This window comes from Theobroma cacao, chromosome 2, assembly GCF_053813885.1.
Source record: "Theobroma cacao isolate CCN51 chromosome 2, ASM5381388v1, whole genome shotgun sequence".
In the NCBI taxonomy this organism is placed as follows: Eukaryota; Viridiplantae; Streptophyta; class Magnoliopsida; order Malvales; family Malvaceae; genus Theobroma; species Theobroma cacao.
The window spans coordinates 6,368,922-6,509,327 of record NC_142640.1 but is presented as its reverse complement, the minus strand read 5'-3'; the positions used below and the strand labels follow the sequence as shown (position 1 = coordinate 6,509,327).

The window sequence follows — 140,406 nt, the reverse complement described above, 5'->3', positions numbered from 1 at the left end:
AAACTTATAGCTATACAAGCATCTTCCTTGTCATCAATGATTATCCAGCTTAATTATTTACAAGCTAGGCAACGATATGGCAACAATCTAACCACCAACTAATAATAATTACAAAGTGGAGTGACTTTTCCGCTAGAGACTTGAATTACTTTTCTTGCATTTGCAAAAGAAGAATCAAACTTTATCTTCCAGAAATGAAGAAGCTAGCTAGCTACTTACCTGGGTGGTGATAATGAGAAGCCAACTGGCCAAGAACGATATGCTCCGACCATAAAAGGCTTTGATAATATTAACTATGCCAACTGCGTAAGCAGAACCATTGCCAAAAGCACTTCCAGCATTAGCAAAAATACAAATGAGAACATGCTCTTTCATGTTAAATGAGCCAGGGTTCAAAGAAAACATTTTGGACCCAAAACCTGGAATTTTAAACTGGGTCTTGGGCAAAGCGGAGGCCATGAAGTGGCCTACGGGAAGTGTGGCAACTTGGACTGTGATTTGAGTTATGATTAGAGGCTCTGTTCTGTAAGAGAAGAACTGGTTGAGAAAAGAGAGGAGGGCGCAGGATAAAATGCCCAAGAACCACATCCTGAAGGTCCATACTGGCAGGGTCGGGTCGTCGGTGTTGGCCACGGTTAGCCTGACTTGTTCAATGGGGGAGATCTCCTCGTCGTCGTAGTTTTCTCCGTTGGCTACATGTTTTTCAGGGTCTGAAGGTTTGGTGCCGGGATGAGGGGCTTGTATTTCCATAGAGCTCATGCTGGAGGTTTTGTGTAGTTGAGAGATGGGATAAGGCTTAAAAAGATTCTATTTATTGAACATGTGAATAGTGTATACGGAATAAATATATTGGGATTATGCAAAGCTAATATATCCATATAATATAAGGTTATCATTTCTTTTTCTTATAAAAAGACAATAAAGAATTTGGAGTACCGTAAACTTGGCGCAGAGAACCATTCTGATTGTTAATTATTGGGTGATAAAAAGAAAGAAAGAAAAGTGTGGGAAATGCCAATGCATTATGCATGTCGGCCTTGGACTTAAGTTGTGCTAATAAAACGCAGCGTGAAACCTTTTTGGCTGATGGTTTCAATTATCTCTTATTCCATTTTTCACAGCTTCAATCTCAGGTTGCAATCTAACGAAAATAGAAAGGTAAGTTTTAATTTGATTAAAATTTAAAAGACTTTTTGTTCTTGGACTAACATTTAATTTTATTTTGTAATTTCCAACAGGTCACTTTGCTTGCCATTCTATCAAATTGGCCAGCGCAACCATGATCTGCCAAGATATGCACAAGCGCTAGTGTCAACTGCACGGCTTATATCTTTGCAAATTGAAGAAAATTCTTTTTAATTTAGCTAAAAATTATCAAACAAGGTGCTGATAACCCCAACCCAACCACCCAACTAGTAATGACAAAAGCAAGTTTTTAGGCACCAAGCTGCAATTTTAAAGTAATATGCAGGGTTGATTACCTGAGTGGTGATGATCAGCAGCCAACCAGCCAGGAATGATATGCTCCGAGCATAAAAGGCTTTGATGATAGTAACAATACCAACTGCATAAGCAGAACCACTTCCAAATGCACTTCCTGCATTTGCGAAGATGGATATAAGAACGTGCTCTTTCATGTTGAAAGGACCTGGGTTCAAAGAAAACTTTCTGGACCCTAGACCGGGCAGCTTGAACTGTGCCCTGGGAAGCACAGCAGCCATGAACCGGCCTATGGGAAGTGTGGCTACTTGGACTGTGATTTGGGTTATGATAAGTGGTTCTGTCCTGTAGGAAAAGAACTGGTTGAGAAAAGAGAGAAGGGCGCATGATAACAGTCCCAAAAACCACATTCGGAAGGTCCATACAGGGAGGGTCGGATCATCGGTGTTGGTTACGGTTAGCCGGACTTCTTCGATAGGTGAGAGCTCGTCGTCGTCGGAGTTTGCCCCGTTGATCACACTCTTTTCAGGGTCCAAGGTGGTGGGAATAGGGGCTTGTACTTCAAGGGAGCACATGATGAAGAGTAATGTTGGTGGTTGGGAGATGGGTTCAGTAGGAAGGACGTAGGAGGCTTTTTATTGCGTGAGGAAATGGACTTTCCGTGAAAATAGGCTAAAATTAATAAATTACGAGTTGATTTTTATGACCAATTACCTATGTAAGTATAAGAAATAATTGTGAGAAATAACTTTCTTAATAAATTCAAAAGTGACCTTCATTATAATTTTAATTATTTTTACAAAATTTTTTGTATGACTTAATAAGAATACCCTTTAATCTATATAATCCAAATTAAGTAGTCCCAGTTTCTTTCTCCTCGTCTGCCATTTAAATAAAAATTTTAAAATTAAATCTCACTTTAGCTATCCCTCCGTTCAACTCTCCAACGCCATCGGGGTATATATTTCGCCGTCTTGCTCTCCAACGCCATCGATGTCTATGTTACCATCCAACTTTCTCACCATCCAAAAGTACAGAGATGATATCAAGGTATTTGTTATGAGTTCTTGGATTTATTTTTTTATATTCATAGAACGCAAAAGTTGATGGGTAAATTATATGAGTTTGGAAACTTAAATCTAGTTAGGAATAACGAAATCAATCAGTTTATAAGCAATGCGTGAAAATTTGTTAGGCATTGCGTCACTGGATAATAGGGTGTGTGACTCGATATTACGAACAGTAACCTGTTTATTTGGCATTACGTGACTAATAATTCTTTATAATTTACTTATTTTCAATTTTCAATTATAATTTACTTATTTTTTAGTTGTTTTAATAATTAGTTTATTTTTAAATGAGTTATTTTAATTTTATGTTATTTCTTTTAATCTAATTATTATTTATTAGTTTTTATATTTTTTATAGGAGCTAAAGGAATTAAGTTTAATTTTGGAAAGTAAGGTATTGAAAGACCTAGAAGTCTATTTGCATATGCTTTAGTTTTTTACCATCACTCATGCTACAGAACTCCAAATGATGCGACTCTTGGACCATTGGAAAACTAAGAGACAGAGCTACAACTTTTGTGAAGATCACTTTACCCAGTTCTACCTCGAAGATAGAGAAAATCACATCGAAAAATAACTAGACTTACTGTGCCGAGAATGAAAATTTTTAAAGACTGACAATTGATGTTTTGGGTCTTTCATTACACTTTTAAGCCCAACTAAATCATAAGTCAACTTAGAAAACTATATGTTAAGTTTATTAGTATAAATAGGATATTTTTAAGAACATTAGGGTAGAAAACTTTTGTGGGATTCAAGAAGTTAGAAGTTGAGGTTGGAACTTGGAGACCAAGGTTGCAAATTTTTGTTTTGTTTTCTTATTTAGCTTTTACTTTTCTTGTTACTCTCAATGGTTGAATTATATATAATGTTATTTGTCTTTGCGATCATGAGTAGCTAATTTTCTTTTTCTAGAATTGCAATTGAACTCACATGTAATCTAAATTTTTAATTTTTCTCTTGCTTATCTTTAATGGGATTTGAATTGTTTATTCTAATTTGTTCTTAATGCTTTTAATTGCTTGGCCATCAGTTAAATTGATCTAGGTATCTAAACAAACTTGGAAAAAGGAGTTTAGTGTAGACTAAAATTGAGATAGTATATGATCATATTAATTGATTTGCCTATAGGATAGAGATATACCTATAGGCCATATGTAGCCAGATTAGAGTCTAAACTTAATAAATCTGTTTTAATTTTAATTCACATAAGGATACAGTGTTTTGGTTAAAATAAATATTTTTATAAGACGAGTCGAGAAACCCTTATACATAATTAAGGATTCTAGGTTAGCAATTCAACCCATTGAAATAAGTTAAGAAAAAGAGGTAAGATTTAGATGAAGTGTGAGGGATATTGTAATCCTAGGCTTGTTTGATTTGATATTTACTCAAGTTATTATTATTTTGATTTTTCTCAGTTTAAATTTTGGTTAAGTATTTTTAGTTAGTTAAGTTAATTATTCGATATTGGTTGTTTGGATAAGATTAAATTGTTATAATTTTAGTACTTAGTAATATTTTAGCTCAATTTTTTGTGGGATCGATACTCTGCTTGCTTATATACTATCCATTCGATACGTATACTTGCATAGTAAAATTTTAACTGATAGTGACTAAATATTAGACAATGTGGGACTAGATAGGAGGCAATGAGAGATTAGATTTTAGGAATTGCGTGGGTTCTGCATTGCGTGACTAGTTTGTAGGCATTGCGTGACTTGTTTGTAGGCATTGTGTGATTGATTTTTAGTAATTACTTTTCTTTATCTACCTAATGCTGAAGCTGATTATCTACTAATTCAGCCCATTTAATAACAAATTTTGTAAAATTAGAAAAGAAGTAAGAATACTTAATAACTAATTCAGCCCCCTTAATTCCACTTATATCAGTGCAGAAAACTATCTAGATTTGATTGACACAGAATTCTGAAATTCTCTTTAAAGCACTTAATACATTGATTTATGAACTAACCATATTCATCATAAAACAAGCCTAAAACCATTGAACACCCTTCCAAGAGTCAGCATTCATGCCTATAAATAAAGAGAACCATTATCCATTTTAAACAAAATCATCTGAAGGAAAATATCAAAATTCTAATGGCATCCAAGGAAGGGGGTTGTTGCTGAAGAGGAAGATATCCTCGACAATGTTGCAGCATATCTGGTCAAGTTGATGGACCAAATTGAGAACATGAAGAAAGACATGCGTGGGTTGATGGATAAGTTGTTGGTTAGGATAGAAGTCCTGGAGACAGAAATTTTGGGTAATAACAAGATTCTAGCCAAAATTTATGAAATAGTAGATGAGATTAGGAAGAAATGAACCATGGTTTATATGTTGTATCATCTGCTTTTTTTGGCTAATGAATAAAACTATTGATTGATCACATACTTTCCATAAAATGAGTTACTGCGTTTAATTTCTATTATGCTGAATAACTTGGTTGCTTACCCTAATTTCTTAATTTTCTATTTATATAATAGAAGCAAATGTATGATGATAAAAGTTCGAATATTATTTTATTTATAGGCATTAATTGAATGGATATTATGCATTGTTTGAATGGATATTATGCATAGCTTGAATGGATATTAGGCATTGTGTGTTTCATTGTTGTGTATTCCGTGATTGGTTTTTATGTATAGCGCGACGTAGGGCCAATGCATGATTGGGTATTTTGGCATAACGTGAGTGGATATTAGGCATTGCGTGACCTATTATTAGGTGTTGCGTGAATTGTGCAATACATATCTAGTGTTGAGATATTGCGTAATTGGTATTTATGTATTGCGTGATTGGTGTTTATGTATTGCTTGAGTTGTTATGTATTGCGTGACGTTGGGCCAGTACGTGACTGGTTATATTGGCATAAAGTGAGTGGATATTGGGTATTGAGTGACTTATTATTAGGTATTGAGAGACTGAGTTATAGGCACTATGTGAATTGTGCAATGCATATATTGTGTTGAGACATTTCTTGACTACTTTTTAAGCATTGCGTGACTGATTTTTATGTATTGTGTGACTTGTTATTATGTATTGCATGACGTTAAGCTAGTACGTGATTGGTTATGTTGGCATAATGTGAGTGGATATTAGGCATTGAGTGACTTATTATTAGGTATTACAAGACTGGCGGTGCCTGACTTGTGCAATTCATCTCTTGTTTTGAGGTTTTTGTTAACTAGTTTTTAAGCATTGCGTGATTGTGTATTAGACATTGCGAGCGACTTTGTGTTATTTTGTGACTTAGGCATTGCATAAGTGGATTTTATGCATTGAGGGGCAATTTTTGACAAATTGACTGATTGTGATACTTATTTTCTGTTAAATTTCAGCGACCTACTAAATGTGAAGCTTATGATTACATACGGTGGTCATTAGGTCAATGACACTTACAAGGGTGGTGAGACATGAGTGAGGGGTGTTGGGAGTGATTTGTCATTTTCAAGCCTAGTGAAGCTGGTTGAAGAGGTTGTTGAGGGTCAATTCACATAATAATGAAATCGAGCTGCATGCATTGCTCAGTCATGCTGCAAGGGTTTTGCGCGCAGTTATCAAGGATGATGAGAATGTAGCAAGTATTCTGCGACATGATAGGGCAGCTGTTGTGTTTATGATAGTTAAGGCACGAAATGCAAACGATATTTCACATGAACATGGTATCCAATGCTGTAATACCCCGTACCCCCGTATAGTAGCCAACATAACTATATCAATAAGACGAAGGGCTAATTGACGTGAATTTAAGAGTCAAAGAGCGGTGACAGGTGAAAGAAATATTCTAAAGTAAAATAATCCACACACGAAAAAATAATAATTTATAATAATATTTTATTGAGGATGAATTAGTGAGATAAAAAGTGATTTGAAAGTGAATCGGGGCATAATAAAGTATTTTGGGTTCCAAGGAGATAAGTGAAAAATTTTGAAATAAAATAATATTTTATTAATAAAATAATATTAAAATATTAATATTTTATTCAGTATCAAAATTTTCCATGAAGAAGGAGTATATGGTCAATCTAAGTGGGGGAGAAGAAAAACGAGGAAATTTCAGAGAAAAATGACGTTAATGGAGCCGACGTATCTTTATTGAATAAAGTTAACGGGTAAGCAAATGTTTCAATATTGCGGTGATACCGCGTTGAAGTATAAACTTGACATTTTAATGGTATAAGTGTTAAGGAAGAAAAATAGAAAGAAATTGGAATTAAAAGATTGTGGGAGGACTTAATTAAAAAGGGTAAAAACCTTAGAGGTTAAAATGGTAATTTTGCCATTAGCTCTTATCTTCTTCTTCCATGACCGATTCTTATTCACCCAAAAAGCATTTTCTTATTCTTCTTCTTCTTCTTCTTCTTCATGCTTCCAATGCCATTTTCTCTCTCCACCATGAAAAATCAATTTTCTTTCATTTTCTTTTCCTTTCCTTTCTCTTCTTACTTCTTCCTTCTCCTAACTTCTTGGGTACCAAAACCCACAACTTTTAACCCTAATTTTCAGCACAACCAAACCCTAGGAGAGAGAAACAAAAATCTCTCTTTTTTTCCTTCATTTTTAAGGCTAAAAGGTACATATTTTCAACTCTTGAAATTTATGAATTTATGGGTTATATTTTCAGATTTTATTTCCTAATTTCTTCAAATTCTTTTTCTTGAAAATATTAGGTTTTTGTTGATCTTTATGCCTCCAAGCTCACCAAGGTAAAGAGCCTTTAAATTGGAATAGTTGATATGATGGGTTTGAGAATTAGACTAGAATTTTAGGTTAAAAATTAAGGTAGAATGTAGTTTATCAAGAGTATGCTTATTAAAATTATTAAGTTTAAATTTATGACATATTTGAAGCTATTATTGTTTATTGGCAATTATATATTTTAATGGTATTTCGAGACTATTTGGATTAAGATCTTGTGGGTGCTAGTCTTGTTAGGTGACATTGTTAAGGTGAGTGAACTTGCATTAAATTATTTTTAGAAAATACATATGTGTTGGGATAAAGCATTTAAATAATTTTATTTGTTTTTTTTCTCTAAATCATGCCTGGGAACAAGCCTTTAATAAAACGTTTTATGTTGTAAAATGTGTAATGTGATGAACCCATGTGTTCCTATATTCTGATGATATATATGCTATGCTTTGAATGATAATATTGTGTGATAATTGTAACCATGCGTGTGCGGTGTGGGAGTGCACATGTCGGTGATGACGGGTGATTCCAGCAATATGCAGTGTGGGAGTGCACATGAGCTGATGACCGATGGATGATGATTCCAGCTATGTGCGGTGTGGGAGTGCACATGAGCTAATAACCGGTGGACCATAATTCCAGCTATGTGCGGTGTGGGAGTGTGCACATGAGCTGATGAGTCGGTGGTTATTTACATGTTTACACATACCATAGAAATGTTAGAGAAAATATTATGTAATTGCAATGAATGTTGAAATTGTTAATTGTTTCCAAATTGATTTTCAATGCAACGAAAAAAAACTCTCTATCTTGCTCAAATATTTACTGTGATTTTCACTTTTCGATTTCATTATGAATCATGGATCCTTCAACACTAAGGGGTTAAATAATCAAAGGTCGAATTGAGGGGTTTTATGAGGAATTAAACTAAATTGCATTGTTTTTAACATAAATGCATCATGATTTCTAAACTTTCCTTATCGTTTGCTTGTTCCCTTCCTATATTCACTCAATAGGTTTATACTCATTCTTTTCAACTTCATGTTTTAGTTTTTAGGCTCGAAGGTAATTGGATCTTAGGTAGAGGTGTTTCCTTCTGTTCATTTTACGGTAGGTTTACCAGCATACCCCATGATAGTATCTATGCCAGAGTCACTCCGCTGATAATCAAGGTCTTTTGTATGTGTATATGGTTATTTAAATGTAATTCATGAGATTTGTTGTAAACACTGTATATTTGGTTTGCATGATAATGTCACCACAGGTTGGTAAATGGTAATACTACGTTGTGAATGGTATATGTTTTGTTACCATGATTTATTCTTGAGAAGAAATTATTTTTGAAAACTATGAATTAAGAACATCAGAGGTAAATGAGGGACAGATGGTTTAATGAACAAGTTTGCATAGAAAGGCTTGCTTGGGCTTAGTGGGCCACACCTATTGGGTCCACGTGCCAATCATGGCTCAGGATTTAGGCTGTGACAAACACAGTAATCACCTATAACAGAATGTTAATTATTCTGACATACCACATCATGCATTTCCTAACAAACAACCATGGCAATCACGTTTGATGTTTCCTCATGAGTTTGAGCAACCCGATACACACATGAAGTGTCTGCAAATGATATCTGTACAATTTCGATTAGAATGTGCATCGAATGAAATACTTGGTACTTTGCAACAAATGCAATTGTGGCTCGAAAATGCAGTGGGTCCATTGTCATTCGCTAACGACACTGTGATGGTTGTGAGTGATGACGATGCATCTGATCAGATTGAATGTGATGTTGAAGAGGACGACATGGCGGATTGGAACGATGAGTTGCAGGATGACTGTGAAGATGATTACGTTGGTGGATGTGATAATTGTTTAGAGGATGACAGAGGTGAGCACAACGACATTCTGGATTGCAATCATGTAGATGGTAGTATAGGACATGCCACAATTGTTGTGTTAGAAGAGGTTCAGTGCGAGGACCATGCCACAACTGTTGAATTAGAATATGTTGAGGGTGCCGACCCTATTTATGACAACCCCATCACACTTGAGAACGACATTCGTTTGCTTGATGATAGTGATCAAGAGAAGGTCAATACAGGGGTATCTCATCAATGGATTATTCCCAAGGTAGATATGATATCCTTCTAAACAGTTACGATTAAGGAATCTAGATCAATGGACGATCACTTATATCACAGAAAAGTGTTTTCGTCAAAGGCCGAATTGAAACGAGCTTTGAGCATGTTGGCACTAAAAGAGCATTTTGAGATTAGAGTTAAAAAGTCATGTCACACTCGTTTGGAGGTTGGTTGTAAGGAGAAGACATGCAAGTTTGCTTTGCATACAACAAAGTTACCTGAGGGAGAACATTGGCAAGTTCGGACATTACAGAAGATGCGCACATGTACTGTTGATGGTTTACAATGTGGTACTGAACTGCAAGCGTGAGGTTAATTGGTGAGCTTATCTCCACCAGGCTGCAAGGAAATTATGTAACCCTATTGAGACCTAAGAAAATAATGGAAAAGATGAATCGCAAATGGGGATTGCAATGCCCATATGGTAAGGCGTGGCAAACGAAGGAGTACGTGGAGAGTTTTGTGTTCAATCCCCCAAAAGAGTCATTCCAACTCCTCCCCTCGTATTTTCATATTTTGAAACATGAAAATCCAGATACTGTCACGGTTGTCACGACGGATAGGGAACAACGATTCAAATATTGTTTCTGAGTGTTCAGGTCATGTATTCAAGGGTTCAATATTGTAATGCGGCCTGTAGTTGCTATCGATGCCACACATCTGAAAAGCAGATTCAAGGGTATTTTGTTTGTTACGGTATGCAAATATGCGAATGAACAGATCAAGAGAAGCAGAATCATGAGCAGTATGAAGAACAACATAAGGAGCCGTAAGAAGAGAATTAAGCACCTTAGCAGCATCCGGGGCCTTAACAACAACTAACTGGGAATGGACCTCATCGTCTGTGGTGCATCTAACGCCTCTTCTTACTGTACTTTTTTGTTTGCTGTCCATTATTTTCCTCTTTTGATAGGGATCGAATTCTGATCGACTCTCAAACTTTCATAATGGAATGTATTGTTGCCCCTCAGAGATATTGACTTCAATGTCGACTCAATATGCTATCAAAATCTCTTCCGCAGTTGGCTCCAACGTCTCAACTGCGCACAAATGCACCAAAACATACATTGTCATTAGGTTTAACCCTCACTACCCTATAACAAAAAAATAAAATAAAATAAAATAAGAATATATGGTTTCTTTCCTCACCCTGCCTTCTCTCTCTAAACCTATAATATTAACGTGGAAGCCTATAGGCCTCTTGTCACAATGCAATTTCAGCATTCATGGGCAAACCTGTCCAGACTGGCACTGCCTTTCAAATAAGTTTCGGATATCAGGAATTACTTCCAACGCCCAAAACTGCACATCAATTGTGAAACATTTCTTACTCACCTCATAAAATCTTATGCGAAAAGAATAATGATAAACATTAGGGTATGGCACACTACCTGAAACACCCATATAAATTCGTAGAGGTGGTAACGTTTCTTCTCTGTTATTCCCACCGCTGGAGGTTTGAAACCCCTCATTAAGTAATCGACAATCAGACTCCAAATATATGTGCCCCATGGGAACGCATTTCAGTCGTCGATGTTCTCGACCAGTGACAACAACCATGGAATCACTGATTGTCCATAGTCTTGACTGAGTAAAACATTGCTTGCAATTAAGACTAGGGCTATCTTGGTCACGTCTCCCTTTTGCTGAAACTGCCCTCTTTTAAATATTTCTAAAACTTGTTGTGTCTTCACCTCGTTCCTTGATTTCCAATATCGCTGGTGAATTCTTTAGGGATGGCCTCGTAGGGACTGACAATAAGGGTCGGTAGGTACCAAACTTCAGTCTTGTCACCAGGCAAAACTCCATTTTCGAGATTCAGGCCTTCGTTTTGCCTATGGCAAACATAACTCACCCTCGATGGCGTCGGGTTCATTGATTTTGTACAGCATTAGGTTGTGCACGAGACTGATGCAGAATAAACTCTTCCATGATTCGACGTCCATCATATGCCCAAAACATGTTCTCTTCAAGGTTTCCAACTCATTTACTTTGTACAGCATCTCACATATCACATGCAGATGTGACCACTTACAGTGGATGTTAATGCTAGCATTGAACCCCCACCAGTACCTCAGCACACAAAGCAAAGATTCCACATTATCTTGCTCTGATCCTATGCTGGCCATCTGCAACATAAAACAGATAACATTCCCATTTTAGTTAATATAATTAGTGTAGATTAAAAAAACAATGACTCTCACAATAATTTTAATTGTTTTTAGACAACTCTGAAACAGAATAATTAATGCATGTGTCGAGCATAGATTATTAAGTAAATCAACATATACATATTAAAGCATTACAGTTGACCCAAAATAATACAGAATGAACGTAATGTCGGTCATGTAAAGCCATACAAATAAATTTCATGTAGTTATAACACTCGCGCAATTTCATACAGAAAACAATCATGCAATACCTTATCAATAAGTCATGCAATTACTAACATTAAATCGTGCAATGATCTATCAACAAGTCATGCAATGCTAAGAACAACTAAAAGAATCACACACACACTAAGTGATGCCATGCCTGAACAATATTCACGTAATGACCTATCAACCAGTCACGCAATGACCTATCAACCAGTCATGCAATGACCTATCAACTAATCACGTAATAACATATAAACCAATCACGCAATGTTAAACCCTAATGCAATCACGCACACCCTAAGTGAAGTCATGCCAAAATCCAATCATGCATAAGGTGCCAACCATGTAAGCAAGCCCTCAGTCACGCAATATCTAAACCCAAAACCTAATTCCTATTAAAGGATGATAACGCATACATATCAACTAGTCACGCATGCCCTGTCACCTTTCGACCCCAACAACACCAACAATACCACATTCATGTTTATATTCAACAATTTCAAACAACAACAATATCAATATGAACAAGCAATATGCATACGTTTATGCTCAAAAACCATAAATGAAAAACAGGAAGAATAACAATAGCCCTAAAAACATTTCTCCACATGGTTCAAAATAAAATAAAAATATATTATACCTTTCTCCTCGTAATGTAAACTTCCTCTCACTGCTCAATATGTGAACTACCTTTATGCGAATAATAACCACTCCAAAATGCTTCTACCATTGCAAAAAATGCTTAAAAGTTGAACTAGCAACGAATGCTTTAGACATAATTCTTTGTTTGGAGATGTACGGTCTGTCATTGAGAACTGAGGAGTTACACACCTTGTAAACATACTTGACTCGTTAATAGGTTTCAAGTTGAAGAGCAGAGCCAAACAAATGGGTCGATTTCATTAAGGGTAATTTGTCCAAATTTTAATTTTCTTAACTAAAAATAATTAAATTATAAAGAGACTTATTTTTAAAAATATCTTATACATGGGACCCATTTATAAAAAAAACTCTAATGGCTAATCACCTTAAACAGCGTGTAATAAGATTTGAAAGGTAAAAGTTGGATTCCATAATGCATGCTGGGTCCGCCAACCTATTTGTACGTTCTAGCAATAAATTATAGTCACTCGTATACCTTTCGTGGGGATAAACTCTAAAGCATTGTTTCCAGTCTTGACTCATGATACTGAAGTTGGAAGTCGCTGTTAATTAGCACGAAATGGTAGGATCATGACAGCTCATGATAACTTTCCACAGTGGTAAGTAGCAATTAATGTTTATCAATTCAATTTAGTTGTTGTCAACATAGTCCAGTTACCAGCAAGCTTAATGAGACGCGTTGAGGACGGAAACAGAATTGTCACTATGCCTTAATTGATCCATGTAAACTAAATATATGCATATCTGATCTAAAAGTGTCCTTAATTTGCCTCACTATGGAAATTGCGGTTTGGTTGGATTGAGGGGTATAAGGATCAAACCATAATCAAACTAAACTTAGTGCTAATATCACATCTATTATGAGATCTTCTGCAGGTTCCATACAGAATCACCTCATCTAATTGCTACATGTACATTGATGATAATCCAGCAAATCATACATATAAAAATCGCAATTGAGGCAAACAGGTACTCCTACTAGCAGCCGACATATTGAACAGCAAGTGGCAGGGTCTGAAAGCCCATAGCAGCCTTATATTGACCGGCATGCCACATGAAACCAAGGGAAGCCAGGTAACTTTTTAGACGCTGCCTTTTCTTTCAACTTGTTCAAAACCAGCGACAAAATGCTCATATAGTCATATTTCTCTGCTTTTCTGTTTCTTGTCCATCAATTCGCATTTTGTGTTGTACTTAAAGATACAAGGAGAGCTAAGACTTTTCACAATAGGTGAAGACATTTTTCACACATGATTGATTAGTTATTGCCTTTCAGGCGAGGTAGTTCCTTTATATATGGTCCCACACGCCATACCATATGCCCAAGGAAGGATTTAGCCTCCATAAACGAAAAGAAAAAACAATGTCAAGGGGTTTTGTCATTAAATAAATACAAAAGATAAGGATTCCTTGGGATCTCAGCCAAAGATACAGTACCGAACCATGGAATCATATTCAATCCAGTGGACGTGATACAGCTGGGGTTCGAGCCACAATTTCTCTTGGCCACCATTTCAGATCACAGCCACTTCAATGTGGAAGCTGACGAATCCCAAGTCAACCTTGCTCCACGTTTTGTTAAATCTTCCAGAATTCCAATCCCTTTCTCTTTTTCCATCGCTGTACGCCGACGACTTGACGAAACTTGTCCCCCCCGTTATCGACGTTTGGGACAAAATTTTCCTCGGTGAGTAAGGATAATTGGTATCCAAATCCCACGGAATCCAATAATCATTAAATGCATAAGTTGACTTTCTAAGCTTTAGATTTGAACATGTTTGTTCATAGTTAAGGTCGAAAGCATTGTCTGTTTGTTTGATTTGAATCATCATTACGCATACCTTACATGTGAGAGGCTCATTATATACGCATTCAACTTTAGCATCCTTGCGTCTCTTCCATCTTGTACCAACATCAGCTACCACGCTGACAATAAAACCCCCCTTCATTTTATTAGAACATCAACACATTGTTTTATTCCTTTCTTCTTCTTTTTTTTTGTGCAATAAATTCCTTCCATTACAACCAAAAAGAAAAGAAAAGGAAAGGAAAGTTAAGAAAACCCACGAACCTAGTTTCTTTCGTGATTCTAGAAATTGCCTTTTTCTTCTGCGTTTTGTCAAATTCTGAATATTCAAAGCGAGTTATACCGGTCCTTATTAGTTTCTGGGTTAGCTTCTTATTCCCTGATTCCTCAAATCTCGTAAGACTCGTTCAAATTGTCCAGCGGCCCATCGCCACGTAATTGCCAATACTAATCAAATCATTTTACCAAATATTCCAAATGATTCACATTATTTATATTAATTAACATTAATCAAATTTATTTTTTTCTCATATTAATTTTAATTATTTTTGATATAATCAACTAAGCTTTCCAACAGTTTACTTTTATACATCGTTAGTAAAATGGAATATAAATTAAAATATGAAATTGGCACTTGAGTATTAATTTTGTTTAATGATATGTGTATGAATTTGCCTATTCAAGCTGATTTTAAATTTTCATCCTTAAAAATTATACTTAATGAAAAAAATAAAACTAAATATGAATATAATTTTCATGCAGCATATCACTTCTCTAGAAATTAGTAAACATTTCAAATGTATTATTTAATCCAGTATATTATTTTTATGTTGCATATTTTCCACTTTTATTTCTTTATTTTTTTTAAATTATAAAAAATAATAGGACGACATAAAGCATTTTTTTAATAAAACACAATCTATTTAAATAAATATATAAGCACATTTCCATCTACCGTATTAATAAACATATAAGCATGTTATATTTACCATGTAAAAATGAAATAATTAGTTTTCTTTAGAATAAAATAAATAATTGAAAAACAGTTTTAATATTTATATTATAATTTAAAATAAAAAAATAAAATCACACTTTTAACATTAACATTATAATTGTTTAGGTAAATAGTAATACAAAATCACTTTTGACAAAAATTATAATTAACAATTTATTTATCAAGTTGAATTGATTTATATTTATTAATACATATAAATATGTGATTGAGTTAACATCACAGATAACAACTTTACTAAATAATTTTTGGTAAGATAATTGTATAAATTGTTTAGTTAAAATTATAATACAGAATCATTACCTAATTAGATTATAATACTTAATTAGTGTTACATTATGAATAGGATTAACTATTTATTTTTATTAAAACAAATTTCTTAATCGTAGCATGGCCAAGGCGGGGAGGGTTTTGACTTGGGCGAGGTCAAACCCGAACGGGTGTGTGGAAGGCAGAGAATTGAGGCTTTACATTGTCGCTGCAAGCAGCGGGCAGCAGATATTCTCAAACGTCGACAAAAAGGCCATACTGTGTAGATGTTCTACTTTATAAGCATCAGATAAAGTAAGTGATTAACTCTTTCTTCTTCTACCAGAAAACCAAATCAAGAACAGACATCCAAACAAACAGAAACAATTGGATTGGGCACAAATCTTTGAGTTGTAGCAAATCTTTGTCGAAAACAAATGGACTTGGAAGGGGTTGCTAGATTACATGGCACATCTAAAAGTAGGAGGATAAAGCAACGACTTATTCACCCGCCATAAATATAGGCCGCTTCCCCTGTTTTAACTCTTTCGCCTCATAAAATTATCTTGCTTTCCCGACAAACAAAGATAATTGACGTGATATTTATATCCAACGTGGACTTAAAATATACTAATCACGACTGAACCGGAAACGCGATTAGTATTACGACGATAATCTTCTTTAAATTTGGTTGGAGAATAATTATAGTATAACCTGAAGTTTCTGAGAAACTACCACCACAACGACGCACGTCTCCCTTTTTCCTTAATCTATCTCGTTCTCTACGACGTTTTCCTTTTTCCAAAATATTTTGAATTTGAATTATTCAATATTTTGTCATTTCTGGTTGGTTAAACCACTTTGAATGAAGCCACACTGAAGAATTTTGGATCTTTCCTCATGATGTTTTTCTGCTTGGGTTTCAACAGGCTTTGCTAATTTCTGATCTGGGATTTCTTGTTTACGTCAAGATATTCCCGTTTTCCAAGATTTTTTTGTAGAGGTAAGCAAATTATTATGGAGTTTCTGGCTGTCGCAATGTTTGATAATTGCTTGGTATTTTGTTGATGGGATTAGTGAATGGTAAAATTCGAATCTTTGTGGCTTTCAGGGAAACACCAGTTGCCTTTGTTGCAAGTTTGGTGAATAAATCTGATCTGGGTTTCTATCTATTGGATCTCTAGAGTTGGTTCTGCTTTCATTTGAAGCCATTCATTTTCATTCTCTGCGGCAGCTTTTCTTTGAATAATCTGAAACCCCATTGGATTGAATAGAATATTTGATTTAGAAATTTCTGAGTTGTTCAATCTTTGACCCAACTCATTTTAATTTGCTAACTTGATTGGTCAAAGGTAGTTAAATAGAAGCTATGGATTTAGGTCAGGAAGAACTGGCTGGAGATGGAGAAATGGAGGAATTGGTTAGAGCATCCTCTGCTGATAATCCTCTCAGGGAAAATCATCTTCAGAGAACACATTTTCCTGGTATGGTGAGACAGAAAGCATATATTTTTGACGGTCTTGGAAATTATTATAATAAGGAGTGGGATCTTGCTGAAGGTGGTGGCAAGGAGTTTTGTTGGTACCATGTAGAACTTCCAAAAGGGAATCAGAAACTCTCTCAATCTGCACAATACCTCATAGATGTTCTTTGCCCACCTTTAAAGCTTCAAGACATTCTCTCACTTGTTAGCAATGGGCCATTTTGTGGACATGTTGATGGAGCGCTTGTCTTTAGGGTTAATTCACCTGGCCCTCCCTCCAGTAATTTTACATTTAGACTAGCTGCCAGGGTTACAGAAAATTCAGTGATTACTGTGTCTTTGGGACGTGTTCCCAGATTAGGTTTCTCACCGGTTGGTCAATCTCTTCTCTCAGAGATTCCTAGTGTTGAGAGTCCATCTTATCATAGAGGAGAGAGGAAGGAAGGGGGTGGGATTGTTATTAGAGAGCATGTTCTTGAGTTCTTATTGACAATGAATCACTCTGAGGAGGCTGATAATCCTGTTCCAAAGTCTGTCTCAAACCTTGTAGTTCACATCATTGATACGCACGTGGATCACCTTCAAGATGTTGTTACTAAACTGGAGATGGAGCTGGATTCTGTGGAGCTTGAGTTGGATAGAGGTACACAATTTATTGGGCCCCCTATCCGAATAAACACTGTCCTAAATCAATCTATGTTAAATTGGTTTATAGCTCTCTGTGCTATGGTTATGAAACAGTTTTGATTTCCATACTTCATTTATTGATGCATATTTCAATTTCACATGGGCATAAGTGGTTTAAGGATTTTCATGGACACAGAATGAGCTTGTGCATGTGGAATCATTTGAACTGCAAATGCAAGTGACCTGGAACATTTTTTCAAAGAACTTTTGGGGCATCATACCGTCTGAATACTTAGGATCAATACCATTTATGTACATTTTTCCTTCAAACCATCCTTGGAACTTGCTGTAACCTCTTTGAGCAAAAGTTAGGACACCAGAGGCGTTAGAGCAGTTAGCACTGGTGTATAATTGCATTGGCTTTCCATATCTTCACTCTTTACTTGAGATATGAGAAAGTATAGGTATTTCTCATTTTTGTTCCCTTGCGCCTTCTTTGCTCATTGCCAAGTTTATATTGCACACTTTTTAAGGTTGCATGCTTTATTCTGGCAATGAAGTTATCTGTAGATGAAGTCATATTCTTTTTCTGCTTAATCTCAGGTGGATTTGCTTTAAAGAAACAGATGCTAGATGATAGAAGATTCCCAAAAATGCATCTAAATTTGCAACGTCTCCTGCAGGTAATTTCTCTTTTTCACTTGTTTCTAAATGGCCAAGAGTGCAGAAAACACTTAAGTTAGAAAGAGCAGAAGGCCATTAAAGTTTAACCCTTTATGGGGATGTGATGGATGTTTGCCCCTTGTCAAACTACATTTTAATGGGTTAAAATTGCTTTGGTTTTCATAGCCATTAAGGTTTCGCTTTTGAAGGTTGCTGAAATTCCAATGATAGGTTGTGCTTGCACTCATATATTCTGAGTCATCCACAGGGATGTGATTTGGTTGAAAGTCCCATTTATTTTGAGTTTTGGTTTATTGGCTGTGTAATTAAGACCATGAGAATTGAACCCTCTTTGCTTATATGTGTTTTCCAAAAATGTAGGTGATTGCCCATGGTGAGCAAGTATATCCCCGAGTCAAGGAAAAATGTTCTTCTAAAAATTGGTTTGCAAGTGAGGACATCAGCTCCCTTGAAGAGCTGATTGGGCGCTTGAGGAGGCTGAAAGAGAATGTAGGGTTTCTAGCAAATCGTGTTACTGCAATTCAGGCTGGTTTGGATAGCTGGCAGTCGGAGCAAATTAACAGAAAACTCTATTATCTCTCTTTCCTTTCAATAATATTCCTTCCTTTATCTGTTATCACTGGAGGTAATAATTTGATTTTTGTCCACCTTTCCCTTATTATAGGAGCTCTGATTTGTTGATGGATCTTGGGTGGCAACATTGAATGCTTTACTTTTTGTTCAACATTTCAGTGTTCGGGATGAACGTGGGTGGAGTTCCATGGACTGTGCAAAAGGACCCTGCACTAAATGATGGTTTCCGCAATGTCATGATTATCTGTGTAGCGATGCTTCTTCTAGTTTTGCTCTGCTTTATTTTCCCTGCTCTTTATACCCGATTGACTGCCTGGCATAGGAGGAGGTCTTTGAGAAGAAGTTGGTCTCATAACAGGAGATCTTTCCTCAAGAGAACCATTGGAATTCAAGAAAGAGGTGGTTACCTCAGGATTTGACAGAATTAAAGAAATTCATTACCATGGTATTTTTCCCAATCACACATGCCAAGTGTACCATGCTATGCACAGATAGAGAGTGGTCAATAGCATCATTTAACTGGGCTAAAAATAGGAATATGTTGTCCATCACTTACTCGTATTTAGGCTAGAGGTGATGATGGCTCTTTATTGGAGGTGAGTCTTATTCTTTCGCTCATTTGTTGTATCTTATTTCATTTTTTTTGGAGGTTTAATTGTACAGGTGGTTCTATTAAAGTTTGGCTATACAAACACAAAGTTTTCAGCTTATTGCGATCTCAATTTGATGGTAATTGCAACTCAGTGGCACTCCCTTTTAAGTTTTCCTTTGAATTCTTGATGGTTTTTCAATGATGTCGCTGATTCATCTCCCAAGTCTGAACTTTGGCTTTATTGAGGAATCTGGAAGTTAGGTTTATTAGCTGTGAAAGCTGGAATTTGGTTTGAATTTTTGAAGAGAGTAACAGAAATTGCTTGAGAAGTGCTAAAAATGAAGTCAAAGGTGTACTTGGTGCCCATATTGGGCTCAGTTTCAGTATATGGAGGTGGATTAATCATCATCCACTCCCAGTTCAAATGTCTTATAACATATATAACTTTGTGTATATATCTAGTTTCATGTTCCATCTGAATTCGGATTGAAACCATGGATACCAAGCATATAGCTCAGAGGAAACTATCAGAACCTATTTTAAATTGTTGAAAATACACACACTTAGAGCACTATCTTGTATTAGTTGTGTTGATTAGAAGCCATTGCCTCACTGGTGCATTGGTAAAGGTACTTCTTCAGAGAAATGCTAAAGGGGTAGGATTATTAACAGAGATTGCCCTCCCATGATCAGTGTCTGAAACCATTTTCTTCAGTTTCACTTAAACTTTAGGCTTACCACCTTTCCTCCTGGAGTCACATACAACATGTCAGGGAGAACTAGCCAAAAGCCATGAAAAATCTATGGATTACTTGTATAATCTTTTGCACTCAGGATATCTGCAGTGCAGCTTCCTTTAAGAAAAATGTCAGCCTATCCTGAGCCACAAAGAATCAACTGTTATTGAGAGCTCAGTGCAAATGGAAAGCAAAGGTAAAGCAGCCAATCAAATTTCCTGTGAGCAGGTAGATTTGCTGGCGTAGAAAGTGCCAAACCAGCAATTGTGTGAGCCACGCCTTTCTTACTTTTAGTTGAGGAATAGCATCTATGAACCCTTTGTGACAAATGTTGCATGCACTACTTAATTATCTCATGACACGTGAAATAAAGCTGGATTAAACCATTCTACTAGCATGTTTGGTCTGATTTTTTTTTAATTTAAAATCTATTATAAAGCTTTTGTAAAAAATAATAATTTTTAAAATTAAGTTAAAGTTGTTTAGTAAATTTACTTTTTATAAACTCTATTTTATAAATAAATTATTTGACAAAATAACTTATATAAATTTTAATTTTAATTAAAATTATCATAAAAAGTATTTAATAAATAATTTTTTATTAATCATTAATTTCTTTGTTCAAAATTAAAAAAAAATAACTTTATTTTTTATCTATTTAAAATAAATTTTTAAAAATATAAAAAAATTTATATAATATAAAGTTTAGAATTAATAATAAATCATAAAAAAAATAAAAGAAAGCATAGAGTCGATTACTAAAACCTTTAAACCTAACAATAAAGGAGAACGCAAAAAATAAGAAGAAGTATAAAGTGAGTAATAATTTAGGAAAATTACGTTTAACTATTGATGTTCTTACCAACAAAGTTTACCTTCATGAACAATATTACCTTAACAACCATAATCAACAAATATTATTTTAATTTTTATCTAATTTATTTTAACAATCATTGACCTATTTGATTAATTATTTCAATTATAATTATCAAATATTATATATATCATAAAAAATTAAAAATAAATAAATATCATATAACTGTCATATCAAATAATAAACTGAGAAATATCAACTAATAAAGAGAGTTTTCGAAAGCCAAAAAAAACGATAGAAAATAAAACGAAAAACAAAATAGAAAGAAAAAGAAGAAATCATATCTGAATGTAGTTTTGAATTTTGAATTTTTTTTTTAATTTTTGTAAGAACAAAAAAAAAACCTAAAATGATGATTTTCAGAAAGGGAGAGAGGAGATGGAGATTGATAAGGAAAAAAAAGAGTATTTTTTGAAAAAAATAACTCTCTTAATAAGTTGACATGTTAAAAAGGAGAAGGCTCTTAATTGAAGCTTTTTTTTAAACTCTTTTTTTTAGATTTTATTCTTTAAAAAAAAGTTAATTTTTTTAAGAACTTTTCACGAAATACTGTTTGACTTAATTTTTAATTTTAAACAGTAGATAAGCTAAAAATAAACCAAACCAAAAACATCTCCTTGCAACTTCTTTCCAAACACACAGAAAATAAAAAAGTTAGACAATTTCAAACAGCATTACTCAATTAATTGTCTCATATTTAAACTAATTAATTAATTAATATTATGATAAATAAAAATATATATTAACAATCATTTATAAAATTTAAAAATTTTTCTCGCAGAATATAAAATAATAATCCTAATTGCAATTAGTTAAAATTAAAATTTATTCCTAAAATCTGTAATTACAAATTATTGTTGGGACACTCAAATTAGTTCTTAGCCTTCAATATTCTCTTTAAAATGGACAAAACTCAATATCCATTCTTCTCCAAGTCAAATCTAACAAAACATGGAAATGCTGTGGCTCCATTCAACCATAAGATCAGGTTTCGATGACGTGGCGTAACATTGACCGTGAAAACTGGAGAAAAAGGTTAAAAGGTGGGCAGGGTGCGTTGGTCGTTGATCTAGAACCTTCTATATCCTACCAGAAAACCGTCTCTAATCACCATTTCCACCTCATAAAAAAATAATATATTTTTATTTTTAAATTTTAATTAAAATTACACGTAAATTTATTAATTTTTAAAATAAATATTTTATTTTTAAAAAATATTTTTTATTAGACACATAAATTTAATCATTAATCAACTATTAACATTCTCTTCAATTTACTGACATGACAAGAATAAAAAAAATAAATTTACTTTTAATTAATTTTTATAATTATTTTTATATAATTTTATTATTTTTTATTAATTTTTTTTTTAAAAAAAAACTCCCCATATGGACAACACCGGAGCTCCCTTAGGGAGCCCTGATTGAGCTCCCTTCCCCCGAGAGCTCCGACCCATGGGGAGTTGGGGAGCATCAAGCTAAGGAGCACCGATCGGTGCTCCATTCTTTATTTTATTTTTTTATAAAAAATATAATAATAATTTTTTAATTAATAAAAAAATATATTTTAATTTTTTTATAATTTTAATTAACGGTATTTACACTTTTAGACGGAATTTCATTTCAAAAATTAATAACCCTTTTTATCATTTCGATCAAAATTTAAAAATAAGAATATTTTATCAAACACAAAACCACTTATATAATCAAAAGTTTTGGACAATTAGAATTAAATGTAATCGAAAAGTTTAAAACAATTAGAATTCATTTGAATAAAGTTAATTTGGTTTGAAATAATAAAAATTAATTAAATTTAAATAAAAGTTCAATATAAAAAAGCAATATATAATAACCTATTTATACTATCTCAAATAAATCCTAATTCAATAAAAAAAACTAAGATTCTACTCTTAACAAAAATCTTCCTCTTAATAAATAAAATTTAATATACTAAAATCTTAATAAAAATAAAAAAAAATTCAAACTAAATAAAATCTTAAATACTAAAATACTAAATAAAATAAGTTCCTGCATGTTCCAAAATCCTAAACCCTAGAAACCTCTCCTCACCTTTTATATTAACCCACAAAGCACTTCCCATCTCTGTCTTCATCGATCCTTCCCTGCTCTCACTAAGTTAAAGCCATGGCTACGGCAGCTCTACTCCGTTCATTTCGACGCCGTGACGTCGCCTCTGCACCCCTCTCCGCCTATAGATGCGTAAGTTTCCAGGTTTTTAATGTTTGCTTTAAACTTTTCTGTTAGCTTTTGGTGATTTGCTTGATGGATCTGTGTTTTCTGGTAGGAAAGGGGAAATTTATCTAGATATTCTTGTGTTGTGTCATTTAATCTGGAGGTTGGTTAAAAGCAGGAGATATGTTGGATTTTTTAAATTCATTTAAAGTGGAACTTTTGTGAGCCTTTTTTGTTTATTGATTTTGTGTCTTTTGAAACTTGAGCTTAGTTCTCTACGGAAAATTGAGGTACTGTTGTTATAGCCAAGTGGCTCTTTGGAGCAAGCTGGTTTAATCTTTCATTTATTTGAGACTTAGTTAAGTCTGTGAAAATGGTAATTGGAGTTCATTTGCCAAGTGCTTCTTAGTGAATGAAATGACTTATGCTTATGTGGTTGTTGTGCAGCTTACTAGCAATGGCAAAGCCTCAGGAGGAATTAATTGGGCAAGTTTCTCTAGAGCTTTCAGGTAACCATGGTTTGGGTTATTCTTATTGTGTATTTGTTGTAAATTTGTCATTGCTCAATGTAACTCTGGATCTTTTCCTTTAATGCAGTTCAAAACCTGCTGGAAATGATGTCATTGGTATTGATTTGGGGACAACAAACTCATGTGTTGCTGTCATGGAGGGAAAGGTAAAAATTAGACCAGTAGGCGGATGTTCTTAACGATTTTTCTGTTAGTTTTGGAAGGTGAAGTTATTTCATTATCGTCTCTGATTGAGTCTGTTATTGAGTACAGAATCCCAAAGTTATTGAGAACTCTGAAGGTGCACGGACCACACCATCTGTTGTTGCCTTCAACCAAAAGGGAGAGTTACTAGTGGGCACCCCTGCAAAACGACAGGCTGTGACCAATCCAACTAATACAGTTTTTGGAACCAAGCGTCTGATTGGTAGACGATATGATGATTCCCAGACACAAAAGGAAATGGGAATGGTTCCTTACAAGATTGTTAAGGCTCCCAACGGAGATGCGTGGGTTGAAGCAAATGGGCAGCAATATTCTCCTAGCCAAATTGGGGCCTTTATTTTGACCAAGATGAAAGAAACTGCAGAGTCTTACCTTGGAAAGGGTGTTTCTAAAGCAGTTATCACTGTTCCAGCTTATTTCAATGATGCTCAGAGGCAAGCAACTAAGGATGCTGGTAGAATTGCTGGTCTTGATGTTCAGAGAATAATTAATGAGCCTACTGCTGCTGCGCTTTCATATGGAATGAACAACAAGGAGGGTCTCATTGCAGTCTTTGATCTTGGTGGTGGAACATTTGATATTTCAATTTTGGAGATTTCTAATGGAGTCTTTGAGGTATGCTTGTTCTTTTCTAAGAAGTGTTGTTTTAGCAATGTTTAGGCAAACTGTACTAATAACTATCACATCCAGGTCAAAGCAACAAATGGCGATACTTTCTTGGGAGGAGAGGATTTTGACAATGCCTTGCTGGATTTCTTGGTGAGTGAATTCAAGAAAACTGAGGGAATTGATCTTTCAAAGGATAGACTTGCACTCCAGAGGCTGCGAGAAGCTGCTGAGAAGGCTAAAATCGAACTCTCATCAACATCTCAGACTGAAATTAATCTGCCATTTATAACAGCTGATGCTTCTGGTGCTAAACACTTGAATATCACACTGACCAGATCAAAGTTTGAATCTTTGGTAAATCATTTGATTGAGAGGACTAAGACTCCTTGTAAGAATTGTTTGAAGGATGCTGGCATCTCTACAAAGGATGTTGATGAGGTTCTTCTTGTTGGAGGGATGACACGTGTACCTAAAGTACAAGAAGTAGTTTCAGCAATCTTTGGGAAGAGTCCAAGCAAAGGAGTGAATCCTGACGAGGCAGTTGCTATGGGAGCAGCAATTCAGGGTGGTATACTTCGTGGAGATGTTAAAGAGTTGCTTCTCCTTGATGTCACTCCACTGTCACTTGGTATTGAGACACTAGGTGGTATATTCACGAGGCTTATTAACCGGAACACAACCATTCCAACGAAGAAGAGTCAGGTGTGTGTTTGGTGCAAAATGTTTGCCTATCTCCTTTTAGTAGACAGACATTCTATGTTATATAAGCTTAAACAGTCGACACACAATAAGTTGATCACATTTTTTGGCGCTTTTTTTTTTTTTTTGGCTTTCAATCATGTCTTCTATGAATGATATTTATCTTCTTGTTTCATGTCTGATGGGGGTTCCTTGGTTTACAGGTGTTCTCTACTGCAGCTGATAACCAGACTCAAGTAGGTATCAAGGTACTTCAAGGTGAGCGTGAAATGGCTTCTGACAACAAGCTTTTGGGTGAATTTGAATTGGTAGGCATCCCCCCTGCACCTAGAGGCATGCCTCAGATTGAGGTCACATTTGACATCGATGCCAATGGTATTGTTACTGTTTCTGCCAAGGACAAGGCCACTGGGAAAGAACAGCAGATTACCATCCGTTCATCCGGTGGTCTTTCAGAAGATGAGATTGAGAAGATGGTTAAGGAAGCTGAGTTGCATGCCCAGAAAGACCAACAAAGAAAAGCTCTGATTGATATAAAAAACAATGCGGACACCACTATTTATAGCGTAGAGAAGAGCTTGAATGAGTACAGGGACAAGATTCCTAGTGAAATTGCAAAAGAAATTGAGGATGCTGTTTCAGATTTGAGGAAGGCAATGGAAGGAGAAAATGTTGATGAGATCAAGGCCAAGATTGATGCAGCGAATAAAGCTGTCTCAAAGATTGGGGAGCACATGTCTGGTGGTTCTGGTGGGGCGCAAGGAGGTTCTGCAGGAGGTGCTCAAGGTGGTGACCAGGCCCCAGAGGCAGAATATGAGGAGGTGAAAAAGTGATTCTGTTAGTTGTTTCTTTTGAGCGGCATTGAACCGCTGCGAAAGATGATGATATTGCTTTTTTGATGCATATGGTTTTTAGCGGTTTTTTTTTTTTTTTTGAATGTATTAAGCCTATTAGGATTTTGAGTCCCGAACACTTTCAGCATAATAGATAACTCAAAATTTTTCTGAAAGCGCGAGAATAATTAGGTCTTCTTGACTTGTGAAGACCGTCTTTTCTTCGTGTTACTTTTTTGGCTGCTTGTGCCCATTATTTACCATATTCCAACGAGGTGCAACAAGATATATATATATAACAGTATCCGATCATTTAGTTTTCTCACTGGGGTTGGATTGGATTCTATTCTCAATTCGTTAACACACATACACAATATCTATATATAGAGAGAGAGAGAGAGAGAGGGAGAGATACATGAAAAATGGAGATTAAGACTGCATACTGATAAAAAAAAGGGTCTTGTCGTTTTTATCGGAGATGCTTGAATTTAGTTAATTTATTATTTGATTAAGAGTGGTTTTATAAAATGAGAATAAAATAATTATATTATATGGATCAAAATGAAAGTAATTTAGAACATGTATCCTCTATTCATGGGTTAGTTTCACTATTGAGATGTTTAAGATAGGTAAATTTGATTGTTTAAATATGTAAGTAATTAAAATATATTCTTTTTTAACTTTTTCTTTGAAATACAATGTTTTTCTTCTTATCGTATTTTCTAAAACGGTTAAATGTCATTAAGATTCGTTATGTTTTTAAATCATAATATTCATCCACTTCTTAATATAAACAATAAATTAAAGTGCGTGTTATTCTTATGATGAACATATTTTTTCTTCCAATTATGAACATGTTCTTCCTAAACGTACTCTTCCCTTAACATTCAATTAACAACTTCTAGTTAACATATCGAATAAACGGACTAGAAATTCAACAGAAGATGGAGAGTTCTCTTGATAGAAAAAATGGTACGGCAACAACGCAAAATTAGAGTTGTGTCGAGTTGAAGGGCTTGCTTTGGTTGTTGGACTATTGAAGTCAGCTGGTCCTATGAAGTACTGTGAAAGCAGGAAGAGAGCAGCGAAAGAGAAATTTGAAGAGCCATTTGGGGGGGTCTTGAGGCATATAATAAAGGAATGGGTGACAAGAAGAATGCCAGCAAAACAATCAAGGGCGTAAATTTTGTAGAAGGATCTTACCTTGGATTAACCAAGTCTTTTCTTCAATGTTTGGGACCATGGGTGAGCTGTTTCTGAGGTTGTAAGGTTGGGGCAAGCATTCTCCCAAGGATTACTAGGATCTTTTTCCTCAATTAATATTCCTAAATTTAAATTATTCTACTTACTTTACTTGTTGTATATGTTGATGCAAACATAAAATATTGGTAATTTTTTCAAATGAGAATGGGGTTTGATTAACTGTGTTTATATATATATATATAAATAAATCAAAATTATTATTTTAAAATAAAAATTGTATCTACTACATTATTTTCACCAATTTCAAGGAGTAGCAATGCATTGATTACAAATTTCTTTTATTAAATATGTCACTGCTTAACATTTTCCTAAAGATTATTACCAAATCATGTCATGGAGTGACTGAGGGTCATTATACTAATTAATAAAAATTTACTAGTAAACTTTTTAATTAGAAAATTTTTCGAGGCTGAAAGCTGTTTTCATAGGGTTGGATAAGATCAACCCGTTTTTATATGGGTTTGGGCGTTTTTATAAAGCATTGAACTTGTTCATATGTACTGCTCCCCTTAAAATGGCCCAAGTTGGGCCTTCAAGCAAGACATGAAAGCCCTGTTGGGCTTTGGTTCCTGCATCCAAGGGTTGTCGGGACACTTCCGGCCCTACTCGCAAAACAAACTAACAAAAGGGGTACTTTCACAATATATGAGAAATGCATAGGCTTCCATGCAATATCCGATTTCCCTTCCTTTCCCTTCTACTCTTCTTTTGCAAACGGCGCCACTCTTCTAAACCAAAACAATTTTACGTATTTACCAGTTGCCACCCTCTCGTTAAACCCTAAATTCCCGCCCCCCAGAAAGATCACTGCTTTCTCCAGAACCCTAAGACACGTCCCAATCGTCAGCTCTCTCTATCTCTCTTGCCCTATGCTCTCGCAACTCTAAACCTTTTTCTTCTTCAGGTTTAACATTTAGCTCAAGTAAGCAGCCTAAAACTGAATGGTTCCTCCTTTTTTTTCTTTATATGTCTATACAGATTTGGTTTTACTTTTGCGAATGGTTTAGAGTTTTGAATTTCATGCATTTATTGTTGAAAATTTAACCCATTTTACTTATAGCATTGTTTGTTATAAAGGTTATGCGTTTGTTTCTATTATGTATTGATTCTTTCTTGGTTTGGAAAATTGATTTTGATGCCCATTTATTTATTGCAGGCGGTTTTCGGATATAGGGTTTTTTAATGGGTAGCAAGAAAAGAAGCACCAACTCTGTAGAGGAAGTGGTAGAGGGTCAAACAGATTTAGCTGCAGATAATACAGTTTCGATGCCTTCCGATAAGAAAAGTAAGATGTTTATCAAAACGGATGCACAGATGGGAGATGGGGTTGCTGCCCCTTCTTCTGTTCCTAGTTCCATTAAACCAATGGAGAGAAAAAAGAAGAGAAAACAATTAGACAAGGAGAGACGGCGTTCAGTTTTGGAAAATGAGGAATCTCAGCCCAAACAAATGAATCTTGAATCTAAAAGAAATGATGCCTGGGAACCTGTGGCATCTTCATCAACTATTGGTTTGCCTGAGTTCCATATCAGTGTTTTTAAGGACTTGGCCTCTGCAAATTCTTCTGTGAGAGAATCAGCTGTGGAAACGTTGGTGACAGAGTTGCAGGAGGTGCAGAAGGCATATGATAGGCTGGAGAACAAGGACTTGGTTGAGGGTGTTTTGAAATTGGAAGCTCAAAAGAATGATGGCTTGGATAACTGTGCATCATCTTTGAGATATGCTGTGCGTAGACTGATACGTGGTGTTTCTTCATCAAGAGAGGTTTGATCACTATCTCTATTCTTTGTCTCAGACAAATTCATGCAATTTCCTTTAAGGTTTTAGAACTTTAAATCTTGCATTTTGTCCTGGCTGTCATATGCTTACACTTATGTGAAAAATAAATTAGTTTAAAAATTCTTTTTCTAGAACACTTAGAGCAATCAATTTACATATGCTTTGTATATGCCATCTATGTTATTAACTGAAGTTAGTGTAACATCCAGCACTTGAGGTGCACATGTAATCTTGCACAGTATACTTGGCCACCATAAGATAACTTAACTTGACTAATTGTTGGCAATATATGCTGTGCCGCTGGTTTTGCAGTGTGCTAGACAGGGTTTTGCATTGGGTTTGACTGCTTTGGTGGCCACAATTCCTAGCATTAAAGTGGACTCCTTGTTGAAACTTATAGTTGATTTGTTGGAAGTCACATCATCGATGAAGGGTCAGGTAGGCATTGCTTTCCCCATTGTATATCAGGTTGTGGTCTGGTCACATAATGGTCAACAAGTAGCTTCTTATACTGCAGGAAGTAAGGGATTGCCTCCTGGGTCGCTTATTTGCTTACGGTGCTCTTGCTCGATCTGACAGACTAATTAAAGAGTGGTTTTCTGATAAAGATACTCTGCACATCAAGGAATTTATGAGTGCTATTATCTCCCTTGCTGCAAAAAAACGATATTTGCAGGAGCCTGCAGTTTCAATCATTTTAGAATTTGTTGGAAAGGTAGTTCCTAATGGAGTATATAGCCTTTTTCTTCAAAATATTCTTACTGTAGCTGCCAGAATGTGGGGGAATTGTAACAATTCTAAATCTATGCTACTTAAAAATCAGAATTTTTGACTCATTAGATTTCAACAGTTGTAATGTGTTTTTGTTCATGTCAATAATAATACTAGTGAGTTGTTGCAATGGTTAGTAATGTATCATTATAAAGAATTTAATTAACATTCTTATGACTGAATGGTATACTAGGTAACTGCTTCATATGTATTTAATTTGCAAGCATAATATGACTATTGACTGGTAATCTTCCTTGTTATTGTTTAGCAAGTCAATTACAATTGAACTTATTTATCTCTCATGCAACTTTTGTCTAATTTTTTTATGCTAGATCAATAAAACGACCAGAATTACTGTCATGAACTTAATGAAGAGGCTATCTTTTCTAAATATTTTCCTATGGGAGGGTGGCTTTCTCATAAATGGATAGATAGATGATGTCTTGGGACATATTTTCTTTAAGTTGTTTAGTGCTATCTTTTTTTGTCCTTCTTCCTTTTCCTCTCCCTCCTTTTTCTTCCTTCTCTTTGTACATTTTCTACCTCCTTGTCCTTGCTTCTATTTTATGTTATCACTTGTTTTATCTTTGTGATGTCTAATAACTGTATACATTTCTTGGTTGGCAATGATAATGCTGGCAGTGTAAGTATTCTTATGTGTATGTATGTCTTGGCAAGGTTCATGTCAGTAAAAGTGTTCTGGTTGCATAATGTGTTATGTAGATGTTTCAGTATTTAGTAACACTTCTATATTTTGCAGCTGCCTGATGAAGCATTGATTGATCATATTCTTGAAGCTCCAGGAATTCCTGAATGGTTCCAAGAAGCCATTAATGTTGGAAATCCAGATGCTTTGCTTTTAGCATTGAAAATTCGTGAAAAATTGTCCATTGACAGCACATCATTCGGTGAACTTTTGCCAAATCCATTCAGCTCAAGCAAACTTTTCTCTGCTGATTACCTATCCTCTATTGATAACTGCTTGAAGGTAACTTTTAATGCATCTGTATGCTGCAGGGATAATTATTGAGAAAAATAAAGTTTAAATATGTTCTAAAAGTATTTTTCTAATATGGCAGGAATCCACATTTTGTCAACCCCGGGTTCACTGTTTGTGGCCTGTTCTGGTAAATGTTCTACTACCTGATACCGTTTTGCAGGCAGAAGATGTAGCATCGATTTCTAATTCCTTTAAGAAGTACAAAAAGGGTCGCAAGTCTAGCTCTTCAGAAGAAGAAATTGTTAAGAACGTCCAATGTTTCTGTGAGGTTGTTATTGAAGGATCCCTCCTTCTGTCATCTCACGATCGTAAACACTTAGCACTTGATGTTCTGCTTCTTCTCCTGCCAAGATTACCTTCCTCTTTTGTACCAGTTGTTTTGTCCTACAAACTTGTTCAGTGCTTGATGGATATACTTTCCACAAAAGATTCCTGGCTGTATAAAGTTGTGCAGCATTTTCTTAAAGAATTGTTAGATTGGGTTAGCAATGATGATGTCAGAAGAATAGCTGTTATTGTGGCCTTTCAAAAGCATAGCAATGGAAAATTTGATTGTGTTACAAAGACGAAAACAGTTAAAGGTTTAGTGGCAGACTTCAAAACAGAAACAGGTTGCATGCTATTTGTTCAGAACTTGATTAACTTGTTTTTGGATGAAGGTCATGCTTCTGAGGAACCGTCAGATCAGAGTCAAACAACTGATGAGAATTCTGAGATAGGCTCAATTGAGGACAAGGATTCTATTGGAATTATGGGGAATGCTGATTTTTTGAAAAGCTGGGTTATAGAATCTCTTCCTAGTGTTTTGAAACATTTAAAGTTGGATCCTGAAGCAAAATTCCGAGTGCAAAAGGAAATATTGAAGTTTCTAGCTGTTCAAGGTCTATTCTCTGCATCTCTGGGCAATGAAGTTACTTCATTTGAATTACAGGAGAAATTTAGATGGCCAAAAGCAGCCACCTCAATTGCTCTTTGCAGGATGTGCATTGAACAACTCCAATCACTGCTGGCAAATGCTCAAAAGGTTGAGGAGCCACGGTCTTTGGCTAATGGACTTGAGCCAAATGACCTTGGCTGCTACTTTATGCATTTCTTTAGCACATTACGCAACATTCCTTCAGTTTCTCTCTTTCGAACTGTAAGTGATGAGGATGAACAGGCAGTCAAAAAATTGCAAGAAATGGACAGTAAACTTTATAAAGACGTAAGCTTGCTCTCTTCCTTTGCTAATAATAATCAATGCTTTTGACTGTATGTTTCTGATTTTGGGATAATTTTCTATACTTAATCTATGTTCTTGAACAATTTTTGTTGCACATGCTTGTTGACTTGGCTAGCAACTGAAAGGTTGAGGTAAGTTTGGTTTTATTGCCTAGTAATTTTTTTTTTTAACACTTATCTATTTGTTCATGGTTTATTGACATGGTAGACAAAGCTTTATCTCTGGTGAATAACAATGGGAATGTTTTCTTGTATGATATAATCTGTTTTGCAACTTGTAACTTTAGTAATGCTCGTCTTCAACCTTCTTTGCTATTTACTCTTGGAGCAATTTACAGGTTTTGAATGCTTGTTTAATGGCAGGAAAGGAACTGTGGGCTAAGCAGCAATGCAAATAAACTGCATGCATTGAGGTACTTGCTTATCCTATTGGTACTCCAAGTGCTCCTTCGACCTGGGGAATTCTGTGATGCAGCCTCTGAACTTATCATATGTTGTAAGAAAGCTTTTTCAGCTCCTGATGATCTCGACTCATCTGGAGAAGATGAGTTGGACAATGATGCAGCGCCAGAATTAATGGATGTTCTTGTGGATACTTTGCTTTCCTTGCTGCCACAGTCATCAGCCCCTATGCGGTCTGCTATTGAGCAGGTGTGCAACAATGACTTGTTCAGGATCATTCATGTCTTATATCCTATACCTTTGTTCTGGTTTTGCAACTCCTTAATTTTTTCCAATTCCTCCCTTGTTTAACGTTTATAATTGCCTCTTATTGATACTGTTCATAATATTCTTTCCTAATTAAATGTTTTCTTGATTATATTTATATCTTTTACTGTTCAGCTGTAGTTTTCCTGAAAACTATTCATTTTATTAGAACAACTTGAAGTTTTTTTATGCTTATAGAAGATACTTTCATTTGTCTTAGTATAGGTGTCTTTTCACAAATCATATATGGTATTTAGTTTGGCATGTATTATCTATAGGTTTTCAAATATTTCTGTGGTGATGTCACTGATGATGGACTGCTGCGTATGTTGCGGATAATTAAGAAAGACCTAAAACCTGCTAGACATCAGGAAGCAAGCAGTGAAAATGACGATGATGACCTTCTTGGTATTGAAGAAGATGAGGATATTGATGAAGCTGAGACAGCTGAAACAGCTGAGAGTGACGAACAATCAGAGGACTCTGAGGCAGTCGTTGGCAGTGAGGGGGCTGACAAAGAACTTCCTGAAGATTCTGATGATTCTGATGGAGGAATGGATGATGATGCAATGTTCCGCATGGACACTTATCTTGCCCAGATCTTTAAAGAGAAAAAGAACCAGGCTGGTGGTGAAACTGCTCAGTCCCAGCTTGTCGTGTTCAAACTGCGAGTTCTTTCACTTCTGGAAATTTACTTGCATGAAAATCGAGGCAAGTGTTTATTGCTTTGAGTTATCTTTAACAAAATGTCAAATGCCACCTGTGATGATCAATTGCTGCCAATTTGAATATGTGACTTCTGCAATTGGTTTGTCTGTTAGTTCAGGAAATGTTGACTTTTGTGATCTAGATACTTCATTGAAGAAGTGTTTCTTTTGTTTTACCTTCAACTTATGTACAGCATTCTAACCATTACTTATTTTTTGATCTTTCTAATCCAGGTAAGCCCCAAGTCCTGACAGTGTACTCTAAGTTGGCTCAGGCATTTGTCAATCCACATACTATGGATGGAAGTGAACAACTCGGGCAGCGAATATGGAGTATTCTTCAGAAGAAGGTATTCAAAGAAAAGAAGTTGCCCAAGGATGAATCTATGCAATTGTCTACTCTTGAATCTCTATTGGAGAAAAACCTTAAGTTGGCATCAAAACCATTCAAGAGAAAGAAATCTGCTAGCACCCTATCCAAGAAGAAGCTGTCAGCCTCTTTGAACAGGCACAAAATGATTGTTTCCCTTGCTCAGAATTCAACGTACTGGATATTGAAGATCATTGAGGCAAGAAATTTCTCAGATGCTGAATTGCAGGGAGTTTTTGATCTCTTACAGGCTGTGTTAGTGGGGTATTTTGACAGTAAAAAGTCCCAAATAAAATCTGGATTTTTGAAAGAAATATTTAGAAGAAATCCTAGGATCGGCCATCAACTTTTTAGCTTGCTGTTAGACAAATGTGGCAATGCAAAATCAGACTTTCGACGGGTCGAGGCTCTTGATTTGGTGATTGAAGTATTGAAGTCGCAGGTTCCAATGAATCCTAGTGAAAGCAACTGGGATGCATCAAAGAAAATCTTGAAAAGCCATCTGCAGAGTCTAAGTCATTTAATAGAGAGGTTGGTAACAAGGATGCCTGAAAAGAAGTTGAGAAAAACTGAAGTGCACAAATTTTGTGATAAGATCTTCCAGATGATATCAACACTAGACCTAACCGAGGCTTTTCTGAGATGTTTGGGACCAGATGCTCGTCCTTCTTGTGAATCTCAACTCGGTCCCCTTTTTCTTAAGTTGAAGAAGCTGGAATGAGGGCCAGCTGTAAGATAATAGATATTTGTGGAAACTCCTTACGAAAGGGAGCCTGATTTCAGCTGCCTACAGTGGCTTGGTGGCAGTCTCATTGCTACAACCAGTATGGCTTCAAATAGATATAGCTGTATTTGAGGAACACGTGATCTCTCCTGATTGTTGCTCCAAGTAACCTGAAGACTCGCTTGGTGAGATTGAAAAAATTTTGTCGGTGGTTATTGTTCCAGTTCCTTAGCTTTCTTGTAAGTGGTCACACTGGGAGAGAAATTGTTGACATTCAGGCCTAATTTATCAATAAAATTGCCACTGATTGTATTGAACGGGCTGCTCCTATTTGTCATCTAGCTGTTTTCTCACACTAATGCTCTATGCAATGTTAATGTTGTGTTGATTGTGCAAATGTTACTCCCTGATGCAAGAATATATATACATGTCTTATCTGTGCAAGTCAGTGTCGATGTTCCAGAGTCGTGGGCATAGTTAAGTATCTATATCTTGGCATACAGCAGCATCTGATCACTGAAGATACTGCGTTGTTTACTTTGGGAATTGAAGAGAAAGGATTTTTATTTCTTCATGAGAATAATACACGTATTTTTGAATGATGAAAAATATGAAGCTTCCTCTCGCCAACCGCCGTCCCCACTCTCCATTGCTGTTATTGTCAGCATCTCAAACCCTTTTTGGGTGCTATATGTTGACCATGTCAACAAGGTGGTGGTGCCACCCTATTGCCCAATTGAACATCACCTGGCTTGCTTCTAAATAGATATTTTCAAATTTTCTTGCTGAATTAGCGGATTGGTCATACGATATGATTGTAAGTTTTATACCATGTACTATGCATTCTATCAAACACTTCTCTCTCTCTAGATATATATATATATATATATATAAATGTAGAATAGAGGAAACTTGCATACACGACAACAGCAAAGGCGTTGTAGATATTTTTCTCACTCATCGGATAATCAAGGTAGGAAGAGTGACGCTGCCGTTGTTGAAATAACAGTAACGCCAGACCACCTCCAGGCATAGCAAAGTGGCTGATCAGCAAACGAGAGCTAACCAGTTCTGGACCTTGAGCTAGATGGCGCACGGGTATCGGGCAAAGCGCATATAAATGGCGATTGAGAACCATTTTTCCCTGGAGGCGGCAACCATCATGTGTTTGTCATGTTCCCATCCTCTGGAATCCAAGGCAGGCAGGCGGCAGTTGCCTTCTCTCATCAATTCCTCTCCATATTTAATCAGAACTTGTGCAGGGTTACTTTTCTACTGTTATCTTCTTCCCCATCATTTCCCCCAATAATAAATAATATAAAGGCTACAACCACCATTCCTGTTATAATCTCTCTTGTTTACCAAGGAAAGAATATGCACTCTCAAAATTTTGCATTTGAGTCTGTTGCCACATGCCACGCCTACCAACAACCAATAAAGAAGCAAGATTAAAATTGTAAATGCCTCTATTGATGCTGAAATTTCAAGTATTAGGGTTAAATGCAAATAAAGTATTTTTCCAACCCCACTATTTTTCCCTCCTACCTATCTTCTACCAATCTCTAACTCTTTTCCTCACTACATTTCCCTGCCCACTAAAATCCACATTCATTCTTCCGGCCAAGGCGCCCTGCCCCATTTCCAATTCTCATCAATTTCTTTCCTCCGAAGAGAGCAACCATTACAATTCACACAACACACTTAAAGAACCCACCCTGTACAACAACAAAAAAGAAACAAAAAAAAAAAAGGTTCATACATTCAACATTTAGTACTCTACTGAAATCCACATCTAATTTTCAATTTGTTAGCAATGTTAGCAAAATCTACCTCATCTATATCCCACCCAACTCCTCCTGGATTGCCCCAAAATCTCAGCTCACAAGCTTCAAAAACATATAACCCATCCTTCAATCCATGTCCTTAAGATCGCGCATCATCAGCATCAGAATCACTTCCTGACGAACTCCCAGAGTCCGAATCTGCAAATAATAACCTCACAAAAATAAGCATTTTTCTCCACAGACAACTTTTTCTTTTTCCTAAAACCATTATTCCAAAATTCATAATTGAGTAGAGTGATACCGCTTGAAGATGACGAATCACTACTTGAACTGCTGGAGCTGCTAGAACTGCTACTAGCACGATCATTATCCTTCTCAATCTCCACAGGTGGAAAACTGCTCATCGGCATTTCATCCCCAATATCTACATCTTCCTCGCCTGCATCCCCTTTCTTGGGCTTCTTCATTTCCATTGCAACCTCAATCTTCTCCACAGTTACCTCCTCCTGCTTTTTCCATCATTTTCCAATCAATACAAATATAAATTCATCAAATTGATACAATTCAAGCATTAACATTATCAGTTAGACATCAAGCAATCACAATGTGCTTACCCTATTGCTGTCATTAGACACCACATTGTTTGCCATCAACGCTTGCCGCTTAATCTTGCTGACCATCTTCTTGTAATTTGTAACAAACCGATCCAACTCCCACAGCGTCTCTGTATCCATTGCCTCTATATCGAGTTCAATCTCGTCCCCATCCTGCCTTAAATGCCCATTCCTCTTCCTTATAATCTGAACCACATTATCCATCTTCTCCTGTGGCAAGCTCTGCAATCCAATACCCAACTTTTGCTTCTCCTCCATACTCATTTCCCTCTTGTTTGGATCTTTTGCCTTCGGCTTCGGCTGCTTCAATGGCTTCACTGGCGGTGCCCTTACAGGTGAAGCCACCCTTGCCGGCGCCTGCATCTGCAACTGAGGCGGTGGTACATTTGGGTTTGAAACAAAGCCTGAAACCCCTCCAATTTTATCAGATCTTGCCACAATATTAACCGAATCATCCCTATCAATATTCCTCTCCCCATTCCTTTCCCTCTCTTTCTTCATCCTATCAGCTTCGCCATGATCCCAAGAACTCGCCTGTAACTCTTCCTCATAATAACCCTTTTCTTGTGGCACTTCTTGCTCCTCCAATTTCAAACTCAGCGGCCGGAAAAACTCCTCGAATCTAGCAAGCAACTGCTCAGCCAGCATATAAACCTCATGCCCTTTAGGGTTATACAGCATCGCGTTATTGAAGGTCAGCCTTACATCAGCCGCAAAATCCAACGGAGACCCATAAAAATTCTTGGCCATCCTCGATTTAACACTGCCCAGATCCATCGGATTCTTGATTATATCATAATAATCATGAAGACCCATCCCAACGACATCGACCGGCGAATTGAAGATGTACCCATACTTCTGCTTCATCAATTTGTTCAAAATTTGGGAACAGTTTTTCATCAAATGAGTCGTCGATGCTTTTCCGTTTTCTTGAGGGTTCAATCTCTTCAATTCTTTGCTGAAATTTGGGGGCAAAGGCCGTTTGTTACCTGAAATGTTTTTTTTGGATATGGGTTTCTTGGTGGAGCTGGATCTAACGTGAAAATCATTCGACTCAATTCGATTCTTCAATTCACGAATCTGCTCCAACTCGGCAACCAACCGATTCTTCAGATCGATCAACTCCTTCCTCGAATACGAGCTGATGTGGAAGCTGACGTAAGCCCCAGAGCTGAAATCGTTTAGCTTCCGATTAATCGATGATGCGTCGTCAGAAGCTGCGGATTGGGTCACGGCAGGGGAATCATCGACGACGTGGCCAGCAACGTCGTCAGGCGGCGGCAAGTGCTGGTGCAATTGACGTTTCTTGTTGAATTTAGGGTTAGGGTTAGGTTTTGTTGCTGTGAAGGGAACTTTGCCCATGAATTTAGCGACACTGCTCTTCGGCTGCGGTGGCCAATTTGACTCACTTCGATTCGCTAACACGGCCGATGCCATTAAATTATCGGGAGCCGGCAGGGTTCCGGCAAGGGTTTCCCGATTCGGATTGAAAAATTAAAACCATGAACGAGATAAAGCGTGGACTCCACGCGCCACCTCAGAAGCCCGCACGCGCCCCGCCAACCAATGTAGCCAGGAATTTAAGATAGGAAAAACCTAAAATTTATTTTCTTTGAAAAAATTTTATACGTGAAGACTAGGGTTTGGGATCTAACCCTTGATGAGCGAGGAACAAGAGAAGGCTAGGCTCGCTTCTTAAAGGCGATGAGATCTGCCCGATGGAGTTTCGGGCACTATCTTGACCGTTAGATGGAGTCCTCTTCTTGATCGAAGGGTTGTTAGGCATTTGGGGGGTGACCAGAAGGCTGGACAGATGATCTGGCATGGACGGTTGAGATGGGGAAGTTGGGACACGTGTGTAGCGGAAAGACCGTGGATCGGGATCGTAGATTTGGGTTTAGGTTTGGGGTGAATTTGGGGTGCATGTGGCTTGAATTTAGGGTTTTTATGGGGGTGCGGCCCACCGGCTGATGACGTGGACGGAAAGCCACCTGGGTGGTCCGGCTTAAGCCGGAAGCCACACGGCATGTGTGAGGAGCGTGTCAAACACAAAGGGCAATATCGTAAATTAAACCAAATGATTTATTAGATAAATCAAATTACTAAATCACCCTCACTTGCCTCAAAAATATCATCATCGTGTTACAATTATTCCTTTTCGGGTTTCAGGTGTTCAACTGTTTATTATCCATAATAATTTTAATTATGGAAACAATTAGTAATAACTAATGTCGTTATTAGTGGATAATCCTCCCATGGTAAAACTAGTTTTGACCATGGGTGTCTAATATGAACTTCTGCTTCAACTTTCCGAATATCTAACCAAATTTTTCTGCAAAAAATCAATTAAATTGTTTTTAATTAGTTACCTGCTTTCTAGAACCTCCATCATTCACCAACTCTCCATTCTATCTATAATAAAATCCTACAAAATCATTTCTTCACATTAATTCTAGTCATTTTTTACTCTAATATTTTTTTCTTTCTTTTTCTTCTGTCTCCCTCCAGGATGTTGATGATATTCAGTTTTTGGAGTTTGTTGCGGTACAATATTCCCCATTGTTGAATAGCAGAAATTATTTAGTAGCAACTCAGATGTGTCATGTCATTAGATGTCTAGGAGGTAAACAATAGAAATTGTCACAGAAAAAGAAAACATTTAGTAGGCCATGTTCTTTACATGTTAGTACCAAAAATTATAAACAGTATTCCTTGTTTAATTTAATACTTCTGTTACTTTTCAATACCAATTTATATTATAATGTATATTAAGGTTTGAGATCTATAGTAAAACCTCGATAAATTAGTATTCGGTAAATTAATAATCTCGATTAAATAATATTTTTTATTGATCTCGTCTTAAAACTAACGTGATAAATTAATAATTTGTTAAATTTATAAGATAGTATATTTTAAAAAGACACGTAAGTCTCACTTGATATGACTACAATGTTATTTGTTTCTTCTTCAAATTGATATCTCATTAAATCTTATCTCTAACTTTTCTTAATGCATTAAAATGCTCTAGTGTAGTATTCTCATATTGTAAAAAAAAATTATGTAATGTGATTGTTGCTTTGAGTATGTCTTGATCATATTTAATATTGCTTAGCTCACTTGCAAGTTAAACTTTTTAAACACATGCTGTTACAATTGTTTTTTAATACAATTTAGATTTTTTATATTGTACCCATATAATACTTAACGTATTTCATTCGTTATTGTTGATTTCTTTACATCTCAAAAAGTCATTGTGTTTAGTTTTACCGTTTATGATATTATATGTTCTTTTTATAAATATTTTTGCTTGACTTAATGTTTCTGAAGTATATTAATTAAGTATATATAGAATGTAATTTTAATTTGTTGAAAAAATAGATAGAGTCATGACTTCTATTTAATAAGACTACTTACATTCATAAACTTGTTTTAATTAAACAAATATATAAAATAATGATAATTCGTAATTTGATAATTAAGTAATATTCGTATAATCGCAATGCATAATACATTTATTAAGTTCGATATTTTGAAAAAAAAAAGAATACCCCAATCAATTAATCTTTTTAATTAATGTATAAATTAATAAATTATTAATTTATTGATTAAATAATATTTTGATTAATTAATAAATTTTCATGATCTTAAAGATATTAATTTATAGAGGTTTTACTATATTTAAATCCAAAGTAATGATATTAAAGAGTAAAAAAAATAAATTGGCTTAAATACAAAAAGTCTCTAATGAGTCATCGTCTTTTTATTACAATTAATTAAATTATTAAATATTTATTTACACTCAAGTAAATTTTAACATGGACAAAAAATTACAACTTGCATTAGCTAAATATCAATGTGGATTTTTTTTTTCATGTGACAATGATGTCATAAAAAAAATTACCCGTGCACTAGAAATTTAAAAGTGTTTATTTTTTATTTTTTAATTTTTTTTTCTGTTCTCCTTCACTACTTTTTTCTCACATGATAACATTTAAACCACATTACCAAAGAGGGTTAATGGTATCAACATGTTTCCATCCACAGAAGGACTTAATTTGATATAAATAAGTATAAGAAGAATTAATTAATCGCAAAAAAAAATCAAATGATAAATTTAGAGTTTCGAAATTTTTTTATATTCAACTAAAAAGATACATATCAGGCGAAAAAACCTACGATTAGGTTTCAAAGTTTAAATTCACATCAAGTAGACTTGTTTGAATTCATATTAATACATATGTATATTGTTTCTATTATTAAGGCTTCTTATAAATACAACATGCATGTATTGAAAAAGACAATAACATTGATTACACTAATTAATTCAATTGCCGCAAAATTTTTGTTGGTTATATAAAAATTTATAATAACAATAAAAAAATTTTGGTTACAAGTACTTATAAGTTAAGAAATAAATTTTCATTTAACATAATTTTTGCACCAAATTCATGATTAATAAAAGATAATACATTAATTATAAAATTTAATTTATAAATATCATCTTAATTAATGTATATAGGCATAGAGTTCTGGCCTTCTTGAGTTTATGATGCTAGGGAATCTGTTCCTTGAATTTGTTTTGAAGCTTGCCTTTTATTGCTAAGTGGAGAAGAGTCAATTTTAACATTATTCTTATTTTCTTATTTTGTAGTAATTAGGAAAGGAAGGCCCTTTTTTTAAAAAATAAATAATAGTTATTATAGCTTTAATTCTTGAACTTCTAAGACTAAATACTTAAATTGGGGCAAAATATTTGGGTATTTTTCAATGAAAGATCAAACGTTTCTATTGTAGCAATTAAGGGACATATATTTTCGATTCTTTACAATTAAAGGTTAAGTTGACAGGTGGATGGAGCATATATTATGCACAATAGAAAATCATGTGAGCTAATAACATGGCAACCATTTTCATTAGATGTTAACTTATTAACGATTTGTATGGAGTGTTGCTAATGTTTTGTACCAAGTGTTGATATATCAGGATTTATATGATTTTTTGATGTTTGTGAACTTTTCTTCAGAATATGCAAATATGTGAGAGGTCAGATCTATATAATATGTTGTTAAACGCTATAGTTGAAAAAGTTGTTCCATGGCATGTCGAAAAAGTTGTTCCATGTTGTTACACATAATTTTTTAAATTTTGTTACACGACATGTTAGGAAATGTTATTGCTACTTTTTGTGAAAAAAATGTTGTTAACATCATGTTAAAAAATGTAGTATTACACGTCATATTCTAAAATTTAGTTGTTACGCACCATGTTAGAAATAATTATTACACGCTATGTTAAAAATGTAATTGTTATATGCAATATTGAAATTTTAATTGTTGCACATCATGTTAAAAAATGTAATTGTTATACATTATATTGAAAATTTAGTTGTTACATGCCATGTTAAAAAATATAGTTGTTACACACTATGTTAAAGATTTAGTTGTTATACGCCATGTTGAAAACTGTAGTTATTATATGTCGTGTTAAAAATTTAGTTGTTACATGCCATGTTAAAAAATGTAGTTTTTACTTGCCATGTTGAAAAATTTAATTGTTTCAAGCTATGATGAAAAAGTTGTTACACGATATGCCATAATTTAAACCATTTTAACTTGACAGAAATTTTTTTTTGACAAAACTACTATTTCATATCTTACACGATAAATCAGCTTCCACGTCATACGCATATTTTACAAGCACCGGACACATTTTACCTTAGCTTTTAATTATAAAGAATTGAAAAGTTTAGCTATTGATTGTTAAAATTGAAATAGTTAATCCCAATTTGACAAAAACTACAAAATTTTAACTCCAAATTGAGCATTTAGTCGAATTTTAACTACAAGTGGCATACTTTTTTTTTTTTTGCATGCTTCATTTGTGTTTCTCTATGCACTAACAATGTAATACGCTTTGACATTTTTTATTTTGTTGAGGTCAAAATAAGGGTGGAGCTAACTAACTTTTGTTAAGTGCTCAAAGATGAGAAATAATAAGGGTTAAAAATTTTTAAAACTAATATGTTCAACTTAATCAACAATTAAAAGATTTGTAATAAAAAATAATTTTATATAATATGTAAATCAAAATGAGTAATAAAAGAAAAACTTACAATAGTTTTTTAAGAAAGTTGTGTTCGACTATCTTTCTTATATTCAAATTCATCAATTATTGATTATATATTAAAAAGGCTAGTGATATCTTTTTTAATATAAACAACTAAATTATCTACAAGAAACTGATTATTCATTTTATTCTAAAGTTTTATTTTCATGATTTTTATTGCTGAAAAGACTATCTTTGTAGTTGATGTATAAATCGAAAGTGTCAAAATAAGGCTAATTAATCTATCAATCAAGATTAATAAAAAAAATAATATATTGATGAAATTTTAAGTAACAGTCGATAGTGCAACATTACAATTTATATTTGAGAATTACATAATAATTTTTTAATTTTAAAGGCTAAAATCATAAAAAATAAAATTATCTTAACAAAAAAGAAGAACACGGTAAGCAAAAGATAGAACCCATATAACAAAAAAGAAAGAAAAAAAAGAACATCGTTGATGATTTGTAGAAATTTGGAGGAGAAAATCTATAAAAGCTTAAAACATATGAGCAAATAAAATGAATATAAATAATAACTATATAAATAGAAAAAAAAATAAGAAAAAACTTTACCTCATCTTAATTTCACATAATGGTGACGAGTGGTCATTCCTTATCCAAGCTAATAAGCTCATAAATATTTTTCTAAGAATGAAATGTGTTTTGATGATGAGTTATAAAGAAGAGAATAAAATAAAAATAAAAAAAAGAAAAGAAAAAGAAAAAGAGAAAGAAGTGTGAAAAAACTTAAAAATTAGAATAAAGTTAAGTGGGGCTCATGGAGTCATTTTATTATTCTTTATATATATTAATTATTAAATAAAAAAATTTTGAAGACATATTAAAAATATATATAATAAATAAAAGATTTTAAAAATTTTGTGCCACCATCCGCCCCTAAGTCAAAATACACTAGAGATAATTAGGAGTTCAAAACAGTTGGTTCAATTAATTCAGTTAACGAATTTTTATAATCAAAATAATTGAATATTGTTTAAAATTAATCAAATTGATTGATAATTAAATATTACTTAATTAATTGAATCAGATTGTTAATTCGGTTGGGTAATGAATTAATCAAAATTTTTGAACCCGTAAGCCTTAATACACTCAAGCACAATTTTTTCAAAATTTATTTTCCAAATTAATTTCAAAATTAATAATATTAAATTATGAAATCTTAACAATACTATAAGTTTAATAACAATAAAATGTTCTGACAAATATAAATGAGAACACACTAAAATATTCCAACAAAAATAAGTAAAGAAAGGTAATAAAATTATTCCAACTTTCAACGACTGGAAATATAAAAAAGTTCCAACAAGAAAATAAGTGAACACCTTCATCGCTCAAGTGATATATAAACCTTTCTCCAGCTCAATTGCTTGTTCCAATGCAATTGATGAAAATTGTATAACCATATAAAAAGAATGGCAATAAAATTTAATTGGAAAAAATTAACTAAACTGGTTAATTCAGTTAATAAAAAATAAAAATTTTAAATCGATTTATTGGCATTTATGTCCAAAATTATGAATTAACCAAATTTATACAATGAAATTAATTTTTTAATCGAACATTACTCACAAAAAATATCATATTGCAATTGGCGGGATCCAAGGTTGATTTTGGCGGGCATCGACATTGCAATTGGCGTGATGAAACATTTTTATGGGTAGATTCGTCATTTCCCCCCCCATTTTCTGACGCTGCAAAACAGGTTGGTTACTAATCGGTATCGCCGTCCCGGCTGAGGGTCACAGCTCGTCCCGGCTGAGGGTCACAGCTCGTGCCGTCATGGGAAATAGCTAAATAGGACTGGACAGTTGAGAGCGCGTGGGGAATACTCAAAGCGAGGGTAATTATGGTATAACGGCCGATTAGACCACGACTTACTTTTAATTTCCCTGCACTTTCCTTTGGTTACGTAGGGGTAGAGATTATGAAGCAATGTAAGGGCCATTTCAAGCAAAAGGGATTAAAGTTTATATTGAAAATTAACATCCATTAATTAATTAGCAATCACTGAATAGACAATGCATACAAAACTTAAATAACATTTTTATTTAGATAAGTGTTTTCAATGAAAATCATAAATAAAATTATCCTTGTTCAATAGTCTTGAATTAATTCTTTGTACAAATATTACTTTAATTAAATTTCACACATCATTAAATTGCTTGCTAAATTTTATTAAGTGATTGCTTTTTTTTAATTTTTTATTATATTTGGACATAATATCTAAAAATATTTATGACTTATTTAAAAAAATTCATATAAATTTTTTTATTATGTACGATCAAATCTCTTTACTTTTATTTTAAATTAAATAAGTCTTCATAATTAATATTTGACTAATTATTATTTTCAAAATTTTCACTTGTCATTTTATATAATATGGTTTGATGTGAAATGATAATATGTCGTAATAAATAATAATATAACACGTTGGTGTGAAATGATGGCATGACAATGTAGCATTTCACCTTCCATGCCAGCACCACATCAGAATCACATGGTATTTTTTTTAATTACAATTAATTAATCGATAGCCATAAGAGATTATTTAATTATAAATAAAAATATAAAGATTTGATTGAATATAATAGAAGAATAAATTTTTTAAAACATTATGTCTTAATTTTAAAAACCTTTCGAGATTTAGTTTCAAATTTTACCGAAATCTTGCTTACTTATTTCTTTTTCTTTTTGGTACTTATTTCCTTGAGTTTCTTGGATTAATCTGATGTACCTTCATAAATAATATTCCTATTTCTTTTGACTTCAACCTTAATCTCAAAAACGTGTTTGAACTTGTGTTAAGGTTCCAAGTATACCAATGTTGAATAACAACTTGATGTATGTATGTAGATTGATGGATAATTAATTTGTTTAGATAGCATTAATAATAATAATAATAATAAAAAGCCATGGTGAAGGCTGAATTGAACACATTAATAGAATAAAGCAAAGCTTGTTCCTTTCCTATTGTTCTTTGCTTATGCAGCCAACTTGGTACTTTTATGCTCGGATTGGTATTTCAATTTTGTTCCTAGACAAATCCTAGTTGTTGTAGAATTTTTAAATCATGAATATGAAAGTAGAGGATTGGCGTTCGAATATTTGACTTATTAATTAATACATAATTTCTCTATTTAAAAGAGTGTGTTCGATTTTTTTTTTTAATTTATAAAAAAAAATAAAAAACTCTAAATTTATATGTTTTTCTTTATGCACGAGTTTTCATCGAATAAATTTTGTTTGAAATAATCTCTAACAATTTATAGCAGACTCACTTGGACTATTTCATTCTTTCTTACTCTTGTTTTTTCAGCAGCCCCAGGAAAGAAAAGATCATCACCAAATCTTGGGAATGAAACATCTTTTTGGTCGTTTTAACATTGAACAAGCTTAAATCAGAAAGGTAAAAGTCCTAACCATCTCTTTACTTAGACGTGAAGTGCATTTTAATCCCTGTTCTTTCGAATTTCTATTAAGTAAATGATCATCGTGTTAACTACTTGTGCAGTTAAGAGAAATTACAACATTAATATTGTTAAACTGTCTATGTGGTGCCACCGTGGAATATGTTATGCACGTGGCATGCCAAATCATATAAATTCAAAGGAATTCTCCTTCCTTAGCAGCACCCTGTCTGTGGCCAGAGAATATATGGGTGTTCTAGGGCCAAATTACGCTGCCAGTGGCTAAATAAGGTTGTTGGCATGGTAATCTAATACTGCTACCAGCATTAGATTTGATTGTTCTTGTTGTTGATGGATCAATTCGGTGCTCTGGCAGAGGCACTCCATTCAAACTTATTACTGTTTAGATCGTTAGAGACATGTTAATTTGGTTAAATTAGATAACACAAAAGGTTAACAGTGTAAGCAATTTCTCTTAATCATATAAAATTGGGTTGAATTATTACAAATTCGAGTATAAAAATCACTACTGTGCCACTTTTTTGTTAAAGCAAAGGGGGTGGTAAAAGACCTTTACAAATCAAGATGCATCGAACTATATTGGTCGGCTACTTATGTCTCTTTCTTTTTCTCCTTTTTCTCTATTAAACCAAGAAGCCTACTTAATTTATTTGGGTGATGAATAGTTGCTGATAGAGCTTCCTTCTTTTGTTCATTGATGTGAAACTAAAAATGGTAGTCGTGCAATGTTTGGTATTCAATGGTAGATGGAAGTTTTATGCAGATCTTGGAAGCTGATACGACTTGGGACCTTCCTTTACATGCGAAGTTTGCAGGTACTTTAAACTTTTTGGTACAAGTTTCTGTGCTTTTTTTTCTTTTAAAACATGGCAAATAACTGTTGCAAGTAATTAAATCTCAAGTACTTGCAATACCCTACAAGATTCAGACCACCCTGTCACCTTGCTTGGCGTTGCCTTCCCATGGCGAAACAAATGCAAATGCAAAGACTATGAACTTCAGAGCTATCTCATTCCAATCATTTCCACTGGTGATTAGATCAGGCTAAAAACCAGCCATCGCTGTAAAGTTGTCTGCACTTGAATATGGAACAAAGTTTAGTAGATAAAGAGGAGGGAAATGAGAAAGTTGATATTGTTGGAAAATAGCTTATTTCATAAGGTTCAAACATCTTATATTGTCAAGATATATAAAAGGTGAATGTTTTATATATAAAAATCAACTATGGGCTTGTTGTAAGTAAGGAAAATGTAGTGAGCTCACGCACACACAAGATTGAGACAAACCTTTAGAAATTTTAGATTTCTCCCCCTGCGTGCGAATATACACGTGGGTTGTGCCCAAGGGACTTTTTATACCTTGGCTTTAATTTTTTTTAAGCTTTTCCAGCCTTTGATTAAATCAAACTCAAACTCTATCATGCTTACCTGGTTCTCCTAGTTTTGCTCAACGTTTATCCTGGTTTTGCTCCAACGTTTATTTGACTTAGTTAAATGCTGACCAGGTTTTTCTCAACTCCCTAATCTAGTTCAACGTTCATTTCCCTCCATGCCTATAAATACAGCCTCATACCCTCACTGACAACACACACCAAAGCTTTTCTTTTCTTAAGCTTTCTCGACAAATTTCCTCTGCCTCATTTCTTCTCTTAAGCTTTCTTTGCCTCTTCTCTTTTCTAGTTGGGTTTTCACTTTTCTGTTGTTCATGTCATTCCTTAATAGTTTGTGCAAACTATAAGGAAGAGTCTGTTGAATCTTGAATGATAACCGCTACAGTCCTTTTGCATCAAGTTTTATACTCCGAAGGGGCGAAAATTATCCTTAAGGACAGTGATACCATACCTCAGACCAATTACTGTTTTTACTTGTTTTATTTTTCCTTTGTTGCTAATTTTTCTAACATTATTAAGGAAAATGGATTCCCACGTTGATAATGCTGCTGCCACTGTTCCTAATGCTGCCTCTGTCCCTACTGCCACCACCACTGTCAACGGTTCCCCCAGAGCTCCGACTCTGATGACCATTCCTCCTATGCCCTCGGCTTTATATGCCAAACCATTTCCAGATATTTCCAAAATAGAAGTCTTTGATGACAGAAACTTCAAAATGTGGCAAGAAAGGATTTTTTCAATCTTGGATGTTCATGGGGTCGCTTTTGCACTAATTGATTTCAAGCCCGATGATGTCAAGATGCTGGAACCATGGATGCATGCAAATAAGGTATGCAAGCATACAATCATTAGCACACTTTCTAATGAGTTGTTTGATGTAGACAGCCCTTACAAAGAAGCAAAGCAAATATGGGGGTCAATGATAGCCAAATACACTGATGAAGATGTTGGGAAACAAAAGCTCATGATTGGCAACTTTTATCGCTGGAAGATGACAGATGACAGATGACAAGGACATCAAGAGTCAGATCAATGAATACCACAAACTGGTGGATGATTTGAAGGTTGAAAAAATCAACTTGCAAAAAGAGTTCGTTGCTGGGTTGTTGATTGAGAAGCTACCAGAATCCTGGAATAGATACAAGCAACAACTGAAGCACAAGGAAAAGCAGTTGTCACTTGCAGATTTGATTGTGCACATCATCATTGAAGACACAACCCGCAGAGAGATTAAGGCTTCCAAAGCTAAGGAAATTGCAACTAAAGCCAATCTTGTGCAAGGTAGAATCCAGCGTCAACAAAGGTACCCTTACAAACCTGATCATAAACCCAAATCTCCTCATTTTACCTTAAAAAAGAAGGGTAGTTGTTTTGTCTGTGGAAAGGCAAGGCATCATGCAGCACAATGCAGGAAAAAAGTAAAGGGAAATGACAAACTTGCTAATCCAAGAGTCAACTTGGTCAAAGTAGATGAATCCGACAATATAATTGCTGCGGTCATTTCACAAGCAAATATGGTGGCCAGTGTGAAGGAATGGGTGGTAGACTCAGGTGCTACCAGGCATATTTGTGCAAACAAAAATACCTTTACCTCCTATACTCCTGTAGGGAAAGGAGAAGAGATAATATACTTTGGTGATTCTCAAACTGCTTAAGTTCTTGGTAAAGGAAAAGTCCTTCTCAAGCTCACATCTGGCAAGACCCTAGCTCTAAATGATGTTTTTCATGTTCCCAATATAAGGACAAACCTGGTATCTGTGGCCTTATTAGGCAAGGTTGGGGTGAAAGTGTCATTCGAATCTGACAAGATCGTGATGACAAAAAATAATGTGTTTATGGGTAAGGGTTATTGCAATCAGGGACTCTTTGTACTTAACATTTCCAATGTTTTGAATGAAAATGGTAATTCTTCTGTTTACATGATTGACTATGTTGATTTATAGCATGGTAGATTAGGACATGTTAGCATTCCCTATATTAAGAAAATGCAATCACTGGGTTTAATTTTTAGTATTAAAAATGTATGCTTTAATAAATGCGAAATATTTGCTGAAACAAAATCAACTAAGAAAACTTGTATTTCAGTACATATGGAATCTAAATTATTAAGTTTAATTCAAACAGACTTAGGAGATCTAAAACAAACTGTGATTAGAGGTGGTAAGCAATACTATGTTACATTTATTGACGATTATTCTAAATTTACTAAAGTTTATCTGCTTAGGTATAAAGATAAAGCTTTTGACATGTTTGTTAAATATAAAGTTGAGGTAGAAAATCAACTGAATAAAAAGATAAAAAGAGTTAGATCAAATAGAGGGGGTGAATATATACCGATTAATGATATTTGTGAAAAAAAAGGAATAATTAATCAAATTACTGCTCCATATTCTCTTGAATCAAATGGTGTAGCTAAAAGAAAAAATAGAACATTAAAAGAAATGATGAACTCTATGCTTGTTAGTTCCAATGCACATGAAAATTTGTGGGGTGAAGCTTTATTATCTGCATGTCGTATTCAAAATAGAATACTTTATAAGAAAACTAGTAAGACACCTTATGAATTATGGAAAGTTTATTCTCCTAATTTAAAATATTTGAAAGTATGGGGGTGTCTAACTAAGGTAATGCTTCTTGAATTTAAGAAGAGAAAAATTGGTTCTAAGACATCTAATTGCATGTTTATTGGTTATGCTGAACATAGTGCTGCATATAGATTTTTTGTATTAAAAAGTGATGTTCTTGATTATAATATAATTGTTGAAACAAAGAATGCTGAATTTTTTTAGCATATTTTTCCATTAAGAACTGATACAATTTCTCATGCAACTTTTAGCAAAAATGATTTTGAAATACAAAATGATGATTTGAGAATGAGTAAAAGACCAAGGAAGGAAATTTCTTTTGGTAATGATTTTTATACTTATCTTGTAGATAATGATCCTTTAACTTATGCTGATGCAATTTCTTCTAAAGAAAGTTTATTTTTGAAAGAAGCCATACAAAGTGAGATTGATTCGATTTTACAAAATCAAACTTGGAAATTAGTTGATTTACCACCTGGAGCCAAACCAATTGGCTGCAAATGGATTTTTAAAAGGAAATTTAAGCATGATGGTTCTATTGATAAATATAAAGCTAGATTAGTTGCAAAGGGTTTTACTCAAAAACCAAATATTGACTATTTTGATACTTTTGCTCCAGTAACAAGAATTGCATCAATTCGTGTTTTATTTGCCTTAGCTTCAATTTACAAACTTGTTGTTCATCAAATAGATGTAAAAATCACTTTTTTAAATGGTGATTTAGAAGAAGAAATTTATATGGCACAACCCGAGGGATGTATTCTTCCTGGTCAAGAAAACAAAGCTTGTAAATTGATTAAATCATTATATGGGTTGAAACAAGCATCAAAACAATGGCATGAGAAATTTGATCAAGTTCTTGTTAGTAATGGATTTTCTACTGTTGGAGTTGATAAATGTGTGTACACAAAAACTATTGATAGTAGATGTGTGATTATTACCTTATATGCTGATGATATGTTTATTTTTGGTACATGCATTGATGTGGTCAATAAAATAAAATGCTTTTTAGCTTTTAAATTTGACATGGAAGATCTAGGAGAAGCCAAAGTTATTTTGAGTATTAAAATCATAAGATGTGATAGTAGCTTAATGCTAACACAAGAGCATTATGTTGAGAGGCTACTTAAAAGGTTTGGATATTTTGATGTCACATCTGTGAGTACTCCTTATGATAATAATATCTAATTAAAGAAAAATAGAGATGATAGTGTAGCTCAGTCTGAGTATGCACAGATTATTGAGAGTCTGATGCATTTGACGAATTATACTCAACCAGATATAGCTTATGTTGTATGTAGACTGAGCAGATATACACAAAGTTCTAATAGAGATCATTGGACTGCCTTGAGTAGGGTGATGAAATATTTGAAAGGTACCATAAACTATGGTATTTTATATAATGGATTTCCTGTTGTATTAGAAGGATACAGTTATGCTAACTAGATCTCAGATTTAGATGAGACGAAATCTACAAGTGGTTATGTATTCATCCTTGGTGGGGGTGCTATAACTTAGAAATCAACCAAACAAACAATAGTTGCTAAATCTACAATAGAGTCAGAATTTGTAGCTTTAGAGTTGGCTAGCAATGAGGCTGAGTGGTTGAGAAACTTTTTAGTAGATATTTTGTTGGGAATGAAACCAACACCTTCTGTGTCCATGCATTGTAATTGCCAAGCGGCAATAGCCATTGCAAAGAATAAAACTTTCAATGGTAAAAATAGACACATTCGTTTGAGACATGATGTAGTAAAGCAGCTGCTTAGAGATGGAATTATATCCATTAATTATGTGAAGTCAGAGCTGAATTTGGCCGATCCTCTGACTAAGCCCTTGGGAAGAAAATTAATTAATGCTACATCGAGAGGAATAAGACTTAAGCCAAATGAGGAAATTAACAAATAATAGTAACCTAACTTTTGTGATTGAAAATCCCATGAATTAGGTTCATATGGGTAATAACAAGTTATTTGTTGATAAATTAATGCACTATTGAAATTATTGTCCCTCCTATGGTGTGTAAGTAGTGCAAAACTGCAATGCAAGAGAGATTGAGTTAAACTCTTAATGCATTCCATATCCCTTTTGGGTAGTGTATTATACTACAGTATACACTTGATGGAATCAACCTAATAAGTGTGGAGTGAGGCCGCTCCTATGAGAATTATGGCAAATTCTCTAGAACACTTATGAATAACCAGACACGGGCATGGCCTATTCGCGCAAAATTGCGTTGAACAGTAGAAATTGTGGAGGTGTAATGTAATTGATGAAAACTATTTTTCACAAAAAGAATTTTGGTTCATATAAGTTACAAACTTCACCAAAATTCTGTGACTTATATTTCATTCTTTATAGGGGTGGTTCATAGCTTAAAAACCACCAGTCACGATGCATTACACTCAAATGAAATTTAACTCAGCGAAACTTCTTATAAAACCTTATGAAATATGTGAGAGATTGTTGGAAAATAGTGTATTTCATAAGGTTCAAACATCTCATAGTTTCAAGATACATAAAAGGTGAATGCTTTATATATGAAAACCAACTATGGGTTTGTTGCAAGTAAGGAAAACGGAGTGGGCTCGTGCGCACATAATTGGGCCAAACCTTTAGAAATTTCAGATTCCCCTCATGCGCGGGAATATACACGTGGGTTGTGCCCAAGTGACTTTTTGTACCTTGGTTTTAATTTTTTTAAGCTTTTTCAACCTTTGATTAAATCAAACTTAAACTCTATCATGCTTACCTGGTTCTCCTAGTTTTGCTCAACATTTATCCTGGTTTTGTTCCAACATTTATCTGACTTAGTTAAATGCTGACCAGGTTTTTCTCAACTCCTTAATTTGGTGCAACGTTAACCTTATTTGGTGCAATGTTCACTTCCCTCCATGCCTATAAATACAGCCTCACACCTTCACTCACAACACACACCAAAGCTTTTCTTTTCTTAGGCTTTCTCAATTAATTTTCTCTGCCTCCTTTCTTTTCTTAAGCTTTCTTTGCCTCCTCTCTTTTCTAGCTGGGTTTTCACTTTTCTGCTGTTCCTGTCATCCCTTAATAGTTTGTGCAAACTATAAGAAAATGTTTGTTGAATCCTGAAGAATAACCGTTACAGTCATTTTGCACCGAGTTTTATACTCCGAATGGACGAAAATTATCCTTAAAGGACAGTGATATCACGCGTCAAATCAATTATTATTTTTACTTGTTTTCTTTTTCCTTTGTTGCTAATTTTTCTAACAGATATGATGTATGTTTTCCTTTGATCCTGACTTGGAAAATAAACAAAAGGCCGAAGAATAGGGCTATATTGTACATCGACGTGCTGAAAGGAGGACAGTCTAGTGTGGGGCTTCCTGTCACACAGTTTGCTTCAATTGTAAGAGATTTAGGGTCATCTCTGTTCACATGGAGCCACCTAATGCTATGCCATCAGGCCATTTTGATCCGTTTCTACGGACCAATGATTGAATGGTTGTGTGTATGGATCTTGTGTTAGGGATGAAGATGTCAACAAATGTTTGTTTTTTAACTCTTTTATATATATATATGTTAGTTGTCTTCTATTACGATCTGTGTGTAATCCGCAAGACCTATAGCTTTCTTGATAGGTTAAGGAAGACATAAACATGTGACAGTGTAAACCTTCCTTTCATTTTCATGTTTAAGGTATACAAATATGCTCCATCTCCATCAAAAATTTACCTGCAAAAGCACACGCTCGGTTCCGGAACCGACAATTAATTATGGATTTAAGATCTCTATATTTGGAGATGAAAAAGAACATTCTTGTATATATGACAATATATAAATTAATATCTAAGGATTTCTGCTATGAACTTTCACCTATTACAGCATATGTAAAATATGTATATATTTGTTAACGTTCACCAGCAGAATACGTGAAGTGTATGATCAAACTGTTACTTTTCCTACAGGTATGATAACGAAGCAACCCTGGGCAAATTCTTGGTGGTTAGGATCCTAGTCCACAAATATCACAGAGGGGTCGCAGCAGCAGTCATCCAAGAGACAGCAACAACACAAAGCTGCAAGGCTGCAAAATGATAAACAAGAAAAAGAACAACCATATCAGATTCCATGCTCCCAACAGGATTTTCCAGGTCTGGATGGGAAGAATGATTGCCTAACAGGACATGGTTTGAGATAAACTAGGAAACATAAGAAATTCTGGGAAAAGCTAGCTAGGCGGCCAAACAAGATTACATTTAAGGAATAAAAATTGAAAAAGTATATCTTGTATTATATGAATTTCAAATGTAAATTTATACTGAGGTCTAAACTGGTCCATGTTTTATGAAAAAACAGAAGAGTACAGAGCACATACAATCCCTCAAGAAAACTTGGTTCTCTCTTGGGTGGTGGTGGTTCTGCATAATACTGAGGAGGTGCCATTACTGGAGGTGGCACTTGATAACTACCTGCACCGTATTTTATACACCGATGAAGTGATAATTAAGCAAAAAATGGGTATAAATTCAACAAATATTCAAAATGGTTGTCCAAGAATATAAAAATTAAGAAGTTAACACTCAAAACTCAAAAACACTGGTGAAAGAAAACAAGATTTCCATGATGATTTAAGAATTCAGGAGATGCAATGATTTGATACCTGGAGGAGGATAGGAATAGCCGTACTTGTAGTCAGTCATACTGGCTAAACAACAGAGAAAGAGTGGAATGGAGGAGAAGAATTTGTAGGTTTGGGATTGAGGGCGGCAGGCATGCATGCATGTGCATTTATAAATGGCTAAAAAGGAGCAAAGGATGGAGGAGAATATATTGTGTGGAAAGGAAAAGAAAGATCCGGAAACAAGGTGCAAAGTGAAAACTAGTTAATAAAAGTGTAGACCTTCACATAGACAGCGAGTGTAAAGTATAAACCCAACTTTTAAGACTATTATTATGCTCTGTCTCGAGCATTAGTGTTCTTATCTGGTCGGCTGATTCTCCAGGAATAAAATACTACTTCTACTAGACTACTACTACTACAAAGGCATGGCCAAAAGCAGTTCATGCTTTATTTTGCACTTTGTCTCCTTTCGAAGTTTCCTGGAAGAAGGTTTTTCACATTTACTCAGATTCCTGCAGCTCCTTGCTTCCATAAACCAATATTCCTTGCACACCATACTGGCTTTGTATTCGCTTGTTTGACCTTTAAAGGCTCACTCCATTAGCTTACTTGAATGATAAGATGATATTTTAACTTGCACATTTTTTATTGTATATTGTTTTTACCATAAATCCGTTGCATGTGGATGATTTAATAAGTAAATGTCATAATTATAATACTGAAATAATAAATTTGTAAATTATAAGTCGATCACCATCTAATTAGTTAACATTACAAGAAAATGAAATAATGTAAATGTAAATTAAAAAAAAAAGTTATATTTTCCATGAAAAACACTAAAATAAAGTGCATATTGAAAAGTTACAAGGTTTGAAACCTAAGTAATTAGGAAATGTTAATCATTAATCTAAAGGAAAATTTTACTAATATTTATTTGAATTACTACTCGACTTTAATAAAGTGTATATTCTAAAAAATTTTGATTGATTAGTAAGAAAAAACTTACAACATATGGTAAAATTTCGTAGCTTATTATTAGATCATAATTGATTTTTTAAGTAAAATGTTGATTGCCTATCACTGTATTTTTAATTAATTATTATCTTTCTATGGATTATTTAATGATATACATAATTTATCAAATCTATTAAATCCTCTTTAATTGTATGACATCTTAAATATTATGTTTCCTTCTTTTGTTAAATTATTTTAATGAACTTATTCCAAAATCAATTTATTGACTATTTTTATATTTTATGGTATCTAAAATGCATTTAAATTTATTATCATAAGAATTAAGATAAATAACATCATGTATCACCTAAATTTCATAATAACACCATTTACTATTTTTTTAAAGAGCATATAATATGAAAATTTTAATTGTATTGATAACTTCTCATGTGTAGGGGAACATACATACAAATGATACTTTAAAGTCATATTTTAGTTGCTTTTGTCTTTTATAGAATCAAAATCAAAGCTAAATAATCACTCAAATTCAATAAAGAAAGGATATCAGATAATAAGAAAATAAATATTCACAAATATAAAAATAGGAAGAAAAACAAATTCCTTATCTAATTCAATTAGAATATGTCAAACGATTTCAATCCATTTTATTACTTGTTATATATTAAATAATTTACATTCAATATTACGACTTTAGACATGGGATATTCATTCAATGTGAAGTCCAAGTATTTGTTAACGTCCTATCAGAGTAGGAAAAATGTTCAAAGTAAGGCATTAATTATATTGGTAAAATATCAAAAATTAAATAAATCATATTTAATTTCTTATTAGAAAAATAAAAAAATATTCTACTTTATTATTTTTATTACTCATATTTATTGTTACTTATTATATGAAACATTTAAAAAAAATTGAAGTGTACCTTTGACCGTACATAAGCATTGTCTCAATTATGCTCTCATCACCTAGCAAATAATTCCGTGCTTGCATTATTCTTTAATATCTTTTTCTGCTTGTCTCTTTCTTCCTTTATCCTAATTCCATTTATTTTATTTCTTCTTCTTCTTCTTCTTCGTGTTTGAGTCTGCTTGGCACTCCTGAAATGATTCAATTCTATTGACTGACAACTAACTCACTATGTATCCAAAGAGAATCCTGTTCTACTTCCCTTTCATTGCATATCTTTTTACTTATTTCTAATAATTAAAACTTTCAAAATTCCTATATTGAATTATTGAAAGGCATCCATACTTATAATTTCTCGAAATTAATATATTTTCTATGTTCCAATGATGTTAATAATGCGTAATTTGATTATTCAAGCTTTAATAATAATAATAATAATAACAATTGCAAGTTAATAGGCAAAAGTTTGAAGCATGTACTTTCTAGTATTAGAAAAGTTTAATAAATGTTAATTTAATGATTTCTTATCACTACTTAGTTAATAATTCTCACCGTTAATCTAGTTTTGAGAAAAAGCAACGGAAGAAAGGAAATCATCCGAATTATACTGTTTGGGTCGGGCGGAACCCGGTCTCCCTTCATTTTTTTTTTTTTTTGCAACTTTTAACTCGCTCAGCCCAATAACGTATAAAACTATTTCGTAATTGCCCTCCAGCAAGCTGGCTAATGGGCCTACAGATGCAATTGCATACTTGTACGAGGTCATCAGTTGGTCCTGTCATTTTTTTTTTGGGTATATTAGAGTATTGAGCGGGCCATAAATACCTATATGATAATATGGAATCTCGAATTTTTATTATTTTTATTTCATTTTCATTCTATTCCATTTGAACAAAACTAAATTACAAAAGATGGTCAATATATTTTAATTTCTGTATTAATTTTTTAAAAAATATTTTACCGATATACAACCTTATTCACTTTTTCTTATTTAAATGTATTTATTAACCTCAATAACCATCGTGTAATTCCAAATCTCTTAATTATTGGGCAAGAGATTTTTCATGATATAAGAACCTAATTTGAGTAAGGGAATTTATACAATTATAAAAGAGTTAGAAATTTTTTTTAGAGGTGTCATAATTAAAATAATGATAATTAAAAAAGTTAATATTTAAATTATACAAGAAAATTTTTTTATCTTGTCTTATAGTATTTAAATATTAATATATAAATTATTTTTAGATAAATCTACTTTGATTTAGAATTTTTGATCTCGTTTCTTACAAAATTACAAAAAAATTAATGGATTCATTAACACCATTAATTAGGTAAAATTCTAACCTAAATAATATAACAAGTAAAAATTTTTGACATTTTAGTGAATAAGTGATGTCATGTGACACCACTTGAATGTATATAAATTCATCCATACAAAAGACAATTATCATTCAAAAAGCAGTTAACGGTTTACTCAAAATCCTTCCTAACTGCCTAAAAAAAAAACTCACAACTTACTACCCCTAACCAAATACTCGAGCAATGATCAGTTCGAAATAAAAGTCGTGGCCGCCTGATCTTACAAATGAATAACACAACCACAACCACATTACTATATATTCCTAGTTCCATAGAAACAAGCCATTTCCTTGCAAAAATGGCTCCGTCATATGCAAAATCAATAGTCCCTGCAAGCTGTCAGGTGTCAGTTCATCAAAAAATGGGTCACTCGCATATGACCATCTTAAATCCCTACCTTGAAAATCTCAAACTAAAACCAGCAAAGAGATATCATAAAACGCCAGCCACCAGAGACCACAGCGCAAAAACCCACCACCACACGGCCACGAACACCCCCACAACCCGAAAAACAAAAAGAACAATCACCCATCAAACATCGCATGCAACCTTACTTAATCAAGTCCAAGAAGCAGTAAATGCTTTTGCCACAACATAAAGCAAAAGTAATTGAAAAAAAATTATTCAAAGTTGGACCTTTTTCACTTGTAATCAATGCATCTTTCTTACTCTTTATTTTGTAAAACGAATAATTTTAAGTAAAAAAATCAGTCTTAATTAATTTGCAAAAAACAAGAAAATATTAAACCAAGGATTGGGTAGACGGCTAATCAAAGATTCAACCTTATTTATCCCATGGAAGAGGAAGTACGATGCACCCCTTCAACTCTTTTTTCTCCTACTTTATTATGTTTCACAAATTGGGAAAGTGTCTACTGTCTTTGGTTACTTTTTTGGACCATAATACATAAATGTGGCAGGGAAAAGAAGTACCCAAAATAAAGTGATAAAAGCCATCCAAAATTGTCACCTATAGATTATATCTAATCTAAGGGAACATGTTTGCGTCCACTATTATTGTCTAATATATATATTTCAAAGAAAAAAAAGAAAAGTCCAATCCCCACCTAAACCAAGCTAATAAACTTTTATTTATTAAGAAATTAGTATGCTCAAATAAGAATATTAGTGAAGCGGGCGCATCTTAAGTCAAAATCCAATATAACGTACCGCATACTCTGGCGCCACGGCATATCAAGGCAATGTCAGCAAACAGGGACAAGTCCCAGCTTAGTGTAGAGCTGGTGATCTAATTGGGATAAGAAAGGACTTTCTCTCCCATGCCGTATGCTTCAATTCAAAGAAATTAGCGGTCGTGGGGTCATTCCGTCTTATTATTACATAATTGCCGCGTGTTTGGTCACTCAAAAAATTGCACACCTGTGAGTGGAATTTTTGCTACTTTTGCAGCCTACTCTATGTATGAACGTTGAACAGGGAGTATTAGTCTCTTTCATGCTTTCCTTATCAGGTTCTTTGGAGTTTTGTTGGATGACTATTACAGGTAACTAACCCTTCCCACTCCTCAATCGAAGACAATGGCAGTGCAAAAAAAAAAAAGGACAGAAAAACGATGGGGGGTTTTCAAAGGTGTTAAATATCAACACTTTTGATGGTTCCATTTCTGTTTGTTTAAATTGGGTTCTTTTGGTGTGAACTCAAGGTTTGGATTACACTTGGCTTAGACGGAGACAATTCTCTTCAATTATTTTTGAATTACAATAAACAGTTGCCCTGACCAATAATCTGCTATAATTTTTGAAGATTGCTTCTCCAAAAAGGCATAGCTAAAGCTTCTACTACTTTATGACAGAATACTGCTTTCCCTACTCTCTCTCCGTGAATAACATGATGGATTTTCTCAATGCGCAACTTGTATGAGGAAGGACAGTGCTTAGATTCTGAACTTTCAGATATCATCCTTTATTTAGGTTAGCTTACCTAATAGGCTACAAGGCCATCCAGGGAAAAGGAGATTGTTATCAAATCAGCTCGAATATTTGATTTTTTCATCTTGCTAAAGCATCCACTTAGGCAAAGGAGACAGAGACAAAAGTTACATATTCCTTTACCAAAAAGTCAATGAACCTCCACGGCCGCTATTAACACGAGAAAGTGGGAAAAGGGAAGTTCATCACGCACCCACCACCGATTCACCATGGAAAAAAGGTGTTGAAGATTCTGGGAGGGTAAAGAAACGAGGACGGGAACAACTGCTGCTGCTGCTTAAAATCCTTAGATCTATAAAACCAGTTGTAAACGTAGCAAGCAGCCAATTTTGAATAACGGACATTTGTAACCCTTCCCAAAACGAAATCCGTAACCTCTTTTACACAACTTCAAAGGTGACGGGATTAGACAAACTTCCGGCACAAAAACAAACTATAAAGGATTGGAGTGTGTTTAATTGCAAACAAGACCGAATTACCATATGAATTTATTTTCAATTCTCATTGCTTTAACCAGCAATTTTTAATCGCAACCACCAATCCACATGTCAAGCTGAGTTCGGATGCTTTGGAACTGACATAACTTATTCTAATTGCATCAAATTCATCATTTAAAAGCCCAAAAAAGTAATCCAATTCCAGGGGAACCTTCAACAGCTAAACGATGCAAAAAAATATTCACAAACTCGAGTGTATAAACAAATTATATAGCATCAAAAACACAATAATATAAGTGCCAAAATTTTAAAATTATACTTAACTTGATATAGTAATAGTAATAATTAGAACTCATAAATACATTACAAATTCATTCATTCATTCATAATTAAACTGAACCTTGTGAAACTTTATTTACCATTTTACCCTCGGTACCGGCCCTCATTTCACCACTAACTGCCACGCCAACGCCTTGATACTGAGGTTGCACAACACCCCCCGGCGCAGTATAATACACCTGCCTATCGTACGCTCCCAAGTGTGCGTATGCCATATCTGTCACCCCTCCTCCGCTTGGTGGCCTCACCACTTGCTGCGAGACCGCTGATATCGGCGGGTGTTGTGTCGGCGGAGGTTGCGCCACCATGTTGTAAACCGGTTGCTCCCGGTAGACTTCGGGTGGCATTCTCTGTACGTTGGCGTAGTAGCCTTGGCCGGCTTGTCCGGTCACCGGTCGAACCATTTGTGACGCTGCCGCTGCAGGTGCTGGAGCTGCGTGGTAGACTGTGGCTGGAGCCGGTCCTGGTGCTGAGATCATGTAAACCTGATGTTCCGATGGCGGTGGTGGGCCTGGGGTGGTCGTTACAGTTGCCGGGTAACCTCCGGCTGAAATCTGTTTATCCGGCCAGAATCCAGCTGTGACCGGATGCTGTTGTAAAGTTACCGGTAAATTCACCGGCGGCGCTTTTTCAGGTAACTTCTGGGCGTAGTATTCCCCTGTATAAGGCAAAGAAGCAGCTTCTTCAGTCTTTTTTCTATACATAGCAAGCTGTTCTTGATCCCGAATTTGAAGCCTCTGCAATTCTTGTAACTGCCTCTGAATTTCAACCGGATTCAAAACATGATCCGACCCGACGACTTCCGGTACCGGAGGCGGTGGCGTAGCCACTGGTTCGGCCACGGGATCGCGGATTTTCACCGGCGGAGGTGGAGCCATCCCCTTTTCAAGTCCAAACAAGAAATCCACATTGTTTGGTGGAATCGCAGCGTTTTTTTCGGCTCCCGGAGTTGGGCCGGAATTTAAAGCCTCCACGAAACGGTCCCGTTCCGATTTCGCCCCTTCGCACCCGAAATTTGCGGAGCCAATCGCCGTAAATATGAACAGCCGCATCCTCGCTGGCTTAGCCGAAGCTCGATAAAGGCGATCGTACTCGTGCATCATGTGCTCGAGATCATCATCGTTAGTAACGGAAATCAGGGCGTCCAGGTCTTCGCCCGGGAGCTGGTACTTGAAGGAAACGTCAGCGTCGCCGGCGCCGCCGCAGCAGAGACCGGAAAGCTTGGAGATCATGGAGGAGAATTTGATGTTGCGTTCAACGGCTAGGATCTTGGTCTCTCCGCCGATGTACGCTAGCTGGTTGTCGTGAGGGCGAGGGTGGATCTTGCCGCCATAGCTGCACATGAACTTGGCCTTGTAATTTTGTGCATGTTGCGGTTGGTCTTCCCATGGTGGCGGGTTTTCAAAGTCGATTTCTCGGGATCGTGGCGAAGAGTCGCCGGAGTCCGGATATGAGTTATAAGAGTAATTCTCCATTTTTCTGAGCTTAAAAAATAATGAAAACTTTACAGAGAGCTCGGAGACAAGGGTGCATATGGTTTAGAGAGAGCCCATGAGGAACGGAGAAGACTAAAACCTTCTGACGTTTGCTAGGGGATATTTGGAAGCGAAAGAGGGTGGGATATCGTGGCCAACAAGTTTATGGAACTTGTGTGTTGTGACAAGTTGGTGTGATCGAGTTAGGGTAGGATCGGGACAGGTGGTTAAGTGAGAGCAGGATAGGATGGAAAGGAGGGTGAGGCAGGTGGTGGACGGTGAAGTGGGCTCAGTGGGGGTAAGCAAGACTTTGAGGGAATTGTGGTGGGACCGAAGGCCGGGTGCATTGATTGAGAGAGAAGGGATAAGAGAGTGATGTGTTGACTGGGATTGGACAATGAGCACTCCCTCACATAACACACACAACCCTCTTATTAGTCTTAGCTTTCTCTCTCTGTCTCTCTGGCAGTGGCGCTATGAAGCTGCCAAGTGCCACGTGCGGCACAAACACTTCACCAGGGCCAATAGGCAATAGGATTCTGTAGTTCTGAACTACACCCTCGCGCGTCCCACCATTTTTCCACATATACGTTTCTATTCATGTATTTGTGTCTTATTTGAAAAAACTTCATTTATATTTTTTGTAGTTTTAATTTTTTTTAATTAATCATATGTGAATAAATATTATTCTCAAAATAATAGTATACATATACTTAATAGTTCAAAGCTTGTCGTTTGAACAGTTTTCACACTTTTCATAATTTAGTGAATAAAAGATACTTGATTTGCTAAAATAAAATGCCATAAAAATAATTTCAAAAAATATTAATACAATCTCTTATCATATAGAATGAGTTGAGAATGATTATTTCTTTAAAAAAATCAAAATAATAAAACAAGCATCCCACCTGAAACGAGGTAAGAGTGGAATGGTTACTCTATTCAACAACTCGTGTCATACCAGTATTAGACTTTTTCCATAAGCAAAGAGGTGACACAATGGCCACATTATCACATAACAGGGATGTGATTTGCGATGGGCTGGGTTTAAATTGAAGGGGATAAATTACGGAAATTGGTTAAATATAACGTGATTTACGCGTCACGGCCTCATGGGAGAGGATGGCCCGCGTGCATAGCGTGGGAAAAGCGAAAAAGTGTTGATATCGCCCAGCACCTGGTGCGATTATCGTGAGATCTTTTGCCTTCCTCAATTGCTAAAATGCACTCTTTGTTTTCCATATTTAAAACGCCGATTTTATTGATAAAATCAATCAGGATGGAATTCACCCTAGTTTCTTGTTTTTAAAGAATTATATGGATATCATAGTACTATCCAAATCATGCCTTTTAATTTAATACTAATGAAAGGTTACCCCACACACAAATTAATTTACATAAATTTTCTTCCCACAAAAGATGAAAAGTTTCAATTAATTACTACTAACTTGCAATATGTTAATTAAACTGTTGAAATTGAAGCAAGGCACATGCCTAATGCCTTTGGTCATTATCCTTGAGCATGTTCTCACAGCAATGACAATGAGTAAGACTTTTACTGCAATCAATGTCACCCTTTTTCACCAAATGGTGTGCACAAGAAAAAATGAAAATGTGCAGTCTCTAAAGTCAGACACATCCAAAGGCGATCTGTGGGCTAAAGCATATCCAACTCATGGCTGTAATCATTTCCGGACTTGGGCGATAATCATTCGTTTCTGGAGGAAAACATGGGAGGGTCATGAATCGTGAAGTTATAATATTTAGGGATAATAATAGATGCCCTTTTTATAAAGATATTTATGAATATTGGATTTGATTATATAAAATTAAGATATTTTATAATCGAATTTGAGTAGTAATTTTATTATCTATTTCAATTTCGGATAAGATTTTGATACTACCCTTTGAGTATTCAATATCCAAACTCGATTTTATATATTTTTTTATTTTATATAATCAAAAATAAATTTATATTATTAATTAAATTAATTTATTAAATTATAATTATTAATTAACTTGTAATATCTTTTAATATATATACTCTCTATATTGTATTAATTTATAAAAAATATAATTATTATTATATATTTTTTAATATATATACTTTAAATATATAAACATATTTACTTTTTATTTTGTATTAACGTTACAAAAATTATAACTTATAAAATTATTAATTATAATATATATATTTTTATTTATATAAACTTATAAAATATATACTTAAAAGAAATTATGAGATTAGAATAGTTTTGTAACCTAACTATTTTTTTTAATTTTATGTAATTAAAAACAAATTTATATAGCTAATTAAACTTGTAATGTTGTTTAAGTTGTTGTTTGAATATTTATTTTTATTATTTAAATTTAAATTTTATTATTTGTTTGTTTTTATAAATTTAATTTTTAGTGAATTATATAGAATATGGACGAAAATATTATTATACATAAATATTGATACGGATTTAGATTCGACGACTTAGATATCTATGAAAAATATTTTAATAATTTTTTTACATAATTGAATTTTTAAATGTATTAGGGTTATTATCAAGTAATGGGCATATATTAGAGTTTGAATTAAAAAAGTAAATTTAAAAAATATTTAAATAATTATAAAATTCAGATATCTCATCTACTAATTGAGTTTGAGTTTAAGTACTTACAAATTAACGAAAATCTTATCGGTTGACATATGTAGTAACCTCTACTTCAACAGCTACGTATAGCAATGGGTTAAAACAAAAACAAAAGAAAAAGACATGCAGTGATAGCAGCAATCGCGGAAGTGTGCTGACTAGAGTTATCAAAATGGAAGAACTGTATGTATAAGTGATTTTTGGAATATAATCAAAAGAAATTCATTACTTGAAATATGTTTCAATTCGTTACTTTTTATTTAAAATTAAATGAATGAATCATAATATAGTGACAAAGTTCATCTTGATTCTTTTATCAAAATATTCTCACTTCATGATTTTATATAAAAATAAATTGCGTTGACCAGTTTAAAAATAAGCATGTTAAAGTGATGGGTATCCATTTATAAGTGGCTTCACACGTGGTAGCCAGTTTGCTGCTATTTTAGTTGGGTTGCGGCTATTCCAGTCAAGGTGCGAAAAAATAGGCAGCTTTTAACAAGTATTGCTATATAGAAGTTGCAATCTACTATGTTTCCATTTACGATAAATTGAAATTTAGTGTAAGTTGTTCCATGGGAGATTCCAATACATATGTGTTTTGCAGGATCATTGGAAAATGTAAAATATCAACGGGGAACAGCCGGGACAGATGTGTTATTAACTGGAATCCCTTGGAGACAACTAGATTTTCTTCATGTGCTGTCCTCAAAATAACCCACAATTTTCAAGAAAAAAAAGTTCGACCATAGACAGACAGTTATCCAATATAAAATAAAAAAGTGAACTGTTTGACTGCTTTAGAGCTGTGATGCGAGAAACCTCAACTGCCACCAACTGTTTTAGGGGATTTTAATAGTATTCTTTGTGATGCTGTGAATTTTCTCCAGCTTTTTTGCCTCTGATTCCTTTTGAACTGTTGATGTTGGCCGAGACTGACGAGTGATGAAATGAATTCTATATTAAAGAAGCAAATTTATGTCTCAAGTTCCCCACAGGCACCGTAGCGAGCACCGACACAGTTCAAGTTTGTTCTGCAACATTGCTGGCAGTAATGACTCCCAGAACAACTAGGTTTCTATTCCCATGTTTTCATTTTTCCGATTTTTCCCATGCTTATATATCATTAATTATTAAAAAAAGTAAAATAAGAAGGACTATAAATGCAAAATTTAAACATCAGCACCGGATGGGGAAAACAAGTCTTCTCTATTGGACTTGGGTTATGGGTTGTACTTGCTTGGGCAAGTTTAATGGGTTAGCTTTAGCTAGCTGGGACCTAACTATGGCTATTAGTTTTAGTGTGACTCCGGGCCTAACCTAGCCCACCGCTCCCAGCAAGTCATTCTAATAGGACCAATTACCACTTGATGGACACAAATGTCTATCATCACTTAATTTTCTTCTTACAAAGTAAGGTAATCACATTTTATTAATAATGGATATTTATGTTAAAAAAAATAAACAAATATACGTGAAAATAACTTCATTTATAGTTAATTATCTAATTATTCATAAAAATGCAGAACAAGATAGTACTTCAGAAGCTAGGGAATTCATCTAAGGCTGTCTTCCCACTTGGTTTTGATCAGTGCTTCTACGTATGGAATAGAATCCCCTCAAGTCTCAACCTAAAATCATGCTTATGAACATACATATTATTCTGTTTCCTTTTTCCACATTCAAAAGAGACATTTGACTTTTTGTGCTGGAAATTGGAACGTGTGCTTTATTTCTCACCAAGGTGATACCCGGCAATGCCATATAGTATTGCCACCCAAACACGGCAAACATAAGAGTGGACAAATGTTCAACAACTCTTTCAATGATTTAAAGTTAGTAAACACATGAAAACTTATATCTATCAAGTCTAGTATTATTTTCTTTAGTTTTCTTCTCCTGCTATTAGATACGGTCCCATCATTCCTTATTTCTCCAGGCCCTGTCCCCTGCGCAACACTCGAAAGAAAGGTTCCATTTATATCTTCCAAAAATTCCCAACTCCCAACCTACCATTTATCCACTCAAACAATTTTGCAACCTCAGCATTGTGCAGTACTGCCACTTTGCGTACTGCAAGCCTGCGACTTTTTTCTACCCGATGAGCGTGGTTCATGCACCCAGCCCTTTATTCCTAATTTCTAACCCAATAATTAGAATATTTTGATTATGGGCTTGAGTCGTTAAAAAAGTGGCTCGAGCCGTGTTTGCTGGGTTGGACCAATTACTTTTAGTTTTTCATCCTTAATTTCGTCATGGTACGTGGACCCCAAACACCATAAAAGGACTTTTAATTTGTCGGCATCTTTCTCCCTCTTCAAATAATTACCAAGTGTATAAACTAATTTAATTCTCCAATACTTAATTAATTGAATCACAAAATACATATATGTGTATTAAATTCACATTTTAACGTACAAAGATAATTTAAGAAATTCATATCATATATTACAGTAAAATATTTATAAACCAAATATGATAATATTATCTCCCAAAAATTTAATAAATTATTTTTCATATATATTAAATATTATAATATTATCTTTCTAATAATTATTTTTTCAAAAATCAAGCTCCATTAGAATATTAAAATGATAAAGCACCAAACACCACTTTCATGTTTTCTAAACGCATAATGTACCTAGCCCATTGTGTCGTGGTTCGCAAAACTAGTTAGAACAGCAACACAAACCAGTGTCACACACCTCCCAAGGTTATAAATTGATCTAGGGTTAATATTAATTGGGGGCCCATCGACAACTAATGGGTCTAAGACACACCATGCCACTAATCTCACAAGACTATGGGCTGCGCGCAGCGAAGACTATATACAGAGCACAACTTCAAAGAAGTACTCAAATAAGATAATTTGTTTGGGATAGAATTTTCGTGTATAGTCATTTATCTATTTATTTTATTTACATTAAAACTTTAAGTTGGTCGTAAAATATTTATATATTTTAATTTTTGTTACCTACTTTAGTAAAACTAGTCCATTACGAAAACCTATTATAAATAGGATCTTAAGGCTTTAAGAATATGCATAGAATCTATTGCCCCAATAATAATTAGAACTGATAGGATTCAAGTAATTTTAGACGTTAGGCTATTAGCTTAGAATTTAAGTATTTATTTTTCTTTTGAGAATAATATATTTTTTTCCCTCTAAATCATTTTTTTCAAGTTTTGTTGATATTGCTTCGCTTTTTAAGTTCTAAGCTTGTGACACGAATAACTAAGCTAAAGAAGGCTGTGTTTTGAAGAATTTTTGGTCAATAAGAGAATTATGCCTATGAAAAATTAAAATTTAAGAGAATTTTTGGGTAAATAATGTGTTAACATTTCTTTTATTAAAATTTAAACATAATAATAGTTATTAAGTTGGGTGATAATTATTTAAAAGAATTTAAGATAATAAAAAATGATATTATTCCATGTCATATTAAATTTTTTGTTGAGGCTTCTTTATAGGCTGTGATTAACCTTTTTCATTTCATATGCTTTCGAAGTTTTTTTGTTGTTTTTATTTAATTATTGCTGTTTTATATTATTTTTGATAAGGTTGGAATTGAACCCTTTTACAGCTTCCATCAAATATTAAATAAAGAATTGAGGTGACATCTAAACATATGACAGAATCACACTTTTTCTCTTGTAAATACATTGAAATGTACATCAACGATTAGTACAGTCCAAAATGAGAAGCCATTAAGGTAAAAGGCACGGCGCTGACCTAACTGCCACCAAATGGAGTAGCTTTGGATAGGTTTGGACCCTACTCCCAACTCCAACCAAGACTTGAGAAAAGGCGGACGCACACTTCCCAACCAAACGACAGGCAATTCGTAACGCACCGAATGGCTTCCAACTACTTCACTTTATTATAGTAACTCAGTTATTGACTTACTCTCAGGACTCTCGACTCTCACCTTGCCAGTGCCATTCTTATAAAGACGTTACAAAGTCTCCCAGTAATCTAAACTTGTCATTGATACGTTCATTCAAAGAAGCAAGTCAAAACTCATTACCGAAGATGGGGAAGAAGCGGGTTATGGTGCCGGCCGAGAAACTGGACTTGTCAACCGTGAAATACGAGCATGAAGAAATCCAAGGTCTCATATAACGTGTTTTTTTGTTTATGGGAAGTGCGATATATCTGATCCTTTGACTTAGAGTTTGATACTAGTTTTGTTTTTTTTTTTTTTTCTTTTTTCGTGGGTCGGGGGAGCAGCTCCTCATTTGACGGGGTTGATGCTGAAGTTTTTTGTGAGGGTAATTGAAGCTCCAGTTATAGGTTCTTTCATCATTTCTTTCATGAAAAAGCAGAACAAGATGGTTGAGGTACGTTTTTGCTCCCCCCCCTCCCCTCTTTGTTTTTTTGCTTTAATTTCCTTATTCGATCAGTTTGAAATGCGTGTTTCTGAGGAGAATTTAATGGCGACTTTCAATATCTTTGGTATTTGCAGCTGTTGCAGAACACTGTGATACCGGAAGCACCCATGTTTAAACCTGAATTTCCTCCTCAAGGTTTAGTTTCTTATCGCCTTTTCACTTTCTTTTTATGTTAAATTGTACTTTTAGAAGAAACTGTTGTTCTTTTGATGATGGATGTACCTTGTTTTAATGTTAAATTACAAATACTGATTCTATATGTTAAGAGTAAGTTTTGACTATAGCTTTGGGTTTCGCGATGTCGTAATTGGTAAATTGGTATCAATAAATTTTGAAATTGGATACTCCAATATAGCCGTTGGCATGTTTTCGACAGTAATAATATTTGTTTGGTTTATTGCCATGAATTTGAGAATGAGAAATGTGAACAGAGCAAGTATCAATGGCTTTCATACATATCACTAATTTTTATATTTTAGAAACCTAACTGACCATATGTATGACATCAAATCAGAAATAGAACCTTCTGTTGTCATTGTGGACGAAGAAGGAAAACCTGAAGATCGGGTTGAAACGGCCTTAAAGTGTCTTCCACATTATGATCCTGCTAGTTACTGGAGTGGGGATTCTCTTCCATCTTTCCGGTACTGGAAGATTCGTGATTATGCCTATGCTTATAGATCTAAAGTTGTGACACCTTCTATGGTAAGTTGCCATTAATTGCCAGACAGCTGCTTTCGCTGTAAATCAATTACAAAGGGAAATACCCACTTTTGGGTTTACAGGTTGCAGAACAACTCATCTCAGTTATCAAGGGGTGTAACTATCATAAGCCCCCAACACCATTATTGGTTTCTTTTGATGCTGAGGAAGTAAGGAAGCAAGCTGCAGCTTCAACACAAAGGTTTGAGGAAGGTATTGTTGTATTATCTGTTCATGATGCTATTTAAGCCCTTTCATCCACTTACTATGGTTAATATAATGTTCTCCATGTATAAAAGTCTTACAAGGTTAGAATCAAAATCACTGAAATGGAACTGTGGCTGTGAGTCATGCAGGAAATCCATTGTCAATCTTGGATGGAATTTTCATGGCAATCAAGGATGATATAGACTTCTATCCTCATCCATCTAAGGGTAGATAAGCTCACCACTTATCTTCTAAAATCATGTTTCCTGAAATTTTTCTTTGTAGTGGCGGTAATAATAGATTTGAATTTTTTGATGACAGGTGCAACAACATGGATGCATGAGGTTCGTTCTGTTAAGAAGGATGCAGTTTGTGTCTCAAGATTGCGGAGATGTGGTGTGATTCTTATTGGGAAGGCAAACATGCATGAGTTGGGCATGGGCACAACTGGAAACAATCCAAATTATGGGTAAATTTGTTGTTTGCCAGATATATAACAGATGCTTATTTAGATGTGTGGTTTAAGTGATGTTTTAATTGACAAGTTATCTGTAGAACCTTTCATGAATAGCATAATTAACCATACAAATATCTAGGACTTACCTTTATTTACTTAATTTATCAATATATCGAGGTACAGAACAACCAGAAACCCTCACGCACCTGAAAGATATACAGGTGGATCCTCTTCCGGTCCAGCAGCACTTGTAGCTTCTGGACTATGTTCTGCTGCCCTGGGAACAGATGGTGGAGGTTGTAAAAGTTATTATGTTAGTTTGACTCCTGTTTATTTTATTTACAATACACTGATGTTCTGTGCGTAACTGAAAAAAAAAAAAGGCAGGTTCTGTCCGCATTCCTTCATCCCTCTGTGGTGTAGTGGGCTTGAAAACAACTTATGGGCGGACTGACATGGGAGGGTAAGCTCTTGTTCTGTAGGCTGCATCACTGATTAATTTGATTTGTGTTTTCTGAAGACATATGGCAATTGTATGCTAAATATGTGATGCTCAAGCAAGCCTTTTTTAAGATGTTCAGGACTCACTTTATTGTTTTGCAATTAATTTATCTCCACAGATCGCTGTGTGATTCTGGAACTGTGGAAATCATTGGACCAATAGCATCAACAGTGGAAGATGTCATACTAGTGTAAGAATCTGTGCTTGCGAATAAGTTTTATAGTTACTGAAGTAACAAGTTGATGTACTCTGAGTGCTTAGACCATGCATATTTTGCATTATTGGTAAACTGAACGGTTGAAATTTCTGGTAGTGGTGGAAAATATTAGTAAAGTTGTATTTTCTTAATATTGCTAAGTGTGCTGCTGGCTTTTCCAGGTATGCAGCAATTTTGGGTTCCTCTCCTTCAGACAGAATCAGTTTGAAACCGGTAACTTTGAGAACCTTAGAAGTACTTGTTAAAACTTTTGAAATATTTACCTGTACTGAATTACTGTTCCTTAAATTTTCTCTACAGTTTGTTAAGGAACGTGTCCACTTACTTTTTCATGTTATGCAACTTTATATGTCATTTCAAGTATCTAATTGAATTAAGCTAGTCAGTCTTGTATGTTTTTCCTGACTTAGTAACTTTGCAAAATTAAAAGCTAACCTTGTACCTTTGAATCCTGATTGGCTGCACTTTACTTGCTGTGTTTGCATCTATTATTTAAGCATTATTGTATTGTATTTTTGTAGTCTCCCCCTTGTTTTCCAGTTTTGTCATCACTTGACAATGCAAACACTTTGGGATCATTGCGATTGGGGAAGTATACAGAGGTAGTTACCTCTCTTTTTCACTGAAGTGGATTGAATTTAGTGCTCTTTGTTTTAAAACATTTCTCAGTATACAGTGTTCCCTTGCAGTGGTTTAATGATGTACATTCAACTGATATCACGGATGTCTGTGAAGATGTTCTCAACCTTCTGTCGAAAACCCATGGATGTAAAGTAAGTTGGACACTATTGTTATTTTGCTCTTCACAATTTCTAGTGTTAACATACTCATTTCATACTGAACTAATGTTTTATGTTTCAAGACAATAGAGATAGTAATACCAGAACTACATGAGATGCGCACTGCTCATGTTGTTTCAATTGGATCGGAAACACTAAGCTCGCTAAATCCTGATTGTGAGGATGGGTATGCTTTTTTGTTTTTTAATATTTAGACTAACTAAAACTGGTATTTATGAACATTAATGATTAAAACTATAAAAGTATTTCCGAAATTGCAGTTATGTACCTTCAATGTTTTATTAGATTGTTTACTGATAATGGTCTCATTTCCTTTCTAAATACTGTAGAAAAGGTGTGAAATTAACGTATGATACTCGCACTAGTATGGCACTTTTTCGATCATTCACTGCATCAGATTATGTTGCTGCCCAGTGTCTTAGGTAAGGCAAAATGACAACAGTATGATTTGCAACTCTGCTGCTTGCTCTTGGGATCCATGGTAGCTACCCATATTGTGTGAAATGGGTTGCAGGCATCTCAAAATTTAAAAAATATGATTCAACATGTAGACAATCCTCAACATTTATGATCTTTAGAAGGGAAACAGCTTTCTCTTTGTTTGCAAATAATTACTTTAAGATGATAGAGTCATTTGAACTCTGGTTCCCACTTAAAACCTCCTGCTTCTAAAAGATCTGCCCTAGCATGCTGGTTGATAGATTGTCTATTTCTTAGTATGGAACTGTGAATTCTGTTTATCAGTATTTAAAAGAAAGGAAAGGGAAATGGAGAGGAAAAGTTAGGGACAAAGGAAAGGGAAATGCATAGTCAAACAAACGAAGAACGCTGAAGTTGATGAAGGAAACAGATAAAGGGGCAGCATTGCATTGAAATCTTTGATTCGAATCATATGTTAATTTTTAAATCTTATTTTGCTTACCATTGGCAGTTTAATTAACAAAAAGAAAAGTAGAGAAGAAAAGAGAGAAAAGAGAGGGGGAGATATTTGGCATGTCCTATGAAGATTCACACTCTTATTATCTAGAACAGATATTTGATGACAGCTTGTTCCCCCTTCATTGATTAGAAGTTGAATGCATTTGTTGCTTTCTACTTGGTCTGACTTGTTTCAGCCTTTCAGACGAAGGATAATGCACCATCACATGGAGATCTTCAAGAAGGTTGATGTTATAGTGACCCCAACTACGGGGTATGTAAGTTTAACCCTTTAACTTAATTAATGAGATTGTAATCAGATGACGCATTGCCATTTGCCTGCAAATTCTGTCAATGGACTGGTTCAAGCCTTTTCTTTGAAGAGTTTGACCTTTAATAATTTGTCTGTTTAACTAAGATATGCCATTCTTGGCTTAAGTAGTTAAGTGTGAGGCTGGGAGGTATTAGCAATTCATTAAAAATGCTGTAACTTGAAAACTACCATACACCATTTTGTACATTGCTGAAGGAACTAATTCTTCGCTCAAGGTCTGCTGCTTAGAATTGATTCTTACTCCCACGCATAACTTACACATAAGAAGTTCCTTCTGTGTAATCTTTGAACCAAATGACTAAGCTCTTTTTCGCACAACAGCATGACAGCACCACAAATTCCACCTTCTGCTCTGAAGCATGGAGAGACAGATATGCAGGTTACAGGTTTGTTGAGTTATAATGTTATCATCATTATATGGAGTCGTTTACATATACTCTTGCATTTTTTACCATCCTTTAAATTGTGGCTCACTCTGTATCAGGTTATCTCATGCGGTTTGTTATTGCTGCTAATCTTCTTGGTCTGCCTGCCATTACTGTCCCTGTAAGTGATATGCATTTCTTTCCTCCCTAATGATGTGATCTTAAATGTATCAATTGGCAAGATAGAGAAGGGCGAAAAATACCGTTCTCCCCGTTGAATATTTACTTTTTAAATGGCACAAAATTTTAGGAATAAGGTATTTTGTTCTTTGTTTTACAATTACTGTTCTTAAAAGTTTAGAGGAGCTCACCGAAAGTTAGTATTTCAAATGAAAGGTAACATTGTAAAAGGTTTTTTCCCTTTTAGGAAAGTGGATATTATTTTGAAACATCCTAAAATAGTAAAATGAATATTCAATTTGGAATGGAGGAAGTATTTCTCAATTTTGGTGTATTGGAATGGAGCAGAACATCTTCCTCTTTTCATCTTGTTACAGGAACCTCTGTTTTCCGGCTGCATTTTCTGCTAAGAATTTGAGCATCTTACTTGAAACTTATTTTGAAACAAGATGGGTTCCAAAGTCTCAGTGAGCATGGCCTTCATATTCGAGGTCCCAAAATATAGCTTAGTGTTTGGGATTGGGTTAGGCATTGCTAATTAACAGCTTAGAGTTTAACAAGAAAAAACTCAAAAGTAGGGAAAAGTGGACAGTGATGTTTACTGGAAGAAAGGGGAGGAAAAAGAAGGAAAAGAAAGGGAGTGAGACAAGCTGTAGCTAAGTCAGGGTCAAGCTAGCCGTGGGAGAACTAGGGTGTGGGTGTGTTTACTTTAAACTTGTCAAATTTTCGTGTTCAGGCCGGACCTGGAAGCATTAACCGGCTAGAAGGGTGGGTTGTACCATATTTAACCCTGACGAATGCTTAAGTTTTGCTGTTGTGAAACCATTACAACTTTTATATATAGTTTTTGGACACTGCCCCCAACTTGGCTTTCATCATCCGGCTCATTTTCATACGACTATATGTATAAAAGCAAAATCTGAAAAATAATTAATCATGTGTAAATCAAATAATATCCTTAGTTGGTGTTGTGTATGGATGAGTGAGTCTCTGTTCTGTTTTATGACTTATCTGAAAAGTATTATATTCCGTTGTGCTGATTTCAGGTTGGTTATGACAAACAAGGACTTCCAATAGGCTTGCAACTAATAGGGCGTCCATGGGGTGAAGCTTCAATTTTGCGTTTGGCTTCTGCACTAGAGGTACAAACAAAGTTTTTATTTCTTGAAAGAGAATGCTCTCAACTGTGCCTGAGGTGCATGGCTAGTATGCTAAACCAATCATCTCATGCTTTCAGGAACTTTGTGGTAAATCCAGGAAGAAGCCCGCTTCCTTCTATGACGTTTTAAAGACGGAATAAAAGCTTTTTACAGCTCGAGATGCATGGGCTATGTTTTATTGCAGATCCGTGTCAGCTCTTTCGACTATCTTGTATGATGTCTTGAAACAACGTTACTTATTGCATGTTTGGACAAGCTGTCTGTTGCCATATTCACAAACTGTTGCTAGTTGTCCAAGCCTAAGGGTGGCGGTGATCTTGAATCTCACCGAGCAGTAAGCACCCAATAAACATCTAAAATCTAAAGCAGTCGTCCTAGGCAAAAAGCTCTGGAAACTCTTACGTTCAAACTTTTGAGTGTTTCTTTTTTAAAGAAATAAATAATTTCCGCTATCAGGATACAATTGACATTGTCAAATTAATATTGAGAAGAGGGATAAATGGTGGGAAAGAGGAGGTCAAGACAGCTAATAGACGATCTGCTACTACAACAAAATAACTAAATGCATAAAAGAAAGATTATGGTTGATCAGTAACAGATAGAAGGTAAAACTGATGGGAATGTCTACATTGAAAAGTCTGGTAAAACATGTAGATGGTTGAGATCTGAGGCCTGTTAACCTCTTCGCCAAACAGTAGGAATATCGTTTAAAGTCTAGTGCATCTCAATTGCCACCATTGAATTTCCTCACCCACATGCTGAAATCACCATACCTGAAGAGAATCTTTAAAGTATAATAACAGAAACCATATCTGGTTATGGAGTTTCCAACAATGCGATTACTTAATCACAAGCATTAAACATAATGCTCAGACAAAGGAATTTGTATCAGGTCCTCTTTTTTTCTAAGCCTTCTCATCCACAACATCACTTGGGAGATCCAGTCCCGATGGAATCTTTCCTGGATAATTGGTTGCCGAGGGATCTAATCCCATCATACTAGAGAAAAAAGGGGAGTCAATAAGAAGCATGAAGAATCCAAATGGGTGTTCATAAGACTTTAAAACAAGATGAAACAGAAACATGTTTGTGTTTTATATCAGCTTACCTTCTGTCAACAATGACCAAGGAGCGAAGCTCACAATTTGCAAAGCTGTCAATACAAGGTAGAAGAGTTATTTCTTTTGGAAAGAGGTAACACCTCATCGTAGTTCTAATTGTCAACTAGATTCAAAATTTAAGTATTATTTTAGTAAACAAACTTCATCACATGAGATATTATACTAAAGGTTAACTCTGTTTGGTTGCCATACTCCTTTTAGCTCGTTAAAAATCTTCATGCCCCTTCTTTTCTGGTGAAAAGCACCAGCACTCTATTTTTGGTTGAAAGTGCCTTTAGGTCAAGAAATTTTTACTACCTTAAAATGCTTTCAGATGTAACCAGAATTGGTCAAACACTAAAACTGTAAAATTACTTTAAGATTCTGGCTTTGCAGCATCAAATGTGACCTGGGTGCAAAATTACGTTCTTTTGAAAGGCCAACATTTCAATGTAACTAGTAGCAGTAGTATGAATGCAGTAATTTGCACATGAACCCATGCATTGATAAGCATGCAGACACAATCTGAACCCTTTTTAATCTTTATGAACCATATCTATGCAACAGATGTGAAGCATATTATAAAATTAAAAGTACCATTATGTAGCAGTTTTCAAGCTCAACTGGAACTACCAAGGACATCTTTTTGAAAGGATTGGAAATAAAGAATAAACTGCATCTTGTACATAGATTAAGAGTGCACCAAAAGCTACCAAGCCAACAGTCATGTTTAAAATTGTCTAGCCAGGATTCACCAGCTACAATGAAAGGCACTTGAGGATACTTACTGCTGGCATATCTCTTTTTTCACCAATGGGTGACAATCATTTCCAAATGCACTTAATGTATGAAACAAAAACCCACTATGGGTAACAATCGCTATCTCCTTCTCTTTCCGTGTCCACAACCTGCAAAGTGAATAAAAAGAAGCCTAAGCATGCTTTGTATGCCTACATCATGTTAAGCATCTACTGCTCCTATTAGCTTTCCGTGGATGGCATTGTCTCCCCAAAAGACACAGAAATTTTTTTAAAAAAAAGGGGTTCTTGCAAACAATAAGAACTTCAAAGAAACATCTTTGTTAGAAGTTAAAAAATTGCAAAAAAAAAGTAAATCAAGTAAAACAACAGAAGATGGGATCAATTAGATTGATTTCCTTGATGCAAAAGTTTTGAAATTTATTTTTGATGACAGTACTTGAATTAACTGTATCAGAAACTTATGTTGCAAGAAAATTCTCATATAATGCAACAGCCATGTTGTTTAATGTTAATCCCGTTGCTTTCCAGAATAAGTTACATTAATTCTATTCTGAAATCTAAGATGATTTCAAACAGTGCCCGAGTTAGAAGTAGTAGTTTCAATGCCCCATCCAATTAGGGTTTTCTTATGCTCATTTTAAAGAACCAATGACTAAAGGAGTGATATAACCAATTAAGTGCAAAAAAGGTATGCACCAGTTCAGGAACTTCAGCCCCCTGGCCGCGACTTCCTCTTTTGTCTCCCTAACGTCAGCCTTCCACCACGTGTCCTCATCACTTTCTATCTGAATAGCAATTCAAAAGACACTCAACATACACTTTTGAAGATTACCAGAATCTGGCCACATTTGGTTCAGATATCAAAAGTTGAAACAATAGCTTGTTTACAGGTGCATCTTAGAAACTGAATTACTTGCCAGTGAGAAATCAATTGCAGGAAAAAGAAACTGATAATCACTGATATTTCTCCTCTTATCACAAGGATGGACTCCCTGAAACCAAAGAAAAAAAATTTGCATTCAGGACAAGAGAATAAGCCTTGAACTGTAACAATTGAAGCAAAGAATCCCATGTCTACAATATGTTTAACAGATCAAAGCATAAAAAGAAAATAAAAATGCACCCTGGAACATGCTTGCACCAAGAGGTATCACAAATCAAAAATTGGGCAATCAAGGAACTAGCACATTATGAGATCCATAAGCCTATAAGATTGATAAGATCAATGCATGCAATAGATGCTAACTGTCTTTCCTGGTTAACTATTTTCAATTCCAGCAATCTTAAGGTCAATAGTGTATCCAATAATGATACATCAAGAAGGAATCGTTACTGCAAGAAAATTAAAATGAGACTAACCAAATGTTCTCGACAAAGTTCTACCGCAATGATTGGTGGGCAGTTTAGACTTGAAATTGCAGCATGGCCACTGTTTCCTGCATTTGCCACCATAAGTGGTACGATATCCATCCTATCTGTATAACCTTCACCACCAAATACCCCAACAGTTGTTTGCAATGTCCTACAGTATAAAGTGACCATAGTCAATAAATACATGTCTAATAATTTATTGATGTCTTTTTACAAACCATAATTACACTTCTAAGAGGAGGAATGATACTAAAATTTATGACTCTACATGCAATAAAATCTGTTCACAAAATTAATATGGAACTTTGCTGATACTAAGGTTTTACCAACTCAAATTCTAATAATAACTTCAATATCTAGTTGAAAAAATTTATAGCAGACTAACATCCTCTTCAATACAAAAAGCCATAGCTTCATTTAAGACCAAATGACATAGACAATATGGATAAATCAGCCATGAATACTGGGCCAGTGTAATAAACCCAGCATCACCCTCAAGTGCAAAGAACAATAAAAGATTTGGAATTAAATTTTGTGCCCACAATGACCACAGATTAACACTAGATCTAAATATGAAATTACGAGGCACCATTAGGATTCCTCGTTTTGCATTCTGCTTTACTTAACTGAATGACAGTTCCCATGAACAGATAAAAGTAGCTAGAAGTAAAATTCTTACGAGAACGTTCCATAAAAAAATTGATTATTGACTATCAGCCATAAAAGGATACATCCAAACCAAATTTAAAAGCTATAGGCAACATAATATAATACAGAGAACCTAAAAAATTGAGCAAACAACTTCAGGCCCAAATAGGAGAAGACGCAGAATCTAGATTAGATTCCTAGGGTTCCCCCTCTTCAGCAAACATATATTGGAGAATTCTGCACATCAGAAACCCACATGATACATAAAAGGTCCGACTTCATGCCCATTAAATTACTAAATTCAAAAAACAGGCATAAGAAAACATATAGCCAGGAAATATTCTTGACAGGAATATAAAATGCTGGCACCCCTACCTTAGCAAAGGGGATGTAATGACTAAATCAATCCTCTTAGCTAGGCCACATTCATGGACATGCTTACGCAAATTATCAACCTGAAACATTACCAATAACATGGCTTCAATGCTTCATACAAGATTCCTCTTATAAGTGCAAGTTTCTGCCTTTGGACTACTAATAAGAGCCTGATCTGAATGAGGTTAAATTTAAAATGTGCCTACAGACGTACATAAAAACATAATGACTGCTACTTACCTGTTGCCAGCCAAGAGGAGTAATGTGTGCATCAAAATATTCTGGAGACATGTATGCTTTATAGTTCTTATCTCCCTCTACATTGTGGATCCCCTGAGCATGCCTCACCTGGATGTATTGTTTTATAAGACCACAATGCCTTGATTTGCGAGCAAAAGCCAAGAAAGAAAGCAATCTTGAACCTTCAAACCAAATATATACCAGCTTCAAATCTGCAGTGGATGTAGCATATAAATTGAAAAATAAATTTGATACCAACCAGGTGAAGAGTTTTGCAGCGGTGCATTGGGAACAAACTTAGGCCAGCAGTGGTATCCATTTCTGAGACCAAAAATAATATTATAAGTTAGAGTTAGAATACAAAGAAAAAAAAAAGCATGAAGGAAAATCGAATGCCATAAGAAGTCCAATCTGAACAAGGATTTCAAGACTGCATCCAGTCAATTGTATGCTTATGTCAGCAGATCAAAATATTCAGGCACAATAGCAAAAAACACATGCAAGTTTAATAGCAGAACTAACTCAACAATCATGTATGGTGTAAGGCAGAAACCCATGTAATGCACCATAAAAATAGGAACTAACATGGTGAGCTCCCACTATATTAGGGGCTCAACTGAATCTCCATTAATATTTAACAATAACCAAGCTTGAAAACACTGGGTCAAATCTAACTTTTAGGTATCCTACTGACTTGAATTTCTCCCCAAACTTATTGTTCTCTTTTCTTAGCCTCCAAATTAACACCTTAACGTGTGTATACCAATTTGACAGCAACTAGGCCACTTGCCATAATGACAAAACCCCGATTTCTTAGTTTTGCGTCTATTATGAATATATATAAGAAACACAACGAGACACAGAGCCAAAATAGTTAAAAACTTGAAAGCCTATCTTCTAATAAGTTCAATGACTACTGGATCATTCAAAAAGCTAATGAATTTACACCAGAACCGACAACCCAGAAGCCAAAAACCATCAAAAATAATTCAAGCTTGTATCTTGAAAGAAAGACCACAGATTTCTACCAATTGACAAACCATCGTCTCCTCAAACCCACCCCCCCCCCCCCCCCCCCACCCCAAGAAAAAAAAAGTCATCAATATGCGTCGTCAGAAAAACTTATAGACTAAACCAAAGGAATCCACACTGAATCAAACCAGAAACATAAAAAAAAGTAAACCATAAAAAAGAGGACTCGTGGGTACTGATCAAAACTGGAAAACCCCACATTATAACTAACAGCAAGACGATCCACCTAGGAAAAAAATGCATCAACCAAGTTAGCAAACATAAAAAATGAAAATGCTTATAGGTTTAGGTGGATCTGATAACTAACCAGAACGGGAGGGAGAGAGCGGGTGAAGAGGAGAGCAACGGAGTGGAGACGAGGTTGACTGGGATCTAACTGGAATAGTAATAGAAGCAGCGGAAAAGAAGGAAGAAGAAGAGGCGAGGAATGATAGAGAATTGCGTTGACGACGTGGCAGCTCGGGAGTGTAGTTTATGCCAATAAAACATGGTGGTGGTCCTAATAACATTTTTTGTGTTGTGTGTTCATTATGGAGTTTTGAGTTTGAGCTTTGCCGTCTGTCCTGGCCCCTTTGTTCTTCGACCCTCACATCTGCGTAAATTACAATTTAGATTCAGTTTTGGTACAAGCGATAGTATTAAAGTTACAATTATTAAGGGTTTCAATTTTTTTAATGTTTTTAGAATTTTAAAAGATTTTCTTACTATCAAAAAAATATTTTAAAAAAATTTAAATTTTAAAGTAAAATACTCATCACCCGTAACTTAAAAATATAATTCTATAATCCACCCTAAAAGTGTAAACAATTGTGATAGAGAATATGAAAATATCATTTTTTTATATTAATTTGAAAAATTATTGTTATATAATTTTTAAAAAAATTCAAGAACTTCTCTCCAAAGGGGGGAGCACCAGATCTGGTGCTACCCAAGAGAGAGAAGCACCAATCAGTACACTCCTGATTTCTTTTATAAAAAAATTATATAATAATAATTTTTAAAATTAATAAAAAATAAAATTATCTTATTCATATTATTACATTATTAAATTAATAAAAACATTAATATTTTACTAACAATTGAACTTATGTCTTTAATAAAAAATATTTATTTTAAAAATTAATTAACTCGATTAAAATTTTAATAAAACTTAAAAAAGTAAAAATATTTACATATTTTGTTGGCAACTATGGACAATAAACAATCAATGATCATCGATTCTTCAACGATTCTTAGCCACAAACCAAAAGAGAAAAAAACAAAAATTCCCCTCAATCAGTGGGAATAATTGTCGATACCAATTGACCATTTCAAGGGACGATAATGGTTGATATGAAACCATAATAGTTAAAAGGATATACAAATATGCTATCTTTCATCTTACAATAATCAACTGAATGGTGCTTTCTTATTCCAAATGGAATGTTTAGCTAAGAGTGCTGATTGAAGTTGATCATTCAAACAGAATCACAGTTTAATTTCTACAAGGAATCTCATATTAATGCCATGTTCAGACTAGGTCAGATCTTCGATGTATGATGTGCTGTTTGTAATTGCTAAGCTGCGGAAGTTTACTTCTCTCACGGCAAGTGGAACAGCATCTCTTTTCAATCAATGATTTGATGATAGAAATTCCCGAGTCACATTTTTTTCTCTTGCTGCATTGTTTCCACTCTTCCCATGGAGCAAGAATAAAGAGCCTGAAACATGGAGCAACAACTTGAATGTTCCAAGCTTTCCACAGGAAAAAACCCAAATCAAACTAAGAAGACTACCAAGGGCTAGAACCAGACTCCTGCCTGAAAGAAAAAATTGTAATGGAAGCATGACAAAATGACGTAGATATCTAGTTCACTTCAAGTTAAATGATTAAAAAAGTTTGATGAACGTACTAGCAATGAATATAGAATAAGAGATAATATTGTAGGCACTCAAGCCAACATCTGACAAGCTTTTGGAGATTTTTCATAATCCGGGCCCGACTAATCTATTCACGCATGAGACATACCTGTAAGAACACTCTCAAAAGTACAATGAGTTTCCTTCCCACTCGTTAGCTGATCACTGTTATAAGAAAACTCTGTGACAAACTTGAAGAAGCAGGAACTTTTTATCATCTCTTTGCAACCACCAGATATAGTCTTTCCCACACATATACCAATTCTAAATATGATCCCCAAGAAAGATCTTTCTTTGTCAAGGCATAGTTGCTCCAGAAACCTTCAGTTATCCCACAGCATGTATGCAGATTCAATGCAATGCTTAAACAACCAACATTTCTTCATCCAATTCAGGCACTGCAACATCTTCCCTCATCATACCAGCGTAATCATCAGGCACGCTGGCACCCGCCTGTGCAAACAGCTCCACCACTGCAGGCAACATTCCATAGTACCTCTTCAACTCATTTACTAGAGGTTTCCCACTTTGATGATTTTGTATGTGCCACACATACACAGGAGGAATTACATCATCAATTGTTGCCTCCTGCCATGCATGCTGCCCATCCCTCATCTGCTGCTTGTAAGCTTGACAATTCCGTACCCTGTGACCTTTAGGCCCCACCTGGACCTCTAAACAGTATCCACAAGTTTGGACAGCATATTTTTGCATAAGCCTAGAGGCTCCTGAGTGCATTCTCTTCCATGCCTCCATCCCACAGACCGCAATACCTATTCAAGATATCAATCAACTTTGATAAAGTCTAGCAGCCAATAATAGAATTATAAGGTTATATCCGTATTGAATTCTGCTTACGGTATTAGAGATCAAATTTGAAATCACTTTATCATTGTTCTAATCTAAAATTTCTTGAACAACAAAACAACAATTAATTGGAGAATTATTCAAAGAGACTTGCGTATATTTGACAATATGAAGCAGAATAGCTCAGATCAAAGAAGAAATCAGTCATAACTTAAGAAACCAAAAATGTAATAACAACAATAACTGACCTTGTAGATCACCAGGTTGCAGGTCTACAAACTTGCTATCACCACTAGTCTTGTTTCTCTTCTGCCAAAACCCACATGAATTAATGTCTTTGCCAGGTGCATCTTCTTTGGGGAATCTCCTCTCAAAGTCTATTATCCTACCAGAAATACTGTAAGCAGGAAAGACTCTTCTCCTAGTAGGATACTCAGAGAAGTTGATGCCTGCTTGGACACACAATTCCAGAATTGCTGGAATTCGATCCACTTGGAGCCGTTCATTATGAGAAACAGCTCTTCCTAGCCTGTCATAGAGATGAAAAGATTCAACAAGAGGCAAGATGTGTTCAACAGCACCTCTTTTCCAACTGTGCTCTTTGCTAGCTGCGCTACCCATAACATTGCATGTTCTGATCTTATGTGGTGGATTGCCAATGTGAACTTCTCCACACACACTGCACCATGAGCAAATATATAGCATAGAAAATTTTATGAAAATCTAAATCACAAAATCAATGATAATAAACCAAAATATTTAAGCAAGCTATTTTTGGGTTCAATAAGTTGGCCATGTTGCACCCTGTGATAGTTCACTTAGAATTTGGCATTTCTCATCCACTGATATCGATATTCTTTCAAAATCTCGTTAGATATCTGACACCTTGAAGTGAAAATGCATATCTGTCCATACTCCAATGTCCCGAAATATAGAAAAAAATGCATAGACAAAATTTAACAAACCAGCATCAGACATGAATCCTTGTCCAACATTCATAATCAAGTCTGAACAACATAATATATATAAAAGCACACTAAAGAAAAGGTTCTTCCTTAATAATTTTAAAGCACCATGCAACAAAAGAAGCCTTGAAGAAATGCTCATAAATCTTTGTCAACTCAGATGATGTTAAAAAACACTTTTCTGTTTTACCTGCATGAATATATGGCAATACCCTCAGCAACCTTCAAAACACAAGCGAGTAGTTTGGTTCGGGCATCATAAACTTGATGAGCAACTGGAATCAGTTCCTTAACCAATAAACCATTTTCAGGAGGTTGTAGAATCCTTTCCCGCACCATTTGTCTTTCTTTCCTTTCTGTTCTAGCAATACGCTTCAGTTCATTAATATTTGTCACCCATGGTTTCCGCTCTGCTTTCTTGAGCTTCCTTGGAAGCTCTCTGCAAGTCTGTCCAGTAGAGTAGGAGCCACATTGATGCTTCAATTTATTTCCAACAATTGAGAATGTAGAAGAGTTTTGGGTAGCAAATTCCCACAGCTTCTTTATGGTTTGAGCTTGTCTTGGCAACATTGCTGTTGATAGGATTTTTTTTTTCTTTTCCATTTTAGTTATTTTCACAAACATTATACAAGCAATGTCAGAAAGAAATGCTAAATGCCCAAAAATCCAAAAAAAAAAAAGCAAAACAATAGCATCAAACATTCAAGCAAATGGAACACCATGTAAAGAGAGAGAAAGGCCTAACCTTCAGTAAGTTAAAGTCACCGCCAATCTTTTAAAGTATACAAGAGTTATGTCCTGCACTTCGCTGTGGATTTGTTTTGTTTTTCATTTAACTCAGGAGTCTTTTTGCTCCTTTAAGCACTTCAAAGATTATAATCAAGTTAATCTAATCATGAGCAAAGACAATATAATCATTTAACTCATATGCATTAAGGCTATTTGAGTAGTTGAGTTAACAATTCCAATGCATATATAACAATCACTACAAAGGTGGATTACAAACATAATCATCTGAACAAAGATTCATTTTTGGTGCTCGACAATCCAATGTGCAACCTTGTTAGCATTTCTGGAATTTGCAAACCTATAAACATTTACTTCGAAAACATAATGATCAACCAAGATATGTCAAGTTAATATGCGACATTCAGATAATTAAATAGAGAAATGAACCACACCAAAAGCATATAATTCTGTCAATAAATACAAACACAGAATTTATACTTTATATCTATTAAACAGCCAACATTATTTCTTCTAAAATTATCTCATCAAGATTCAAAGAGATGTATCTTTTCCTATGATTAAGCTTCCATGCTCATTAACCCAGGAAAAAAGGGAAAAAAATTTCCTATACCCATATTTCATCATGAGGAATTAATAATTTGACAACCATGCTATTTGCTTCCTTTGCATGTGCTAACATATGTTTGAGTTACTCGACTTATGAGAAATATTGAAACCTCCCCTAGTCGCCTCCTCTTAACTTAAAATCTCCCAAGGCATAGGTCTGAATCTTCCTCTTCAATTTGCCTTGGGATATAAGATTGCATAGTGTAACTAAAAACTAAAGGTTTCACCATCATTCCCTTGATCAGCGAGAGTTTTATCTAAAATTTGCCGTCATAGCAATAGTTATATTTTCATATTTAGATAAAGCTGAATGTGAAGTTTTATTAAAAAGAATTAAACTTCAATTGTAGTGTCTTGAACATGGAAAAAGATTGAAGAAATTAAAAACTGTGAGAAAATTTTGAAGTTTTTAACTTTACAATACAACCAAACAATAGTAGCACAGCTCAATCATAATTAAGATTTGACTACACCCTAAAGAATAAGAAATAGAAATATAGATAACCTTCAATTGATAGAGAATAGTTTCAACTATTATTAGTTCAATTTTAATATATACCTTAGTTGAAGAAAGCTACAAACGTTACAAGTGAAAAAGAAAAAAAAAATAAAAAATTTATTGAGATCAAATATATATATATATATAGCGTACCAGATTCAAAACTTGTCATGTATTAAGAAAAAGATAATGATGAATAATTACCATAGAGAGAAAGAGATAAATTACATAGTTCCACCAATTTGTTATTGGCAACTGTTAACAAAGACAAGTCATTCATGTGACTAATTTCAATTGGCAAACTCTTTATCTTATTGAATGAAAAATACAGATATTCCAAATTCTTTAAGCATCCAATTTCTGGAGGAAGGTATCTGCAGGAAAAGGGAATATAAAAGTCATACATTTTCCGCATGCCTCACGCACCAGCAGATATACCCCATCAAGACAAGTGAAGTGAACCAAAGAACATTATTTCTTGCTTTCTTTATAGTTCATCACTAAATACTTGAGAGGTAGATTACACCTTTCTTTTTTATTGAAAATTCATTATGCCTTGACTCAGAAACCTACACGGTTTGTTTGCTTAGAGGAATAGAGTATTTTTTATGTTCATTGCACCAGCAAATTACTATGTATGATGAACAAACAAAGTTATCTGTTCAGAGGAACTGAGAATGACATTCCAAATGCAGTATGGCCAATCAATTGGTACATTCATAAAATTTTCTCTGGGCAAATTGCAGTTCCTAAACAAAAACTCAACCCAAAATACGAAACTAATGAACTCAAAAATAATATCATCCTCCTATCAGCCAACATTACCGCAAAAGCTATAAATAAGAAATAGGTGTTGTTCATGCACTTAAGAAAAAAACTTAAAAGCAATACCCACTCCCCAGACTCTTTATTGTTCACAATAGAGTAGATACTACTATTGACAGTAGCATAGCTGAATCTTAATCATCAGTGTTCATTATTTTACAGTTCCTTTATTTCCTGTGTTAGTTTCAGCTTTGATAGCATATTGAAGCACATAATTTTCTAATCACATTTTAAAATTGGAAGAAACTCAATGAATGGAACAAAAAACAAAGTCTCCTTTTGAAACATCAAAATATAGCATGCAAATAAATACATATAAGAAAAAAGGTTAAAATTTTCCTACCCCAAGAGATTAAATGAAATTCAATTCACAACAGCTAAAGTGTTGATAAAACACATACCTAATAGGAAAATAACAAACAGAAAGCTTTGTGAAGCACTTAAGCCCAGAAATGTCACTCAACAGAGTCTAGGGAGTTCCAGCTACTTCAACACTCTAACCCTGCCAAACCCCCAACTTCCCCCGGGAAAAAAATTAATTTCGTCTCCCAAAAACTTCATATTCCTTAACTGACTAAACGCCCCAGCCCATTTCGAAATCAAATTGAAACACGTTCTTATATAAATGAACAGTGCGAACTCCCTCGAGTCTCCCTATATCAAAATCTCCTCTTTTTCTTTTTCTGTCACTCTCCAGCAGCCGGTACCCCGACCGTCCCTCTTCCTCTTCCTCTTCCCTCCACCTCTTCTCTCTGCTCTCTCAGCCCTAAACCATTTCTCTCTCCCCTCCCTCAGGACAGGACATTACTTTCATGCTAAAGAATTATTTTCTGACAAGGAGAGCTGGCAAAATGTAACGACTGGCGCATGAAAACCTGGAAATTGGGTCAAGCCGCACCTATAATTCTCGTGGGCTTAGTAGCAAATCATCAGTAAGCCGAATGTTGTCTTGCCCCATATTAATATCACGGGTTATATTTAATCAGCCCAAACTCAAACCCAAAATAGGTCCACTGTCACCCTTGCTTTCATCATCTTTGAGTAAAATATTCGTATTTTTAAATTTTAATTAAAATTTTAAATAAATTCATTAATTTTTAAAATAAATATTTTATTTTAAAAAGTATCTTATGCTCAACACATAAATGTAATTTTTAATAATTTAATGACGTAATAATATTAAAAAATAATTTTATTTTTTATTACTTTTAAAAATTAATATTATATATTTAAAAAATAAAAAATAATTTTAAAAAAAAGGATATAAAGAAAGTGACTATACCAATTATTAATTGTCATGATCCCAGGCCCCTTGATAGAAGACCCGAAATAAACTTTGTTAATCTTACCACCGACACTAGAATCTCCGACTCCAATCAATAATTCTATAACTAATATCGTTAATGCGAATGGTTATCAGGGAACCGGTTTTTCTTTTCTTAGATGGAACCAGTTTTTGGAATAGGGAGTCATTATTCGCAGCCATAGCCCAGAGGCAGCTTTCGGATTTACCCTTTAAACCTCCATTACTGAAGTTTTTCCTCAATTTGCATGGCGGACCATGCCAAGCAGCAAATTTACACCCGAACTCGGCTCTAACTGAAATCAGGATACTAATCATCCTCCAAATGCTGATGACCCCCACTTGTGTTGGCAAGGAATATAAAGTTTCCCAAAGTGTGATGAATCATAGTAATTGCAAAATCCTCGTAAAAACATAATCTAAATGTCAGTTTGAGTTGCCATGCATCTAAACTCAACTTTAAATCCTTTAAAAATTCAGCTGAAATCCAGGAACACTTGCCTTTTTTGCTGAAACATAGATATTATTACATAGTATTTGTTACAAACTAGCGGTAAGGTGGGTTGCATAGGGCTTAAAATCAGGTGAAATTTAAATGTGAATGGAAAATCTCTAAATAAAAACTCTTTATCTTTTTTACTTATCAAATAAGTCTTAAATTATTTTTAAATTTTTTTTAATTTTTTATTACATTCAATCAAGTTTTTTTTTTTAGACCAAATAAACTCTTATAATTAATGATTGACTAATTAATATTAATCAAAATATCACTTGTCATTTTATATCCATATGACATTAACATGATATTGTTATGGAAGGTAAAAAATATCAAATAATTATGTTATCATATTAAATTAACATGTTACATAATCATCAATTATTACATGTCAATATATCATATTATCTTAATTATGATATTTTAACATGCCAAGTCAATGTCACGTAATATAAAATGACAAATGATATTTTGATTAAGTTAATCATTAATCATGAGAACTTGTTCGATTCAAAATAAAAATATAAAAACTTATTTGATTCAAAATAAAAACATAAAAATTTAATTAAACATAATAAAAATATAAAAATTTATTTTAATTTTTTAAAATAGTTTAGAGTTTTTTTTTGGATATTATGCGTTAAATAAATTTTGAGAGAGAATGGACTCCGAGATGGTCCAATATAGCAGAGTCCGGCCTTTCAGCAAATGGTAATTTAAAAGTATTTATGGGCCCGGGGCGTAACCCGAAAACAAAACTCACTCTGCAGCTGCAACTTTCTTTGTCCTCGCTATCCACTCAAAAAACCTCTCTTTCAGACTTTCTCTGAAAATCTCAATTTCCTTCTTTGTGTCGATATATATCTAAAAGAATGGTAGCTTCGGCTATTTCAGCTTCGTTGAGTCTCTCTCTAGCTTCTCGAGCCAGACCCACTTGTATTACATCCTTTTCTCCGAGGTACATGTTTTTTCTTCACCTGCTGTTTTTTACTGGAATTCAAAGTTTTTTTCCTTGCTCTCATTGTTCGGTTTTCCTTTAAATTCTTTCATAATGTTCAGAAACTCGACGAGATTGATAGTCTCTGCATTGCCAAGCCCATATGGAGACTCTTCTACAATGGGTAATTTTCCTGTTCTTGAAATTTAATTATTTTATTGTTGACCCCTTTATATATATATATATATATATATATATATATATAATTGAATTAGATGTCACTGGTTTGATTAAAAGTTAAAACTTGCATTAGCTGTGGTTAAATTCATTCGGTCAATAAAATTAAATGCCCTTAATTTTCTAAAGTTTTGTGTGTTTATGATTTTTGTGCTTGGCAGCATCTTTGTAGAGCTATAATTTGTGTTAGCTATAGTCAAGTTTTTTTCCCTTTTTTTTTCCTGGATATTTTTAGTTGCATGTGATGTCTGGTTGTCTACATATAAATTTGGTTATTACGTGTTCAGGGTTATCTAGTAGCACTTCTGGGCTACCTCTGAAGATCGACAAGAAGGCCCTCCATGACTCCAATTTAAGGTTTCATACTCTGTCTTTCTGCTTCAATTTCATTTTACTGCTTCGTGTCTTATGTCATGAATGCATATAAATGATGCATATGAAGTTCATCAAGTATAAACCCGCTCGTGATCTCTAGTGTAGTCATGGTTTGGAAAGGATTAGATTCCCTGATGGTCTAGATATGAAGTTGGAATGTGTCCCGTACACTGTGTTAGGAAGGAAAGATGGAATGTGGAGGGCAAATGTTTTGATCTAATGGTTAGGTTATGCCACCTCGTAACCGATATTCTAGGTTACTAATTGGATGAGGCAATTTTCATTCCTGTCTACCAAACATACCATCAGTTCCTTGAATTTTGTTTTTGTTATTGTCACAGTGTATATGATATAGACATTCATAATACCTTTTATGTACAGCAATGGTGCAGTAGAAGCCAAAAAGGGGAATCCACCTGTAATGCCAGCAGTAATGACTCCAGGAGGGCCTTTGGACCTCTCAACTGTGTTATTCAGGAATCGTATTATTTTCATTGGGCAACCAATCAATTCAGAGGTTGCTCAAAGAGTTATATCACAGCTTGTGACTCTGGCATCTATTGATGAGGATGCAGATATTCTGGTGTGGTCATATTTTTACTAATTCTCTCTTCATTCTTTATTTTTCCATTTAGGGCTTCAGAATTTGAGACCTGCTTCTCAGAGTTCATAACTTTAAACTATAACTTGTCAGGTGTATTTGAATTGCCCTGGTGGAAGCACCTATTCTGTGTTGGCAATTTATGATTGCATGTCTTGGGTAAGATTTTAACTCCTTTGAGCCCATTTCTTATTACTGCGTGCTATGACAAATTAGTACGTATTCTGATGAAAACAATGCAGCTTGCTTTATTTGCACTTCTTATGTTGCAAGCACAATTGGTCATTATTTCAGATAAAGCCAAAAGTTGGCACAGTTTGTTTTGGAGTAGCTGCAAGTCAAGGAGCACTTCTTCTTGCTGGTGGAGAGAAGGGGATGCGTTATGCGATGCCAAATGCACGTATCATGATACATCAACCACAAAGTGGATGTGGGGTATGATTACCTTATTAGTTTGCATTTCTAGTTGCTACATTTAGGAAAGAAAAGTTGTTAAAGGGGACAAGAACATTTGAAATAGCTAGTACATATCTTGCTTGTCTTCCTTGTTCAAGAGGCAAAGTTATTCCTATGACAGAAGTTTTGATTTTTGATTGAGTGCTCATTGCATAATTTTCTTGCAACTAATAGGACCCGGAGAATTTCCTTGGGGATCTTCTGGTGCTTATAGAATAAATCGTTAAATTTGAAATATTCAACTTTGGATTTTATAGATGATATTTTAGATGATACTGAACTCTCTCTCTCTCTCTCTCTCTCTCTCTCTCTCTCTCTAAACAGTGATATCAGCAGAAGTACAATTAAATTTTAGAAATAGGATAGTATGATACGTATAAATAGAAGTTTCAAATAGGATTGTGTGCAAGCAGAATAATTACTTTTAAATGCTTAGATAAGTATGTGGATTTCTTGACTGCTGATTGTGGGTATTTGAGTAATGATCATACGATAATTGCATATTTATGTTATTTATTCCTATTAAAGCTTTGATACATTCGAACATGCATGTTTTCTTGCTTCTCTTTTACTTTTACGTCTATGAGACATTCAACAAGAAGTGAGTTGATGCATCCTAATTTGACATCTACATATGGTTAGACATTGCTCTGTGTAGAATGTTTCTTAGATGTCCCATCTTTCCCTGTACAATCCAGATTCCTCTTTGATTTAGTTGTTTAGTTTTCCCTGTAGGTATTTAGGTGTATGTTTATGTATCTTGTAACAAAATTAGAGACTTCATGAAATTGTTTTTAGGGTGTTGAACTGTGTGTAACAAATAAGAAACATCAGTTTATTTATCATGTAATTATTGAAATTGATTGGATCATGCCTTTTTTCATTTGGAAGGGTCATGTCGAAGATGTGAGACGTCAAGTGAATGAAGCAGTTCAATCTCGCCATGTAATTTCCTCTTCATTATATTTTGCATTTTTCTGAGTAAGCTACCAATGAACCAAGTGGATCAATATCCATGTTATGCATCATTCTAAAATTTCATTTCACGTAACGGTTTTTTCTCTGGTCATACGGAAACACCCCAAGCACAGAAATGCTCTGCCAAACATTTAGCCTTCCATTTAGTTGGCCTTTTTCCCTGCTACTTTTGTTGCAGAAAATTGACAAGATGTACGCGGTTTTCACCGGCCAAACTATTGAGAAAGTGCAACAATACACGGAGAGGGACCGTTTCTTATCTGTTTCTGAGGTAATGTTGCTTTCTGGTTTTGTTGAAAAGTAAATTATATCCATGGTCTCTAAAATTTGAGGCACATGTCATTTTAGTTCTTGCAATTTAAAAAATAACTTATTGATTCCTATAGTTTCAATATTATTCGGAAATAGTTCTTTTGTTAGTGTTTTCGTGTTAATTGCCAATTGACTCTCCCATGACAACTGATGTTGATGTTAATTATTTATTCGAAAAATTTTTATTTAATTTTAATTTTAAAATTTTATATATTATATTTAAACAATAAAAAATATTTATCAAAAAATAGAAAAATTTATTTATTTTAAATTAAAAAATTTTATAAAATATATTTGAAAAAAATGAAAAAAAGTATCCAAAAATTTTTTTCTTTCTTTTGTTCTTTATTTTTTTTATTCCCTCCCTATTTTTTTTTCCTCTTTCTTCTCTCTTCTCCCCTCCCCCCTCTATCTCTCTCCTGCACCTGCCAGGAGCCAGTGGGCAACACAGAGGGCTGGATCTGGCCTAGACACCATTGCAGTGCCAACTTGGCCAGATTCGGCTCTCTGTTGTGGTTGGCCAGTCCAATGTAAGATATATTTTATGAAATATTTTAATTCAAAATAAATAATTTTATTATTTTCTATTTTTAATTTTACTATTTTAATATAATATAATTTTTAAAATTAAATAAATAATTAATATACATGTGGAACTTAATAGAAACACTAATAGAGTGATCATATATCTTCATAATGTTGAAAGAATAGAAATGATTGAAAGTTACTTTCCAAACTATGAAGGCCAAAATAGCATACGTCTCAAATTTTAGAGGTCACGGGTGTAATTTACATTTTGTTAAACTCATGAGAAAATGGTACTCGGTGTCAGTATATACTATAAACCTGGCTGAGGCCTGTCCTTTTTTCCTTTCTTCTTGCTTCTTGCAAGTAGGAGGAAAAGAGAATGACAATCATGGTCGAATTGATTTTCCTTCTTAAGGGCCTGATACAGTGATATCTTTATGCTTTTAAAATGTACAGGCATTGAAACTTTCTATGAATGAAAGAAAAGAATAACCAGTGTGCTATTTTCCTCTCACAGGCTATGGAGTTCGGGCTCATTGATGGTGTCTTGGAAACAGAGTATTGAACTCGGATTGGGCTTTGCAGAATCCCTGGTTGCAATGCTGCAAGTCCTTGCCAACATGACAATCTGGACCTCACTGTCATCCCATCATAGTTATTGGCAATTGTAATCATGTCCTGAATTGGGGTTTATAAATTCAGATGCTAATTATTTGAGATTAAAATTTTGTCTTGGTCTCTAACAATACAGAACTATAAAAGTGCTCTGTTAGAATAATCTATTTTACCATGCCATTGAGAGTTGCACAGGTATTAAGATTCAGAAAAAAATATTTAGTTTTAATATCTAATATATGACCATTAAATTTTTGTTGATAGCTTTTTCTATTATGTTGCAAGTGTTGTTATTTTTTTTTTTACTTTTAAAACAATGAAGTACTTGATCAAATGTATAATTCTTTTAATTTATTGTAAAATAAAATTACAACCCATAAAAAATGAACCCCTTGAGAGGATTCCATGGTTTAAAAATGTTGGTTAGGCTTAAGATTGATGTGGTTGCTGTGTAGATTTTTATGAGTATTTGGCTTGATTGACCCTCCATTACCTTGACTGAAGGTTTACTTCCATTGCCACTTCACTTTTTTCACATTCACACTTTTCCTTGCAAAAGCAGATCATATTCTCACCTGGACGTTGCTCTATAATCACCTGATTTGTCTGTCCTGAGTATTAAACATTTCATGGGTGAGAGAAAAGATGTACCTGATAGCTTGAAATTATTGCATATATATATATAAAGTTAGACATGTAATTGGCAAACACTATGATAATCTAACAACCAAATAACCAGGCACTTGTTTTGAGAGATGGTTCAATATATCTGGAAAATTATTGGCCATTTGAAATAAATCAGGTTTGAATTTTGCTGGCCAAACTTGAAATACCGACATTTATTCTACACTATGACATAACTTGTCCCGGAAATGATCTTCTCAACGCAGCACCTCATTTACCTGTTGGAAAATGCAAATTCAGATCAGATTCACCAAATGCAATTATCATTCTTGATTACAAACTAAATTTGCCAAAAACATTAGCAAGAACCCACCCCTTACTAGTCTCATGAAAACAAAATTATATGGATTTTGAATAACTCAGTTATTAACTAAATGCATGGAATGTAGGCTGCTCTTGAACAAATTCCTAGAAATATCTGAACTCTAAAGCAGATTATGCTAGAACAGACAGTGAAGCAAACTTGGAGGCTTTACAGATCAGAGCAAGAAAATTTTCAATTGATTACCTTAATTCTAGTTTGGGACACCATTCACATTTATCAATTTTGTTCATTATTATTTCTTTATTTTCTCCTTTTCCTTTTTTTTTTTTGGTCATTATTCACTTACACGTTACTTGGAAAAAACAGCCAGTGCAAGTCAAAGGGCAAACAACTTACCATAGTTTTGCCGCACCATCGTGAATTTGTAAATGGCCTTAATTAGGGACCCATACTTCATGGACTTCAAGGGTCCCATATGTCTGTATACAACGAAGAAGAAGAAGAAGAAGAAACATATAATTCAGTGTAAGGAGACAGATTTATTCATAAAAAAAAGGTCTAAAGTTCTGCAATGACTGTAATTTTCAGCTCTTAACAAAGAAGAATCTCTGCAAACACTACATCAGCACTCAAGATAAGGCTGCAACAGGTTAAGTAAATACTTCAAAGACAACTGATCATGCATGGTAAAAATAGAAATCCTTAGAAATCTCAAAGCAACAATAAACAAATGGAGTTTTTACGTCTTTCCTCAGTGCTTGTCTTTACTTTTCCCTTCAAATCAATTACGAACATAAGATGCAAAGAGAAAGCTATGCATGAATTATTCTATGCTCTGTGCAAAAATGGTAATGATGTATTGCACAAGAGACCATTTAGAAAGTTGTAAGTCTTTCATCAGACAGGATCCCATAAAAAGCATTTTTTATGGAGAACAAAACAACAAGGTATTTGCCCTGATTCCAAAGATTTTACGTCAGGAGAATACTCACATAATCTCAGTATATCGCATTCTCCAGGCAGGGAAACCTAAATGGCACCTGGCAGGTCCATATACTAATAAAAGATCAGGTTCTGGCCCTCCACTGCCTAATAGAAAAAAGAAGATCAACATCCAAACTCAAATATTAAAATATAGCAAAACAAATTGGTTGTAACAAGCACCAAGTAGATCAGACAAGTAACACAAACCAACAGTTTTGAGTGCCTCAGCCATTTGAGATTCAGTGAAGATTGCCTCTTCCTGATTTTGGTCAGTGGCACCTGATTTTAAGTACTTCATAAAAAGTACATTGGCTGCTTTGGCCACTGCTTCTTTCCCATCAGAAAATGATGCAAACTCCAGAGTCATCTGTGCTTGGTCTGGTATCTCATTATTTTCATAAGCTTCCTGCATGACATAGATCAAAGGCTTTGTGAGTTGTTTAGCACCTTTTTAACATCTCAGTTGTATCAATGTATGTCAGAAACAATCCAATAACTTTATAGAAAATCGGAGCTAAGCAAACATATGGTACATGGAATAACTCCCTAAACCAAGCTTTTCGGAAACAAACCTAATATAGAGTCCAAAGAGCACAAAAAGCAGACAAGACCAAGCCCGATATAAATGAATCAAACATGTATCAGATTTTTCATACAAAGTTGAAGGTTGTGCAACTGCCAAGTCAACCTTAGAAATGTAACTACAATTTTTTGTTGCATAGTACCATAAAGAACCTTCCATTACTGCTACACAACATGACACTTTGGTTTTCGCAACTGAGCAGCCATTTATCCAATTTATATTTGAGTAAATGATGTTAATGAATGATAGTGATCTATGAAAAGAGTAAGTTGGCCATTAGCAGAGAAGATAGTACCCCAAACAATATTGCACCATCCAACTCTTCCAAGATGAAGTCCTTTGATTTCTTCAGTATTCCTAGAACAACAAAATGTGTTAAATACAAATCCTGCAGATACATCTTCACGTGATTAATCTAGCAACAGTGAGAATACAGAATTCTTACCTTCCATATCATAAAGGCAAACATGTTTTACTCCGACATCTGCCAACCATTGCAAAAGCTCAATAATTTTTGAAGTTTGGCAAGCATCTTTACTTTCTACCACAATAGCCAGATACCGGAGCTTGGCGACTTGGAGGGATTTGTATCTCCTCAGTATTCCCCAAGAGATAAGATAGCTTTCAAACGCTTTAGCTATACCCAGTGTTAAGTAGCATAAGTTGATAATAACATGTATGAGACGCCACAGTGATCGAAGTAGAAGATTTCCAATCTGCGCAAACCTTAAACCCAAAATGAACATCTAATTTAATTCAAATAAAGTAAATGACATATTAATCAGCACATCAGCCATGACAATTTGACAGAAAATTCATTTCTATTACTCGTTAAAATCCTCTGCTGAACATCAAATTCCACCGAAAGGTAACATAATTGTTAAAACCTATCCCACAAAAGCAGAAAACCATTGACAAAGAGCTCACAATTCAAATCAATGAATAATTAGAAAGTATTGATATTTACTCATGTGTCATGACCTATGTTTAATATTGGTAAATCAATTATTTACTGAAAAGTGAAAAAAAAAACCCATAAAATAATGCTAGTCAATAAAAGAAAAAAGTAAACCAAAATCACGTACTTGAGCTATCCAGCAATACAAGATCCGCGTTTCCTTCTTGAAATCCATTAATCTTTGAAAACAAAAATAAAGAAACCCAGTTAATAATCAAAGACTAAGCATAAAGAATATATAAAAAGCAAAGAAAGGAGCAAAAACTGAAGAAAAAGAAGAGCTTAAAAAAGTGGAATTACGCCTCCAATATTTAAAAAACATAAGCAACTGGGATAGCTCTCTTTGACTGTAGAAGCAGCTTGGCGGCTGGGAGCAAGAGGATTCGAGACAGTTTTGAAGAGAAATTGGGAAAGCCCAGATGCAGAATCAACAGAGAAAAGCGAATTTGTGGAGATTAAAGAGAAGAGAAAAGGAACAAGTAAAAAAAAAAAAAGACCGTTATTCACCAAGACAATGAGAGAGCTGAAGAGAAACGTTCCCTAACTCTATGAAGCAAGTGTCCCGTGATCGGAGTCTTAACGTTTTTTACTTATAGTACTACTTTAGGGAGAAAAAGAAACAAATTTATATTTGTTCCATTTAATTTTTTTTTGTTTTACTGTATTTAATGACTAAAGTTTTGCCGGTTTATAGATGCTTCCCCCCCAAGATGGCTTGAGGCCTCAAAGTTAGTAGTAGTATTAAATTATTATCAGGCTAGTTTGCAGGTCATAACTTTGACGTGAACGCTGCCAAACCAGTAGCCTCACATACAAGGAATTGACTTGGAAAAGATCCTCGTGCGACATGGCCTTGGCCTTGGCTTTAGCCATGCTTAAATGGAGATACATTGAAGGTATCACAGCTTTTAAATATGTGTAATGTTATTCAGGAAGGAGAGAGCATTGTTTATAAGGAGGGGTTTTGCAGTTGCAGGGTGCAATTGGTTTATATTATAGAGCAGATGACTGATTCGCCCCATGTAGCTTAGAGGAATGCATACAAAGCAGACCATTCATTAGCAGACTCTGGTCAACATGAATACTTGTTTAGATACATAGCTCAGGTCCTTGGCTTCCTCACTCTCATTGTATCGGCACATTAAAATCTAAATCAATTGGTGGCTGTTACTCTATATTAGCATAAGGTTGGACCAAGTTTAGTTTCCTTTTGGCTCATGATAATATTGCTTCCCAAACAAGGACCATCTTGCAGCATCTCTACACACTGCAAGCAGAAATAGTTCGGCCACCCTATAATTCTATAAATATTTGAACATAAATCAACTAAAGTTATCTCAAGAAATAAACCTAACAACTAAATGCATGGAGATGTAAGTGCCCTCGTTATCACGCTTCAAATACATGAACCTTATGTACACAAGAATTCAACCAACACATGAAGGGGAAGAAGAAACAAGGCGTCTAAAAGGCTATGAATGTGGTATCGGACCAACAAATTTTTCAAGCTCTGCCATTGAAACATATCACCAACCTCCTGAAAAGCAAACAAAAGATGGAACCTGCAATTTTATATTCTCGAATTTCACCACATGTTTACTCTTTTCCTCTTTCTTCTTCAGTTTTCTCCTCTCTACTCTGAATAACAAAAGACATAATCCATCTTCCCATGACTTTTGGTTTTACAAATTATGAAAGCAAATTAATCTAAATACTAAATGGTGAATTCTGCTGCAATAAAACATAACATGCTTGCATTCACATAAAATAACCTTAAGACTTCTGTATATATCTTAACTTACTGACATTGGCTGCAAGAGATGTCTCTGTGAGAAAGTCATTAATGATAAAAGGAACTTATTATATCAGCCAAGCAATCAAGGGCTATAACTTATTAGGGAATTTTTCCAGTCCATGTCATGTCCTAAGTTATGGATCAACTAGTATGTCTATTTGATACTAAATTTCCAGATAACTTTCTAACTATTCCATCTTGAATGTAAATAAAAGTACAAACATCTCTGTGTTCCACAGGAGAATTTTTTTTTATTTTAAAATGGCAATTTGTCAGACACTTAAAATTAGACAATTTTCATTCATTAGAATGCTAAAGCATTTTTGTCAAGAAACTTACACATACAGTCATACAAATTTGTTTATGCAAGTAAGAAAAGACTTAAGGAAGTCAGTTCAATATCCTAATATGTCAAAAACATGTACATATAGTCGTGTTCCAATGCATAGGATATGGGGAGTGAATGTGTCAAACACCTTGTGCTTGTGCCAATGTATGAAATACAAGCTATGTCCTCAAACCAAGGGAAGGTTCTTGGCTAGCCTTCCAACATTGAAAATTTTAACAGAGCAATCTGAACAGTTATGACTATCAGAACTAATTTACACAAAGAGAACTATTAGATACAAATTATAGCAAAATCAAAATTAAAACATCAAGACAAACTATAAAACAACATAATATGGCAATGACGGAGTTGCCAAAACAATCTAGAATCTTTTTTGAAACAATTCAGCACGAAAAAAGTATGCGCCACATCACACATTAGATAAGGTAAATTATATATGGTGCACATCAACAATAGAAGTCAGTATACTATCTAAAGTTATCAACCATGAATCATCAGGATCCCAAGATATTCAACTAACATGACCCCCTTTTCTTTAACATGTGACCTTGCTTTCTGACACTCAATCAATGAGTAGCAGTGTGATCAGTGGTAGGAAGGTAACTTTATAATAGGGGCAAAAGAACTGATTTGGACAACAATGCAAGATTAAGGTTCATTCTCTAGTACAATGGTAAAAAATGCGGCTGACAAGCAGAATACCGTGGGATCAAACTCTCGAGAGCAGCCAATTAGTAAAAAGAGTAAAGGATCCTTCACTCCACCCAGGAACTCAATTTGGTAGGACTATACAAGTCACGTCTAATGATACCTAAACAAAAGATAATGAGTTTATCCAACTTGTGGTGATTAAAAGTACATAGCTTTGAGAGGGGATGTTTCCCAGGAAACAATGGCCTTGCATTACAATTTACATAATTTTTTAGACTTGGATTAGTAAAACAGAAAATGCCATGCCATTAGTATTCTACAACTAACTCAAACAACATAAATTGATATACCTATGGTTATTATCACTCCGCAAGCAACTTTCAATGCTTACCACGTGTCTATTTAACTGTAAATAAGGAAATGAACACTGAATAACAAAATCCACACCCGGCAGACATCCAGAGAGGCTTGTGGAGTTCCTGTGTACAAAACAACAACCCTATACCTACTGAGCAGCATCCTCCGAGAATCTAGCATCGAAAGGGGCCGAAGGGTGGGCATGAGCTGCACCACCCGCGCTTCCCGAACCATGCTGCAACTCAATCACAAGCCACCGGACAGCTTTACTCATCTGTTCCAAACGAACAGCACTAATGGGAGGAAGACCAGTTGTCAGGGCCTGACCCGACTTCCCAGCCATAGAGCCGGTGGCCTCATCGACAAGGCACTCGGACCCTATCCTTTGTTTGATTGACTCAACAAACTCTTCCGCTTGATCACAAGCCACTCTGAACAATTCCCATTTCTGCTTAAAGTTTTCCAAGGCAGCATCCGTGGCTGCCGTCTTTTGGGCAGCCGAAGACTCCTTTGTTTCGAGAACATTAGCCGCCGCAGCAACGAATTCTTGATAGGCGTTGTTTAAGGAATCTACTATGTTGTCCATTACTCCCAATCTTTTTAACTGTGAATTAAATAACAGAAAATTTACTTTATTTGCAAAACTAAATTATATAAACAGACGAAATTTATAAGACCATCAAATCAACTAATCCCCAAATTTGAACAAAACGAATTTGATAGCGTAATTAGCAATAATCGGATGGTAGATATTACCTCGGAATCGGGTCGTCGTTGTAGCTTGACGAGCGAGAGAGAGAGAGATTTAGTCTTACTACCGCTGTCGAATGCGGAAGAGAAGAGGCCGAAAAGCGCGGCCATATTAATGGGCCTTCGTTTGGCAATATCTAGGTTTTGGTCCTTCGCTACGTGTTTTACTTACATGGGCCAAAATAATCCGGAAATCTAGTATTCTTTTTTCTGCTTTTCCATTGAAACAGCATCCGAGGGCTAATTGAATGCATTATTGTACAGCTGAGGGCTAAAAATTTGATTCGAACCTACAAAACCCGACAACATTTGTACAGTTTTATTGAGTGGATTGTGGGTTTATCCTTAAAAATGTCAAATAGGTAAGTTATCTAGATATTTTTTCTTAAATTTTATTATTTAACAAAATATTTGAATCTTATAAATATTCGATTAAAAGTTTAAAATTATGACTTAAATATCTGTTAAATATCCATCAAGCATTTAACGAGCAAAAATGCCACTAACAGAGAAAGAGGAGCTTAATTAGACTCATTCCTTTGTTTTTTTTTAAAGAGCTAATTAAACTCATTCCTAAAACATCAGTCAGCTTGTAAAGAACCCATCAAACACAAAACAGGGGACCTAGAAACAGAGAACAGCTATTAAAACCAACAATTCAATCAGTCAACTCTATCGTTTTCTTGCACCAACGTTGAGACCTTGAGTAATCCTAACATTTGGGCGTCAAAGAAAAATGAATGGGCAAAGATATGGTTGTGGGTCATTTTTTTTTTTGTATTTTAAAATTGTTAATATAGTGTCAATATATATTACATTAATTTAGTTTCAAATTATAGTATTACATAACTCTTATTAAATCTTTTAAAATTGATGCAAAATCGTAGCTAAAATACGCACCGACTCATAAGCAACTAAATAAACTCACCAGTGGAATTAAGACATACATTTATTTTAAAAATTCTAATATTATATAATTTTATTTAAGTACTTGAAATACAATATATATATATATATATATATTATTATAGTAATGAAAACAAAATACAGGCATGGTAAAAGAAAAAATAAAAAAGTCAAATTTTCATGATTCAAATTACAATCATATGGACCCCAAATTGAAGAGACATGGCCCAAAGACTTGTATCAACCAAGACATTTCACGTGAAAACATCAAATTTGATAATAGCCCAAAGAATTATAGAACTGTTAGGTAAACTATTGTTGCCCAAATCTAAAGAATTTCAGATATAGAATGAGTTAGGAATTTGTATGACGATTACCTAAAATGAAACTATGCCATCAATGACGGGCAAAGTCCAAAGCCTTTGCTCAAAACAAAGGCTACTCTCCTCCACACCGAAAACCCAATTGCGAAGAATAAAAGAGAGAAAAAAAGGGCCAAGCCTAAAGCGTTTGCCGAAAAATAACCGAATAAGTAAGGATGGCAATGGATATGCCATTTTCGGATATCCAAGGTATTTAATTCGATTACATGAGATTCGAGTATCTTATAATTAAGTTTAAGATGAGAACGGTAAGAAACCATTTACTCATCTTGATTGAGTAGCATCTTTTGAATAGGAATGTCAACGGTTAGAGTACTCATTAATTTTGAAATATCTAAACCCGAACTTTATAAAAAAAAACTACTCGAACCTTATTAACTATTCAATTTTTTTTAAAATTACTACTATAACTCTAACTCTAATTATAATACATTCCCACAACCCTATAATTACTCTAACCTGTTTAAAAATTTAATTATGTAAAAAAATTATTAAATATTATTCATAGAAACCCAATTACCCGAATTCGAATCCGTATTCATATACAACAATATTTCTTTTACATATTTCATATAATTTACTAATAATTTAATTAATTAAAACACACAAATAATAAAATTTAAATTTAAATAATCAAAACAAATATCTCAAACATAATTAATAAATTTATTTGTTATAATTTTTGTAATGTTAACACAAAATAGAAAGTAAATATTTTTATACTTAAAGTACATATATACACACACTTATATATATATATATATATATATATATAATACTAATTATATTTCTCATAAATTAACTTAATATATATATAAAGTACATATATTAAAAGACATTATAAGTTAATTAATAATTATAGTTTCATGAATTAATTTAATTAATTATACGAGTTTGTTCTTAATTATATGAAATTAAAAAAAATAACTAAGTTTCATAACTATTATAATCTCATAACTTCTTTTTAAGTTTATATAAACAAAGTTATATATATTATAATTAATAATTTTATAAATTATAATTTTGTAATGTTAACATAAAATAAAAAGTAAATATGTTTATATTTAAAATATATATACTAAAAATATTTTAATATATATAATAGTAATTATATTTCTTATAAATTAACACAATATATAAACTATATATATTAAAATATATTACAAGTTAATTAATAGTAATAGTTTCATGAATTAATTTAATTAACTATACAGATTTATCCTTAATTTCATAAAATTAAAAAAAATAATTAGGTTTCAAAACTATTATAATCTCAAAAGCTCTCTTTAAGTTTATATGTTATAAGTTTATATAAATAATGGTATATATATATATATATATATATATATATATATATATTATAATTAATGATTTTACAAGTCATAATTTTTGTAATGTTAAAACATAAAATATAAAGTAAATATATTTATGTTAAAAATATATATAATAGTAATTATATTCCTTTATAATATGATATGGTATTCATATTATTTAAACATGATTAACAATCTAATAATTTTTTAATTTAAATATATTAATATCATCATATTAATAATTAGAGTAATCATACTTTTCATATATTTGTTAGTTTTTAACAAAAAAAATTACTTGTAAAGTTGGTAAAATTTGTATATTTTTAATTTAATTATTAAAATAAAAATAAAATATTTACAAATGGTAATCAGATTCGGGTAACGGGTACCCAATGGATGGTACACGAACTCTACCCAAACCCGATATGGGTAGTGAAATTACTATCTGAATCCATCCAAAACCTAATTATAGAATATCCTAATCTTATATAATCGGATTGGGTATCCGCGGATACCTTGTAATAAGGTACCCATTGTCATATACTTTTAAATACTCATTACTCAATTATATTAAAGTATAATATTTAAAAAAATCTTTAAATTATTTTAAAAAATTAAAATAAGTTTTTATATTTTTAGTTTAAGTTAAATAAATTCTTATAACTAATGATGGACTTAACTAAAATGTCATTTGTTATTTTATACCATATGGCATGTTAACGTATCATAATATGCAGATATATCATAATTGATGATAATGTAACATGCAAATATATCATAATTGATAATAACATAATATATTAATTTGGCATACTAATATTATCATTAAGTATTTTTCACTTTTCATATCATTGTCATGTTGGTAACATACGGATTTAAAATGACAATTGACATTATAATAAATGATAATTAGTTAATAATTAATTATAAGAGATTATTTGATTCAAAATAATAGTATCAGGTTTGATTGAATATAATAAAAAAATTTATTTAACTTTATTTGAATAATTTAATATTTTTTTGAACATTATACTTTATATAAATAATCGGATAATATCACATAATTGTATCCTAAATTCATATATATTTATAATTAATTTGATGTTTAAAGAAAGATATTTGTTCCAAGCTTTTGGCAACTTAATCAACAACTGAATTCAAAATATATTGATAATGAATAATTTGTTCTACCAGATTATCAGCGAATAAGTGTATTTGTTGCATTCCCATTCCTCTTCTATTTTTTGCTAACGACCTTTCTCCGGCCTAACCAAAAAAATCGCTATTTGAGGTAAAAAATTTATATTAATAGAATCTTATTTAAAAACTAACTGAACCAACTGAAAATCACAAATTGGCCTATTACCACTAACCAAATTAATCCATATAAACTCAAATTATCACAAATTTTTTTAGTTTCATTTTTTATGTTATTAATTACAAAATAAATGAAATTAAATTTTAAAATATTTCAATTAGTTAAAAAATATTTTAACAAACATAGATGAAAATACATTAAAATATTAATTCGGTTCATTAGAAAAAATCAAAACTGAAACTGATTAAATTAATTGAATTAACCAAACTGTTTTAATCAAAATTTTTGATTAATTCGATTTAAAAAAGAGGGACTCACCCACGTAGTACGAGCACCAACATTAATTTCAAATAATAGCACGAATGAAGAAATTCTAGTTTTTCACATTTCCATTTAAAGTTTGTTAAATTTTGTCTTATACAATTAGCTATAGAGTAAAAACAAAATGAATATCTAATAGTAGATCAGAATATGAAAGTCAGACGAGGAATAAGAATAAATGAAATGAATTAAATTAAATTAAAATAAAATAAAAATTTAAAAACAAAATTAAAAAAGTTTTATTGTTCATGCAGGGCCACTAGAACTAATAGAAACTAAAAAAAAAAAAAAAAAATTCTCACTGGTTGAAACCAAAGGAGCTCGAGCTCTACCATATAATATTCTCAAATTGAACAGTAAAAGAGTAACTCACTGTTCATCCCATTAAATCTATTCAAAGTAATTGAGCTCAATTACTTATGCCTTGAAAAGCAAAGATCGAAATTGAAACCAAACATATATATATATATATACTTTGCTTGAGAAAATAAAATGCAGCACCTTTCTCTAATCAAAATCAACTACGGCATTGTCAAAGATATCAATCATGTCCTCGTTAACAGGGAATGTGGTGTTGGATGTTATACTTTGCTTGAAAGAATCAACGAACTCGTCCGCTTGGTCACAAGCCGCTCTGAACGTTTCCCATTTCTTCTTAAAGTTTTCTAACGCAGCATCCGCTGCTGCCGTCGTCTCACCATTGCAAGACGCCTTGGTTTCCAGTACATTAGCGGCGGCAGAAACAAATTCTTGATAGGCATTGTTTAAGGAATCAACGACCTTGTCCATTAACAATCGAACTGTCAATCAACACACATTTACTTCTTCTTTTATTCACACAACTAAAACCTAAACAATATAACTAAATTAAAATTTTAAAAAGAAAAAATAATTGAATCCATCAATTATAATTCCAATAGCCTACAAATTCCCGAAAATTTACTTTGGATTGAATTATTCTAATAATCAACAAATCCCGAAATCTTAATTGAATCTCCACCAGGTTTATGATAAAAACTGCATAATAAAAAATTACCAATCTACATCAACTAAGCACTAAAGAATTGAATAAACTTGTTGGAGATAGATCAAAATGAGCGCACTTTGCATAACATTGTAGAAATTACCTTGGAATCGCAAAAGTTATTGAACTGGAGGACCGAGAAAGAGGGAAAGGGGAGGAGATTTTGCTATGGGCAGTGGAAAGCTGATGGAAGAGGGCAGGATCAAAATATTTTTCCTCCCTTTGGCAATATTAGGGTTTGGCCTTTCCATATATGTTAACTTATTTTGGCCACACCCAGGGGCGGAGCCTCCTTACGTGATGGGGGGTCAAAACTTTTAAATTTTTTTTCATAACATATAAAAATTTTTAAATTTTTTTATATATTGTATTACTAGCTCCCTTAAAATAATATTTTATTTAATAATTAATATAAATAAAAATAATAAAATAATTTCACTTATTTAATTTAATTTTAAATTTTTTAAATTTATATTATTATTTTTATTTATATTTGTTTATTTTTTTTATTTTTATTCTATTTGTTCATATGTTATAAGTTTTTATAAATATTCTTTTTCAAATTTCTACAAATAATTAACCATATTCTTTTTCTTTCTTTTTTGTTATGTAATATGTGATATTTACCTCCTACTTGTTATGTTCTTTTTTTTTATGTTACATAAATTTTATTTTTTATGATTTTAATCTTTAAAATTTAATAAATTATTATATAATTTTCAAATATAAGTTATAGTATTATATTGTTACTTAAAATTTTATCAACGTATCATTTTTTTTTATCAATCCTGATTATGTAAGAGGAAACTAACTTGAGTATATTTTTTTTATATGCTTTACATTTTATGTTTAGTTAAAATGAAATTCTCTTAAATATATAGTATTTAAATAATTCTGATTAAATAAGAAAAATTTATTAATCTTATATATTGTTTTTAACTATTTATATTTTACAAATTATAGTTTTATATTTAGTTTCATATTTCTATTATCAATATTTTTATTATTGATTGAATTTAACATATTAGTTTTTTAAAATTTTTAACTCTTATTCAACTATGTTTGCCCCCCCAATAAAATTTAGCTAGCTCCATCCCTCACCACACCTATCATACCAAAGCGAGACTGCTAATTGTTTAATTTAAATGATACATGAAGCTAAATCTGGCAATTCGTGTTTTCGTGTCATAAACGTGTCAGATACGATTAGACACGAAATACGTTAAAGTTAAACACGAATACAACACGTTTAATATTCATATTTTAAATTTAAAACATGTACACGTATGCGTTTAATAAACGTGTAACACGACACAACACGATTAACACGTTTATTAAACATGTCAATATACGACACGACACAATTAATAACACGTTTAACATGATTAATACATTTGACACAATTAAATAAAAATATTTACAATTAAATATAATTTTATTATTTAAATTTAAAATCTATAATTATAAAAATAATTATAATAAAACAAAAATAATTATAATATCAAATATAATAAAATTTAATATAAACAACATATGTAAAATTCATTATCATGTAATATAATAAAATACATCATTAACATCTAACCTTCAAATACTAATAATATAAAAAATCATTCATAATTTTCAATCGTAATAATTACATTATTACTTTTATAAAATTAAAAAAAATTATTAAAAAAATTATTTAAAATTATTTATATAAAATTAAAATAATCTTTAACTATTAATTTTTAATATGTTAATAAACGTGTCACGTATATACGTTTAAATACGAAAACATAATTAAGTAAAAGTGTTTATCGTGTCTGATACGTTAAGACACGAAAATTACCAAATTTACATAAAACATAATTTCTTTTAATATTTGATTAAAACTTTCAAAAAATATTCAATGTGATACCTTTAATCATCGTTTTTTGTTAAACTAATTATTTAAATTGAGACAGATGATTAATAATATCGAGAAAAAATGGTCAGTCAGACATGAATTCTACGTACGTAATCACGATTACGCTAGCATGACAATAGTAGCGGCACATAGAAATTTATTGATGTCAGCAATTGCTACCAACTTATCCTGCATATATAATCTTTGAAACAAACGTACCAATCCCTGTTTCGAATTGGATCGACTTAGCACGTGGTTGAGCATATATATCAACTTGATTCATTAATTTGCCCTTTTTTTAAAAAAATTTTTCTTATACCCCAAGGCCCAAAACCGTACAAATAAAATTTGTAGATGACTAAATGAGGGATGAAGTGTATTACCGATTAGACATTGTGTAATATTTCGGCCCAAATAACATCTGAATTAAGATATTGATATTATCGTGTGATAAATATATAGACTTTTATCAAGTTATTTATAATATTTGGATCTAAGTTGTTTTCTTATGCTAGGGCTTAGTACAAATAATTTAGTATAAATATCAAGTTTGGATAATATAAATTAAAAGGTTATTGAAAAATAAAATATCTGAAAAAAATAAAGTTAGAAAAATTATGCTTAGTTTTACAATGTCTCAAAATAATAGAATCAAGAAAAACCTTATTCAATTTTATAATAAAACAAATATTTATAGAGATAGTCCATCTTAAAACTTGTAACACAAGTAAATTGAATAAGAAACTATTCAAATGCCAAACTTTTTTGAAGTGCAAGTAAAATAAATGATATAAAAATAAATATTCTAAAAACTGAACTTGTTTGTTGTGCAAGTGAAACAATAAACAAGTAATAAAAACTTAAATATGGAAAGAATTTCTCAGCTGCTACTCTTCTTAGCAATTATTGGATTCTTTTCATATGGGTTGTCTTGTGTGGGCCTATCTGTGCAGGTAGTGTGCGGCTCTCTTGCATGTTAGATTTATCATCAAAAGGTGATTGTAAAACTCCTCTTTCAAATCTAAGACGAATATCAATTTATGAATGAAATGAAATTTTTAATTAACTTTAAAGAATGTTTTAAGAGCTATGAAATGATTTTTGGAAAGTGGGATAATTAACATTAGAACTAGTTATACAATCATGCTAACGGATTATAGTAGATAGCATATAGCTATGTTAATAAGTTATAGTAGTTAGCATATATATGGCTTCGCTAACGAGTTATAGTAGCTAGCATACGGTCTTATAACGAGATATAATAATTAGTAATAATTATGAAAATGATTTATCGATACGGTTTTTATCACGAGTTATAATAGTGATTGTAGTCAAAGATGATGAAACTTTTCAAGTTTAAAAATTTGAATATTTGATTTACTTGAAAGATATTTGATAGTCAATAATTTATGAACGTATAAAATTATTCTACATTGAGCATGTGCTTGAGCACCATAATACGATTGCATTGAGCATTTGCTTGAGCACCAGAAAACTCTTCCACAGGGCAGGCGAGAAGGCTTCATTATGAGAGGATTATAATGTTGTATGGTAAGGCTGGTATGATAAAGCATGCTCTTGATACTTCTTATGATATGCATCTGTATGAATGCAAGAGAACTGTTAAGTCTTTCAATGCTGCACTCAAGGTTTTGATTCAAACAACTATTGAGGCATTTCTTACTGATATTCCACAAAAATTCAATGTTCAATTGGATATACACTAATTATGTCAATATAGTTATCAAGACATTCTGTGAAATAGATTTTTTAGAAATAACTTATTTGGTTATGGTAGAGATGGAAAAGCTGGGAATTAGGCTAGATGTCATTACGTACACAACACTTATATAAGCATATTATCAAAAAAGAAAAAAGATTGGAGATTGGCAATAGGTTGTGGAATCTTATGGTCTATAAGGCCGGGTGCAAACCTAATCTTACAACTTTTAATGTCAGGATTCAGTATTTGGTTGATAGGAGAAGGGCATGGCAAGCTAATGATTTGATGCCGAAAATGGGGATTGTCCCTGATGAGGTTGCATACAATTTGGTAACCAAGGGATTCTGCCGGGCTAGTTATCTTGAAATGGCTAAAAAGGTTTATTCTTCTCTAGAATGTTGCAGGGAGTATAAGCCAAATTAATGTTAAGATTTACTAGACCATGATTCATCATCTCTGCAAGGGAGGGGAGTCCAATTTCCCTTATACAATGTGTAAAGACTGCACGAGAAAGAAATGATTTCTTCGTTCACTGCTTGAAGTCCTTATAAAAAATGGGCAACTGGGTAGGGATAAGATGATAACATTGGTTAGGAGTCGAGTACCTCCTTTTTCTTCAACTCAATTCGATTGTTGACGATCAATATTGTCAAGGAAGGGATCGGTTTAACATCAAAGCAGAGGCAGATCTCATTTTTGTTCAAGTAATTGGATAAGTCTGAATGAGAATCTAATATATAACAGAATTCTGGTGAACTTGGAGGCCTTCTCTATTGTTGTTTTACGTTAGTGGCTAAATTGTAGAAACTAAAAAGATTTGTGATTAGATTAATTCTTCCATGAAATGCATTTTAAGGTTCTTCCACACAACAATTGGTAGATGGTTGGTAACAATGTTGCAATTGTTTTCTTAAAGAGTTTAAAAGTATATTCATACAGTTTTATAGTTTTTCTTATTGCTTTGCAGAGATTAAAGAGAGCATTCATAGAGATATCAAAATGTCATTTTTTTTAATTTGAAAAAATTTGTAAATTTCTTAATAATTTGTTAGACTTATATACTTCAATAAATGAAATTTTTATTTTTTAAATAAAATTAAAATTTTTTATCTCATATCATTTTTCAGTAATATTATAAAATATATTATAAATATCGTAAGATATTGATAATTATGATTTATTATATCTAAAACACTGTAATTTTGTATTTATCTCCATCCTTAAACACGCATTCAATTTATTATCTCTAACCCTAAACCGGCATTTTAGAGGTTAGTCGAATTCAAAGGGAGCTTTAACATGTTAATCGGATTTAAAGTGATATAATTGGATTTGACAAAAGAATCAACCTAATTTATTTTAAACCTATACTTACTGTGTGCTAGTAAGGTAATATTAATTAACAAATTAATTGTCATTGAGATGTTCACCGTTTTGGAAATTGGTTATATTCAAAGAGCATATAGATTGGGCTTGATAAAAAAGAAAGTAAAAATTATGTTTTATCCTATATAAATACACATTTTTAGACATTGGTTAGATTCAAAGAGTATATAGATTGGGCCTCGATGAAAAAAAAAAGGCAAAAATTAACTGAGATAATTTAGAAATTAGTAATCTCTTTATCTCCTTCTTGTGGTTGATTTATGGGATATCTGTCTATTTATTGTAGACACGTTTTAAGATAAAATTACGATTTTTTTTCCAAATGATACTTTATTTTTTTTAAAAAAAATCACCTTGATAATTACTACTATTGCAGTTTCCAATGTACTAGATAATTAATTTTCATAAGGTTATCGTAATCAAGACATTTTTGTTTGTTTTATTTTAAGTAAACACGTATTTTTGGAAATTGGTCAGATTCAAAGTGCATATAGATTGGACTTGTGACAAATGAAAAGCCAAAATTAAGTGTGAGAGATAAATTAGATATTAGTAATCAAAATTTGAATCTTTAAAAGTATTTAAAATTAAAAATTAGAAAACTCTTTATCTCCTTCTTGTGGTTCATAATAAAATTACTTTGACATGGATAATTTCTATCGTTATAGTTTCCAATGCACTAATAAAGTAATAATTAACTTCCATTCATAATGTCATGATACTACAACGAAAATTTTGGTTTGTTTTATTCAAATTGAACACGTATTTTTTGGACGTTGATCAGATTCAAAGAGTATATAAATCGGGCTTGACGAACAAGGAAAGCAAAAATTAATTGTGGAGAGATAAATTAGAGATTAGTAAATGAAGTTTGAACATCTGCCTATTTATTTAAGACATCTCTTAAAATAAATTTAAAGTATTTTTTTCCTGCTGAAATTCTATTTTATTTTTTAAAAAGTCACTTTAAATAATTTTTTGTATATATTGAAGATAAAGCAATTAAACTACATCATTTTAAACCATGCGACATTTAAAATGTCCGTAAGTAAAATACACGAAATATTTTCTGGTGGAGAATCAATTAAATGTAATTTTAATAATAGATTATCATGATGTGTGGTTAAGGAGTTTTTTAATTCCTCTCAAAAGATGAGCATTCGGATTCGATAGAAATAAAATAGTTTGTTTCTGCACAACTAAAAATGAATCTGATTCAACTTGAACCTCTCTGAAACTTCTATTTCAGCACAAAATAAATTCTTGATAAAGAGCCCATAATTCAATTACAAGGGAAAAGGAAATTCCAATCTTATATATAAACCCACAATCCAATTACCATAACCATCCCGCATTACGTCCCTGCTACTGCCATGCCAGGTTGACCCTTGGCGGTGCCATTTACATACAACTTCACATGAGTGTTTAAGTTTCTTCCACACAAGCAAAAATTCCTATTGCGACTTTGACTGCTCTCTAGATAAATTGTTCCATGGCTCTTTCGATTTTGTCCGTATCTATTGCCTAGCAGTTTTTGGCCAAATAATAATAGTTAAGTTCCATTGATAATGTCACTTTATCCAAGACATTCGACTTTGTTTTATCATAATTAAACACGTATTTTAGACATTGATAATGTTTTAAGACATGGATCAGATTCACAAAAATGTATAGATTGAGCTTGATGAAAAAGAAAAGCAAAAATTAAATTTAAAGAGGTAAATTATAAATTAGTAATCCGAATTTAGAAGCTTATCTTCAAAAGGTTTTAAAATTAAAAATAAAATAGCTCTTATCCTGGTTCATTCATTTTGACATGTTATTTGTTTTAAACACATTTCAAGATAAAATTATGGTATTTTTTCCAAATGATTTTTTTTTTTAAATCAACTGGACATTGACTAATTCAACAATTTATGAACCAATAATATAAATCTATTTCACTATCAAATAACAAGTCGTTAGAGTAAATGGTGAAATAGGAAGTCACCCGAGTAAATGGTGAAATTACAGAGTGTTTCAGTGAACTCGGACGTATGTGATACTTGTCCGGATCAGCCTCAGTCACCACAGCAAATCCTCGCGGGAAGAAGTTAACCCTAGCTAGGCAGCCACAAATTCCATAACTAACAAAAAGAATCTGAGTAGTCTTCTCAAGATTTGAAAAAGAAAGACGTCTATTGCAATCCAAATTCCTATAAAAGATCCTCTCCATCTGTATCTTCAAAGCTTTACCCATTTTTTTAATTTCAACGGACTATCAGTCTCCTCTCTCTTTTCTATGCCCTAGTCATGACGGAGGAACAGGAAATGAGCAACAAAAGAAAGAGCAATCAGGAATTTCAAGTTTCGAAAAGGTTCTACGAATTCGATGAAGAAGACAGCGATTTACTGGCATTATCTTTGTCATATGGTCCAAGGAAGACCAAAGTTACATTTTCAGAGCCACTTGCTCCGGCTCCACTAACGCTGCTGCTGCCACAGCAACAAGAACCCCAAGAAATAGTTTCCCAATCTTTGTCAATGCAAACACTGCTTTCCCAACCGCCGCCTCAATTCCCTTTCCAGCTACCCGCCTCCCATCCTCTTTACAATGTTCCTTTTGGCTCAGAAGCCTCGTCTTCTGCCACCCTCGTCTACCCCCAAGAGCCCGTACCGTCGCCTGTCCCTGGCACAAGCCGGTCACGTCCTGTACGTGTTCGGAGGAACCCTACACAGGCCCTGAGAGAAGGGAAAAGCGAGACGGTTCCTGCGCCATTTCCATGGGCCACAACGCATCGAGCCACGGTGCATAGCGTCGACTATTTGTTGTCAAAACAAATATACACAATCATCGGTGATGTTCAATGCAAGAGGTGTGAGAGACAGTACGAGATTGGTTATGATCTGAGAGACAAGTTCGCTGAAGTTGGGACTTTTATAGCGGAGAACAAGAATGCCATGCACGACAGGGCTCCACCTGTTTGGATGAATCCGGTGCTACCCAAATGCAAGTTGTGTGATCAGGAAAACAGTGTCAAGCCAGTGATTTCCGAGAATAAGAAATCGATCAACTGGCTCTTTTTGCTTCTTGGGCAAATGCTGGGATGCTGTACTCTTGAGCAGTTGAAGTATTTTTGCAAGCACACCAACAATCATCGTACCGGGGCTAAGGATCGTGTTCTTTACCTGACTTATCTTGGTCTTTGCAAACAACTAGATCCTAATGGCCCTTTCAGTAGATGAGCTTGATCATCACTTGCACATTAGGATTTATGATTTGATTCATTTCAGGATGGATGTAAATTGCAGTAGTTTTCCGTGACTCAAGGTCAGTTTAACTTGGTACCTACCTAGGCTTTTTCCTCTACAATCCAGGTTTTAGGTTTTAGTAATTTAGGTCTTATGATCCTATTTATGCTAATACATAAACTACACCGTTTCATTATTGTCATTGTTATTATTAGTATTACTTTTTGTTCTGCATGTGAGTCGTAATTAGATAGATGTTTCCCGTTTTATAAACTGCAGGTATTTATATGGCAAGACAAGTGTTCGATAAAATATTTTTTTTATGTACAGCACATCTTAGAATTGTTCTAATCCTTAAAATTATTCCACCTTGTTTCCTTAAATGGGATTTATATTTTGTTTGGTTCATATACAATGCTGTATGATGTCAAGTCAATTAGCCTGCCAAATAAGTTATCATTTGCACAGCCAAATTACTGCCAATGTACGTCTTGATTCCTGATACATCAATACATTATAAAATTCCAGGGAGTTGGTGGCTTTCTGCAAATTAAGTTCCCTGATGACAAGCATGGAAGCTTTAATGAACTACTAAAAGTGTGTGTTGCTTTTTCCTTTTTTATCCGTTTCTTTCTGCTTGACTGGAGACAACATGTTTGATGTTTCGAACAGCGACCAGGGAGTTGGGTAAGAATAATTGAGCAGTACAGTAATATTTAGACTTCCGTGAAGGCAATGCTCCTGTGTTTTCTTCATTCACCTATGCAACACAGAAAGAGCAAGTGTTTGATCAAACTGTTCTGGATTTAGTTGTTTTCTTTCTTTCTTTCTGGCTAAATTCATTAGCCAATTTAATGTTATATACATAATGATCTTTGTTAATGCTATATGAGAGGGGGGAAATCATTTTCCCAATTCAGAAGCATATTTGAACAGAGAGGCCAAACCAATCTATGTGGACATGTAACAAAAAACCTTAATGCAGGGTTTGTTCACTCTTTTTTCCCCCATTTTCTTAGCATGCTTTTGGGGCAATGGGTTTGTGCTCAGGGATTGCTTTAGACTTAGCCTTCTTGGAGTTGTTCCAATGGTCCAGAGTCAGACACTGCTTCTTGGAGTTTGGAAGTGAAAACATTTGTGGGCTTTACCAATGGCGGCCATTTTTGTTCTCAGAGCTCCAACATCCATTGAACAAGAGATTTCCTATCCTTTTGAGGTGTGGTGGCTCCCAATTCCCACCAATATATCTTTGCCCTTAAAAGTTTTTCCTGTCGATATTAAAGGCAAAGAAACAAAAAGTTGGTGGAAGTAATTGATAATTGTAGAGACTTTAGCATCTCTTTGGAAAAAAGAAACCGTGACCCCTTTAAGCTTTGATCAACATGCCATTGGAAAAAGCAACCGAGCATGTCTAGCAATTCGGAAATACATACCCCTCCTTTCCAAAAGAAAAGGACACCCCATCGTTGCGGATGGTATCCAAATCTAACTTCACTAAAGTAACTTAATCCAAGTACTTTTGCATTGAAGAATCATGTCCTAGAGATATATAGATTCCCCAACCGTGCTACCTGCGCAGGCAGCAATAATTAAAATGGGCCCCCTTGACAGCTATGCATTTATTAATTAGATGTAACACGTGCTTAGTGCTGCTAATTATGTAATGAGTTACAGTCACTAGTAAATTTCATTCGGGATTGTCAAAATTTGATCCTAAAGAGATAAATAATGCACAATTTAAAGATAAAGATAAAATATTTTGCATTCGCAAATTATTTATTTTATGAAAATCTTTACTACTTTTCAATGTATTTAATTTATAAATAATCCAAATTTTAAAGATAAAGATATAATTAATTGTAGTACACTAAAACTAACAATTCAGGCTTTCATCTGATTAAATTAAACTAATCAAAGTCAATAAGCACCGGCAACTGCCAGCCAAAACAAATTACCCTTTTTAAGATTAACAAGGAGTCACAGGTCACCCAGTCACGTGACTTGTAACTAACTCATCGAGTTGCACTGATACGGCAACGGATTGAAAGAGGAACATAGACGAAGGCGCGCAGAGAGGGAAAAAAAAAGGGATCCGAGACGCAGAGGCGTCAGGAGAAACAAACTTCTCATTTTTGCCATTAAATCCATTAAAAGGACATAACAGAACAAAAAAGAAATGAATGTATAAAAAGCAGGGAACGAGAAAAAAAAGAAAAAGAAAAAGGAGACAATGGCAACATCGGCGACAAATACAAAAACAGAACCAACAGCGACGTTACGAAGCAGCTTCTTAATATCGAAATGAAGATCCAAAACCCTAATATTTTTCTTCTTTGAATTTTTTTGCGATCTTTTCAGTGACGAAATCCGATCGGATTGTAATTCAGAATTTTGGTGATCGCAAATGGAGTCAATGATCGAACTCTGCGACATTATAGCGAAAAACCCGCAGCAATTTAGCGAGAACGTCGCCTGGATTTGCGACAGGTGCCCGCAGCCGGAGTCGCTACTGGGCGGATCGCCTAGGGTTTCACGGTCGCAACTCAATGCGGTGCTCGCTGTCTCGCGATTTCTCTCTAAATGCCACCATTGCACGGATAACCGCCCCAAATCGGCGATGCTAGAGTTTATTCGGGCCATTCCGGCGTCATTTCGTCGTTCCTTTTGGCCGCAATCATACAACTCCGATTCAATTGCTTCATTCTTCGTCGATTTCTTGAAATACGTGTCTGAATCCGCTGATTCGTCTCCTGATTTCGCTTCCGAGATTGCCGGGTTGGTCGGGGAGGTAGTTACAACCGCGGTAAATAACAACGACACAAACAGCAACGATTCGGCAATTTCTAGGGCTTTCTTGTTGGCTTTATCGCAGAATTTTCCGCCTGTTTTACCACCCGATGCAGATAAATTGATAAATTACCTTTTTGATCAGTTGGCTATGTCAGTTCCCGCATCACCGAGGGAGCTAATTCCAGTTAACTCGGAGACATCGTCTTCTCAAAGTTCACCTTTGAGCGTCAACCATTTTCAAGGCAATGAGGTTTTGAGCCCGGCGAATGATTCATCCAGAGGGTCATTGATGGCAAACGGAGGCGGCGTTTATTGGAAGAGTGGCGCTGATCAGTTAGGGAACGCGCATTTGATCAACGATGGAGGTGGGTCTATGTTTAGGCAACAAGTTGCTTTGTTTGAGGAAGAGTCTGTGGAGTGCTTGGAGAAGCAAGAAGTTGCTTTCAAATTGATTGCTCATATTTTGGACAAAGTAAGCGTTGATCAAAAGCTGTTGGAGCAAGTGAGGTTTATTGCGAAGAAGCAGCTTCAATCCATGTCTGCATTTCTAAAGGTAAATGCAAGTATGTTTTGTGGTATTTTATTTATTTTCTTTAAATTTAGGAATAGAGGAGAAGTTAGTAAGTGAACTTTATTGAAGAAATGGGAGGTAACTTGTACTCATTTTGTTGATTAAGTTAGCATTGGGACTTAATTGAAGCAATGGGTAATGAAAAATGAGATGGGCATAATTTTGACTTGATATGCAGATAAGGAAGCGTGATTGGACTGAACAAGGACCGCATTTAAAATCCAGAATTAATGCAAAACTATCAGTTTATCAAGCTGCTGCTAGGATGCAAATTAAAAGTCTTGTATCTCTTGATGTGGATACTAAGACCTCAAAGAAATTGGTGCTTGAGACTCTTGCATTGTTGATAGATGCTGCTGAAGCATGTCTGCTCTCTGTATGGCGAAAGTTGAGAGTCTGCGAGGAGCTATTTAGTTCCTTGCTTTCTGGGATTGCACAAGTTGCTGCCTCTTGGGGAGGGCAGCCATTGCGTGTTTTGCTCATTCGTCTTAAACCACTTGTTCTGGCTGCATGTATGCAGGTATGTATTCAAGTAGAGTTTTAGATTTTTGCATCTCAAAGATGGTCTTACATGTTGATTTTTTTTTTTTTTTGCTTTTCTTTACAATGTGATTGTAACAGGCTGATACTTGGGGCAGCAGCCAGGGAGCCATGTTCGAGAGTGTTCTTAAGACATGTTGTGAGATTATTGAATCTGGTTGGACCAAAGACCGGGCTCCAATAGATACATTTATCATGGGATTAGCTACAAGTATTCGTGAGAGAAATGATTATGAGGAGCAGGTTGGTGGTATAATATTAGCTATTGAATGATTAAGACATACACCAAATTGCATGTGCATGTGCGTTGGCCTAATTCACTGAACACTTATACATGTAGCACATATATGAAAATATGTTTTCTTGTTGTGTGGTTATACAATCTATGTTCTCAATTTAGTTTAAAATTGTCAGTTTTTCTTTTCCTTTCATTACCTTTAGCTAGAGTATTTTGCATTTGCACATGTAGAGGTTACTTTTGTAATTTTTGTTTGAGATGGATTAGTAAATTGATATCATCTGTTGCCTATCAATTTCTTAGTAGGCTATTTACCTGTTTAGGCGGTAGATATGTTGCCTTTATTTATGTTTATGCTTAACTAATAGCTAGTAACCCCATTTAATTTTACTTTAATGCAAATTTCAGGATGATAAAGAGAAGCAGGCAGTTCCAGCTGTGCAGCTTAATGTAATACGTTTGTTGGCTGATTTAAATGTTGCTATCAGCAAGCCTGAAGTGGTGGACATGATACTGCCACTTTTTATTGAAAGCTTGGAAGAGGGTGATGCTATAACTCCTAGTTTACTACGACTTCGAGTATGGAATTCTTCTCTCTGGAGCATGTATTTTGTAATTATAAATTTTGAATTTCTTTTTCTGCTAGTTACATACGCAAGAAACTGAAAGAGTTAAGTTATGGCTTTTGCTTCTTTAGATCTTTGGCATAGTTTCTCAACTTTTATCTGTACTTTCAATACACTGCAGCTTCTTGATGCTGTATCTCGCATGGCAAGTTTAGGTTTTGAGAAGTCATATCGGGAGACAGTTGTTCTGATGACGAGAAGTTACTTGAGTAAACTATCAGGTGTAGGGTCTGCTGAAAGCAAAACTTTGGCGCCAGAGGCCACTACAGAACGTGTTGAGGTGTGCATTATTTGTGACGTAGAAGTAACTATTTAGTTGCCTAGGGTTTTTCTTATCGATTGGATGCTCACTGGTTCAATCACATTCTAGACTCTTCCTGCAGGATTTCTTTTGATTGCTACTGGTCTTAAGAGTGCTAAACTGCGTTCAGACTATCGTCATCGCCTGTTATCTTTGTGCTCTGATGTAGGCTTGGCTGCTGAGTCAAAAAGTGGAAGGTAGATATTCACTGATTTGCAATATTGTTGTCTTTTCCTTATCTAATTTATGTCAATGCATGTATTCTGCTGGTTTTGTGTTGTATGGCTTACTTTCTACAACCATTTTGTTATCCTCCTTGTAAGACATGTTCCAGATATTTTATGGCCAGTATTTCAAAATTTGCAGGAGTGGAGCTGATTTTCTGGGGCCCTTACTTCCTGCTGTAGCTGAGATATGTTCTGATTTTGATCCTACAGTAGATGTGGAACCTTCACTACTGAAGTTATTCCGCAACTTGTGGTTTTATGTTGCTCTTTTTGGATTGGCACCTCCCATACAGAAGACTCAAATGCCTACAAAATCAGTTTCCACTACATTGAACAGTGTGGGAAGCATGGGTACTATTGCCCTTCAAGCAGTGGCTGGACCATATATGTGGAATGTGCTCTGGTCTTCTGCTGTTCAGCGTATTGCTCAAGGGACCCCTCCCCTTGTAAGTGGATCTTCAAGAATTCTTCCTTGAGTGTCTACTGTATTTCATTGACAAATCATTAGCGTTTTCTATCTTGTCTGCAATTGGGCTAATTACTTTTATCAGACAGATTTATATGTAATCATTGCAACGGATGGTCTTTTATTTTTTATTTTTGATCTTTTGGCCAAATAATGGTTGGTCTATCATGTGCTTATGTTTTTCTTATACTTGATTCTACACAAATAAACTTGATATTAGGATATTAATTAAGTTGCAATTGTCTAGTGGAAATGGTCTTAATCAGGTGGCTCTACAATCAGTGGTTGGGATGGCTACATGAAATGTCAAATGTTGGAAGCTTTTTTGCATTTAGTTCTTTTATGCTGGGCTGACTAGGGACTGCAATGTCTCTCCCAGGCTTTTGCAACTTTATTCAGTTACATCCATATAAGTCTCTCCTACTTTTATGGAGTATGGTTGGGCCTTGTGGTTTTTTTTTTGGATTGTGCTTGTACCAGCTCAGCTTGAGTTATTTATGATTCTGAACAGAGAACTGCCTAGCTTCCCCCACCTCTAAATTTGGACCTGAGTTTGTGTGTGTGTGTGTGTTTTTTGTGAATGATGGCTGTCTTTTCTAAACTAAATTTCCATTTGAATTGACATTTTGTTTCTCTGCAGGTGGTCAGCTCTGTGAAATGGCTTGAAGATGAGTTGGAACTGAATGCTCTTCACAACCCTGGCAGTCGTCGAGGGAGTGGCAATGAGAAAGCTGCTTTAAGCCAAAGAACAGCTCTTTCTGCTGCTTTAGGTGGGCGAGTTGATGTTGGAGCAATGAGCACAATTTCAGGTCTGGTGAACATCTTGCACTTCATGGTGGATATACGTTTAATTTCCATGTTCAACAGTTTCTTGTGTGTTAACACCTTGTTATTTGGCCCTTATTTGGTGGAACTCATCTTCCACTGTATTCTATATCATCCTTTATTTTTTTGGTTTGTTTTTCTATTAGGTTAATTTGATTGATGCCTCTTTGGCTTTTGTTTGTTTACAGGTGTAAAGGCAACCTATCTTCTTGCTGTGGCTTTCCTGGAGATAATAAGGTTCAGCAGTAATGGTGGCATCCTTAATGGTGGCACTAGTTTGACTGCATCTAGAAGTGCCTTTGGTTGTGTCTTTGAATACTTGAAAACTCCAAATCTTATGCCAGCTGTCTTCCAATGTTTGACAGCAATTGTGCACAGGGCATTTGAAACAGCAGTGTTGTGGCTGGTATGTCTTCAAGAGTACAATTTTTCATACAAGGAGATAGAACAGGTTCTGCATTGGTCTTTGTGAGGCACGCCTGGTAGTCAAGTTGTTATAATATGAGGCACCTATATCTTAGATTTGGTTTTCTATATATATATATATATATATATTTTAGTTTACTGAATGCTCCTCATTTCTTAAAATGCCAAACTTTGAGTATTCTTATTTTCTTTTCTTGGGAACTTTAAAAATTCCTGCGGTCCTAAAATAGATAGTTGAAAAGTGAAGAATATGTATTACCCCTTGAGGCTCACATCCTTTATAGTGCCATCTGGCACACTTTTTGCCTTTGAATATGATCGATCAACCATACTCTTATCTCTTTCTCTTGTAATTTTAAAATGAGTGCATCATCCTTAAGAAAGTATAGTAAATTTGTTTCATTGAGTAATTTAAAATTCCTTGTTTTTGTTAAAGTTACATTCTCTTGGATGACCTTCCCAAACAGTTCAAGTTTTTTATCTCTTTTGCTTCCAGTATAATACTGGTTGCTCTTCCTGCTCTATCTCTGTTTGTGTGTATTGTGCATGTGAACATGATCCTGCTATATGAACCTCACGAAGTTCTTGATATGTGTTCAGGAAGACCGAATAACTGAAACAGGCAATGAAGCTGTGATTAGAGAATCAACCCTTTTTGCACATGCTTGTTTTCTGATAAATAGTATGTCGCAGAGGGATGAGCACATTCGGGATATTGCTGTGAATTTATTGGTTCAGCTTAGAGATAGATTTCCTCAGGTGAAGTTATATTCTCGATATTTTCCTCATCTGATGGTTGTTCAACATTTTTTTTCCTAGTTGTGCTCTGTAATTTGATATATATTTCAGACAAATGAAACTGATATGTGCAGGTTTTGTGGAATTCATCTTGTCTTGACTCCTTGCTTTTTTCGGTTCAAAATGACACACCTTCTACTGTTGTCAATGATCCTGCTTGGGAAGCTGCTGTTCGCTCTTTATACCAAAAAATTGTTCGGGAATGGATCGTGATATCACTTTCATATGCTCCATGTACCACACAGGGTCTGCTCCAGGTTGCTGACTGGATTCTTTTAATGGGTGGCTGTATATGTTATTTATTCTTTTGTTTATTATTCACCGTCACCATGAATATGTGAATCCTGTGTTGGTATTGGATATTAGTTTCCTTTTGCATTATTTTGAACATTTTTGTCATTTACTACTAGGATGTCTTGTGTGGGCTGTTTTGTTTTCGATGAAAATTGGACTACTTTCAAATTTTTTATATATAGACACACAGTGAGAAATATTAGGCTTAACTAATTCAGTTATGATATTTTTGGTGGTTTTATTAATTGTATAAACATTAAGGCTGTTCTTTTGGTTTCTCTCGGTGCCAAAGCCATTCTTAAAATGACTTAGATTTGTTTCTTTTCTTCATGGATCTTTTAATTTCTTGTTTGTGGTTCCAAATATATACCACAGGAAAAGCTCTGCAAAGCAAACACATGGCAGAAGGCACATCATACAACTGATGTGGTGTCTCTATTATCTGAGATAAGGATTGGTACAGGAAAGAGTGATTGTTGGGCTGGAATAAGAACGGCAAATATTCCTGCAGTCATGGCTGCAGCAGCTGCAGCTTCAGGAGCAAATTTAAAGTTGTCAGAAGCCTTCATCTTAGAGGTCAGTACTGGTATAGTCAGTGCAACAGTTCAATCATGCTGGAGAAATTGCTGTGAGAAGGCTGTATAATAGCTTTGGTGCATTGTCTGGTGCTCCACAAACAGGTTTAAGTATTGGCCTCCATATCTCTGTTATCTCAGTGATTCAACTTGAGTTTGTTAACAATTTGTTACAGTGCAGAGAAAGGTGGAGAAGTGGATAAGTCATTCCATGAAAGCTGGAGAAATTGCTGGCATGAGAAGGCTGTATAATAGCTTTGGTGCATTGGAATCTGGTGCTCCACAAACAGGTTTAAGTATTGGCCTCCAACGGTTGATCTCTGGAGCGTTATCTCAACCACCACAAACTAAGGATGATTCATTTAATGAGATATTACTTGAAAAGTTTGTTAGTCTCCTTCGACAATTTGTTACTAGTGCAGAGAAAGGTGGAGAAGTGGATAAGTCACAGTTCCATGAAACTTGTTCTCAGGCAACTGCATTGCTTTTGTCAAATCTGGTAGAGCTATCAGTATTTCATAATATATGTATTCTTAAATGCTGTGAAGTATTTTGAGTTCCATTTCACCCTTTCACTTTGAACGGTTCATTTCCTTTTCAGGGTTCTGATAGAAAAGCAAATTTGGAGGGCTTCTCACAACTTCTGCGTCTTCTCTGCTGGTGTCCAGCTTTTATTTCTACCCCTGATGCTATGGAGACTGGTGTTTTCATCTGGACTTGGCTGGTTTCTGCTGCTCCACAATTGGGGTCTCTTGTCCTTGCTGAACTTGTTGATGCATGGTTATGGACAATTGATACAAAACGAGGTCTCTTTGCATCTGACATGAAATACTCTGGACCTGCTGCAAAATTAAGGCCCCACTTGGCCCCTGGAGAACCAGAGGCACTGCCTGATATCAATCCTGTTGACCAAATAATTGCTCATAGATTATGGCTGGGATTTTTCATTGATCGCTTTGAGGTAACAGATAATTTGTATTTTCTCTCTCTCAGAAGTGTATACCATGATGTTGTTTGTGCTTACAGTTTATCACTGAACTTCTTTTGAACATAAATGGAGTAATGTTTGGGTGTCTGGTTTGTGCATTTGGTATTTATTATTTTGTTTTTTACTATGTATTGATATTCTTTATGTTTATGCACATTCCAACCTATGATTCTACTGATTTTAATATGGCGATATCTTTCTATCTTGCTGGGGTTGTATAGGTAGTTCGTCACAATAGTGTTGAGCAACTTTTGCTCCTTGGCCGGATGTTGCAAGGAACAACCCAACTTCCCTGGAAGTTTTCTCATCATCCGGCAGCCACTGGCACCTTCTTCACCTTCATGCTTCTTGGTCTTAAGTTCTGCTCTTGCCAATCCCAAGGGAATTTGCAGAATTTTAGAACTGGGCTTCATCTGTTGGAAGATAGAATATACCGGTAACTACAGTTGACTCTCTTTCTTTCACTTTCAATCTACACCTTTTTTTTTTCCCGTTTGTGGACAAGTCATTGACTTTTTTACCCTGGTTTCCTATAATCTCTGCAATTTTGTTTTGCAAATTACTGTAAAAAGTGTTTTCTGCCCATGCAGTAAAGAATTTAAGAATGATTGTGTTAGTTTCTCGCTTTTATACATCCATACAAGCACATATATACATACATTATTTGCCCTAGTCTTAATCCTGAAATGTGTGCTATTGAGCTTGTTATATGGCCTCAAAGGATGGAATATTATATATGGCCTATGGAAGTTTTGATTGCTCAAAAGGGTGAATAGGGTTTGTTTATTAAAAAGACAACTGTTATGATTTTTCAAATTGGGATAATGTTATGCATTTGACAATTACTGAGGCCTCGTATTTTATTTTATTTTATTTAGCTTTCACCATTAGGACATCTTTGTGCCAAAGGATGGAGTTTAACCTTGTGATCTATGTTTAAATAATTTTTCCATCAGACAAAGACATTTATATCAATTTACATTGATTCAGTATCTGACTGTTTAGACATGCTTCTGTGTTCCATTTGTGAAACATTCACTACAAATGGTGCATGTCAAATATTTGCTAAGAAATTCAATTGTAGATGGAGTTTGGAATTCTAAATACCTTGAGTTTCTTTCATCTCCAAACCCATTGAGGACTTTGGGTTTTCAGTATTGAGGGCTGAGATTTGTTTGATTAAATTAAGCAGAATTTAACTCCCAAGGCTTGGCCTAGTGGTTGTAACCTCTTCTCAGGAGGGATAATGTTTAAGGTTTGAAATCCCCTTTCCCCCTTAGACTTAATCATAGGTACCAAAAAAAATTAAGCAGGGTTCAAACATTTATATCTAAATACTGTTTTTCTTGTATTTGTTTGGCGTTGCCACAGCAGCAGCTTCTTGTGCCTGCATGTGTTCCGTTATTCAATTCTAGTTTTTATAGCATACCTTTGTAGTTGTATTTAAAGTTGGTTTTGGTGTGTGCAGGGCCTCTTTGGGCTGGTTTGCTTATGAGCCTGAGTGGTATGACACAAACAATATGAATTTTGCGCAGAGTGAGGCTCAATCTGTCTCTGTTTTTGTTCACTATCTTTCAAATGACAAGGTAGATTTTCTGCAATCTGATTCCAAGGGCCGTGCACGTGAGAATGGGAGCTCTTTGGTTGATGTGGTAAGATGGTCATATTTCAGCCTCCATTGTTTTAAAATGTTTCAAGCTTGAATAAGACATTCTGTATCTGGATTATATGCGTTTTCTGCTGCCATATGATTATGTTAGCTGTTGTGCTGGTTATTGCTAAAGTTATTTCAACATTTCCAGAGTGATCAATATCACCCGGTCTGGGGCCAGATGGGCAACTATGCAGTGGGACGAGAAAAAAGAAAGCATTTACTTCTAATGCTTTGTCAGCATGAAGCTGATAGGCTTGAAGTTTGGGCACAACCTCTTTTGAAGTATTTTTACTTTTCAGCACAATCTATTTGTTGATTTTTTGGTCTTAGCATATTTTTTGGTGGTCCTTATGTTGCATTGATGTCTTCATGATTGTTGTAAATTTTTGTTATTTGTATTTATATTTATATTCAGGGAAGGCATATCTTCTCGGCCCAAAATCAGCGCAGACAAGTGGGTTGAATATGCTAGGACTGCCTTCTCAGTGGATCCTCGGATTGCTTTTTCCTTGGCCTCAAGGTTCCCAACAAACACTTATCTGAAGGCTGAAATAACTCAGCTAGTACAGGTATGCCCGCCTTACACTGAGTATCTGGAATTAGGATTGCAGAGAATTGAAACTTCTAAATTAGTGCATGGCTATCAATTATTTAGGTGGTAAGGAGATATAGTTGCCATTCAGGAGTACATTGTCATTGTGGTTATTGTGCTGAACATGCTAGAAACACTCATTGACTTTGTTTTTTCTGCTTTTCTTATTCTAATTTTTTATTATGCATGATGACATGATCTTAGTTGATTTGCTTCCTCTTATTATTGGCATTTTTGCTGCAGTCACATATACTGGACATTCGTTGTATACCTGAGGCATTGCCATATTTTGTCACCCCAAAGGCAGTCGATGATAATTCAGCACTTTTGCAACAACTGCCTCACTGGGCTGCTTGTTCAATTACACAAGCTCTCGAATTTCTTTCTCCCGTATATAAGGGTCATCCACGTGTCATGGCTTATGTTCTAAGGGTTTTGGAGTCATATCCTCCTGAACGTGTAACCTTCTTCATGCCACAACTCGTGCAAGCTCTGCGATATGATGAAGGGGTAAGCCATCAACGGAGATATGGGTATTTATCTTATTTGTATGTTGTTTTTTGTTGTACAGGTGCAACATTAGGAAGTTAACCTGAAACAGTATAGGCCATAGGTGTATATGTTACATGCTTATATTTGGGCTAGTTCGAGAGATTGCAGTCCCTATCTCAATATTTTGACACAAGGTCCTGAGCAAATCAAACCAACTTGAGCATGATATCTTTTGTGCTAAGTAATCAATCAACATTGCCTCTATGACAGCTTTAACCAATATGTGGATAAAATAGCATTATGCATTGATCAAAATTTAGTGTTTTATGTTAATCTCATATTTTTCCTTCTACTCAAACACTGCCAAAATGACCTTAAAGTGCTTAGCACTGTTTAATCTGATATATGTTTTGGAATGATTGGAAACTTGATTTGATTGGATACGTCAAGTGTTTGATCATTAGGCTTGAAGATTGGGTTTATCCTACTTGTCCCTAATTGCTAGAATGGCAGACTGACATTATATTGTTGCTTACACCTTCTCATTCTGTTTTAAACACTTCTTAATATTCACATTAATGATTTTTCATTTTTGCAGAGGTTAGTAGAAGGGTATTTGCTTAGAGCTGCTCATAGAAGTGACATATTTGCACATATTCTAATATGGCATCTGCAGGTGTGAAAACTTTATAATCTTCCTAAATTAAATAGTATGCTTTTTCAGTGTGTTGTGAGGGAATATATAATCATCTTCTCTTTCCATTACATTACTTTATGATTATATTTAAGTCCTGACTTTGTAATGGCAGGGCGAGTCATGTGAACCGGGTAAAGATGCAAGTGGAAAGGTTTGTCCATGGCACTGTTCTCTGTCTTGAAAAGCTTGTTAGAACTTGCCTAAATGATTGGTAGTCAAGGGTTTACATTGACCTGTAAAAGTGACTGGATTGTGGGGTAGAGGACTGACTGTGGTGTATTGGGGTTAAATGGCGATACAATCTGATGTCATAAGCATTCTGTTTGATATAATCTAAGAAGAATATAAGAATGCAAAATTAGAGAAAAGAATGATGAGGAAGTATTTAAAACACTTCTTTTTATACATACTAGATATTGACTATACAAAAGGGCTTTGTTGCATTGAGGAAAAGAAAGAGAAGTTTGCTTATTTGTAGGTGGACATGTATATAGAGAAAGGTTGCAATTGCAATCTAGCTTAGACCAAAAAGAAAAAATTGTAAGCCTTCAAACAAATATAATGTCAGTGGCTCTCATTATCAAGCATCCTTTGCTGCTGTTGGTGAGAGGTTAATTGATAAACTCAAATTAGCATCAGTTCCCTACAATTTTCCAATTAATTCAGGCTTTGTTTGACTGTTGCTTTTACTTTTTGCTGTTTGCTTCATCAAAAGTCTTTTTTGAAGCAAAAGCAAATGGGAGAAATTAAAACCATAACTGATTAACAAATAACAAATGAATCAATTGAGACATAAATTCTACATAACTGTTCTTTGCAAAAGGTAAAATCATGCATTTTGTTCTTAGAAATAGTTCCATTTTTTATTTTTAATTCTTTAATATTATTTGCTTTTGTATCCACGCATGGTTTTTACTTTTAAGCTTCCAGAAGCAAAAAGAAATTAGTAAAGCAACAACCAAAAGATACCTGAGTGAAGAACTGTTTGCTTCATGTGAATCATTGTCAGAGTTAGTTGCATGCTTTGACTGGTCATGGGTGAGAAGCCTATAATTGGGTTAGATTGGAAGTTGATTAATAGTCCAATAAGATTTCATAGAGCAACATGGGCGAGCATTGGTTGGTCATGTTAAGACAATGCCCTTGCTATCCAGTGACTCATCTGAGATTGGCAAATATTCTGATGGGATTGAGTTTTATGTTGAATTATTAGCTATAGTCTTCCATTCTTTGATCATTAACTTCTGGACACTCTCTCATTCCAGAATAGCTCATTTCAAGCTCTATTACCAATTGTTCGAAAACATATTATCGATGGTTTTACTCCCAAGGCCCTTGACTTGTTTCAAAGGGAATTTGATTTCTTTGACAAAGTTACATCTATTTCTGGTGTCCTATTTCGTCTTCCAAAGGAAGAACGCCGGGCTGGCATCCGAAGGTGTATTTCTATTTCTTAATGGTTAACTTATGTCTGATTTCTATCTTGCAGTTGAAATTGGTTGTGACATGCTTGCGTTTACAGGGAGTTAGAGAAAATTCAAGTGGAGGGAGAGGATCTTTATTTGCCCACTGCTCCTAATAAGCTTGTTAGGGGTATTCAAGTTGATAGCGGAATACCCTTACAATCGGCAGCAAAAGTTCCTATTTTGATCAAATTTAATGTGGTTGATCGGGATGGTGACCAGAATGACATAAAGCCCCAAGCTTGCATTTTCAAGGTAGACTTGTGTTTGAGTTAGATCAAAAACTATAGTTTTACTTGCCTACACAATATTCCATCATGTATCAATAATATTGGAAAAACCAGAAATTCCCTAAAGTTGTATGTCCAACCTTATCTGTTGCACTGCTCTCATACTAATTCTGGGACTCTCTTCCTCTCTTTATTCCTCCCAAACAAGAAAAGGGATACTGTGTAGGCATCCTCTAGCTGTGAAAATTGGTGTCCGTGGTCAGGATTTTATGCTATTGTTTGCTTTTGATCTAGAAATTGATCTTTTGATTCTGCTGGCAGATACAAAGCCCAGCTGTCTTTTTCTCATTAATATTACAGTTGCATATATTTACTTTTTCACTTTGTAGTTATTGGACTTTTTACGCCAAATAATATATGATCAAAATTTTACTTGTTCAATTTTTCTGTTTTGCTGGTCGTAATATATGGTCCTAATTTCTTATATAAGCTGTGTTGACTTTTTATTCAAGGTTGGAGATGATTGTCGACAAGATGTTCTTGCTCTTCAAGTGATAGCTCTTCTAAGAGACGTATTTACTTCAGTTGGACTTAATCTCTATTTATTTCCCTATGGTGTTCTCCCAACTGGCCCAGAGAGAGGTATAATTGAGGTGAGCATATCTACTATTTAGTTAAGCTTTTGTGCTTATTTTACTTCTAATTCTGGTGTTTTCATTAAGGGCATTAATACTATAACACTGGCTAAGAAATTGCTTTTTCTTGTGATTCTTTTCCAAATACTAATGTTTAACAGCTAACAGAGTGAATTAAAAATAAATAAATAAATAAAAACTTTGAGGTAATGTAATGCTCTTTTCACAGGGGAGTTTTAGGTCTGGTCCTGCTGTCCTGTCATTCATGCATTTGTTGGTCTTAAGACTTGTACCATCACAACAGAAGTAGACTTTTTAAAAAGGTTGTTTAAAGTGAATTTAGTGGTACCACTGGTATTTTCATCTTGCTCACCCGATAATGCAAGCTACGTGGACAACTATAACAAAGTGGTTTGATTTAGTAGTGAAGTCATTTGTGCATGTGTCATATCGCTGCAAAAGAACTGGCAACTTTTCCGAGGGTAATGAAGTCTTCACTTGATGCTTGTCTTTTTTCTCCCTTGGTGCAGGTTGTGCCTAATACACGAAGCAGAAGCCAGATGGGTGAAACAAATGATGGTGGTTTGTATGAGATTTTTCAACAGGATTATGGGCCTGTCGGCTCTCCCAGTTTTGAAGCTGCGCGCAAAAACTTTATAATTAGCAGTGCAGGGTATGCTGTAGCAAGTCTTCTACTTCAACCAAAGGATAGACACAATGGCAACCTTCTTTTTGATGAGTATGGCTCTGCAACATCCTTGATTTTAGAAATTTTAAGCTGTGGTTGGTAGAATACTTAAATTTTAAATAATTCATATATGAAATCATGATAACAAGATGATTGGCAGAATCTGGTTAGATCCTCAATCTGTGAAAAATCAATATACCTCTGTTAAGAAAAACTATGAGCAACTAGTTTTAACGAGTAACCCAAACACATACTTATATATGAATGAATCATAAACAAAATATGAATCAAACCTGGTGTTCTGAGTCATTTGCTTTTAGAAAACTTGAAATCATGGGCACCAAGATTGCACGTAGGACTAGTTAAAAAAACTATGAACTGCCATCGCACTAGTGACCTGAACATATAATCATATATAAATGAACCATAGACAAAAATATGAATCAAACCTGCTGTTCTCAACTGATTTGGTTATAGGAAACCTAAAATCATGGACACCAAGAAGAAAACACTTAGGATTAGCGAATGGGTCTTTTTCTCACTCTCTGAGGCTTTTTATTGGTCCTGAAATTTAAAAACCTTTATTTATACTAGGGTTGTTAAATGTAAGAGGGTACTGGACCCATTTATAACATATCAATGCATATCCATCCATCAAGGTACCCAAAATAAGTGACAGGTCCTGCACCCATATAAACCATCACATTTCACTATTCACAATACCAAAGATGAATCAAGGTCTAATTCCCCTCCCTAGTAGGAAAAAAGGAAAGAATGAAAAACTCAATCACTGTGGTATGCATGCCATTGCAGTGCAGGGAGGCTTGTTCATATTGATTTTGGTTTCATCTTGGAAACATCACCTGGTGGGAATATGCGGTTTGAGAGTGCACATTTCAAGTTGAGCCATGAGATGACTCAATTACTAGACCCATCAGGGGTAATGAAAAGTGAAACTTGGGATTACTTTGTAAGGTAATTACTTCTTTTGCTTGATTTTATTCCTTGTATAATTCTATGTATATCTGTATCCTCTTTTACCATATCAAAGTCATTGGAGTTGTTCTTTGTCAAATGAATGCAGCTTGTGTGTGAAGGGATACCTTGCTGCCCGCCGATATATGAATGGGATCATCAATACTGTGTTGCTTATGCTTGACAGTGGATTGCCTTGCTTTAGCAGGGGTGATCCTATCGGAAATCTTCGCAAGAGATTTCACCCTGAGATGAGTGAGCGTGAGGCTGCCAATTTCATGAGAAATGTCTGCACAGATGCGTACAACAAGTGGACGACTGCTGGCTATGACCTAATACAGTATCTGCAGCAAGGCATTGAGAAGTAGAGTCAGAGGAAATCATCTTTGAATGTACATGATTGATTGTAATTTTATAATTATATATATTTTCCCATAGCTACAATTTTCTTGAGGGAATTCCACCAAAGCAATTCTAGGAAACGTAAAAGAAGTGGCACACACGCAGTTGATGTTTGAGGAGAGATTGTGAAAGCGGCTAAGGGAAAAAGAAATAGTTGAGTTGTTTGTGACCTAGTGGTGGATTTCCTTGTAAAAATACAGTTTTTGTAATTTCCATTTGTTAATGAAATTAATTGTCTGAATGAGCATGAGCCATGAGGAATGGCTGCTGTTTGAAATAGCAACGTTTCTACTGTTTGAAACACCCTTAGGGGCTGAAGCTCTATGGCTGGTGTGGAGGACATGGTTAGCTTAGCTTCATTTTGATTTAATTGTGATTGTACGAGGACATTGATTGGCTTTCTATATTATTGTGTTAGGCTCAATTTGTTTAACGTGATAGGCAGAGGTGTTGATCCTTTTCCATTGCATAAAGGTTTTATCCTTGCATTTTCCATTTTCGACTTCCGAGAGTCATAACTCACAACTTCATTTCCTCGCAAAGAAAAACCAGGGATGGGATAAATAAAAATTTAAAACTACTCTTCCAATCTTCTATATATATTTTTACTAAACTACCCTAAGATCATTGAACCTTAGCGGCAGTCGGAAGTAGTATTTCCTAACTGAACCTGACGGCTTTCTTCTTCCATTACCGTTGACTTCATCTTCTTAGCCTCCTCCCTCCAACCGACCAATTTACCAAAAAGCCCTTCCATTTCCTCAAGAGTTTTCCCTCGTGTCTCAGGCACACATGTGTAAAAAAACACCCAACCCATGGCAGCTATCCCAGCGAACAAGAAGAAGGCGCCGCCAATTGTGATTGCATTATACAAGGAAATAAACGTCATAGCGGTGACCCCACTCGTCACCCTGTTCACCGCCACTGCCATACTCACCCCTTGCGCGCGTAGCCTCAACGGGAAGATCTCCGAGGTGTAGACACCAGCTATGGGTCCCATCCCAATCGAGAAAAATGCCACGAACGCCAAAACCATTGTGATGCACAGTCCAATGGCCCACACTAGTTTCTCCTCCGAATGATCGATGATAGTTAGGGAAAATGCGATTGCAGCCAATGACGCGACCATGCCCCCCACACTGCTTAAGAGCAACGGACGCCGTCCGATTCTGTCGAGTAAAAACGTGGCCACCAAGATAAAGATTGTCTTGACGAAACCGACAGCTACGGTGGCGAGTAGCTTATCATTTGATGATGTGATCCCGGCTTTTTCAAAAATCCTTGGACTGTATAAAACGACAGCTTCTATGCCGGACGATTGCTGGAAGAATTGAATCCCGATGATGCAAATCAACACATGCCTGATAGCTGGTGTGGGGTATACAAGCAACTCTCTCCACACGCCTTCTCCATGGCTTTGCTTTTGGACTTGAACAACATCGTCTGTTGAACTGGCAGGGATCCCAACTGCTTCTTTGATATCATTGAGTCTAAGCTGAGCTTCCTCTTTGCTGTCCAAGCTTTTATCAAGCACTCTCTTGGCTTCACCGAGTCGACCTTGCATGACCAGCCAACGCGGCGACTCTGGCATCGCCAGAACCCCAACACCCAAGAAAACAGATGGAATTGCCCCAACGCCGAGCATGAATCGCCAGCCTAAGTTCATTGGTAGCTTCGAAAATGCATAGTTCGAAACGTACCCTAATAATATACCACCATTAATAGAAACCTACACACCCAAAAAAACCTTACTTTCTAACTTTGTTTTATGTCCATCAAAACTCAAAAAAGAAAGTAGTAATTTTCAAAGTTCTTTAAAATTACCTCCGTGAATGAGGTGAGGAAACCACGGGATGAAGCAGGGGAGAGTTCAGCAGTATAAACAAGAGCAATCATGATGGCAAAGCCGGCGCCTATACCACCGATGAAACGACCGAACATGAGGAGAGCGTAGTTGGTTGCGAAGGCCATGAGGAGAGCTCCCACGAAGAAAATGGCATTGGCCAACACGATGGTGTAACGGCGGCCTATCCAGTCGGAGGTTCTACCGGCTGCGAATGAACCAACCAGACAGCACAAGTTGAGGATACCGACAAGGATTTCAACTTGAACATCGTTGATTTTGAGGTCCTTTTTTATAAAGATTATAGCTCCACTCATCACTCCAATATCTATTTCATGCAGAAAAAAACATTTACGTCATAATTAAAGAAAAGGTAATAGTACTAACATGCATTTAAGTTTTAATGCAAAATGACCGCCAATATGTTATCCATAAACCCTTTTATTTCCTGGGAAAGATACTACTGCAAGTACTTAGTTTAGGGTTCTTAAGAAAACCTTTTTTTTTTATTTTTTATTGTTTTCTGTTTGTAAAACAAAGAATGGAAACGCCTAAGAAAAGAGACTTACCATAACCAAGTAAGATGGTAGTTAAGGAAGCAAGTACAGCACAAGCAAAAGCAAACATATTTCTTTTAGGTTTGTTTGCAGGCTCAAAATCTGCTAGAGTTTTGTTGTCTATAAGTTGAGCTGAAACGACAGTGTTCTCTACTCCCAACCCAGCCATGTTTTCTAGGTACAAAAGGATGAGAAAGAGAGCGAGATTTGTTGTATATATGGAAGTGTAGTCTGGTAGTTTTAGAGATTCAAGTAGCCATGAGTCTCTTCCGAGTTTGGTATGTGGGGGTAGAGGGTTTGTTGAGACTCAGACGCTTCAGTTGCTTAAAAAAGACCAAATTATAGCATAGTACAAAATAAGGTTACATCAAGGTGGGCCAATACCTTCCCCTTTACTTTACCATCCACATAGTACAATCAACATGTGTGAGCTATCGTTATTATGGGGTCCGTATGAGACACACCCTAGCAAACAATCACACGAAAAATTCAATTTGACTACTCATTTAAAATACATATTAATTAAATAATTATTTACTATTTCATACTAATTTGTATATAATCGGATAGTTGAAGACCAACAACATTATATGAGTGAATTATGAGCAAAATATTATATGAATCGAACTTGTTGTTGTCAAAATTGATTTGCTATCAGAAAACCTGAAATATGTAAATCCTGGACACCAAGAAGAAAGCATTAAGATTGGTGAACGTACGGGCCTGTCTTTCATTCTATGAAGCTTTTCACTTGTCCTCAATGTGGGCAAACTACAACCCTTTATTTATACTAGGATTTTCAGATGTTAGAGGGGACTGCGCCTAATTTATAATAACAAAAGCTTACATATACGCAGATCCATCAGTCAAAGGTACCCAAAACAAGTTACAGGTCCTGCACCCAATTAAACCATATCACATTCACCCCTAATTAAAAAGGACAGGGCAAGAAAATTCGTTCACCGGGACATGCATGCCGTTGCAGTTGTGGGAGGCTTGCTCTTAATGATGTTGTTTCATCTTGGAAAAGTTATCCCCTGGTGGAGATATGGGGTTCGAGAGTGAGCATATATTCAAGTTGAGCCATGAGATAACTCAATTATTATACGCATCAGGGGTTATGGAAAATGAAACTTGAGACCACTTTGTACAGTAACAACTATTCTTTGCTTGATTTCATCCTTCTATATATGTATCTTTGCATTCATAATCAAAGTCGATTTAGATTATCAAGTTGGCATGCAGAACTTGCTAGCCGCCCAAAATTATGTGGAAGGGAAACCATCAACACGGTAGTTTATGTCAGGGTTGATCCCACTAGCAATCTTCGCAAGAGATGAGTACTGAGCCTGAGCCCTGAGGTTGCCAATGTCACGAGAAAATGTGTGTACAAATGCCTACAACAAATACCATTGGTTTAGGCGAAAGAAAATCTTAAAGATATCAAACCAATACCCAACTAACTAAAACCATAGCCATTTACATCACTAGGAGAGACATTTTAATCAGAGTCAAATCCCCTCGAGTAGTCAAGTGTCATACTATCCTTCACCAGGACATAAATTTAGACCCCACAATCGTGCTTTGTTAGTCCTCTTTCTATAGGACATATACCACAGGCTTGCTCACTGGTTTATTGTCCATCACATCTCTCGCATGTCTCGTGGAATATCTTGCTTGATTCGGTTTTATTGCGGTCTGATCAATTAGTATGATCCATATATATTTTTTGGAACTTTTTTAAAATGATTGGCTTGCTTTTAGTCATTTGATTAAGATACAGCACTTACCAAACAAAACTCAGAGCAGAATGAGAGTTTTTCTTTCTTCTCCGTTTGTATTCATAAATTGCTTTCTCTAATTAAGTTATAGGTTGCTGTAGGTTATACTTGTTTCCAGTTGTTTCAAATAGGGGTGGATCGGTTGAGAGAGTATGGTAGTGTGATTGCCCATTGTGATGGTTGATGGGACCGCCTTAATTCTTTCTAAAAATGAATACCAAATAAAATACTATTACTAATGGTAAAGTAAAAAAAAAAAATTATATTAAAAGAATGAAGAGAAGTGAAATTAAGGTTTATTCCGCTCAACCATTCCAGTCATGAGTTCTTATCTAAGCAGAAACATAACCCAGTTTCTTGTGAAAGTAGAAAAAAGTTATGTTTCCAACAGAGAATGACCTCCCTCTAACTCGCACGCTAACCGACCATCCATCAACCCATTTGTCACCTCTGCCTTTGCTTCCCCAATTATTGGAGCTCCCTCCAAGTAGGGTGTGTCTCATAATATATAGTGCAATCATTTAATTTTTTCTTGTCTTTATATTAATGTTAATTTCTTAACATATTGAGACTTCCTTTGATCAACATTTTTGTCAAAAAAAAAAGAAAAGAAAACATATCTTAATTAATTTTAAAGGGAAAAGAACACTAAGGAGATTGTAAAGTGTTTCTTTTGGAATTCATAATAATTTTCCTTTCCGGTTTCCATTGCATAAAAGCATTTACATTTTCTTCCTTTTTTTACCCGCAAGGGTCACACCTTGAACTTCATTTTCCTTGGAAACAAAAAGAACCAGGAAAAAAGGAAAAACAAACCTACTCTTCTCCTTCGTTTCAGATCTAAACCATACCAAACACATATATTTACCATATTGCCCTTCTTCATCTACCTTAGCGACCGTTAGTAGTTGTATTTCCTAGCTGAATCTGACCGTTACTTGTTCCATCACCGTTAACTTCCTTCATCCTCATCTTCAGCTTCTTAGCCTCCTTCCTCCAACCCATCAATTTGCCAAAAAGCCCTTCCATTTCCTCCAGCGTTTTCCCTTGGGTTTCCGGCAAGCACGTGTAGAAAAAGAACCATGCCACCGTCGCCACCCCGGCGAACAAGAAAAACGCCCCGCCAATGGATATAGCCTTATACAACGAAATAAAGGACATCGAAATTACCCCACTGGTCACCCTGTTAGCCGCCACTGCCATACTCGCTCCCTGGGCGCGTAGCCTCAATGGGAAGATCTCCGAGCTGTACACCCACGTGATGGGGCCCATCCCTATAGAGAAGAATGCCACGTAAGCCAAAACCATCGTGATGCACAATGCGATGGCCCACATTAGTTTCTCGTCTGAATGATCGATGATCGTTAGTGAAAGCCCGAGTGTAGCTAATGATGCGACCATGCCTCCTACGCTACTGAGAAGCAACGGACGACGTCCGATTCTATCTAGGAAAAAGGTTGCCACCAAAATGAAGATTGTCTTGACAAATCCGACGGCTACGGTGGCGAGTAGCTTCTCGTCTGATGATGTGATCCCGGCTTTTTCAAAGATCCTTGGACTGTACAAAACGACAGCGTCTATGCCGGATGCCTGCTGGAAGAAATGAATCCCGATCGCACAAATCAACACATGCCTAACAGCGGGTGTGGGGTATAAAAGTAATTCTTTCCAGACGCCTTCCCCGTGGCTTTTCTTTTGAACCTGAACGATGTCGTCGGTGCAATCTTGGGGGATTCCTGCTGCTTCCTTGATGTCACTGAGTCTAAGCTGAGCTTCTTCTTTGGTGTCTGAAGTTTTGTCGAGAACTCTCTTGGCTTCACCGAGTCGGCCTTGCATAACCAGCCAACGCGGGGACTCGGGCATCGCTATAACACCAATAGCCAAGAAAACTGATGGGACTCCACCAATGCCAAGCATTAGCCGCCAACCTATGTTAGTTGGCAGCTTCGAAAATGCATAGTTCGAAACGTAGCCCAATAATATACCACCATTGATAAAGACCTATAACCCAAAAGGAAAATCCATATAAGCTTCATTTATATATATAAAAAAAAAAAACAAGAAGTAATTTTCAAAGTTTCAAGACCTCTGGGAATGAGGTGAGGAAACCGCGAGAGGAAGCAGGGGAGACTTCAGCAGTGTAAACGGGAGCAATCATGAGGGCATAGCCAACGCCAATACCAGCTACAAAACGACCGACCATGAGGAAAGCGTAGTTGGTGGCAAAGCCCATGAGGAGAGCTCCTACAAAGAAAATGGCACAAGCGAACACGATGGTGTAACGACGACCGATCCAGTCAGAAGTTCTACCGGCTGCGCATGAACCGACAAGACAGTACAAGTTGAGGATACCGACAAGGATCTCAACTTGAACGTCGTTGATTTTGAGGTCGTCTTTTATGTAGATTACGGCTCCACTCATCACTCCAATATCTATTTTATGCAAAAATAAGAAATCGTTTTAAAAGGAAAATCACCACAAAAACATTATCCAAACTTTTTCTTTTTTTTTATAATTCTTTTTTTTTTCTGAGAAAGATGCTACTGCTTTCTAGTTTGCATTTACAAGTCTAGAAAGCCTTCTCTGTTCGTGAACAAAAGTAGAAAAGTTCAGTTGACGGCAGAATACTTACCATAACCAAGTAAAATGGAAGTTAAGGAAGCAAGTATGGCGCAAGCAAAAGCGAACTTGTTTCTTTTAGGTTTCTTTGCAGGCTCAAAATCACCAAGAGTTTTGTTGTCTACTACAGGTTTACTTGAAACGGCAACGTTCTCTGCTCCCAACCCAGCCATCTTCGTACAGCTAGACAAAGAAAGCGAGACTAACTGTGCGTATAGTATTAGAGATTCAAGCAGCCATGAATCTCTCAGGTTTGCTATGCAAAGACGACTTTTGTTAAGATGCAGAGTTTGCTTAAATAGGCCAAAATTACACAAAGGTTACATCATGGTGGACCATACCATACCAACACTCTCCCCATTTTATTTTCATAATTTTAACTTCCATATACCATATGGTCGTAAAATCATGTGCAAGCTGTATTATTATTTTGGTCTGTTGGATGCGCTGTGTCACAGCTGTTTTCCCTTCCCAAAATAACTGTCGACCAAGACTACAGATTTTCCCTCCCAAAAGACTATAATCCTGTACAAAATTTGATTAAAATCTTTTTATATCGCAGGCTTTGTCTTGATTTTGAGCAATTTTTCTCATTAGTTTGTGAAGATCGAGTTGGACAAAATAATTAAATTCCTTTTTTAAATCAATTGGGAGCCAAAAGACAAAGACCACTGCTTTAGTTTTATTTCTTTTTCCTTTTTATTTATTTAATTTATTATTTTGTCTGTATAGAAACGTTTTTGGGTTTTTCTGCATAGCCTATTATTTTACCACGTTCAGCTGCCATGGCCGCTGGGAATTTCACGTTTAGCTACGCAAGGAAACTCGGATTTTACCGTCTCAAAATACTAATGATAGCTCCTTCTCATAAAAAATTTCAAAGTCTTTGCTGTTTTCTTGGGCAAGAATTTTCAAAGTGTAATCAATCATGTATTAGGTACAACAAAGAACAAGAACTATAAGAGTAATGAGGACATTAGGAATTGACTAGTTAATTTTGATCTTAGTAGAAAGATAATTATTTATAGCTAATAAT

At 34.6% G+C, this 140,406-nt stretch overlaps 16 protein-coding genes, 1 long non-coding RNA gene and 1 pseudogene across 36 annotated transcripts in view; 8 read left to right on the top strand and 10 right to left on the bottom strand.

Annotated features, from left to right (window-relative positions):
- OPT4 (oligopeptide transporter 4) overlaps positions 1-2,059 on the bottom strand; it is a 7,448-nt gene extending 5,389 nt beyond the window's left edge. The window contains exon 1 of one of the 2 annotated variants that reach the window (XM_018115715.2): positions 1,482-2,059. In XM_018115715.2, the coding sequence (XP_017971204.1) occupies positions 1,482-2,015 (534 nt within the window). In that variant the 5' untranslated portion in view covers positions 2,016-2,059. Of the gene's footprint in view, positions 1-219; positions 1,219-1,481 lie in introns of those variants that run through there. The other variant, XM_018115714.2, reaches the window with a different exon arrangement.
- A 14,000-nt stretch (positions 2,060-16,059) lies between these two features.
- On the top strand, positions 16,060-19,540 carry LOC18608166 (Magnesium transporter CorA-like family protein). Of its 2 annotated transcripts, XM_007042714.3 has the most exons (5): positions 16,060-16,466; positions 16,575-17,589; positions 18,177-18,256; positions 18,618-18,882; positions 18,990-19,540. In XM_007042714.3, exons 2-5 carry the CDS (start codon positions 16,833-16,835, stop codon positions 19,247-19,249), a joined length of 1,362 nt encoding a protein of 453 aa, XP_007042776.1. In that variant the 5' UTR covers positions 16,060-16,466; positions 16,575-16,832; the 3' UTR covers positions 19,250-19,540. The 2 variants fall into 2 exon arrangements, with proteins under 2 accessions (XP_007042776.1, XP_007042777.1); XM_007042715.3 differs by lacking the exon at positions 16,060-16,466 and having other exon boundaries at positions 16,475-17,589.
- Positions 19,541-22,992: 3,452 nt separating this feature from the next.
- MTHSC70-2 (mitochondrial HSO70 2) lies at positions 22,993-26,276 on the top strand. Its single transcript, XM_007042438.3, has 6 exons — positions 22,993-23,252; positions 23,673-23,734; positions 23,823-23,901; positions 24,008-24,574; positions 24,650-25,270; positions 25,471-26,276. Exons 1-6 carry the CDS (start codon positions 23,178-23,180, stop codon positions 26,098-26,100), a joined length of 2,034 nt encoding a protein of 677 aa, XP_007042500.2. The 5' UTR covers positions 22,993-23,177; the 3' UTR covers positions 26,101-26,276.
- A 1,802-nt stretch (positions 26,277-28,078) lies between these two features.
- Positions 28,079-35,040, top strand: LOC18608165 (DNA polymerase V family). Its single transcript, XM_007042713.3, has 9 exons — positions 28,079-28,285; positions 28,520-29,127; positions 29,455-29,580; positions 29,660-29,857; positions 30,674-30,901; positions 30,993-32,117; positions 32,498-32,785; positions 33,121-33,553; positions 33,784-35,040. The coding sequence occupies exons 2-9, from the start codon at positions 28,546-28,548 to the stop codon at positions 34,638-34,640; spliced, it is 3,837 nt and encodes a 1,278-aa protein (XP_007042775.2). The 5' UTR covers positions 28,079-28,285; positions 28,520-28,545; the 3' UTR covers positions 34,641-35,040.
- A 149-nt stretch (positions 35,041-35,189) lies between these two features.
- Positions 35,190-38,701, bottom strand: LOC18608164 (transcription factor GTE7-like). Of its 4 annotated transcripts, none has more exons than XR_001926653.2 (4): positions 37,042-38,701; positions 36,729-36,936; positions 36,474-36,625; positions 35,190-36,064 (listed from the first exon to the last, which is right to left on the bottom strand). XR_001926653.2 is itself a non-coding variant. In XM_018115383.2 (3 exons), exons 1-3 carry the CDS (start codon positions 38,476-38,478, stop codon positions 36,567-36,569), a joined length of 1,704 nt encoding a protein of 567 aa, XP_017970872.1. In that variant the 5' UTR covers positions 38,479-38,701; the 3' UTR covers positions 36,092-36,566. The 4 variants fall into 4 exon arrangements, 2 of the variants coding, with proteins under 2 accessions (XP_017970872.1, XP_007042772.2); XR_001926652.2 differs by lacking the exon at positions 35,190-36,064 and adding an exon at positions 36,092-36,358; XM_018115383.2 differs by lacking the exon at positions 35,190-36,064 and having other exon boundaries at positions 36,092-36,625.
- Positions 38,702-54,347: 15,646 nt separating this feature from the next.
- LOC18608163 (uncharacterized) lies at positions 54,348-55,343 on the bottom strand. The gene is made up of 3 exons (XR_001926450.2): positions 55,215-55,343; positions 54,930-55,023; positions 54,348-54,638 (listed from the first exon to the last, which is right to left on the bottom strand). It is a non-coding gene; the product is annotated as an uncharacterized LOC18608163 (long non-coding RNA).
- A 5,751-nt stretch (positions 55,344-61,094) lies between these two features.
- LOC18608162 (Octicosapeptide/Phox/Bem1p family protein) lies at positions 61,095-62,790 on the bottom strand. The gene has a single exon (XM_007042705.3). The coding sequence runs from the start codon at positions 62,613-62,615 to the stop codon at positions 61,191-61,193; it is 1,425 nt and encodes a 474-aa protein (XP_007042767.2). The 5' UTR covers positions 62,616-62,790; the 3' UTR covers positions 61,095-61,190.
- A 6,240-nt stretch (positions 62,791-69,030) lies between these two features.
- On the top strand, positions 69,031-75,900 carry FAAH (fatty acid amide hydrolase). The gene is made up of 20 exons (XM_018115649.2): positions 69,031-69,369; positions 69,489-69,598; positions 69,724-69,784; positions 70,164-70,354; positions 70,435-70,564; positions 70,708-70,785; positions 70,880-71,027; positions 71,199-71,311; positions 71,403-71,478; positions 71,636-71,707; positions 71,896-71,947; positions 72,256-72,336; positions 72,424-72,507; positions 72,597-72,700; positions 72,864-72,956; positions 73,658-73,726; positions 74,108-74,172; positions 74,271-74,332; positions 75,378-75,473; positions 75,569-75,900. Exons 1-20 carry the CDS (start codon positions 69,291-69,293, stop codon positions 75,629-75,631), a joined length of 1,827 nt encoding a protein of 608 aa, XP_017971138.1. The 5' UTR covers positions 69,031-69,290; the 3' UTR covers positions 75,632-75,900.
- A 133-nt stretch (positions 75,901-76,033) lies between these two features.
- LOC18608160 (Phosphoglycerate mutase family protein) lies at positions 76,034-81,516 on the bottom strand. Its single transcript, XM_088803390.1, has 10 exons — positions 81,326-81,516; positions 80,246-80,307; positions 79,987-80,094; positions 79,747-79,826; positions 78,712-78,874; positions 78,266-78,344; positions 78,049-78,133; positions 77,380-77,499; positions 76,600-76,644; positions 76,034-76,490 (listed from the first exon to the last, which is right to left on the bottom strand). The coding sequence occupies exons 2-10, from the start codon at positions 80,303-80,305 to the stop codon at positions 76,397-76,399; spliced, it is 834 nt and encodes a 277-aa protein (XP_088659516.1). The 5' UTR covers positions 80,306-80,307; positions 81,326-81,516; the 3' UTR covers positions 76,034-76,396.
- Positions 81,517-82,270: 754 nt separating this feature from the next.
- On the bottom strand, positions 82,271-88,301 carry LOC18608159 (APO protein 3, mitochondrial-like). 13 transcript variants are annotated; one of them, XM_088803785.1, is made up of 6 exons: positions 87,771-88,301; positions 85,435-85,553; positions 84,880-85,283; positions 83,973-84,403; positions 83,027-83,690; positions 82,271-82,718 (listed from the first exon to the last, which is right to left on the bottom strand). In XM_088803785.1, the coding sequence occupies exons 3-5, from the start codon at positions 85,257-85,259 to the stop codon at positions 83,281-83,283; spliced, it is 1,221 nt and encodes a 406-aa protein (XP_088659911.1). In that variant the 5' UTR covers positions 85,260-85,283; positions 85,435-85,553; positions 87,771-88,301; the 3' UTR covers positions 82,271-82,718; positions 83,027-83,280. The 13 variants fall into 13 exon arrangements, with proteins under 13 accessions (XP_088659911.1, XP_088659913.1, XP_088659917.1 ...); XM_088803787.1 differs by having other exon boundaries at positions 84,880-85,261; XM_088803791.1 differs by having other exon boundaries at positions 84,880-85,136; positions 87,771-88,300.
- A 1,618-nt stretch (positions 88,302-89,919) lies between these two features.
- CLPP6 (CLP protease proteolytic subunit 6) lies at positions 89,920-94,382 on the top strand. Its single transcript, XM_088803153.1, has 9 exons — positions 89,920-90,126; positions 90,228-90,289; positions 90,630-90,699; positions 91,099-91,300; positions 91,412-91,477; positions 91,613-91,753; positions 92,666-92,719; positions 92,931-93,023; positions 94,110-94,382. The coding sequence occupies exons 1-9, from the start codon at positions 90,041-90,043 to the stop codon at positions 94,155-94,157; spliced, it is 822 nt and encodes a 273-aa protein (XP_088659279.1). The 5' UTR covers positions 89,920-90,040; the 3' UTR covers positions 94,158-94,382.
- A 473-nt stretch (positions 94,383-94,855) lies between these two features.
- Positions 94,856-98,283, bottom strand: LEW1 (Undecaprenyl pyrophosphate synthetase family protein). Of its 2 annotated transcripts, none has more exons than XM_088803772.1 (8): positions 98,189-98,283; positions 97,809-97,860; positions 97,169-97,439; positions 97,019-97,080; positions 96,348-96,546; positions 96,149-96,245; positions 95,553-95,635; positions 94,856-95,109 (listed from the first exon to the last, which is right to left on the bottom strand). In XM_088803772.1, the coding sequence occupies exons 2-8, from the start codon at positions 97,854-97,856 to the stop codon at positions 95,102-95,104; spliced, it is 768 nt and encodes a 255-aa protein (XP_088659898.1). In that variant the 5' UTR covers positions 97,857-97,860; positions 98,189-98,283; the 3' UTR covers positions 94,856-95,101. The 2 variants fall into 2 exon arrangements, with proteins under 2 accessions (XP_088659898.1, XP_017971582.1); XM_018116093.2 differs by having other exon boundaries at positions 97,982-98,245.
- Positions 98,284-100,637: 2,354 nt separating this feature from the next.
- MED32 (mediator of RNA polymerase II transcription subunit-like protein) lies at positions 100,638-101,786 on the bottom strand. The gene is made up of 2 exons (XM_007042692.3): positions 101,590-101,786; positions 100,638-101,437 (listed from the first exon to the last, which is right to left on the bottom strand). The coding sequence occupies exons 1-2, from the start codon at positions 101,692-101,694 to the stop codon at positions 100,982-100,984; spliced, it is 561 nt and encodes a 186-aa protein (XP_007042754.2). The 5' UTR covers positions 101,695-101,786; the 3' UTR covers positions 100,638-100,981.
- A 7,816-nt stretch (positions 101,787-109,602) lies between these two features.
- On the top strand, positions 109,603-111,096 carry LOC108660618 (small ribosomal subunit protein mL103 (rPPR7)-like; annotated as a pseudogene).
- Positions 111,097-114,038: 2,942 nt separating this feature from the next.
- LOC18608154 (hydroxyproline-rich glycoprotein family protein) lies at positions 114,039-115,256 on the top strand. The gene has a single exon (XM_018114856.2). The coding sequence runs from the start codon at positions 114,138-114,140 to the stop codon at positions 115,068-115,070; it is 933 nt and encodes a 310-aa protein (XP_017970345.1). The 5' UTR covers positions 114,039-114,137; the 3' UTR covers positions 115,071-115,256.
- Positions 115,257-117,098: 1,842 nt separating this feature from the next.
- Positions 117,099-132,810, top strand: LOC18608152 (Phosphatidylinositol 3- and 4-kinase family protein). Its single transcript, XM_088803850.1, has 27 exons — positions 117,099-118,419; positions 118,616-118,957; positions 119,059-119,220; positions 119,624-119,794; positions 119,963-120,121; positions 120,212-120,339; positions 120,509-120,815; positions 121,476-121,644; positions 121,849-122,066; positions 122,687-122,845; positions 122,959-123,141; positions 123,554-123,806; positions 123,972-124,252; positions 124,355-124,714; positions 124,963-125,177; positions 126,210-126,393; positions 126,544-126,677; positions 126,811-126,964; positions 127,231-127,497; positions 128,078-128,155; positions 128,289-128,327; positions 129,442-129,614; positions 129,699-129,894; positions 130,382-130,522; positions 131,035-131,243; positions 132,006-132,167; positions 132,277-132,810. Exons 1-27 carry the CDS (start codon positions 117,481-117,483, stop codon positions 132,533-132,535), a joined length of 6,042 nt encoding a protein of 2,013 aa, XP_088659976.1. The 5' UTR covers positions 117,099-117,480; the 3' UTR covers positions 132,536-132,810.
- Positions 132,811-132,993: 183 nt separating this feature from the next.
- On the bottom strand, positions 132,994-135,282 carry LOC18608153 (polyol transporter 5-like). Of its 2 annotated transcripts, none has more exons than XM_018115399.2 (3): positions 134,982-135,282; positions 134,394-134,620; positions 132,994-134,298 (listed from the first exon to the last, which is right to left on the bottom strand). In XM_018115399.2, the coding sequence occupies exons 1-3, from the start codon at positions 135,136-135,138 to the stop codon at positions 133,204-133,206; spliced, it is 1,479 nt and encodes a 492-aa protein (XP_017970888.1). In that variant the 5' UTR covers positions 135,139-135,282; the 3' UTR covers positions 132,994-133,203. The 2 variants fall into 2 exon arrangements, with proteins under 2 accessions (XP_017970888.1, XP_007042751.2); XM_007042689.3 differs by having other exon boundaries at positions 134,394-134,740; positions 134,982-135,281.
- A 2,125-nt stretch (positions 135,283-137,407) lies between these two features.
- On the bottom strand, positions 137,408-139,649 carry LOC18608151 (polyol transporter 5-like). Its single transcript, XM_018116248.2, has 3 exons — positions 139,384-139,649; positions 138,837-139,183; positions 137,408-138,751 (listed from the first exon to the last, which is right to left on the bottom strand). The coding sequence occupies exons 1-3, from the start codon at positions 139,541-139,543 to the stop codon at positions 137,642-137,644; spliced, it is 1,617 nt and encodes a 538-aa protein (XP_017971737.1). The 5' UTR covers positions 139,544-139,649; the 3' UTR covers positions 137,408-137,641.
- Positions 139,650-140,406: the final 757 nt, after the last annotated feature.

Coding starts and splice junctions, on each gene's coding strand:
- LOC18608166 (XM_007042714.3), top strand. CDS start 16,833: ATGGATTTAGGTCAGGAAGAACTGGCTGGAGATGGAGAAATGGAGGAA. Junction 18,257..18,617: donor ATTTGCAACGTCTCCTGCAG/GTAATTTCTCTT, acceptor CCAAAAATGTAG/GTGATTGCCCATGGTGAGCA. Junction 18,883..18,989: donor TTTATCTGTTATCACTGGAG/GTAATAATTTGA, acceptor TCAACATTTCAG/TGTTCGGGATGAACGTGGGT.
- MTHSC70-2 (XM_007042438.3), top strand. CDS start 23,178: ATGGCTACGGCAGCTCTACTCCGTTCATTTCGACGCCGTGACGTCGCC. Junction 23,253..23,672: donor CCCTCTCCGCCTATAGATGC/GTAAGTTTCCAG, acceptor GTTGTTGTGCAG/CTTACTAGCAATGGCAAAGC. Junction 24,575..24,649: donor TTTCTAATGGAGTCTTTGAG/GTATGCTTGTTC, acceptor TATCACATCCAG/GTCAAAGCAACAAATGGCGA.
- LOC18608165 (XM_007042713.3), top strand. CDS start 28,546: ATGGGTAGCAAGAAAAGAAGCACCAACTCTGTAGAGGAAGTGGTAGAG. Junction 29,581..29,659: donor CATCATCGATGAAGGGTCAG/GTAGGCATTGCT, acceptor CTTATACTGCAG/GAAGTAAGGGATTGCCTCCT. Junction 32,118..32,497: donor ACAGTAAACTTTATAAAGAC/GTAAGCTTGCTC, acceptor GTTTAATGGCAG/GAAAGGAACTGTGGGCTAAG.
- LOC18608164 (XM_018115383.2), bottom strand. CDS start 38,478: ATGGCATCGGCCGTGTTAGCGAATCGAAGTGAGTCAAATTGGCCACCG. Junction 36,937..37,041: donor TGTCTAATGACAGCAATAGG/GTAAGCACATTG, acceptor TGATGGAAAAAG/CAGGAGGAGGTAACTGTGGA. Junction 36,626..36,728: donor TGATTCGTCATCTTCAAGCG/GTATCACTCTAC, acceptor TATTATTTGCAG/ATTCGGACTCTGGGAGTTCG.
- LOC18608162 (XM_007042705.3), bottom strand. CDS start 62,615: ATGGAGAATTACTCTTATAACTCATATCCGGACTCCGGCGACTCTTCG.
- FAAH (XM_018115649.2), top strand. CDS start 69,291: ATGGGGAAGAAGCGGGTTATGGTGCCGGCCGAGAAACTGGACTTGTCA. Junction 70,565..70,707: donor AACACAAAGGTTTGAGGAAG/GTATTGTTGTAT, acceptor TGAGTCATGCAG/GAAATCCATTGTCAATCTTG. Junction 72,508..72,596: donor CGAAAACCCATGGATGTAAA/GTAAGTTGGACA, acceptor TTATGTTTCAAG/ACAATAGAGATAGTAATACC.
- LOC18608160 (XM_088803390.1), bottom strand. CDS start 80,305: ATGGATACCACTGCTGGCCTAAGTTTGTTCCCAATGCACCGCTGCAAA. Junction 79,827..79,986: donor CTCCTCTTGGCTGGCAACAG/GTAAGTAGCAGT, acceptor GTAATGTTTCAG/GTTGATAATTTGCGTAAGCA. Junction 78,134..78,265: donor AATTGATTTCTCACTGGCAA/GTAATTCAGTTT, acceptor CTATTCAGATAG/AAAGTGATGAGGACACGTGG.
- LOC18608159 (XM_088803784.1), bottom strand. CDS start 85,391: ATGTTTGATGCTATTGTTTTGCTTTTTTTTTTTTGGATTTTTGGGCAT. Junction 84,404..84,879: donor ATTGCCATATATTCATGCAG/GTAAAACAGAAA, acceptor CTCATGGTGCAG/TGTGTGTGGAGAAGTTCACA. Junction 83,691..83,972: donor GCAACCTGGTGATCTACAAG/GTCAGTTATTGT, acceptor TATCTTGAATAG/GTATTGCGGTCTGTGGGATG.
- CLPP6 (XM_088803153.1), top strand. CDS start 90,041: ATGGTAGCTTCGGCTATTTCAGCTTCGTTGAGTCTCTCTCTAGCTTCT. Junction 90,127..90,227: donor ATTACATCCTTTTCTCCGAG/GTACATGTTTTT, acceptor CATAATGTTCAG/AAACTCGACGAGATTGATAG. Junction 91,301..91,411: donor ATGAGGATGCAGATATTCTG/GTGTGGTCATAT, acceptor ATAACTTGTCAG/GTGTATTTGAATTGCCCTGG.
- LEW1 (XM_088803772.1), bottom strand. CDS start 97,856: ATGGATTTCAAGAAGGAAACGCGGATCTTGTATTGCTGGATAGCTCAA. Junction 97,081..97,168: donor TTGCCTTTATGATATGGAAG/GTAAGAATTCTG, acceptor TTGTTGTTCTAG/GAATACTGAAGAAATCAAAG. Junction 96,246..96,347: donor TGAGGCACTCAAAACTGTTG/GTTTGTGTTACT, acceptor TTTTTCTATTAG/GCAGTGGAGGGCCAGAACCT.
- MED32 (XM_007042692.3), bottom strand. CDS start 101,694: ATGGCCGCGCTTTTCGGCCTCTTCTCTTCCGCATTCGACAGCGGTAGT. Junction 101,438..101,589: donor AACGACGACCCGATTCCGAG/GTAATATCTACC, acceptor TTTAATTCACAG/TTAAAAAGATTGGGAGTAAT.
- LOC18608154 (XM_018114856.2), top strand. CDS start 114,138: ATGACGGAGGAACAGGAAATGAGCAACAAAAGAAAGAGCAATCAGGAA.
- LOC18608152 (XM_088803850.1), top strand. CDS start 117,481: ATGGAGTCAATGATCGAACTCTGCGACATTATAGCGAAAAACCCGCAG. Junction 126,394..126,543: donor GGAGCTCTTTGGTTGATGTG/GTAAGATGGTCA, acceptor CAACATTTCCAG/AGTGATCAATATCACCCGGT. Junction 127,498..128,077: donor CTCTGCGATATGATGAAGGG/GTAAGCCATCAA, acceptor TCATTTTTGCAG/AGGTTAGTAGAAGGGTATTT.
- LOC18608153 (XM_007042689.3), bottom strand. CDS start 135,138: ATGGCTGGGTTGGGAGTAGAGAACACTGTCGTTTCAGCTCAACTTATA. Junction 134,741..134,981: donor TACCATCTTACTTGGTTATG/GTAAGTCTCTTT, acceptor TGCATGAAATAG/ATATTGGAGTGATGAGTGGA. Junction 134,299..134,393: donor TCCTCACCTCATTCACGGAG/GTAATTTTAAAG, acceptor TTGGGTGTGTAG/GTTTCTATTAATGGTGGTAT.
- LOC18608151 (XM_018116248.2), bottom strand. CDS start 139,543: ATGGCTGGGTTGGGAGCAGAGAACGTTGCCGTTTCAAGTAAACCTGTA. Junction 139,184..139,383: donor TTCCATTTTACTTGGTTATG/GTAAGTATTCTG, acceptor TGCATAAAATAG/ATATTGGAGTGATGAGTGGA. Junction 138,752..138,836: donor TCCTCACCTCATTCCCAGAG/GTCTTGAAACTT, acceptor TTTGGGTTATAG/GTCTTTATCAATGGTGGTAT.